We start from the raw sequence: 112997 nt of genomic DNA, 5'->3' as shown, positions 1-112997 counted from the left end.
TGGGTTGAAAGGGAGCTTAAAAATCATCTAGTTCCAACTCCCCTGCCATGAGCAGGGATGCCTTCAACTAGGGTATGTTGCTGAACCTTCCTAAGAAGGCAGAAAACAGAGAACAACACAATCCTGTAATACACATCCTGTAATAATCATCTTTCTCATATGAAGTTGTATAATTCTTTAAAATAATTCATGCAGGTATTAGCAGCATACCTGTATTTTCAAACGTTCATTTTGTCACAGATGATTGCTATATAAGGGTTTGTTTGATATTGTGACATATTCATGTTATTTTCTTAAACTATAAATAGATTATACTCATACATTGTATGAGTATAATGATTCTGCTCATTTAATCTGCATTATACTGCTTTGTAATATCTTTAATTTCAGTGGAGGATATTAGATTTAATTTAAAAAAAATTAAATGAGGGCAGAATCGTTGCTGGTTACTTTTTGTTTAATCAGAGGCAAAGAGAGCACAAATCAAACTTGCAGGATACAAAATGAAAGGACAGATTGGGAAATCTGAAGAATTGTGGTGACTATATTGTCATTTTTGTGGGGGTTTTTTTTGTGTGGGAGATGCAATTCTTTCTGATTATTAAATTTGTTTTATCATTATTTGTGAATGAATAATGCTATGCGAAATTCTGTCGTGAGCTATCCCAGCGTATCCAAAATAACTAGCTCCACTGGCTTACTGTTCTGGAATGTCACTACGCTCCTGAAATATGCCTGATTCTTTTTTGGGGGGCTGTTTGCAGATTGTCATAATATCAATTTATTATTAGAGTTGGTATTGAGACAGGGAGCTCTAGTGGAAAATGCTTTCTGAAGCACATGGGACTGAATGTGCTTGAGCATACTGCCAGGTTTGTGTGCCACTAGCCCAGTTAGTGTGCTTGCAGAAAGGGTGAGAAAGGATGGGAAGGGCTACATATTTACAGCTGCTCCTGACTACTCACCACGGGCAGTCACTTAAGGCAGCGTTTATTGCAAAATCTGAAAACAAGGAACAAAGGATAATCCCTGCCTTCGTTACAACCATAGCAGAGGAAGGAAATAGTGCTGGAAGGGATTTTGAGAGGCTGTCTAGGTCCTCATCCTATCTCAGCCTCTGATCAGCTGCCCCTGCTGCACTGCAGGAACATGGTTAGAGACTTGGAGTGATAGAGATTTCAGAGTGGCTACCATCCTTACTTAACTGGCTTGGCAGGCACGAAATCTCTTATTACCTAACTGGTACACAAGGAAAGTAAGTTCTCCCTTTTGCCTTCCCTTCCCTTCCCAAACCTAACCTTCCCTCCCAAACCATCCCTTCCCTTCCCAAACTTTCCCTTCCATTCCTAAACTTTCCCAAACCTTCCCTTCCCAAACCTTCCCTTCTCCTCTTCTCACCAGAGAACTCCTGTCCCTTCTACCTTCCCAGTCCAGTCTATCAAAAGATCTTTGACTTACCTATGTGTTTTGCAATCTATTTCTTCATTTTTCTAGCCTAAGCTCTTAGACTTTTGTTGGTGGTACTAGTAAGTGAAATCACATTTGCCTTCTAAAACTGAAAACTGAGGTTAAAAAAAGGCATTAAGGATACTGGCATCTCAGTATCACTAGTCCTTAAGTGATGATTAAATAGGTTTCCCCCTGTATGGAATAATAGACCAATTTTTTCCTTGGCCTTCTCATCTTATCAACATCCTTGCTATCTTTTAAATCCAATTTTCTAACATTTTGGGACTATCTTTCAACTTTTGTCCATACATAATCTATAAATTTTTTCATAATTTAGTAATTTGATGAACTTTCTATTTTCCTTCTGGTCAATGAAGATCAGATGATTCAACCAACTTAGTCTTTATTTCACTTCCTCCTCCTCTGTGTAGATCAAATTCTGCAGTGTTGCCTTTCTGCTGTGGATCTCTGATGAACTTTTAGTTGTCCTGAACCTGCAGAAATTTAGCTACTAGTTCTCTGAGTTTGTCTCCATTAAATTCCTCCTCCTTTTCCTAACAATGAAAATAGATAAAAAAGGGCTAGACTGATTTGTAATTTTGATTTCTTCTCTTTGTAACTAATGAGAATTTCAACTACAGGAATTTCTTCTTGCGGTGTTTTCTACTTCTTGTGGCTTAGGTATGATCCAGTTACTGGCGCACCTTACTGAGATGCAAATATTCAGGTTCGCCTAACACTCCAGGTACCATGAGTGTTCTCCTTTTCACATCTCCTGGAGCAAAACAACTGCCTTTTTCTAAGCATATGCATTGTGGATTACATTCAGAGGAACGTACAACTGGGGAAAAACTGCTGCTCTCACTAGGAGCAAAAAACCTCCTGCCAAACTGGGACATGCTGTGTTTGAAGGCATTCTCGAACTAGAAATAAGGATGTAAGTTGAGAGTATTGTCTTCATTTAGTTCTCTAAAAAGCTGGCTGGATGACAGTGTTGCACAAATTCCCACAGATGGAATTTTTAGCTTCAATAAAGGTTAAATAAGGGATTTGACTTAAAAAAGGAGGACACCTCTTACAGTGAAACGGAAGATAAAAGCTGAATGCTCACACCAGACCCTCAGATATCTTTATAATACCTTGCATGAGCGAAGATTGCCTAGATTTTGGCAGTAATACAGGAATAGTGTTCTTTTTCAAAACATGAGATGTGCAGATATCAGCTGTGTCAAATGCATTGTTCTCTTTCCCCTTCCCCCTTTGCCTCAGGATCCCCCTGGGTCTGTGGACTGAAGCCAGTTGTATGAGGCCCAATGAGGAGAAGTGCCAGGTCCTGATCTTTGGTCACAACAACCCCCTCCAGCACTACAGGCTTGGGGGAAGTGTGGCTGAAAAGTGGCCCTTCAGAAAAGGACCCGGCAGTGCTGGTCAACAGCAGCTGAACATGAGCCAGTAGTGTGTCCAGGTGGCCAAGAAGGCCAATGCATCCTGGCCTGTATCGGCAATAGTGTGGCCAGAAAGACTCAGACCACCAAGTCACCCTGTACTTGACACTGCTGTGTCAAGTACTGTGTCCAGTTTTGTGCCCTCACTCCAAGAAAGACATTGAGGTGCTGGAGTACGTCAAGAGAACAGAGTTGGTGAAGGGTCTAGAGGGTGTGTCCTGTGAGGAGTGGCTGAGAGAGTTGGGGTTGCTTAGCTTGGAGAAAAGGAGGCTCAGGGGTGACCTTATCCGTCTCTACAACTGCCTGAAAGGAGATTGTAGCAAAATGGGAGTCAGTCTTTTCTACCAGGCAACTAGCAACAGGAGAAGAAGACATGGTCTCCTGCCAGAAGAGGTTCAGGTTGGACATCAGGAAGAATTTCTTCATGGAAAGGATTGTTAAGCATTGGAATGGGCTGCCCAGGGAAGGTGGTGGTGTCACCAGCCCGGGAAGTGTTCAAGAAATGATGGGACAAGGCAATCTGTGCTGTGGTTTACTTGGCATGGTAGTGTTCAGTCAAAGGCTGACTTGAATGATCTTGGAGATCTTTTCCAGCCTTAATGATACTCTGATTCAGAGAAAGTTAGAGATTTAGGACCTGCTTCTGAAGTGATCGCTGCATCTTCTGTTATGTCCCATTGGACTTGTAAATATTTATGAAAATCAGGCCTATAAAGGCAAATCACATGTAGGAAGAAGGAATGCAAATTCGTAGGGTTTTTTTAAAGAAATACGAACTATTATAGCGTCACATGAAACTTACTGTATAAAGCTCAGTTTTATTTGATGTGTGCATACTACATTGTAGAGCATGTTCCCAGATACATAACTAAATTCAGTTTGTAGTTCTTTTTCAGATGTTAGCATTGGCAGTGGAATAAATATTTACTAGAGATTTTACAGCCTGCTGCATAAATGTGTTGTGAAATCAACATGAAAGTCAATTCAAAATGCATTTGAGAATAATTTCAGGAATTATTCTGAGTCCCTCTGCTACTGCTTATGGTTTTGAATTTGCTGTTGATTCATAAATAGTGTCTCTGAACACCACCTGAAAAGCACATGCAGAAAAACTAAGGTGTTGCATAACTGAGGCCCTGGCCCTAAGGTGGACCTGCTCACAGCGATTCCTCTCCGGGTCTGGTGGCTTCGTTAGCATTTTGCACCAGTAGGAGACTGGTAAGAGATCACACTCAGGGACTAAGGCATTGCTAGACATCAGAGAAATTTTTATCTCCAAAGCGTTAATTACACATAAGGTGCAGTTAAAACAAGAAATCTTCTGAGGCTCATATGTGCTGATGATTTGCATGGCGTGTATGTAATATTAGAATGTATTTCAAGAAGATAGAGCTGTAGTACAGTTAGGACACATAACAAAGTCACTCTAAGCGTAAGAGCAAGATATTTAAATACTAGTAAGCTTTATGATATCTCTGCTGGAAAACAGCTGCATGAAATTCAGATAACATCTAGAAGTTAAATTTTTTTTAAAATCACCTTGTTCCAGTAAAATGGCTAAGAGTGGGCTGGATTTCCACTGGTTGGAGAGAACACAAACACTTCTGTAGGAAGACAGACTTAAAAGCCATAGGACTTCTAGTACCATCTGAAGAATGAAAAAAATCTTTCAAGAAAAATCAGCAGTGACTATTTCTATGCAAAAGATGCTTTTCTTCCCAGGTAGCAGAAGTGCATGATGTCCGAGAGAAGCATACACTGTGAGATGGTATCGGTATCTACCCTGGAATTAATGCTACCCAAGATAGTGTTAAAGAACAATTCTTGTAAGACTAGTGCTTCAAGTCCTGGTGAATCCCAGTCTGATCTGATCTACTTTGCCTTACGCACTGCACCTGGTAACCTTGTCAAACCTGAACGAGTTAAACTTTTGCTTTTGTTTTCCATATTTCAGCAATAGTGCTGGAGTTCACTGATGACACAAAGCTGGGAGGAGTGGCCAATACCCCAGAGTGCTGTGCAGCCCTTCTGAAGGACCTTGGCAGGTGGGAGGGAGGGGCAGAGAGGAACTGTCTGAAGTTCAACTAAGGCGAATGGAAGGTCCTGCCCCTGGGGAAGAATAACTCCTTGCACCAGCACAGACTGTGGGCCAACTCGTTGGAAAGCAGCTGTGTGGAGAAGGACCTCTCTGAAGGGAGGGTGTCAAGAAGATGGGGCCAGGCTCTTTTCAGTGTTGCCAAGCAGTAGGGCAAAGAGGCAACGTGCTCTGGGATGACCGTGCTTGAACAGGGAGGTTGTACCAGACGACCCCTATGCTCCCTTCTAACTTTACCCATTCTGTGATTCTGTGCATTACTTTGCACTTCCGTAGCTTAATTCACTGAAGTTTTCGGTGAACTTTGTGAAAGAGAAACTACTTTTAAAAGAAGTGTATTTTCAAAGCTAAATTTTTGAAAATTGTTAAAGCTAACTATTCTGGTAGGTAGGATCTAACAGCAGCATGACTGAGTGTAGAGAATGAAGGTTTTTCATAGTGCTGGGAAAACCCAGTGTCCAACTGTATAGCTAAAGCATGGACCCACAGCAGGATGAGGTTCAAACCAACCCAGATCCACTTAAGGCAAGATAACTTGGGTTTTCTGTAATCTTCAATGCTGACTGGCTACCACAGTCTTTGTTTCATCATGGAGACCATGGATAAATTCCCAGTCTCTGCAGCAGAGCAGAACAAGAGCGTATCTGTCTCAGCCCTCCTTGTGCTGGCAGTGCTGTGGCACGAGCAGTGACAAAGGCACGCAGCAGTGTCTGGCCCTTCATCCAGGGCCTGAGGAAGGGCAAGTGGCAGGAGGGCTCTTTGTACTGCAGTTCTTCCCTGAGCTCTGACATCCCTGGCAATCTCAAAGATAGATACTGCAGAAGATGGAGTCTGGAGAGAGATGCTGGCTGTGGATGTTGTCAGTCGTTTTCCTAATCACTGCAAGGCACTTTTATGTTTCTACTCAACAGTACAGCCTTAAATGTAGCCAAGTTTACTGCAGTAAAATAAACAGTTTTGACACAGAAGTGAACAAAATAAACTTAAGCACAGTACAGTTGTAACCACCCAGGAGTTAGCTTTTATGGTTTAATTTCCCAGAGTTTCTGCAGTCTGGCAGTCTGGAGATCAAAATGCATTAAAAAAAGGATAACATTAAATATCTTGTGAAGATCATATAAGACTTCATCACACAAGCCACTTTGAAGAGAGAACGCGTAGTTGATTACACATTTTCCCATGGTCTGCAGACCTTTGAATACGCAATATATGCAATACTTGCATGTGCAGTAACAGTGACTTCTGTGCACCGCTCTGTATACATGAATTCACACGGACGTGCGTGATTCACAGGTGAAAACCAAAGGATGCATAGTGGGAGTGCGGGCTGCACGTCGGGCGAGCGGTCGGAGGGTGGAGTGAGAGGGACAGGCAGTGCGGCTCCGGCGCTCGGTGTCTCCCGCCGGGCGGGCGGGCGGGCGGGCAGCCCGGCACTTTCCTTTTCGGCGGGGAGGAGCGGCAGCTGCGCAGGCGTTGCTCGCACCCTGTTGATTAGTCAGTGCTGGGATGGCGCTTCCTGGGCCAGGCGCGGCGGCGGCGGCGGGCGGCCCCAGCCGCTCCCGGGGGGCGGCGGGAGCAGCAGCAGCAGCAGCAGCAGGAGCCGCGCAGGCAGCACCAGCCGCCGCCGCAGCGGCAGCGGGCGCCCGGCGGGCCTCCCTCTGTGCCTAGCCCCGCGTGTCCCGGGGCGGCTGGCGCTCAGCGAGCCGGGCTCTCTCCCTCCCTTCCCTGCGTTCCCGCTCCGCCGCCCTCCCGGCTGGCAGCCGCCCCGCCGGGTGGGAGCACCTCGCCGGCGCTGCCTGTCTGGCTGCTCCCTCCCCTCCCTTCCCGGGCCGGGAAGATGGACCCCGGCCCGCCCCTGGGCTGCAGCCTCAAGGACGTGAAGTGGAGCGCGGTGGCCGTGCCCCTGGACCGGCTCGTCAGCACCTACCGGCTGCCCCAGATCGCCCGGCTGGACAGCGGTGCGTGGGGCGGGGAGCGGGGCCGGGCGGGCGGCGGGGTCACTCCCGGGGCGGGCTGCCCGACCCCCTCCCGGGGGGCACCCCCTCTCCTCCCGCAGCTCCCGGGACTGCTCCCGTGCGGTCCTTGAACTTGGCGTCTGCCGTCACCGCGTCTCGGTGCGAGGCTTCGGCTTGCGTCGGAATCCGTGCGTTGCTTTGCATTAAAATACCTGGGTAATATACCCCCCGTCCCCCCTCTGTGTGTGTGTGTAGGGGAGCTCGCTGGAGCCTGTGTGCTGTCAGATGCCTGCCCTACTGAGAGAGGTCCTCGCAGTCCCAAATTAAGCGTAGAAGGGCATTTTCAGCACTGGAGACCCCGTGTTGCGATGAAGTGATGCTACAAGAAGGCCAAATAAAAAGGGATATTAAGTAGCCAAGTGGGCTAAATTCCAAGTGTTACACTGCACTGAGAAAGCCACGGACCTGTAAAAAGGGGAGTAACGTAAGAAGCCGTTACAGTCTCCAGATAACTTTTTTTGTTACAGTTCACTTGGGTCACACCTGTGGTTTCCAAGTCTGCGGCTTTTTGTTTATTCCAGGAAATAAGAAACAAGCCTGACAGAACAGCTATGACAGCAGCATTTTACTTTTCCTAGATCCGTGTCTTAGAAAGTAATGTGTTTGCACAGAGAATTAGGGAAAGACGGGAAAATTTTTATGAAGGCTCAGACAGCTGCTTTGTAATAATGTGTATGTGCATTGCATGGTAGCTCCATGAAAACTATCCAACTCTCTAAGGGAATGCAGAAGATAACTCATAAATTGGGAAAAATTTCCAGGCTTTTTAATTCATTAGCTTGTGAACTCACCATGTGCTAATACAATGTAATAGAGCGGTTCTTGATTTATCAAGTTTTGTATTGAATTGAAAAGTTAAAAATGAGCACAGACATCGTCCTCTGTTACTCCCCATATGCAGGTCAAGACTAGGACTGGTTTATTACTTAACTGCAGTATCCGTAATCCATTGATGATTTTTGACTTTGTCCTTTGATTATGCAGTACATTTTCCTTTCACTTGTAGTGCTTCCTCAGAGCTGGCACTCTGAGAGCAGGTTAAAGAAAAGCTTTTTGCTTTTTTAACTGCATCTGACTGTTCTTCATGCTGTCAAGGGTGTGTTGTCCTGTGAGAATGGCAAAGCTGGTATGTTAAGGAGTTCCTCGTAGTAATACCTTCTGTCACTAGACACTGCTAAGATGGCCTCCAGTTACTGCACTTAAGGCTGTCAATTTACTTGAGGTTCCTGGCAGTGATTCAGGCTTTAACAGGATGTATATATTGATGACTTATTAATTTCCCTCTCTGTGTCTCATACTTCCCAATCTCCCCACTCCTGTTGTCTTGCTTCATTGGAAGGGATCTGAAAGAGCTTCGTAGGTGGAGAAAGTTTATGGATTTTGAAGCAAGCAATTTTTTAATTTTTTTGGGGGGGGGAGGGGTCTTGGTTTGGACCTGGGGATGGGAATATTCCATATTGTTGGGGAGATGAAGATGGTGCGGATTTTGGGCAAAAGCTTTTTTATCCCATATGCCACACTTCAAGCATACGCACAGGCAAGTGGATGTAGACAGACCTGAGCTCTTTTGTCCATGCCCTGAGATGGCCAGACAGGAGGCAGATGTTGGTATAGGTGTCCTGCAAGTAGTGGTTCAACCCCACACTAAGCCTTACCAGGAGGCAGGCTCAAGTATAGCTCTGTGTGAAGGGCTTGAGCTTGGAGCTGGTTGAGGTCTAGCCAGTTCAGTGGCTCTTGAGTCTTGTTTTACCTACTCATGTGGATGTGCTTTTAACTTCTGGGACTGCAGACGGCAGACAAATCAATATTTTATAAAGAACGCAGACGCCAGGGTCTTGGTGATATGAACACTTTTCCTTTTTCCACAGGAGATTGTCTTTCAGTAAGAGAAAGCAACTACGAATCAGTGCATAGTCTTCTCAAGGAGGAAAGTTAGGAATGTTCAATGTTTGTGGAATTGACTGGAGCACGGGCTGTGGATGGATGGTTGCTCTGCATCCCTGTCCTTGTCTTGCAAAGCTAACAAGTGGAGCTCTGTCAGAGAATTTTTTGGTGCAACACTGAAAAAAATAAATGCAGAGTCGAATCCAAATGTGGGTCATCCAATGCTTAGGAAGTTTAAGGCTATCTCTGTTAACAAAGTAGCTCTTGTGTCAGTTTTACCAGGGTGCAACTCTTGTCTCTGGGTCAGGGTTCATTTACACAGGAATGGCCCATATCTCTTCTTTAGATGCTGACTTTTTCTCTCCAGATCAGTGGAAGCTGCCTGTGTTTTGTGCTGTTGGAAATCAAACCACCTGTAGATGTCTGTCTTCAGTCACCTTTTGATTCTGTGTTTGGTCTCTGTAGCAGTGAGTTGTTTCTAGGTTGTTTCAGTTATGATGAGGTTTTGTGAAAGCCAGAATTTGTTTCTTCTGTTGAATCAGGATGTAGGAGAGGATTGTAGAGCTGGAGTCATATTTTCTTCAGAAGACGTGAGTCTTACTGTGTTGTTTCTACATTTCTTAATGGACTTTAGCACTAGGTGGGTAATGTTCATAGATGATACTCACAGAAGATCCCGTTTTTCACTGTTGCTTCACCTTGAAGCCTTTCAGTTTGAAGGGGTAGAATGGGTTTGATGAATGCAGTTTTATTCTTTGAACTTGGATGTGAGGCTCCTGGAAAAATGCCCTTAAGTAATTCAGTTTGATTCCTTGACAGGATGAAGTTATGAAATATTTATGTGCACTAAATTTGGTCCTCTGCTAAGAAGGGAGGGTTTTTCTTGATAGTATGGGAGGAAGTAGTCTGTTGTTACATCAAGAAACAGTTGGAAATAGTTAGGCATTGGTGCCTACCTTATCCATCTAGAAATGATAAATATGTCAATGATAAATATGTTCTCTTTTTTTTTGGTATTAAAATTGAAGACTGGTGTTTCAGGTTATGCTTTTGGATAGTTTAATTCATAAATCAAATTTTGCTTGTTTTATTCTGTTCATGTGTTTTAACATTTTGCTGGTGAATATTATTCTATTTATTGAACAAATAGACTGAAAAAACCCAAATTTGTCTCTCTTGAGATGAAACAAATGGTTTTTATTTTTTTTTTCCAACTTCTATAACAAATATTTCTAGACGATAACTGAAATACAAAACCGCTAAACACCATAACAAAGAAAATGCATGGGCTTTATTTCACACTTGGAATTCACTGAGTGGGCTCTTTCAGATGAAAAGAAGGAAGACTTTAACAGCAAGAGAGGAGTGAACTTTGTGCTGTGTTTTTCTTGTCCTTTACCCCCCCCCCCCCCCCCCTGCCCCCAGTCCTGATTTGCATTGTCACAGCTGAATCCCACCCCAGTGAGAGACTTGTGGGTGGGTACTTGTGGGGGAAAAGATTTTGCTGTGGGAACCCTCAGCAGAAAGAGATCTTATCGGAGTGTGGTGATTGCAAGAGGGCAAAAGGTGAGCATCGCTGGTCTGTGAGAACCAGGGGTGCACGTGGGGCTTGACTTGGCTTGGTTCTCCTTAGACCATCAGTAGAAAAAACTGATGTCAAAGCTGTGACTGTGTCTTGTTGGTAATGTGGAAACGATGTTGTGCATGGTTATCTCAGGGCTTTAAATTTCTGGTAATTATTTTTCTAAGCATAATTTTGGAGGGTGAAAGAGAAATGCTATCAAGGTTAAGATCTGGAAAATGCTGCTTTGCATAGAGCTGAGCTTCAGGCCAAGCATTTTTTGTAAGCTCACTGCTCTCTTCAGACTCCCAAGAGTCTGTCATTTTTTTTCTTGGTGGAACTCCCTTTTTCCCAGATAGTCTTGCTGTGTTTCCAGAAGTAAAGAGCAGCCTTTGCTAGTAGGTAGCAGATATGAACTGGAAAAGTTTGCAGAAATTCACAGTTTGTGTACAAAGGCTAAAATTTCCGGGAGTAAGAGGGCACGTGGTCCTCTGTTTTTTTTATTTTTTTTTCACAAGGGATAAATGTATTTATGCATGCTCTTAAAAAAAAAAAAAGTTTATGTTAGGGAACCTGGTGTTCTTGGGATCAAACATAGTGGTACCACTTCTCAAGTCATAAAGAAATTATTGCCTACTTTGCATGGTGGGGAAATCATGCTGAACTTTCCTGGAAGTGAGATCATGGATCTTGATGAGCCGCTGAGACTGAAGGAAGTTCTTCCCTATGCATTGCAAATGTGCTGTATGATGAAATGACAGAATTAGTGGCTATAAAGAAAGGAAAAATCTGTAAAATGGGTAACAAGTTTAAAAGATGGTTTCTTCTTTCTTACCCCAGGACACCTCTTGTGTGTATCAGCAGTGGGTGAATACTGAGTTTGTGCTCCTGTTGCTCCTGGGGATGAAGGGATTTTCTTTATTTATTTTATTTCAATTTCTCTTTTTCATTTCAAAACTTTATTGTGGTGACCTCTGTCTACTCCAGTCATGTTCAGGGGCCTATTGTTCTGTGCAGCACATTACTGTAGAGCTGATTCCAGTTCCAAATATCTGGAAACCTCACATCTTATCAAAGAACATCGTACTCAAGAACAGCGTGGCCGTGTACATAATGAAAATTTTGCATTGCGTCACTCCACAAGTGCAGGTTATCTGTGAAGTTGAACAATTCTTCGAAACTACAGAGACTTACTCTTTAAAGCTCTGAATGCTGCTGTCTGTGCTTTAATTGTCTTGAATGACCTCCTTCTTTTGAGAAGCTAGTGCAGGGTGTCTCAGTAGTCTGTTACTGGATAAATCTTTAGAAGGCATCGTGTGGGGGTAGGGCAAAGCTTTTAGGTGGACCAAGAAAAAGGTTTCAGATATGCTCAGACCCTGGGCAATGGCCATGATCTAATTGCCCACTCTAGGAGTGGCCATCTTGTGTACTGTGGTGTGGTAGGTGACAGTTCTCATATATTGGACAGACAGACGACTGTCTCTGATTTGAAGGCAAAAATCCTCAAGAGATATTATATCCACATGGCTTGATTTCTTCCTTAAGTGCTGAGGAGCTTTGAAACACCAGCTGTTTATACTATGTGTTCTGCCATTTAAGTATAATCTCAGAAGCATCTCCTCCTTGGTTCCTCTTCTTTCTTCCTTTGCTGTGCGGTCTGCTGTTTCCATCCAGACAATTGAATGAAAAAACAATTGTCAGGTTGCCACTAACCGCTGATTCTGGTTTTTTGTTTTGGTTGGTTTTGGTTTTTTTCCCTTCTCCCTTGCTGGCAGAGATGTGTTCCAGAAACATTTTAGTGAAAAAGCTTTTAATTCATTTAAAACTTGCAGCCACCGAACGTTGTCTGTGAAGATTATAGTGCCCTTCTGGAGATGGAGGCCAGTAACTTGGCAACATCTATTCCCAGGAGTACCACAGACTTCCAGTGAGGTAGAGTTCAGCAGCGTATCCATTTTACCCCTAAAAATCCATGATTTCTTTGAGCTACTTTCATGGTTGGCAATGATTCAATCTGCAGTAGTGTGTATTCTGCGTTCTTTACCCAACTATTTGACCCTTGGTAGTGTGGTAGGGCTGTTAAGATGGAAAATAGTTGCCTTGCTCTTATTTCTTGCCTACTTAATAGATGTTCATACTCTTTTCTGTTATTAGTGGTGTGAAACTACTAGCTCTTTGTTTCAATTTCTGAAGTTTTGTTTCTGTTAGGTGAAACCTTTGTGTGTGTACCTGGACAAACACTTCCTGAATCATTCTGTAGTTTAGGTGTTGGAAGGTGAAACACCATTAGTCTTTTCTTTACTGGAATTCAAATGCTTTAACTTTAAATCCATGGGAGTTTTTCTTTTTTCCCTTCCCCTCCATTTCAAATAAGGCACAAGATATACATAAAATCAAAGGTATTAAGGTGCCTTGAACGGTTAGTAAAACCCTTAATCTTAAAACAAATGTGGTGTGATGAATCATATGCTGCTGTTGCAAGGAAAGGTATAAGTCTAGCATAGGAAAGAAGGGTTTCGTTGTTTTCTGCTTTGTCTGTAAGAGCTGTTCTGGAACTAGGTGTTCCTGGCTTTGGTGATTACGTGAATTGGCACTCCCTGTAATGCCCCTGCAAAGGCAACTCCAGGGAGTATGCCAAGACAAAGTGCTGGAGGATATTCGACAGCATGGTCTGGTGCTACAGGATTTGATGGAAGTTGTGGGAAGAACTGCAGCGTGTTCCAGTCATTCCAGTGGTGGTTTGTCAGCAGCAAAGGGCATGGGTGTTGCTGTATTTCCTTTTGGCATTAGGAATAACAAGTTGGTTGAATTAGGGAAGCTTAAGTCTCTCCCCTATAGGAAAATATTATCGTCTTAATGTGGATTGCATATGACTCAAAACCAACCTTCATAAAACTCTGTGGGGCAATATTTCAAGTCTGAAATTTTTTGCTTTTAATGGTGCTTCTCTTTGGAACGAGTTTTATGTAGCATTTGCGGTCTGCAATTTTCATACCATTGCAGTATGAAAAACTTGTGGAGCGAACTTCACTGTGCCTCCACCTGTAAGCCCTGTCTGCTCATCTAAAGGGCTTAGCACAGAAATGTAAAATTGAGGTGTATAAGCAGATTGAAGAGAGTGTCTTTGCTGAGGATCAGGGCCACATCTGCTCTGCAGTCTTGGAGGTGGTGTGCATGTCAGCATAAAACTAATAAATCACAGCTTCGCCAGGGCACCTGCACGCTTGGCTGGGGCTTTGTACCAGCAAGAATAACTGCTCTGTCTCCTGTACTGCTGCTGCGTGGAGTATTTACCTGCCAGGCTTGGTGCTGTGTGCTGGGGGGGCAGAATTGTCTTCCTGGTGGTGGGGAGGATTTGGAGTCCAGCCTCCTCATCCCTCAGATTGCCTGTTGTGCGGAGGGAGATGGTCCTGAGCCTGTAAAATGCACACCAAGTGGATCAAGCCATGATGAAGATACGAAGTGCCCAGCAATTGCTGCCGCAGCTGTGGGTTCTGGGGGTGTGAGGAGCCCTGTGCGGGACCGCAGCATCTGCATGATGGACAAGAGCTGATGTGATCTCAGCAGAGGACTGGATGTGATTTTACCAGGAAAAGCAACAAGTCTTCTTGTGTTGGGGAAGGTCACTTGGAGCTTCCTGGAAGTGCAAACCTTCAAGAAATGCAAAATTGCTTGAAAAGTGCTCTTTTTGTTCATTGGATTTTTCTTTTTTTGATGTTATAATCTTGTGGTAATCATGGAGAACTTGGATGCACGCCTAGTCCCCTGGTCTGTGAGAATGTTACTGGACTCCTAAAGAGAACCAAGGGTAAAGATTTAAATATGGTCTCAGAGGCTGGAATATACCTGAGAGCTCAACCTGATGAAGTTGATACTAGAATTGCTTCATGCCACGGCTGAACATTAGTGACTCAAATGTAAATGTTATGTAAAACAAAACATGCTGCAATTCTATTTGTGAAATGGGCAGAGAAAACATTGTAGTGGTGACAAGGAAATTGGGGCATTTCTTCTTACAGTGAGAGGTGGGGGAATGGGAAGAAAAGCTGAGTAAGGGACTAAAAACCTCCTTTGGCAGGCCAGCGTGTGTGCCATGTGCTGCTTTCCTTGCTGTCTTGGTGCCTTCATGGCAAAATGTCTACTTGGCATGGGTGAGGACATGGCTCTGTGGGTGACAGGTTTCCAGGGACAGGCCAAGGGGCTGCGACCACTGTCTGGGGGGAGCACCAACCACTGGCCAGGATGCAGTGTTGGGGTATGCATCCTCCAAAGGCAAAGTGCTGGACTTGAGCCTGCATGAGAACAGAGTTCTCCTCTGCAAGAAGGATATGGGCTAGTTGCATGGAGTACAGAGATCAGCTATCCTAAACAGACTGAATAAGTCTTCACTCTGTCCTGAATGTACAGGCTGTGTGCCCAAGACTGACCCAAGGGCATAAGTGAAGGAAGCTGTGTGTAACCTAAGCAGTTGTTCCAAAATTGTCCCCCTGACTCCACATTGTGCAGCCAGGGCTATTGGTGAGCACTGAATGAGCTGGGCTGCTGGACTGAAGCCTTGCAACTGGGTTTGTAAAAGTCATGCAGACTAAATACTCAAGTTACTAACTTCCGGGAACTATTTCAAAGTAACCCACAAATGCTTGGATACCCCCTCTCCTGTGTTTGTTTTGCTGTTCACAGCTTTTTGTTGTTGCTGTTCCAACTCGCAATTTTGTTTATTTGTCCCACGAAAAATGGTCACTGACTCTTCTTTTTGCTTCCTGGCACCTCACCATTTTGGACATGAAAGAGGGAGGATTGGGGTGGGAAGATGAAGGAAAGTTCTCTAAGGAGGGAGAGGAAAAAGGCACATGGACACAGATCTTCTCTTCTTGTCCAGCTTTCCTGTTGTGTCTTTCAGTACGTCTCTTCAGGGCAGGTTGGGTTCAAGTAACCTTTGGCCCCAATCTACCTCATTCATTCCATCCCCCAGGCTACTGTCCTGAACTTGTGGGCTTCCAGTAGGTGTTGCAAGGTCATCTGTAGTAGTTTCCAAGGTTGCTGTCAGGTAGAACATTCAGTACTGTCTAGCAGTGGCAGAACAGAGCAGTGCAAGGAGTTGCTTCTATTTTTCTGTTATTCTTTCCTGTCTTTAGATAGGATAGTCCTTCCTTTCACCTCTTCCATCTGTTGTACTGTGTGTCCTCCAGCTTCTTCCAGTTCCTGTGCAAACTCTGCTTCTCCATCCCTCCATACCCTTATCTTTTTGCTCTGTGCCCTCTTCTTTTCCCTTGACTTGGAGGTAAAAGGTGTTTCTTGGACAGAGGCAGATGTTCTGGGCTTCACTGCAGAGGGAATGGTTTTTATCAGCGCACATTAACATGGGATCTCCATTCCCTGTGGAGTCTTACACTTTGATGTTTACATGCTGTTTAGTTTAACCTCAGTGAATGGAGTTTTGCTAGCAGGAGTCAAATGTGAGTTGGTAGGCTTTGCATGTAATGCTCTCTTGTCTCAGCCAGTGCAGACTACTTGACTTGAGGATGAGAGTAGGGATGCTGTATATTTGTAATAATAATAATAATCCTTATCCATTTGTTATATGATGTGCTGAGCTGAAAGGAGGATCTTATGTGTATATCTGCTGAAAGACTGGTTTCCAAAACATTTAATTATCCCTTCTTCTTTCTTAAGTTTTGTTGAAGCTTCTATTTATTCAAAGGTCAAAATGCCCTGTTTCTTCTATGGAGGAGCCATAACCACATGCATAGAGTAATATCTGAGATCTTATCTGAGTTGCATTTGTGTAATTTCATTATGGTCAGACTTTTTTTTCTGTCTTAGTCTCTGAATGTGAAGCAGGAAACTCTTAGCAGGAAAATATAGAAAGCATCAGCACGTGTGACTCAGAGTGGTGATAGGGTTCTATACAAAAATACATGTTACTGCAGCCACTGGACTCAGGATGTGGCTTTAGACAAGCAGCAAAGCTGCAACAGCACTGCAGCTGAATGTAGGGCAAGCTGGAGGAGATTTTTCTGTTGTGTGTCTTATGGGTTGCAATGTCAAATACCATTTGGATTTCTGTCAATATATAACAAAATATCTTGAGACTAAATTGTCTGTGGGCAAAGATAAATGTGCCCTCAAGGGGGAAGTGAGGCATGATGGACTTTTTTAATTCACTCTATATTCTGCATGTTGCTTACCAGTAGAAACTTTCCTATTCACAGGAGGAGTTTTTGTTTTGGGGTTTTTTTGTACCTTCTTAAGATCATACAGATATTATCAAAGAGCTGTTAAGAGCTGTTATTCATTTGTCCCTTGTGTTTTATTAAAAACAAAGCCATTCTTTTTATACCTTACAAGTTAAGTGTAGATTTGTCTGAAACAATGGAAATAAATTGCGGTTAGAATTAAGACTGTTCTTGATCAGAAAAGATGTAGGGGCAGCTTTGATTTCATTCCTCTTGTTAGTATTCCCATATTACTCAGATAATCTTGCTGTTCCAGGATGTAACCAAACCAAACATGTGCCTAATTAAGAGCTGAGGATCCAAAACTTCTGTCCATATATGCAGTCAGCCCATGTTTGAAGAGGCTTTACCCGCCGATTAGCAATATTTGAATTTTTCCAGGTTGAGCAGAAGGGGTAGGATGGACACAGCTGAAATGCAGAGGCAGTGGCAGCTCCAACAAGTGGGTACTGTGTGTGCACAATCCTACTTGGTCTGTGAGGGCATGGGGAGGTGGGCCAGACCACTGGGCAAGCAGCCAGGTGGCAACCCCACTTCACAGAAGAGCTGAACTTTTGTTCACTTCCAGCTGATTTTATTCCATCCTTAACACAAGCTGCAAGAAAAATGAGAGACAAATTAAATTGTAATGCTGAGTTCTCTCAAAGCCAAGGAAAACTATGCTTGAGCAGCTCCTGTATTTGGGCTACTTTATTTTTAATTGGGAGCTTATCCAAAATGCCCCAAGTTCTAACAGGAATCACTGCTGTGCAACACAAAGTGGCATAGTGTCTCTTTAGGACTGGAGATATATAATGAGAGGACAGAGCATGTTTACTTGGATACTATTTTAAAATATCATCTAATTATAAATAACTGTCAATGGGAGCTCCCCAGATCTCATACTGTGCCCAGAAAAAGTCTGAATGAATAGGCTGTTTTTCTGTCTGCCAGGGCAATCTAGAATCAAACTCTAGCTCTTAAATCCATGAGGTTAGTAGGTTAAAAATTTTCTTCATTGGCATCCTGAATCTGGGGAGCTTTAGCCAGTCTTCCCTGACCACTACAAATGATGAGAGATGACTGCAGCAGCTAAGGTGTGCAGCTGCCTCCAGTTTGGTCAACTAAAGCAACCATTCTGTGTCTATGCTTGGAAATAAATAGGAAGTCAGTGATAGCATGCAGTGCAATGCTAAGTGCTGACCTCCCACCTCCTAAGTATTATGCTTCTCCAGTTAGGCACCTGATGCTAAACAGGCACTTGGAAGTGTATCCTCCAGTGGACCTCACAGTATTTATAGACACGTCTGAGCAGGAGCTCTCTAGCATGGGGAATACCTGCCTCTAATGAAAGAAAACCTCGACTCTCTTAATTAAGTATTTAAAGGAGCTGATTTTGGATGGCAGCAGGCTGCTCAGAGGTCTCATTACTGTGGTATTTTTCTTTTGGTCAGGTAGTGCTGTCGTTCTCTATATCTGTACCTATCAGACTGCTTATGAAAGTTACTCTTTGGATTCCTCATTTCCAGGCCTGGTGCCATGATTGCAAAGGGCAGATAAATTTTTTTTTTTTTTTACCCCCTCAACTTTGGTCATGAGAATTCAAAATGGAAAATAAACTAAACATGAGATCAACATAATTCCTTTCTCTCCCTCTCTACGGTAACAAGGCTGGAACTTCTGTTGAATGCAATGAAAAGTTATTTAGCTTTCTCTTCAATATTTCTTTTCTGTGACCATTTTAAGTGTACTTAAAGCTGGTCATGACTTGCTATTATTATTAACCCTTCAGATTTGTGGTTTTGGGTGACTTCAATCCCAGAAAGCTTTCTTCCATAAGAGTCTCAGTTTTTAATGAGTTGAGTGAATCTAAGATTTTTTTTTCCAATTTTTTTTCCTTCAAATATAAGATACCATGATTAGCATGTTGAATAGTTGGTGCTATTCAACATGTTGCAGGGTATCAGAATAGTTTAAAGAATTACTGAGATTTTCTAGGTGGTTTTTAAGTAACCATGGTGCTTGACTGTTTTGTTGAATCAATCTTAAAGCTAAATCTGTCATGAGGATACAGCAAATCTGCAGTTACATCTGATGATGCTCAATATTAATAAGAAGAGTAATTATGATAGCAGCAGAAAGTTACTGTGTTTTGGAATGTGAATGTTATGATGTTGTTGTACCGAGTGGTTTTTTCCCCCCTGTGTGGGAGTGGAGAGCAGTCTGTGTTGAAAGATGTGTTTTGGCTTGTTTCACTTGAATTCATAAAAAGTAAGGTTTCTCATTCTGGGATGTTTGTTATGAAGGCTTGAAATAAACACAAACAAAGCTCAATGAAATCTGTGTTGTTACTACTCTTTCTTTCTTTTTTTCTCACTAGTTTTCTTATGAACACAAAGAAAGAAAGATACCAGGGTTCAAACTGTGAGATTGCTATAGTCAGCAGGGTGTTTACCATTGGTGGCAGTGGCACCAAAGGGTTCAAACTGTGAGATTGCTAAAGTCAGCAGGGTGTTTACCATTGGTAGCAGTGGCACCAAAATTCCACTTACTGCTTACTTAAAATATTTGTTCTTCTCTTCCCTGCAGTAGGTCAAACAGGGTTTTTTTGAAGACTCGCTGAGATGCTGTCTCTGTATTTACGGCTAGAGAAAACCTTGTCTTGGAACAAACTGAATTTTTCAGTGGATTAATCTGTCCCATAGCTTGGTAATGAGATTATGGTTTATGCTGATTTGTTGCAACAGTACTAGTATATCCAGTCATTCCAATAGCAAAATGCTAATCCTAAAGAAATAAATCAGTCTTCTTGCTGGCAGGCATAAAAAGAATAGGGGGATGGGAGTCTCTGCTCTCTTGTTAGGTATTAGTGGATGATAAGTTCAGGATCAGTTGGATTGAAGCAATTTGATTGTATCAGGCTTTTGCAGAGGGATTGGAAATTGCAGAAATAAAGCCTTATTTCCTTTCTGCTGATTGTAAAATATTTAATGGTCACCCAGAGCAAAGTTTGATCACAGTAGTGTGAGACTGAAGGATTACATCAATACCTGAAGTACCCCAAGTAGTAATATTAGGCAGTCTGAGGGTGATGCTGTCCTTGTTCCTTCCTTGCTAAGCAGGTAGAGTTGGTGAAGCAAACTAGATGTCCCGTGCAGACAACTGAAAATTGTTGCAGTGTAGCCAACAAGAGTTGTTTCATCCAAGGGAAGAGGTGTACAGTGGGAAGAGACTTCATCTTGGACAAAGCATTTTTGGGTAAGTGCATCTTGCCCAGCTCTTCCTGAAGCTGCAAGAATATTCAGTGTCTCTCCCTCCACCATCCAAAGCTGAGACAAGTGTAATTGCTGGTGACAGATCTTGCTGCAGATAAGCAGCTTTTGGGCAGCTGCATGTCTCAGTCTGGGCTCGATGGGGTTGGATGAGTCTCATGGACATTTCCTGCCTTGTCTCTGCAGCAGAGAACAAAGACATTGTGTGAAACTCTTGGTGAGTTTGAGTCACAACCTGAGCTGGCTTCAATGCCTGGACTCTCCTGTGGCTCAAGTAAAAATATTTTTAAAACTTTAAAAAGCACTTTTTACCTGTTTTGTAGTGTAAAAAGCAATTCTAAAGACCACTGGGTTGATCTTAATTTGAGAGACAGCACCCAAGATTTTCAAGTAATTTTGTCTGATCTTCCCTCCTTTACTAGCAACTTTTTCCCTTTTCTTGCTTTTGGCAAAAGAAGGAAGCATATAACTCATCTTAAAATCAAAATAGCTATGAATCCTTTTGCTGTCAAGGGGAACTTGTCATCCACTGGAAGATGTGGAATCTATGCAGCTGATGGAAGGTTAAGTCAATATTTGGATTTTTTTTCTGAGAGAGCGCTGCTGGGTCACAGTTTGAATCATGACAGAACTACTGGTTTATCCAGACAATAGGAAGCAGCACAAATGAATGTGCTGCAGGAATGGAAGTGTTAAATGGGAGCACATATTGAAAGCTGCTTGGGAATTTGTTTGAGAAGGAAGACAGGAAACTGAAAAGTGAGGCTGATTATCAACCGTCCTAGATATAACTGGAATTTTTATTCCAGATACTTGTGTGGCAAGCTCCAAAGATTCTGTAGCTGGGCACTGGGCCCTCTGCTTTCATCTTTTCCCCTATGCTCAGACACAGTCAGATGAGACCGCTGTCAGACTTTCCTAATGAATCTGCCTACTTTAAATTAAAAATTTAGTACACTATGTTTTATAGCTCTGAGATGTTTAAATTTTAACGTGGGTTGGGTTTGTTTTGGCTGTTGTTTTATTTTTTATCTTACTCCTAGAAACTACAACATTTGCTCCTAGAAATTACAATATTTATACCCTTTTAACTCACTGGCAGTCTGTATTTAGACTTTGTATGATATACTCCCCTGCAAGTTGTTTTGCTTTTCTTTAAACAAGGAAGTTTGTCTGATCAGCTAGATTTTAATTTTTTAATTTTTTTGTATCTGTATGGAATAACAAAGTGAGACTGATAACATGGAGAGGCTTTCAGAGCAGATTTTTCTTCAGTAGCAGTGTTTTCTGCAATTGCATGCCCTTTTTACTTCTCTCCCATTAGGCATTTTATGCAAGAGTAACTTTTCAAAGCATCTGTTCAGTCATAGTGACAAAAAAAAAAAATAAAAAATATTCAATTCATGTAGGTCTAATGTTGCTACAAGTAGGCTTTATCATGTAACAAAGTATTTCCGGGGTTTTCTTTCCTTCCTTTGAGGGACATTACAGGGATGTGAATTTTTTCCATGCAAATTCCCGTTGCTACTTATGGCTGGAAAATTTGGATGTTGTTCTCTACCTAATGAACTTTTTCCGCTGACCTACATATAGACCAGTGCTTTTGCGGAAGAAATAGCACTGGCAGGCTGAACAGCTCATGGAGATTTGACTCAGTAACTAAGTACAGTGCCAAAGCTTAAGCAAGCAAACCACCCTAATTTAATATTTATTAGTCTTTGACATTCATTGAGGTATGTCTCCATTGGTAAATACCCAACAAATACTCTGGAGTATGATGCAGCATGCAGAAAACAAAAGGTTTGACTTCCTCCACCCTCCCTCAGAGTTCAGGTAGAAGTTGTCATGAGGAGAGGTTGCATGACCTGCTAAATAATAATGAAATAAAATGATTTGTCCTAATTTGAATATTCAGGCTTAGAAAGAACTTTTTGTTTCTTCTCCCAAAATGTAAATTCCAAACTTCTCCTTATAAAAGAAGAAAACTTTAAGTATTAGTGAGATGGTCTGTAGGAGAAGAGGCAGCTGTTGTGCCCGTAAGATGTGGTAGCAGTAACAGGACTGAGTGCTGGACATGGTGAAGGATCATGTGTTGACAGCCATGTGGAAGTCGGATGGAAACTGTCCTGCTCACTGTTGCAGTTTCAGTCTGCCTGAAACAGCAAAACCGTTCTGACTTCAGATGAAGTCCGTGTTTCTAATGGAAAAAAGAGCATTTGCTCACTTGTTTCTTTCATCTCCTTGATGACAACTGCCCTCAGATAGTCATGTATGATGGCAATGCAGGTGTTTGGTTAACAAATAGAATATGCTAGGTCTGTCTTCTACTGAGTTATCACATACTAATTTCTTTTGTTTCTCCTCCATTGCATGTATTAAAACCACAGAGGGTTATTTAGGCATATAGTCTTGTTCCTTTTAGTAAAAGAATTCATGCTGCTCTTTGAGTTCAGGCTCCAATGAAAATAGATGCTAAGACTCAAAGAGTTTGGAAAATTGACAACTTGGAGTTCTCTTCCATTGACCTGTTGCCCATGCTAGCAGTTTGGGTGGAGCTTGTGTGTGTTTTCCAGAGAACTTGTACTCTTACTACCATGAAAGCAACATACTCAGTGCAGTGCTGCTTGAGCACTAGTGGTGCTTCTGTGTGTCCCTGAATCTAATGAGTCCAAATTGAAATTAACAGTGAACTCTCCGTGATGCAGCCTGACATACATCTTGATCTTTTTTGGCTTACTTGTTTTCTGCGGAACAAGAATGTGCTGTCTGTTGTTTTTCTGTGGATCCTTATGCCTTGGTTTTCATTGTGTTGTATTTCAAGAGATCAGAAGCCCAAAGGAATAACTGGCTAAACAAGAACCAAAGTGCTGAGAGCTGTTTGAAGATGATGTAAAGGATGAGTCCACCAGTGAGACAAAACACAGACTCCCAGATGAGAATGGCTCTGAGTTATGATTGGGGGTTTTTTGTTGTTGGTTTTTGGTTGGGGGTTTTTTGTTTTGTTTTGTTTTGGGGTTTTTTGTTTGGTTTTGGTTTCCTTTGGTTTTGGTGGGTTGATTGGTTGGTTTGGTTTGGGTTTTTTTCTAAAAAAAGACAAAAGGATGTTGTGGTACCTAGCCTGGTATTAGCACCTGGCCACATTGCAAAGCATACCTTAGAAAGGCTTGCAGGTACCTGTGATGCTCACAGCCCCTCATTGCCAAGGAGGCTGAAGCTGGTGTGTGCAGTGCCTGGAGTTCATAGGTGCTCAATGTGCACTGCTGGGTGTTTCTGACCTGTGTATGGACTCTTCAGGTGTGCTGTCTCATCGGCACTGGGCCCTGAGCTTCCCATTTTTTAGATGAGGGACCCCTGAACTTTTTTGCTGAAAGGAGGCCTTGGCTTCAGTTTTTACCTGCTGTGGATCTTCCATAATGGTGAAAAGGAATTGAATTCATCTTAAGGTGTTACCATGTGTGTGAGCTATGTAAAACTAGCTGTCACTTGAGTAGGAACTCAAGTTTGCCTTTCCAAAAACAAGACAGCTTTTATAAGTTTATTAGTGCATGGTGTTGTAGGTTCCTTCTTTTGGCATGGAAAAGCAGCGCTGGCATTTATATTTGTGCTAGCAGTGTGACCTCCCTCTGACCCGAAACATCTCTTTGCACAGTCATGAAGTCTGTCATACTGTTTTTTTGTTTTTTTCTTTTTACCTTTTCTTTTTTAACAATAGATTGTAACTTCACTTCATACTGGCTGGGGCTCCCCTTTGTTTTTCATGATGCAGTAGGATAGTTTTAAGGTGTATGTTAATGTATGGCTTGTTTGGTCCTCAACCAGGGTAAGTCCAGTGAAGCTGCATGCCCAGTGGAGCAGATATCGTGTAAGTAGGGCTCCTCGGTGTGGGGACAACATGATAAATAACAAAGAACCTCACTTGTTTCTTTTTTCCGGTTTCTAATAATTTCATCTCTTAGCTTTCAGTTGTTGCAAAATAAACCTTCTTCCCTTGTAACACTGACCACATGCTGACAGTTCTGCATAGTTACTGTGCAGCAGACTGCTCACCTGACCAGCCAACCACTTCTTTTCGCAGTTGCACCAATTAACCCTTCATTCCTAATAAATGTTAGTGCAAACTTGAGTGGGGATAAAGTTGAAGTTATTCTCTTGTGTGGTTTTGTAGGTACCTGGCTGAGCACCCACTGAAATGATTTTAATATTGCTGAGATTTTTCTGTTTAATAATATATAATGTGATTGTGGAACATTAGATGGAATAATTAAACTCACCACCTACTTAGCTGACCAAGACAGTCTGGGTGATGCACTTAATTGTACAGCATCTGTTGCCTTGCATGCAGATGGTGTTTAGGCTTAATGAAAACACATGGCCCTAAGTCTTGCTGAGTTTTCCCTGGGGTTTTGCAGGCATCTTCCTCACCACTTATTTCACAAAAGCCATCTTAAGTTTCTTGTGAGTTCTTTTCTGTCAACCTTTTTGATCCAGGAAGAGAAAATTCAGCATGCTTGAACTGATGTGCAAGGGACAGCATTAAGCTCACTTTTCAGTCTTCTGTGATGAATGAGATGAGTGGAATGTCTCCATAACCATCTTCCTGGCAGGAGGAAATGGTATCTAGTTCATCTGGTGTGTGCAAATGGAATCTGTTACGTTACTGGAACCTTGCATGCGACTTCTCTTTCTCTGAATTACCTTGTTACCTACTATTTTAACGTCCCCAGACGCAAAGCTTATGCTTTAAAGCAGTGATGCAAACTCTTAGCCTTGATGACAAAGTGTGTGGCATTATAAAGCGTTTATATTCCTGTAGATCAGTGCTTATTTTTAGCAGTGTAGTTTCTGTGAGTGAATGAGTCATATTGGCCTGAACGTTTTGCAGTGACTTGAATGTTAGTTTTTCGATACTAGGAGGAGAACCTTAAAAGCTGGGGCTTGGTTGTTGTTTTTGGGGATTTTTTTCATTTGTTTGATGAATTTTCTTTAGTGGTTGGTGTTGAAAAGTCACTGTTGTCTTTGGCAAGCAGAATATGTGGGACCTGTGTGAATTTTCTTTTATGGACTGTAATGGGATATTAAGAAAAGTCTCTTCACTAAGAGGGTGGTCGGTCACTGGAACAGGCTTTCCACGGAAGTGGTCAAGGCACCAAACCTGTCAGTTCAAGGAGCATCTTGACAATACTCTTAGTCATATGGTTTAGTCTTAGGCAATCTTGCGAGAAGTAAAGAGTTGAGTTTATGATCCTTGTGGGTCCCTTCCAATTTGAGATATTCTACGACCCAGAAGGAAGCAAAGAGGAGGTGGGAGTGCTCAAACCCTTCAAAAATGGAGTGGTCTTCAGTTCTACCCCCGAGGCTTTACCCTAGACATTTGGGAATTGTGAAAGGCTAAAATAAATAAAAGTGTACGTCTTTAGAAAGTAAACAGTGGCAACTACTTACAGGGAGGTCAGTGCTTGCTTCCTTCTGTGCTGCAGCTTTGACATTTATAAATTCAGTCCCTGCATGTAGTTGACCTCTGTTTTCTCACTTGGTTCTTAAAAACTGCAAGTGAAAATAGAAATTCATCTCTGAATTTGTAGCTCAAGGTGTCCTGCTCCCAGTCTTACTACAGTTGTTAGCTGTTAATTTGAAGCTGGATTGTTTACAGTGACAGAACCAAGATTTGCCAAATGTGGATGATCCAGTTTTGGAACTGGAAAGAATTATTAAAGTATTGGTATTCAGTGTAGGTGGTATTTAATAAGCATGCAACTCTTGATTAAGAAATTACCTTTTTTTTATGGCTGTATCAACATGCGAACAATTTTCCTTTCCCAGTCAGCATTCCCCCTGCAACTACCCTTCAACAAGGGTGTTGTTTACAATGTTAGAGGTTTATAGGAATTTCATGGAAATGGGTCATGTAATTAAAAAATGATAGTGAATCTTGTTTGCAATGAAGACGTGAAGACCTGTTGCAGTGCTGCTTTGGTGGTGCAGGGTGAAGTAGCCCAAATAGTGGTTGTGGTCAGAGTGCTTGTGGGAGGACAGCTTATGACAGAACATACAGGCTAAGTTTTCAGTTCAGAAGTGTGAGGCTTTTAATCTCAGGCAAGGATGGGTGTTGACACTTTATTTAGGGTTTAGGCACTGTTAGCAAATCATGGGTTTCTTAGTCTCAGGCATGATTATGAATAAACTTGACTCATATTTGGAAAGAGGTAGACAACTTGGAGTAGGGTGGGGAGTTGCACGTTGTAGTTCTTTGCTTCTCTGACATTTATTTGGGGGGAAGAAAAACAACACAAATATTTACCTGTAGATTCTTTGTAGTGGTTTAATTATATTACAGGCATGTGGGGCGGCGAGGAGGAGAGGATGAAAAGATATAGCTAATCCGTACTGGATCATAAGAGACAGAACTGCTACTGAAGATGAGTGGCCTGTGTTCTCTGTTTTCTCATGGCATCTTGTTTTTATGTAAGCAGCGGCGTAGGAGTATGTTGGATAGGTGAGAACCGAGTTGCATAGTTGGTGAATGTGAGGATTGCTGAGTTCTCTCCCACATAGCTGAAATGTGATTAATGGAAGGCTTGCATAACTTGTGTTACTGAGGTGGGGGGGAAATCAGATTGAATGCGTGTGGCTGTTTTGCAAAGTACAGTTGACCAAGAAGTATAAAGGGCTGTCTGGGCTGGATTGGGCTGCGAGCCGAGTCGTGCAGCAAGTGTCAGAGGTGTCTCTTACCTGGAAGAAACCACTTTAAAAGCAGTGAGCAAGTCTTATGGGGGAGACAGACTAGAAGAAAAGGGAAGAAAGAAGAGAGTATGTATTGCCATATTCTGTTGTCCTCAGTCACGTTTTCCTCCTGTAGCATGGAGACCATCATTAGCCAGGTGTTTTTGTGAGTCCATTATTTCCTTGGTGGCAAGGAGCCTCTTCCTATAAAGCAACTCCAGGAATCCGTCTTGCCCATGGTTAGGAAAGATCAGGGCTTGGTAAGAACAGACCTTCCTATTGTGAGGGAGCCAGGGGGAATGTCACCTCCCTGTCACATCTGCTCCACCTTCTCTCCTTGGCTCAGTCTCCTGTGGCAAAGCACAAAATTCGTTTCCTGTGTAATTGGTTGCAGCAAATAATTGTTATAATAAGAATTGTGGTTTCCAAGGTTCGTTTAAAAAATACAGCTACTTCCAGCTGCAGACTCAATTACGTAGTTAGTCTTGGGCCTGCCTTACTAATCTCTTTTTACACTTACCTGTCCCACCCAGTTTTAGTGGAGTAACCACTTTAACAGATCATGGCATGTGAGCCATGACTGGAAGCACCTTTTCATAATGGGTATCTTTATTTTCCTGAGAATATGTTTCTCAGACTCTTCGAGAGTGACCCATACTGTAATTATTTCCCTGCAATCCTGGACGTAGAATCCAGCCTTCCTTTAGGTAATGATCTGAAATTATACCTACAGATTGTAAGGCAGAGAAAAGCGTACCAGAGATGCTTTTTATTTTATTCCAAATTTGTTTACCACTGGCAGTGAAACTAGTAAAACACTAATTCTTCCCTTAGCTGTCATTAGTTTGATTTTGTTGTGGGACAAAATAATTACTTGTTGCCATGGATTATAGGAAGCATAAGTGTAACAATCTGAACTGAAACATGAGTTTCAAGTAACACCATTTATTATTATTATTATTGTGCTTTCCCTCAAAATTTCAGCTGCTGAAGATAATTTTTATATGTATTAGGAGTTTCCCTGTGAGCAGAAAACAGGAGATGCTCAAGGTCTGACAATTTACTAAAATTTAACAGATGCATGACCCCTCCAGCAAATATATCTGAATTTCTTTCAAGATATGGTTGGGGCCGAAGAGTTCTCTGGTGCTGCATGGCAGTTTTGCCACTCTTCTCTAGACTTTCCAAGGTCCCTTATCCCAGTGTGGGTGGAGGGGTAGTGCTTCCCAGGGATCAGTAGCTGGTGTTAAGCAGCCTGCCTGTCTGGGCTGCCAAGGGATGTGGTTCAAGGAACACTTGGAAACTAGTTCATAAAACAACCTGTTTACCTGGAAGCTACCTTCTATGCTGTGAAAAAGAAGGAAACCTGGAAACTGTACCTTCATGGGAGCAAAAATGACTAGTATTAAGGAACTCTGTATAGCTTTTGATTTTTTTAAATTTTTTTTTGTTCCTCTTCTACAACCCTGTAATAGCAGTTTACACACTGTTGTAAGTTAAAGACCCAAATCTGCAAAACAGGAACTTTTTTAAGGTTTAACAGACCATGAACAGCAGACCCAGGGAAGTCCATCTATTGGAATGTGCAGGTTGGGCCAGGTCTCTCCTTTGTTTAGCCAAATCCAAGTTTCTGGAGAAAACAAGCAAAATCCTGTGGCCAAAGGGTGTTGGAGCAGATGGTCGTAATGGTCTCTTCTGATTTAAGATCTAACAATTCTCATACACACCAGTTGCTGTGTTTTGAATCGTGTAGGAGGATGTTTTCTGATAGAATGGGAGCATGAAATCAGGCAGGAATGGGGTGTGTAGTAGCTGTTGCCTACGGTGGAAAAGAGTGCCTGTTGTGGGCAAATAAAAATCTCAGTGGGAAGTAGCTCTCCTCTGCAGAGATTGAATAAGGGAAATGTCTTCTGCCCCAGGCTGAGGAAATTCTCATTCTTCCACTGACTTTTAGGAATATCAGAGGACAGTGAGGAGAAAGTGCAGTTTGTTGTAGTAGCTGAAGGGGATGGGTTTTGTCCAAACTTGATTTCAGGGCTAAACTACTTGCGTTATTTTTGGCTGTAGCTGCAGAGGGCTGGTGGGAGAGAAGGGAAATGAAATTTAAAACTCCATTATTCTTGGCCCGTGTTTGGAGTCTACTGAGTGTTCTTGAGAGTTCAAATGACTGCTTTAAAGACACCTTGAGAAAGGCTGGGTTTTTTGTGTTTAATGCAGAAGCATGGTGGGCAGGACTGCAGGTGCGTAAGAGCAGTCTGCTCTGTGAAATTTTTTTCGTATATCATGCTTGAGATGTATAGCTGGCTTTTGAGTGATCTGTCTAATCTGGCTCTTGCAGTTGCTGGAAAATCAGGCAATGCACTCTAGTCCTGATCTGGTGCTGCAAACTGTAGAGAAGGGGAGAATACTCTGCAGAAATGAAGAGGAGTTGGTAGGGACAGGGGAAGAAAGGGGAGCTGTATCTCTGTGTTTGGGATTGATTTGACAGACACCAGAGTATGAGAGAGGGCCTTACAAAGATGAGCTACACATTGTCTGGGGGGGCTTCTGGTAGAATTTCTCTCTGGGAGGGGACTTTTTTACTTATTTATTTCTCCTCATTAAGTGATAGGATTAGGTTTACAGACCTATGAATGGCTAATTAGGCAGTGACTTGCAAAGGCATAGAATGACAAAGATGATATCTCTGTACCTGCAAGTGTGATATCCAGTAATGAACAAGACTTGGCTTCAGGTGGCTGTAGGATGGTGTGATGCTGATCTTTTAACATATGAATATGTTGGTTTTTTCCCTTTATTTGAAAATTAAAAGACCTCTCAAGCATTTGTATGAAGTGTGATAGGCAGACAGAAATAGAAATATGAAGTCTGTTTATGCAGTAAGCTGAAAAAGGAGCCCCAGAGCCACCACTGAGTAATCTGAATTGCGTCTCTATATTATTGTATGCATGCTCTGAGTTGTTCTGCTTTATGTTTGTTTTCTGGACGGTAAAGTGCTTACGCTGCAAAATCGAATACTCTCTAGAATTAAAATCTATTTAATTGGATTTTTAAATATCAAAAGTCTGGAAAAAATAAGGACCAATGAGAATAACATGCTTGTTGTGAAGTTTTCCTAATTCTTCATGCAATAAGTCTGTTTTTTTTTAAAAAGAAAACCTACATCTGTTTTGCAGGAGAAACTGTAGAAGGTCTTCGGGAGAGCGATCATCTTCTGATTCATTCATGTCGGCAGTGGACAACAATTACAGCTCACAGTCTGGAGGAGGGTCACTACGTCATAGGGCCAAAGATAGAAATCCCTGTACATTATGCAGGTAAAGCTATTGTTGACCTGAAATGCAAATTCAAGAAGAATGAATTGCCTACCACTTACAATGATCACTTCATTTGACAGAGTGAAGCTCAGCCTCTGATACCAGTGTCTGTGACTTAACTTTTTAGTAATGTTGCAGAGCACAAGAAATACTGATTTGCTCCCAGGGCTACTAAATATATGTATTTCATTGAGCATAATATTAACAGAACATGTAGCTATGTAGAGGAATTGATTTCAATTTGAGCATAATGAGTTGCCAGCTCTTCTCATCTGTGAATGTGGAGACACAAGTGCGAAAGCTTGAAAATGCCTTGAAATGTTTGGACAAAGACGTAACGGGTTTTACACTTCGTTGCATACTCAAACTGGGGGGGATTTTTTTGATATTTCCATGTTAAAAGCCAGGGACTCTTTGTAATAATACCATAGTTTTTAAAATAACACTCCTCAGTAGTTCCTTGTCACTGTCAGCCTTTTTGGATGATGTAGTAAATACTGTTGTTCCAAGTAGCTATGATGCAACTAATCCATATTTATTTTACGATTTCAAATTACTTTTACTTTCCCAGGAAATTATTTTTAATACTGTTCCCTGCTGTTTATCGTCCTTATTCACAAGCTCAATAGAACAATACTACGTGAGTAGGAAATGCTTATCTTATCGTGGTAGATAGAAAACTTTAAAAGCTGGAAAGTGTGAACTGAAAGAGCCATGGCTACAAAGTAAAGACAGGACCTTAGTGTTTTACTTGGTCTTCTGTATAAACACTTGTCAATTGAGTAATGTACTCAGCTCTGTTACAGTCTCCTTTAAAACACTGGTGCAGTGAGAGTGTGCTGAGTTGTACTAGACCTGGCTGAAATGCTTTCCGTCAATCACACCACTGCTGTAACTGCTGTGGTGCACCCTATTTCAGACATGAAACTTGCACCACTTGCCTTCTTATGTACTGTTTGTCCTTGGAGTTTGCTTCTGGAAGGTTAATTTTTTTTTTTTTTTAAGATGCATGTAAAAACTAGATCTGATGGCATATAGATGTCATAATAGCTGTGGTTTTAAAACTTTATGAATTTAACTTCCTTAGTATAAACGTCTTCTAGTGCTTATGCTTAGTAACATTGACGTTTTTATTTTACGTGTCCTGGCTGTATAAGCTCCAGTGCTGTGGACAGATAAACATTTCTCTTCCTTCAAACTGAATGCCTCATTTTAAAATCCTCACAGATTCCTGGAAGAAAGAGAACAGAAAATAAAATGGTTATTGGCATGAAAGAAGATTGAATCTTTAAAGGTTTTCTGAAGTTGATCCTTCATTTTTCAAGTTAACAAAAATCTGCTAAGCAGGGTTTCCTGACTCTCCATATTTCCATTCATTAGTAGCTTAAATTTACACAGACACCAGGAAAATCAAAATCTGTCCCCTAAGATACTGCAAAAATGTTAATGAGCTTTCCTTCCTGGCTTGTGTTAATGCAGAAAAAGAGTGTGTGTTTAGTAGGCAGACTACATTTTGCTGTCAATTTCCAGAAAGTTCCCTGCCACAAAACCTTCGTTAATGAGATGAAAATACTTGAAAGTTCAGAAACTGCCACATACTGAGGGCACTTACTGAATATGTGACAGACTCTGATGCTGCCGAAGGAACTTCACGACAATGGTCAGTGCTAACTTGCAGAATCAGAGCATGTCTGATGGGCTTGCTTACATGAAAGGAGAGAGGAAACTAAGCATATGAAGGATTAGGTAGGAAAGCGCTGCAGTCTGGCGCTTGGATGCTAACATCTAAATGCATTTAGAGATGTCTTCCATACCCTAAAGTTAACTTGTGCTGGTGTGGAGTACTGTACAGGCTAACACTGAGTGTGCTTTCAGCGCTGTGCTGTGTAGTGCCTTGCGTTCACTGCTCTCGGGATCCAGAACCCTGCACTAAAGAGGCCAAGTTTAATTGCTGGGCTTGGTTCTGACCTGATACATTTATGCAGCTGGCTCTGGAGCGAGCTGGGGCTCTGCTCTGCACTGATCTCTGAGAAGGCTGGGAGGTGGCAGCTGCTCCAGAATCATTACCTTTCTGAGAAGGACTTGCAGCTACCAAAAAGTAGTGCCGTCAGATGATGATTGCTGTGTGAGCTGGCTGGCACAGCTCTCTGTTTGCATGTGAGAGCTTTCTGTCTTTGCAGAAAGCACAGCTAGAACAGTTGGCAGAATGTTGATATGGGGCTCAACCATTAGTTTTTGGTTTTAGAGGAGGGATTTTATGTCCTTGTAGGCAAATGTTTGTAAATTGTAATGCTATATAAATTTTGGATTATAGGACTGACTTTTTGCATGCTTAAATTTTAAACTTCTGTCAAGTAAGATGTACTGCTTACCAGAATGACCCTCAGAGAGGGAACGTAAGAGCTCAGTACTTTCTAGGTTTGTTTTTACTTTAGTGGAATACCTTTTTTTTAAGTCACAAATTGCAGCATGATTTTGGTTGCAACAGTTGAGCAGGAAGAGAAGTTGAAACTGTTGTTATTCTCCTGAGATTGTGGCTTTAAGTACCACAAAGTCATCATTCACATGTAAAAATATGAGCATGAAGTAAATCTTATTTTGCTACGTGCTTAATCAGGTTCTGATACACTTATTAAACAATGCAATACAACAAATACAATAAAGCCTTGTTAGAGAAGGAAAATGATGTGTTTCACATTTAAGTGAAATTTCATTAACAGAAACCAAGTTCTTCAGTCTTGCTGATGATCCTTTCCTTACTGGGAAACTGCTATCCTGGTCGTTTCTGTTGGGGATGGCAAATATGGTTAATTTTTGCATTTGCTGTTAAAGAACAGTCATATATGACAGCTTTTAGTCTAACCATTCCCTCTTGAATACTCTCTCCAGTCTGCTTCTCTTTAGAGTAAAAATTAATATAGTATTGAGTTCAATTTTTATGTAATTAAAACCAAATGACTAATGTGTTTCTGGCTCCTAAAGCAACAGAAGTTTTCATGTACATATAGAATTGAGAGCATATCAAAATTAATGTCCTGATTGTGCCCTGTCTTGGCATGAAAGAGTGGGCTTCACAATAGTCCCAGGTAAACCATCGGAGCGAATGGACATTGCTTTGGTGTCCTTTGCTTTCCTCAGGTACACAATTCATACTTGATACTTATAGGAAGGTCTTATCAGCTCTCTATCTGAATTAGTTTTGTTTTGTTCCTGGTACTGTGATATCCTTAATACTGAATTTCTGCTCTAAAAGCGAGCATGTATCACCAATACCCTCCAGTTGATGTTAAATGTTACCTGTTACTTTTTTCTTAGGCAGCACTGTAATCTTTAACTTGATAAATGAGATGAAAATACTTGAAAGTTCAGAAACTGCCACATACTGAGGGTTAACCTCTGGAAAATACTGGTTTATGATCTGAATTTGGAAGATGTTGGTATCTTGCAGAATTACACTTTGCTCTGCTGCTGCTCACAGGACAGCCTCTCATTCCTCGGCAGAGGTATCTGAGTAGGAAAATGTGTCCCAGGGTGCTGATGACCACGTCTCAAATGTATTTTGTGATAACTGAAAGACACTGTCTGAGAGTTTTTAATACTCTGCCCCTCAGGTGTTGTCTGACTCTTCTTTCATTACCTTCCAGGGCTCTACAGCTCAAAACTATCAAAAGCTTTTTTGAGGACTCATCAAGCCACAGAGGTGGTCTGCTCTGACTGTAAATGGCTTGGGTTCAGTCCATTTTAAACACCTGTACTACATGGCCACAATTCTTTGTGTGCAGATTATTGATATGAAAGTTGATGATCAAGTTGGATGTAGTTGCCTAAAACTTGCTGTACAGGAAAAGCAGCACAGAGGGCTGTGGAGTGTGTGCGTACCCCCACCTACACAGCACAGCTTTTTCTTCCACAGATCGTGCTAGTTTTGGTGAGGGCATGCAATGGAAGAAGAAGTACTTTGGGATGGGTTGGCAGCACCTAGGTTATTCTGCCCCAAATACTCCCATGTTTAATCAAATCATAACAGGACTTTTACTGTTGATTTTTTTAGGGCCTTATCTGTGTTGTTGCAACTGAGGGTTCATTTTCTCTACTGTCTGTTTGAGGTTTTTTTCCGTTCTGAGAGCAAAGCTGTTCCTTTGAGATGATGTTTTAAAAAAGACAAACATGAAAGTCCTTTTCTTCTTCTTTAAACTTCTACTCAGCTTTACCCAGGGTCTCGAGGAGACCTCTTCTGTCTCTGCTGCTGTCTGTGTGGTCACAGGAGGCAACTGATGACGAAAATACTTTCATAAAGGTTTTAGAAAGTAACATCCTATTCCAGGGTGTGCCACACTATGATGCATCTGGAGTGCTGGAAATATTCCTGTCAACTCACACCTCCCCACCACAGAGTGAAGGTGTGCGATTGCTAATACAGAGTAATCACTGATGCCCTGTCCAGTCGCGTACCTAAGTGTGCTGATAGCTTTCTTAATGTCACTTAAACGAGGAAATATAAAACTCTGTCATGTGAGCATTCCCCAGGTGGGGTGTCGGGTGGGAATGAGTCAGAAGTCTCTTCTCTGGTGTTGGAATTGGTGTACAACAAACGTCCTACTGAAACCTGTTTCTACAGGTTTGATTTGTTAATCATGGAGTGCTGCCTGATGAGCCTGTTCCTCATGGTGTCCTGCTAACACAGAGGAAGACGCTCTCTGCAGGTCTTCTCAGGAGTGAACTTGCCTTGGCAGTGGTGGAGCAGGGTAGAGCAAAATCCCTGAGATTTTGCAATGTGCAGCTGCAGAAGTTTCTCAGGTCCAAAGGCATGGCTGCCTCTAAGGCACAGTTTTGCTGTCCCTGCAGGCCTGCTGCTGCCCGCTCTGGGATAGTTGGCCATTGGGCACTGAGGGAGAAGAGCACTGGAGTGTGGTATGAGTTAGGCATCTCCTAATTGTCTTGATGACGGCAGCAGCTGCTATTTCTCAGTACCCACCCTGAACCTGATGCATCCAAGGTCTGGAAGACCTCTGATTTTTACTTTGGTGATGCTGAACACTCTTAGATGATTGTAGTATGTTGGATCTTCTGTAAGTGTGCTCTCTTCCCAGCCCTGGATAGAAGAGAAAACATTAGACTGGCACACATCCTTTGCTCGTTGGCATTATGGCATTTGCTGCCAACTTGTGCTGACTTCGGGGACAGAGGGGGAGCCTCCTTGTCTTACATTCAGTTTAGGCTCTCCACTGCCTCAGGTGCAATTTGATGATGTTTGCTGGTCAAGGAAGGTGAGGTCGGACAAAGAGCCCTTTGTCTGGGCTGTTGCCTCCCTGGGAAGAGCAGGTGGTGCCAGGGAGAGCTCTGCCTGTTCTTCTGTGGGAGTTGAGCAGTACAGCTCTGGGGTAATTTTAAGTTCAAAGAGGTGGGTGAGATCTAAGACAGGGAGGGACACTGTTCTGGAATAGAGAACTTAAGTGAGTCCTTTCTAGCCAACAGGTACACCACTCCCTGATACAAAATGTGTTTTGCATTTTAATTTGTGTTTTGCTTTGAACTTAACTTGGCACCCAGCTATCACATAGTTCTCCTGGGGCTTTTGTGCTCTACAACTGAATATCACTTTCTGGAGAACAGGGCCCAAATTCAGTGCTTCTGAGAGAGGCAGGCTGCCATGTGTCTGTGGGCTGGTAAATGATTAATGAATGGATGTCCTCAGAAGAAAAACAAGAAAACAATCTACTCATGTGTTTAACCCCCCTGGTACCCAAGTTTTGTTTTGTTTTGGGGGCTTTTTTCTTGAAAAGAGTTGTACAGTCTGAAAAGCAACTGGAAGCTTGAAAGCTTTTCTTCACAGGTACCTCCTAAAGGAAAGCATTGCCACCAGCATTTAGTCTTTGTGTTTTTAAAAGAGATGTGACTTCTGTAGCTCTGAATACTTGACTGTGTGAAGTTTCCTGAGAACTGCAACCCTTTTATCTCAGTAAACATATAGAAGTAAGTCTGTTTGGTATTCATCTAAAAGTCTGATTGTAGAGTAGTGCCTGGGTATTGCAAAAAGAGAGGACATTCATTTTCCTGAGCAGTGCTTGCATCTTCAGCTCTAAGTTGGAGATCAGTAGTGTCTGAAACACCTGCAACTCCTTTTATGGCATAATTCCATGCTTTTCTGTCAGGGACATGCTTATGCCTTAAAATATATTTATTGACTTGATTTTAGTTTAGTTGCTACCTCGTTTTTCCCCACCAAAGACTTAGTTTTTCTATTTTAGGAAATTACAACTTTGTACTCTAGAAGCTCTTCCTATTCATGGACTTTTCAAACCTGTCACCTTGAAATAATGAATGAACTGTTCTTATATACATGAGCAAATATCCATATTCTTTTTTTTTTCAAAGTTACCTTCAACAAGTTTAGTTGCTTTCAGACTTTCCTATGGTCCTGTCTGTCTGTTATTCCACTTTTCTGTGCCCATTTAAATTTTGGAAAACACTTCTCCATTGATCTACAGTGTAATATCAAATCACAGAATCAAAATGAAGTCAATAAAATTGCTGGCAAAAATTGCTTATTCCTTTTGCATTTGTGACTGCACTTGTTCTTCCTGTTTTTTCATGTCCCCCCATTAGCCAGTCTGGCCAAGTAGCAGCTTTTTACCTAATTTTAATGAAATATTCCCTTTTTATTGTACCATCTGTGGTAGAGAATCTCTTCTACTTCGCATTTTGTTTTATAACAGTTAAGGAATGTATACATATGGGGGCTTCCCTTTTATTTTTTTTGTTTGTTTGCTTGCAAAGTTACCATCTTCATAAATTAAAATCAGCAGACTGTGAGACTGTTTCTGTCTTTGTGCATATACATCCTTATGCCTATGAGATTCCTGACGTCCCCTACAGAACTTGTAGAATTTGCTTGATGCTCAGTTTGGTGGGTGGATATATCAAAGTTTGTATTCAGCTTTTTAGTGAAACCACATTCAACTCTCTTTTATTTCCAAATCTACCTTTCGGATATTTCAGATGGACCAGGCAGCAAAACTGGAACTGCTGTAGCATTCGCAGCTCTCAAAGGCTGCTACTCTTCGATGTAAAAAGAGCAGTAGGGTTAGTTTACAGGGTAGTAGTATTCCAAGTGATAAAGGAAAAGTCTGATTACGTCCCAGAAGTTCATGGAAAGAAAATACTTGCATTTTCTCTATTTCTAACCTGGATTTAAGAGTCTGTGGTTTGTAGACACCAGTTTGTACTATAAAATGTGTTTGGTTTCATGGGATTTTGCTTAGTGCCTTAAAGGGACCAAAAGCTTGTAACAAGTGATATTTTTCAGTACTATTACAGTTGAGGTACTAGGTGGAAAGAGGTGCACACTTTTAGATACAGCTGTCTTTCTCTCTTCTGACTTCAACACAAGTAAAATCTTACCCTTGCTTAAAAAAAACCCAAAAAATTAAGAGTTGCCTCAGTGTTGAACTTTTTGTTTTATTTGTGAGAAAAGGAGTAGGAGGAGAGAGTGAAAACTTGAAGCTTTTACAACTGATGATTCCAAGTATCACATGTTCCTCTCAGACTTCCACAGTTCTTGGCTGTTACTCCAAGTCTGCAAACTTGAAACTTGCTGAAATTCAGCTATGACCTTGCAAGCATTCACTGTAAGGTGGTGGGGTTTTTTTGTTTTCTTTTGTTTTCTTGTTTCCGATCTCTGTGGGCAGCAAAGAAGATGATTGGAGTTGCATCAATTGGGAAAAAGCTCTGGAGGCTTGTACTAAAGAAATTGACTGGGGAGGATGACTTTTTGAAAGATTGCAGTTGAGGGGAGGGTAGAATAGCAGCCAGGAAACTGGTTCCCAGAAGACTGGGAGATGGCCTGAATCACACAGGATTTGCTTGGCATTGCTTGAGTTACTTTGCCTTAGCTCTTGGCTGGTACAGTGGAGTGCTGGGCTCACTTACATGATGCTGGAAAGACTTAAGTGCTTGAGAGAAGGGTCTTAAAAGCTGCCTAACTTAACCACTCGGAAGCTGAAACTAAAAGGCTGATCCCTACTGGGAATCCAAGGCTGCACTCAAGGTTTCCATCTGATCCCACATTTCTGACCCCTTGAGGCTACCCTAAGAACTAGTCACAAGGAAATTGGAAATGTGGCTCCTGAGTTCCCAAGAGGCAGCTTTTCTCCTCTTTCATGAGGTGTAGCTTAAGAATTTAAAAGGAAGGAGGTGGATGAACACAAGCTACCCAGTTGGTGAGCTCCTGCCAGCAAGATTTGGAAGGGATGAAGCTCCCTGTTTCTAGGCACTGAAACGAGTAATGAATTAAGTGTGAAACTGCTTCACACCTTTCCTACCCTGAACTAGATGTTCAGACCCATAGAAAATCATACATAAAAAATTTTTAAGGGTAGTTAAGGAGCTCAAAGAGGGTCTGTTAGCCTATAGTCTGTAGTTACAATCTGGAACTTCAGTTTTCGTAAAGTAGGAATTTTACAGTTTTAGCACCACCCATCTGGGCTCAAAGTTATCCCTTAATGGAAGAAGAGAACAAAGAAAAGGTAGTTGTAAAGGCTATGCTCACTGTTTAATCAGTTAAAAAAAATATGCTTTTCCTTCTGTGCAAATTTGGAGGAAGAATTTTTATTAAATTCTAAAAAATTGTATGTTTTGAGCTGATCTTTCATATGAATAATGAGGCCTTTTGTTAACCTCTTACATAACCCCGCATGAATTTTTCATATAAACAGAGTACCAGGTGCAGAAGAAATCAAGCACATGTGAGTGCTAGGAATGATGCAGTCACCAGTGTAACTATTGCATGAGTCTTACCTGGATCATAGTGCATGCTAGTAGCAGATGAAGACTCTTGCAAAAAAGTACAGCCTTTAATGCATAAGGAATTTGGTTATGGTCTACTGCATACCTTTTTTTTTCTTTTTTTTTTCATTTCATCTGGTTGGCTCTTCTGCTTTTGGCTTCACTTTGTTTAAGTTCGTCCCCACTTTTTCCTTTGCTGATATTCTGACTTTTTACATGGACTAAATCTGCATGGGAATTTGCGAGGGAAGAAATTGCCATGAGCTTTCTATAATTAGTCTATGAAACCTCTTTCAGACAGACTGTCCCTTTTGCTTCTGGGGACTGGAGGGGGAACTGTTACAACTGAGCTAACATGGCAAACAAGCAAGGCAAAAATTATTGATGTCTTTCCCTTCTGTAAATACAGAACCCAACTGGCAGGAATGTAGAGCAGGAGTCTTGATAGGTCATGTGTGTTTGGGGAGGGAGCTTCAGAGAAATCTGTCATGCGGGATGACATCATCTGTGAATTTTTGGATGCCCAAACAGACTTTTTTTTTCCCTGGAGCCAGTATTTGCTGCTCAAAACAACTGATAGGAAGTGCAGTAGGAATTCTTTGGAGCATCCTCCCCATGGAAACCGGCACACTTCACGTCTGGGAACGAGAGCTGGTCACGTCAGTGCTGCCTATTAAAGCAACTGACATCACTGATGTCTTAAGCTTTGACTGAACTACTGTACCAATTGGTGCCAATAGGAAAATAAAACTCTGCTATTTAAGTCATGTATAACTGTTTATATGGAGAATGTAATTTGTGTGTTTAATTTAGCCTGTGATCCAAGATAGTAATTCTGCTGTGTCAGGGAAAGGCACTTCTGTGAGCTTTGAAACTTAAAGAAGTGGAAAAACTGGCTTTTTTTATTGTCATGGGCTGTTGTGCAGATATTTTCTGTTCTTGGTTGGCAGAGGTGAACTTGTTTCAGTGTATGGGGGGGGAAGCTGTTAACAATAATAGCAAAGGTGACCATACTCAATAGGAGAAACATGGATATTTAACTTCTCGCTCTGAAGGACTTACATGTTAGAGGGATACTGAAAGCATATGTTAACTTCTTCACAACTTTACATACAGACATGAAACTCCGTTTCTTGCACTCATTCCCTTTACTGCAGGTGAGACTCAACTCTTTTGTTGAACCAGAGTGTGCAGTTTGATCCCAAAGGCGGACAGAGCAGGGGGAAAGAAGGAAATACACCGTACACTGTATAAGGGCTTTCAGGAGTGTCCTCAAACTAGGAATGCCTGACTGCTGAGCCACCTATCACAAAATCTACGACACTAACAGATGCTGCTGTCATCTTGGATGGTTGATAGCCTATGTAAAGTAAGAAAATCTTTTAAATCAAAATGCCAATAAGGTTATGTTTTTCAGGGGAGGCACCTTCACAGCACACTCTTTAAATATTTGTCACTGGTTTAACCTTTCTGGTTCATCTCACATGAATTCTGTATTGCAGTAGACTGGGAATAGCCAGCCAAGGCTGGCTGGCTGCATTTGAGTGGCTGAAGTAATTCAAACTGGCTGCGTTTGTTCCTTGTTACTTTGTTTCATGGTACTCACCTGACCCGTCTTTTACTGCCTGTGGACCAGCTCACTGTGTGAAAGGTCCCATTTTCATTATGATGGCTGCACATGTGCACAAAAAGAAAGAGGGACTTGTGATTAGGATGCAAGATCACATCTGAAGGTTTCTGAAGGTCTTCATCAAAATCATGGGAAGTTCATCTGTTGTCTTCTACCAGAACTGGCTTTGTTTACTTATATTTTGTTAATTTTTTTTTCACCATTAATAACCTTTTGAACATAGGCAACTGTGAAGTGTGTGTCTATGGAGGAGAAAGAGCGTTCAGCAGGAAGTACTGATTGGGGAAAACTGTCTCTGATAAAATACCATATAAGCCTCTGTGTTTCCAAACTCAAAAAATAGTCTGTGTAGGCCAAGTGGGATCACTGTGAAGCTTGATGGGAAAAGTGAAACACTGGTGAGATGGGTGGGCAGGGTGACTTACATAACCCAGTTCTTTAGCTACTGTGTCCCTGCTAAATTAATTACTAGGGTTCAAAGAATGTGAGGGGAATTAAGACATTTGCTACACAAATGGCATCTCCAAAAATAGAAGAAAAACAAAGTAGTGCTGCAATACAGATTCATGTATCTGAGTTGAAGGATTCTTATGAATGTGACTTAGAAACCCAGAGCCAACTGCTGGGAAGGATGCATCCCTCAGAGTCAGTATAGGGGAAAGGCTACAGCATATCCTGAGGTATGGGATGAGAAATACTCTGAATAGGAATGGAGTTGCTGTATCATATTAAATCAGCTTTAGCTTTCACTAGACCTTGTGGGATGTTGGATGGGGGAAATGGTCAGTACTTCTAATTGTTCATGGTATCAGATTTTTCCTGTGCAGTGCTGTTGAACACTCCAAGAGGACAGTTGCTATAGTAACATAACACGTGAATTTAGACAAACTTTCTAAATAAAATTAAGCGAGAACCTGAATTTGAGTTCACAATGGTAGTGCCTTAAAGCAGTATGTAAACAGAGACTGATATTTATAAAAAGATCTAGTATGCATATGTTCCTATCTGAAAAACTGTTTTATCTGATTCTAAAAAAGAGGCTGAGATACACTTGAAGTCCTTTGAGGTTGAGTTTGGTTGGTTGTTTTCCTTTCTTGTCACTTTGATTCCCCTGACTGACTGCTAGTCCACTGCAGGAAGCCTGTGGGTGACTGTGGGTTACCTGTGCTTGTGTACTGGTGTGGTAGTACACACACTGTTAAAGATACACAAAGGTGTCAAAGAATCCTATGGATCCAATGGACACGAAGGTCTGCAAGAGATATTCTAGGTAGGTGGCTGGGAGCAGATGTGCTTGTGCTGCCTCCCTAAACTGGGAGCACAGTGCACAGAGTTCTCAATGGCAGACAGGTTTGGCTGATCTTGTCAGCTTGTACTCCTGTAGTCATCCTGCTGGATGTGGGAATGTTAGGGCAGTAGTAGGGAGGGAGAGGAATGAGGGGAAATTGGTGGTGGAGGGAGGAAGCAGGAGACAATAGCAGCAGCCTGGGTGGTGGTGGATGGCAGGAGCAGAAAGAGATGGAGGGACAAAGGCTCTCCACTGGGAGGTCGGGAAATGCTGGCCTTACAACGATGAGGTACTCTGCCAACCCTGCTTTGGGATCAGGGCTCCCATGTCAAACTGGGAACTTGCTCTGAGCACCAAGTGGTTCTCAATACTCTGCTTATGAAAATTTCTGGTGCCATTTTAGCAGAAAGTTGCTTTGCTAATCTCCATTTCTGGTTAAAATTCTAATGACTAGAATTAGTCTGTCTAGAAGAAAGAGACATATGGCAAGCAAATGGCCCTTTTTAATGAGCCTCCCACTCAGCAGTTGGCTGCTCATCCAGTTTGTGTGTGGCGCAGTCTTAGAGCAGCATCTTCTTGCCAGGAAAAAAAAGTAAAAATCTTGCAACCTTTTGGTGGGTTTTCTTTCAGGAAGGGGAGTGGAAAACCGATCATAATATAAGTATTGGAGAAAGACAAAACCTTACAGTAGCTTCTTCAACAATTTGTTACCAAAACTATAAGAAAATGTTCCAGAACCTAGTTTAGAAAGCTGGAAAGCACACAGTTCTTTCCTTCTCAATGGTGGCTGGGTGCCATATGTACTTTTTTACAGCATGTAGAGTTTTCTAATGGTAAATAAAATCGGTAACATAATGTCTGACTTCTGAAAGTCGCAGTAGTCTGAAAGGGCACAATAAGTGATTGTAGCTGGTCTATAAAATCCTATTAAAATTAATTTCATTAAATATTTGATGGAAAATACTGTATTTGGTAACCAGTAGTGTGTCTGGAGGATTGATAGGACCATTGTTCTTAAACTGTAGGTGCTACCAGTATGGGAGCATGAAATTTATGATGGCCAGTCTCTACTCTTAGTAGCAACTGTGTGACTGATCTAAGAGAAATCCATTACCAAGGTGTAGCTATGTAAGGATTCATCCAAGTAAAAACTTACTTATTTGTGCCCAACTTCCTCATTCAACCTTATGACTTTAGATGAACTTGTAACAGGGTCAGGCAGTCCTTCAACACTTAACCTTGCCTACTGAAGAATATTCTGTGCTGTGGCAATGACTTTTAATATTGGATCTGATGTTAGCGTTTTTTCTCATGTTGGAATTAGTTTGTGTATAGGAAATGGAGAATACCTTGCACTCCATCACCTTGCTATTAACCCCTTCTAAAGCTCTGCCTCACCTGAAGTGCAGTAGTGCTGCTTTTCCTTCTTGCTTATGTTTCTAACACTTCTGGCCACTCAGTGACTGTTTTGAAAGTGCAAAGTGCTTTACATTTGTGTGTGTTTGGGACTACCCAGTCCTCAGCTAAAAAGAGAAGGCTGCTGTGCATTCCTCTGCCTTGAGTACTGCCACAACATGATGGTTTAGTTGGATCTTCTCTCACTGTAAGAAAGAGGCTGAGTAAGTATTTCTACAAGAAAAAAGAGAGATGTGGTTCAAACCTGTTTCAGCAGGACTGCATGTGAAAGGAACGGGAGGTACTGGAGTTTCCTAGGGTGGTAGCAGCAGCAGTGTGCACCGAACTCTTCACCTGGTACTGTTTACTCTGCCTTTAGTTGCCATGATTAAAATGCTTGTTGCTCTTTCGGAGGAGGAGGAGAAACTATTTAGCAGCAACGATTGTGCTCATCTAGCTCTTTTGATAAGGTATGAACCAGTAATTGCAACTTAAAATAACTTCTCCCAGTCCATCCCTTAGCTGCACAGTTGTTATCTAAGCAGCCTGGAAACAAAGCTATGCTAGTAGCCTCAGGCACTGCCAGGTCTAGTGTCTGACAGGCTGGTTTGAAATCTGGGGACGAGATTTTCAAGTGACCAACATAGTCTGTGTGTTGGGGTTTTTTTTGTTGTTTTTTTTTTAGACTGTTAATCTGCAGTCTTGCAGGCTTTCTTCCAACTGTGTGTGTCTAGCAGGGACTCCTGCGAAGTTCTCCCTCCCCAGGCCTTGTCTGGATGCATGCCAGCTGAGTGCATATGTACAAACCTTTTCTATGTCAAATTGCTGGTGACCAATTATAGCAGCACAATATGGAGGGGAGGAGAGGGGAGGCATTTGACCCTCTGTATTTGCCAAGTCATATTATCATAGCAAGGTGTGAGTAATAGCTACTCTCTAACTCTCTCTCTCTCTCTCTCTCTCTCTCCTTCCCTCTCCCTCTCTCTCCCTTTCCCTCCCTCTTCCTCTCTCTTTCTCTCCCTCCCTCCCTCCCTCTCTCTTTCTCTCTCTCTCTCTCTCTCTATATATATATATATATATATACACACAGAAATATTAGAACTCGCTTCAGTTTGATTTCCAAGGTATCTTTCCACATTCCATTGTGGAAAAATGCCAAAAGCAGATTACTCCCAGATACTTTTTCTTTATGTGTGAGCAGTAAAAATCATTCAGTGTGAGGAACTTGAACTTTTTTTTGGGGGGGGAAGTAAATATATTTTAAAGAAGGTGTGATCTGGTGGGTAAGTAACTATAAAAGCAATGTAGCAAAATTGCCTACCTAATTTTACCAGTGTGACTGGGCTAAACTGTGTTCTTTGCTGTTGGGATGCACATAGGGAGAGTTGTTTTTTTTTTAATCTAGTTTTTCTATTGTAAAGCATATTTTTTAGCATGGTGAATTAAATAGGATCAATCAGGAGCTGGTAGGTCTTCTGACTGGGTATGCAGTACATGATACAAAGTTTTTGCGGTGACTTGTTTCCTATCTGGGAATAAACCAATAAAGTGTTTGGTTTATTTCCACTGTCTTAAATTCATCTGAAAAAGGGTAAGGCTTTTGTATTTTCCATCTCTGGTTGCTCAAAAAATAGTGACAAGAATACTTTCGTATGGAGTTTTCAACAAAATACAGTACATTAATGTATTTCAGTATTTCGTTTAGTTCCAAGTATCTAATGTCACAAATTTTAAGAACACAGAATGAAGTTAATTAATGTGTTTGAAGGAGATGGTGAAAGAAGCCTGGGATGCTGTGAAATTCCTGTATAACAAGTTGCCACAGCTTTTATACAACTGAGTGGATGCGCAAGGAAGTCAATGTTTCCATTAGAAAGTTTCTGCTGAAGGTTGCAGCCTATCCTTTCCATTTTGAAAAAGCTCTTAATGGAACTGGGAAGGGGAGTTGAGTCCTAGAGTTAGAAACCTAGTAAGTGTTTAAGGCCTATGAAAGTTAAATTTCTCTTCTGCAAGTTTTGAAAACCAAACCACTATATGAATGCTTCTGAGAGGATTGCTCTGCGCAAATCAATAGCACAAATTATCTGCTGCCTTGCTTAGTTCAAGGTTACTTTTTCAGAATAAGAACATTTTCGGCTTTAAATGCCTGTTGTTCTCATAAGCTGCTGTGATGGATAGGAGCTGTACTGCCTGTAAATAGAGACCCTCACTTTAAAGGGCCTGTATCGTAGGAACCATATGCGTGATTTATGTGCATATTTCTAGAGTTTGCATTGTGTGTGGTGATAGTGGGTATTGATTGCTTTTCATAGTTCATAGTTACTGGTCCAGTCCCAGTGATATTTAGATGCATTTATAAAATAAAGTAGAGGAGAAAATAAACATTATTGCCTGGGGCCTCGCCTTGAGCAATAGTAAGCCTTGTTCTTCCAAATCTGAATCAAAAGTTTCAACTGTTGCATTTTGAAAGGTGGCATTTGAGTAATACTTGATCTCTTGTTCATAGTTTACTTGGATCAGTTTAAAACATACTCTCTTTCTAAATGCTTAGTTGTTTATAAAGCTCAAAACCTTGTGTGGAAAACTAAATTTGGAAAACTAATATGTGGGACCTGGTTGATTAGCATATGCCCAAGGCTTCAATATCATTGACTTCAAAAGAAATCAACAATAGAAACAACTTGGGCTGGTTTGGGCGGATGAGGCTTTTTGTTTCTTGCTTTCCTTAGTTAGAGGAATGATCTTGGGAGTGGAGACAGAATACTTTGACTACCATTGTTATAAATATTAGTTTCTCCTGCAGGAATTCTCTGTACTAAACAAATAAACAAAACTGTTTTAAAAGTTTGTTCTTTCATGTGAGGAACCATTAAAATGACTACAAACACCAGTTTACCTATATTCTCAGACAGTTTCTCTGAAATGGATTTAAAAATAACTTTGTGTGTTGTCTTTTTACATTTAGGGTCTGCCTGTGGTATGCAGCCACAACTCCATGTTGTTGCATGCTAAAACATGTCATATCATGACTTCTTAGGCCAGATGAGTTTCACAAGTTAATTATGCTTAAAATTAACAAATGCTATAACTCAGAAATTTGTTTTGAGTGATTGGTTTTGTTGTTCTAAGGCTTAGTAGCCCTCATCAGGGAATTCTTCACCAAGTATAGTCTTCATTTGAAATGCTCATCAGTTGTTTCTCTAAGTAATTCCTCACTGGAGGAAAAAATCTTCTTTCTCTGCTGTAGGAAGAGAGTGGTTATGGCATGTGGGTGATGTCAGAACTTTTGGGTAATGTTTGGAATAAGTGAAAAGGCAAACAGCATCAGAGACCTCTCTGATAAAACTTAACTGGCCACTCAGGTCAGCGGAAAACTCTAAAAGTGATTTTGCAGAAGTACTTAACATCTCCTGAGTTGAGCCATCAATTTATTGTTTTATTTATTTTTTATTCAAGAGAGTGATAAAAGTCCCAGTAATTGCAATGGGAACAGAACTGGATTACTAATAAGGGCCCTTGAGAAGAGCCTACTTCTGAGTATTTGAAAATACTTGTATTCTGTCTGGTATTGTAATGATGCTACTGTGTTTCAAACAGTGAGAAATATAAGAAAGCAGTGGGGGTGGCTTCTAGTTATTTGTACACAGTGCCCTGGACCTAGGGGTTCACTTCAGTGAGAGGAGGTGGAGGCTACAGATGGCAGTTTTCAACTCTTACTCAGAGACGGCTAAGGTTCAAAAGCTTAATCTATTGGCTCTGAAAGTGCCCATCTATATTTGTACAGAAATAAGTGATAGTAAAACCAGTTTAATGCCCAAGGATGGATGGAGGTAATACAGATAGGAGGGTGCATATATTCGTTTACCTAATTTCATATTAAATGTAGTTCAGATGTAATGGCAACAACAACAAAAATGTGATTCCACTTTAAATTTAGTTTCATTGTAATATCAGCAACAACAAAACTGTGTCCTTACAAACTCAGAGCATGTAAGTACAATTACTAATTTTAAATGCGCTGAATTAGTCACTCCCAACCACCCACAGCAATGGTTTTATGGGTGTTGTGTTTTGGAGCACGTTCTAGGTTCCTTACTCTTGCCTACTGTGGCTCAGAAACACTGTAGGAGTGAAGAACAGTATAAATGTGGTTTTCACTGAAAAGAGCAGGTGCAAGATCATAGACAAAGGACTTGTATTATTTAACAAGAGCACCTCTTCTTGTAAGAGTTGGGCTGCAGAGTCTTTGAACCATATCCAATCAAATATTTGGAAACAGATGCCCTCAACTGTTGTTTCTCCTCTCTTCCCTTTCAGTGGATATAATTGCAAATATTAAAAGTAGCTGATAAAGATTAATTCTGTGTGATAACTTTTTAGTTTAAAAAAGCACAACAATGACAAAAAAACCCCCAGACCCAAACTGTAGTAGTCAAATCTACTTGTTTTTGTGGCCATGTACATTTATAGGATTTTTCCTCATGAATGGAACATATACCATGGAGAAGTCAGTAACACAGTAAATTTAAAATCCCCTAGTAATGTTTTCATGGATGTCTTTCAGTCTGCTGGTAGATATTTCCTTTCTCCCTTTTTTACATGGGAGTTATCACTTAGGATTTGTGGAGACCTAATAACTTCAGTGTTTGACTACTCCAGACAGTCTGACTAAGAGAGATGACAAAATTTTGTCTGTGAACAGTTACAGAAGAAAGAGTTCAGACCAACATGAAAATCAAACTTTGTGTGTCAACACCAGTAATTCTTCTAAATAGTGTAAACAACCAGACAGATTATTCTTAGCAATGATTTACAAACCCGCCAGAGATTTGATTGCATCCAGATTATAATGCAACATTTCCCTCTGAGCTGCAAAATCAGAATTATTTTGTCAGTAGAGGTTGTTGGATTGCCACTGTTTTTTCCTTGCTATCATTTTGAGCCTGTGTCTGGTATCACCTTAATATTTTTGACTACTCAACATTCTCCCAGTAATAAAATCAAAGTAAATATGTGAAGAACAGCTAGGAGATTGCTAAACTTGTGTAGAGATTTGGTAAATTGCCCCAAAAGAAAGCAAGCATTTCTTCTGTGCCTGGCAAATACTTTTATTGGAATTTTTTTTTCCTTCTGTTATCAGACTGATTTCTGTTAGTTTATTTATTTATTTACTTCTTTTTTTATTTTCCTGCAGATATACTGGCTTCAGGCATGGGCGAATAACCTGAGTTATATTTGTGGAGTTGATGTCCGTATTGTATTGATTGTGCTATTCCTAAATATAGCAAAGTCACTTTTAGACTGTTCTCTCCCTCTTGTTTTGCAGTCGTTCAGAGATGCATGTTCTTCTGTGAGCTGTTAAACACCACTATCCTGCAAGTTCAATACCTTAGCATTTAGGTTTTGAGTAAAAGCTTTGTGATCTTGAGATCTGTGAAAAGCAGTAGTGGAAAAAACATCTTTATGCTGTTAATTGACAAGCAGAAGTTTGTAATGATCTTTTTAAATAGTTGTTAACTGTGAGGGTAGATTTTAGGCCATTAAAAAAAAAAACCTAAACACTCCCCTCTTTCATTGTGCAGTTAGCAAGACCTACATATTATTTGGTAAAAGTCATTATACTTTTCCAAGAAGTTGCTGGTATAGGGTCTTAAAGGCTGCTTTGTGTTAGAATAAATCTTGCTCAGATCCAGAATGGTAGCAGTAGATTTTCTATGGTTTCTATGGTTCCAGTAAGAGGCTACTCGTTGTAGTCTTACAAGGACAAGCCAGTGGGGCAATCCCAGTGGTTATTTGTGAGATTAATTGCATTCTTGACTATAAACATGCTACTGAAGGTCTTGTTCTGGATGCATTTAGGCCCAACCAGGAGAAAAGAACTTCCCAGGTGAATCAGGGAGGTGGATGAGACTGAAGTTCCCTAGGCTGGACACAGAGCAAGAAAAAATCATAACCCATGTCTAGATAAGCTGCTCCTCTAAGATGAGAGACTCTGTATTTTTATTTACCAGATGGTACAGGCTGAGATGATGGAAAATGAAGGGGAATTCCTGGCTCTGGGCTGAAGTATTTGTGTGGGCTTGTGTAATAGAGACCCTGAATTAAGAATAGTAACTGAACTAGCCTGATCCCGACCAGAGACCAGCTTTAAAAGTACTTGGTATCTGGCTAGAGAGGAATATTTGTGAGAACAGTTGTAATTTGGCACGGAATTGCAGTGTATTCATGAACACAGATGCAAAACTAGAAGTTTCATGTAATTCCAATGGAAAATGTCTGTCCAACCACTGACATCTCAAAAGTAGCAGCAGCAGCTTTTGGTTACATAGTGCTGGAGTCTGAATCTGAGTTCCATTCATGTGCCCCAGCTGTGCCTCAACTCTAGTTGTCCTGTGGGCTGGAGCATTGGCTCTGCAGAGGGGCCACACCTCTGGCATGTGGCTGGTGGTGGCAGAGTGGGACACTGCTGCAGCAGAGCAAAGAGGGACACCTGCTACAAACTCCTTGCATGCTATTTATGTTTGCTAAAGAGAATGTAAAGCACTAGAGAATGTAGTAAAGACAATAATTTATAATCTCTTAAATTCATGATGTTATCAGGACGCTTACAAGAGCGGATTTTGTAACCATCTTTCCTGTTTTATTTGTATTACCTTGTATTGCAAAACTCTTCCTATTATCAGAACTGTTTGTAGGTATGTTTATTCCTAGGGCCTAGGACTTCTCTTTCATCCACAAACTGAACTGTTAATGTCTGGTGTATTTACGTTACACCCATTTGCCATTTCTGCATTCTTGAAAGATTCCTGTCTGTAGTTTAGTCAGTTCTCCACTGACTATATAGTATTAGAACTGTTTTGAATCTGATTTATATGACCTTTTTCTTTCAAAGGAACAACCAATCTGGACAGTCCATTTCCTCTAAAAATGCTTAATTTCAAACACTTTTACAGTTCTTTCTTCATCCTGCTGAAGCTAACTAGTAAAAATCCCTTCATTTGGTCCGTATGTTACCTGTTTGCACATAAATATGTATTTGACAAAGCAGTTAGTTGTATTCTGCTTTATGTCTAACATATTGAGAAAGGTTTTAAGCAGGACTGAAATCTGGCTAGCAAGGGCTTGAATCATACAGCTGAAGGATATGAATGCAAATTTATCAAGTGTTGGCCGCCATAATATCTAAATGGTCCACTAAAAAAAGCAGTTGCTGCTTTCTTGACAAGATTTTCTTCAGGAGTTTTTGTTTCTATTTCTTCAACAGAGGTGGAAAAGGTGCTTGGGCTGGATTTTCTTTTTTCCCTCATCTTGGAACCTAATACACCCAGAAGTACAAAAGTGTAATTCCAGCAACTTGTCTTCAAAAATGTAGCATTTAGAAAAAATTCTAACCTTGTGCTCAGAACATTGTATACACCCAAAAAAACATGCTAGTATAACTTCAGAAACCTTTTACTGGAATTGAGCTGTGACTGATCTTAAGCCATATTTCCTGGATACTTCCAAATTAAAATACTACTTGCACAAGATGGGCAGAACATGGAGCCATGAAACCATTTTTTATTTCATGCCTAGTTCTTGCATGCTGACACAATTGCAAGAAACATACTTCCATTTGTCTGTACATTTGTATATGCACATAGTAATATCCATGATCATCAGACTACAGCTCATTTTCTTAGATCCAACTCCTTTTTAAAGAAAAATGAGTATCTGCATGACATGTTCAATTTCAAACTCGGTTTAACTAGTTAGAGAGCTTGACAATCCTTTATCCTTGTAGAGCAACCATAAGATCTGAAGCACCATGCACATACATAGGCAAATAGTCCTTGTGGTGGGAAATTTTCCTCCTTTATTTAAAGGCAAGGAACAGAGGAGAGATGGAGAAGAGGTGGCAACAGAGTATATATAACATTTAGGGTATATGCAGGCAACTCTTTGAACTGCACAGATCTTCAAATGGTCGTATGATTTTTTTATTTTTTTTTTTTTAAATCTGGCAACCTCTTCCGCAACTGAGTGATGCTTCCTGCCTCTCCTTCTTGGTAGGCAGCCTGCGTGTTCTGCCAGAAAGCAGCTGTCACTTGACACAATCTGTTCTGTGCTCCCGCGTAGGCTGGCTGCTCAAAGGGGAGCTCTGTTGATTCTTACACATTAGGAGATTAGAGAGTGACTTCGACCTCCCTTGGTTATTAGGGCTTAAAGACCAGCTGCAGAATGAAATATTTGGAGCCTGTTTCATTAGCTTTCCTCAGTGAAGTGGGTCAGGGTTATGAGAGTGTTGGAGAGGTATGCTATTCCAGCATCTACAGATACTTTAAGTGTTGAAAAGGGGAAATAGGAGGGGAAAAAATTAAGAGTTTATGAGGTGGGATTTTTGGCTTTGTTTGTTTCTTTGCAGGGAATGATAGGTAAGATCCATGTTTTTCAAGTTTATATGTCTATATTTATTATATACGTTTATACTCATTTGCTCATGCATATACAAATACATATAGTCAGACACATCTATCTGTCTATCTATATGAAACCATGATTGCTGATTACTGCTACCTTTTTTTTGGTGGCTGTTAGCAATTCAGAGCTGTATGATGCTGTTTCTGAAGGCCAAGTTCTTGTTATGAAGAACAGAAGAATAACAGGGTAGTAATACCAAGCTTACTTAGCAGTAGTAAGTGAAGGAAAAAATACTTCCGCAGGACAATTAAGCCTGTTTGGAAGGTAATGAGCTCCAGAATCACATACCAAGGCCCAGTTGCAAGGAGTTTCTGAGTTACAAGAGACACAGTTGTGCGTGATCTCACTACGCTGTCATTAATAATTGGCAGTACATTGAATTTCACCATCTACTAAGTCATCTGAGAGTCCTGTCTAAAATTTTTCCTCAATACAACTTCGGAAGAGCCAGTATTACCCTATGTAATTATTTTACCTAATGCTCTGTTTCTGAGATTGCTCTCCAGCCTGGTATGAAAGTAACACCTTTTGGGGTATATTAACTAAATTTAACTGAAAGGCAGCATAGCTGAAGAATATAAGATCTGATTATCCGTTCACATTTTTCTTATTCCTAAATCTGAATGAAGAAAGATTAATTTTGTGTAAAATTAAGGCATCCTTACATTTGCAGCATATGCAGTCTTAAACTTAAGAGAATTTGCGACAGATGTATTTTTTTATGCTTAATATTTATGGTTCCATGCAGAGAGAGCACATTTTAAGTCTACTGGCTAAACTACAGTGATTTGAGAAAGTGATGTGAAAATCGAAACTTTAGTGTATATTTAGGATTCTGTGGTGATATTATAGGCAAGTAGATTGTATACAATTTGATCCATTTATTGTACTAGAAAAGCTATTATTGACAATGTGTGAATGACTCCCCATCTTGGAAAAAGGTGGAAAATTTATCAAAGAATGCAAATGACTCAATTAAAAACAAGTCTGTTTAAATACACCTTCATATTTAAATGACAAACTGTGACACTTTCTTGGTTTCTAAAAGAAGTGGTCGTTTTCTCCTTCAAGTTGTGAATTTGCAGTTTGTCAGAATAATTCAGAAAGTTCATAAGTTCCACAGACATTGCCTGTGAAGTTTTAGCTGTTCAACTTTGTTAGAGATCACAAGATCAAATCCTTCTCGCCTCTCTCTCACCCCTTCCCTCTCTTCTGCCTGTAAAGATTGTTTTGTTTGTATAGTTTCTTGGAACAAAATCCACTGACAGCAGTCTGTGCAGTAGATTTATTAAGCAAATACAGTAGCTCCTTCTGTAGCTTCCTTTCCTGTATCATGCCTGTGACCCCTGGAGCTTTTCCAAGATAATGTCAGTCTTATGCTTCATAGTTGGATACAATAATTATGCTTACGTGGAACTGAGCATCTTAGACTTCATTCATTCATTGCTACTCTTCATAAATCTTGCCAAGTTAACTGATTTCTAGAGGTGTTTGGTTCCAGCAGAAGGCCTTTAGCTTATGGTCTGTGGGACCATAAGTTGGTCTTTGGCGACCTAGCAGAGTGGTGGTGACACTTGGTGGTGCTGCTCCTTGTGTCCAACTTCTACCTAACAGTTGAAAGTTAAAAATCAGGACTACTCCAGAGGCTGCCTTAGTACAGCAAACTCATACAGACTTGTGGAGTTGGAGACAGTCATTGTAACTTCAATGAAGATGTTGGACCACTTGCCTGCTGTTGTGTTGTTCAGGGTTCTCCTTTTAATGTTATGCCTTTGACCCATTTGAATATTTTTTTCAGTAAAGATTTTGATACTTCTATGGCCAGTGTAAGCCTAATAACAACAAGAAAAAAAAAATCCTACTTTTCACAATTGCATTAAAAGTAGTCAAAGAACCATTAAAAACCATTACTGCAATGGTAACAAACTTGGAAATCTTCCTCTTCACTCAAAAGCCTCTTGTGTACTGAACTGTGTGTACTCTTAACAGAACTTCTCTAAGCCCCTGTTGGAAAATGTAAGACAAGTGGCAGAAAATTAAATACAAAGCAAAATTTAAGGGTCATGCCTCACTGATTAAACATACTTGAAAAAATTGCTTTCTCTTTTAAGTAATATGATCATCAACACATTGTCGAGCCAAGTAAAAGACAGAGGTGTGGTACTTTTCACCCTGTTCTGCTGTTACAGGTGAGCTACTTGATGCTGCATGGTCCTGGAAATCTTCCCCAAAGGTGTCCATTTGGTACATGTTCCCTGTACCAAAGTAAGTGATTTATCAAAGTAAGAAGTTAAAATAGAGCAGAAATAGTGATGGAAATGGAGCAAGCCTGGCAATACTAAATGCTAACATCTTTCATGTGATGATGAGGATAGGAAGTGCAGCAGAGTAGGAAGACAGAACCAGATTTTGGTTACCAAATATGTGGATTGCTGTCAATTCTCTGCTAGTCTGATTCTTCCCTAGTGGATGAGTTGGATGTATGGGGCTTGCTGCTCTTTAGGTTATTTTATAAATAAAAACCTCTAGTTCCTGTGCAGGCTGACATGTTCTTGCATCAATCAAAGGTCAAGCTGGTCTAACTTAGATGATGGAACTTCTGTTTATGAGGCTTCTTGTTTGTATATTGACTCAGTTATGTCTAGCTGACTGAGATGACACTGTACTGCATTAAAGTGCATTAATTTGCATATTACCTCTGGACTAATCAAGAGTAACTGTAACTACCAAGTACTTGATTTTGTCACAGGATTACTCTGAAGCATAAACTTTCTGTAATGTGTGCGTTACTTTTTTACTTAACAAGAATGGAGAAGGGTACATTTCCTAGCTCAGTTATTTTGGAAACTTGATTTGAATGGAATTTTTGCTTAAGATGGTATTTGGGGCTAAGGAATTTGCCCCGTTATTTTAAAAGTCGTAGATGACAAATCAGAGTCTGTGGTGGATGTTGATTACTACCAGTAAAAAGAATTTTTGGGGTCCTGCCAAAGCATTCAGTTATCTAGCTTTTTCCAGGTGTGTTTTTGTTTGTGAATTCTCCTACTTTACTGAATGCTTCCTAAGGGCTTTCCTGGATATTCAGATGTTGTCTGTAATCTTATAAAACAGTTTATAAACACATTTAATTAAAATCTATATGAGGACCTAAGGTTTATGGATAATTATGATTGTCCTGCAGCAAATGAGAAAGATGCCTGACAATTTTTTATAGGTGGTTAAATGTAAGTAGACTGGTTAAAGCATCCAATTGAAGCTTAAACTCTGCTTGTCCTCTGTCTGAATTGAAACTAGAGGCTGGAAATCCTGCACAGATGAGCCAAAACAGAGGAATACTCCCCATAGCTAGGAAAACTAGCTTTCGATGGGTGGCCACTATGTCCTGGGAACAGTAAAGCTGGTTTTGATCTTCTGTGATCACAACAGAGGCAATAGAGACAAATATGACATACTACACATGTGGTAGAAGATGTGTGTGTTAAGATGTCTTACATATAGAGTTGCTTAATACGTCTATATAGTGAGAAGTACAGCATTATATCTATGTAAGGAAGGGAATGGTTGACTTTTCTAGATTTCTTTCATTAGTCTTTATTGGGCTTAGTAGTGTTTAAGCAGACAGCATCCTGAAAAGTCAGATGAAACAAGAAGTTCTTAAAGCTGCTTGGTGATGGTTAGGGGGTGGAAGGAGGTAATCACTTAATTTTAAAAAATATTGGCTGGACATCTAGAAATATTTCTAGAACTTAAAACATTTTCATATGCTGTTTCTAGACAAGACTATTATTGATATATAGATAGTACTTATCTTGGTAAAAATAACATTGCTTTCATAAAAGACTTTGAAATCTTGACTACAGTTAAGTCCCTTTCATCCTACGGCTGAGAATGGGATCACACCAAGAAAACTGGAAAAATTATGTTTTAATAGAAAACTCTGTTTAGTAAAATGTTAAAAATAAAGTTGCAGAAAAGGCTAAACCGTGTTCGTTGACAGAAAATGTGATTCGTGTCTGTTGGTCCCATGTAAATCAATAGTATCTTTCATTATGAATGAGGATGTTTTAATACTATTTACTATGGTTTAAAAGTACATTTTTCTCCTGTCAGATTTGAATGTTGTTGTAAAATGTTGTATCTGGAGATACTGAATAAAATCTACCTTAAGTACTGATTCAGAAATCAGCCAGGCAGAACTGTTTCTTAAATGATGTTCCCTTCTATCCAGAGGACTAGTGCTGTGTAACTGTTAATACTTGAAAACAGCTTTCAAGGTTCAAGTCGGTTTAAGGATGACCTCTGCACTCAGTGTACAAAGTACAGGAGTTGGCTTGCTTAAACTCCTTCATGCTACTCTGGTTTACAGCAATTGAAAAAAAATCTGAGGAATTTTATTTCTTTCTGGAAGGAGGGATATTGCTAGGCCCACAGTGGCTTCTAGACTGTGTGTGGATATATGAGGCAAGGAAAATATTAATCATTACTTGGGAGGTACCATCAAGATGTCACATTTTGTAGCTCTTAATTTTATGGCTCATTTCTGCCTTTTATGGTATTACTTCAGTGGTTATTTCTGTAAATTCTTATGTATTCTTAATGCTTCTTGTGACTATTTTCCTTTGGAGGGAAAAATAAAAAAAACATGTTTGCCTCACACATTTTAAAAGGAGGATATTCAACAGAAGCTTCTTTTGGGTTTTTTGTTTGAGGAATTCACAGCCTATGTCAGTAGACCACCTTAGTAGGTTAGGAGTGAAGACATAAATTTAATTACTTCAAGCAACAGATTGTCATTCACTACCTGTCTGTCCAACAGCATTTTTAAAAAATAGGAATCTTTTTTATGAAAATTCAAGACTTCTACAGTTCCTTCATAGTGTTCATTCCTCTCTGTTCATTAGGAACTATTGAAACTCTAAGACATTCACATTTAGATCTGCATGATATATCTGCTACCGATTGCTTCACATATTAAAATGTTTCTTTTGACTCTTCCTCAGCTCACTGCCCATCTCACACTGCCCTCACTGTTCTTGTACATCAGCTTCCCTTTTGGAAAACTATTGTTTGATATAAACATCGTCTATTGGGTCATGTTCTAAAGCAGTACAGTTTGTAGTGCATACTATTTACATGTGTTTCTAAAACATGGGAAGTATATCTGAGGTTACAACAGTTGTTTTTATATGTAAGGAACACAACCTCCCTGAACTCAGGAATGTTTTAGAGGGTTGTAGCCAGTGTTCCCTTCCTGGGTTTTTATAGTCTAATTTGCTATTACTACAAGGATGGAAATCTGTGTATGCTACTGCACACTTTGCTTGTTTACCTTAGTGATCATTGCTGGTGCCTCTTTTTCCTAATTGTGATTCAGTTCTCCAAGATGTTCTACCTCACTGAAACTTTAAAGAACAGGGCAAATAAAGAACATGTTTCTTTTCCTGTTCCATGTGACACTTGAGTTTGGGATTTTTGAAGTACTGTATTTGCCATCAGTAGCTCTTTTTCCATGTTCTTTGTTGTTGTTTTGGGAGGGTTTTGTTGGTGATTTTTTTGTTTGTGTTTTTTTTTTTCTTGGTTTTTTTTAGTGACAGATTTTCTTTTTCCTGAAGGAACTAGCAGATATTGTCCATGCTGAGTTGGTACATTGGAGGGTGGTTGGGGGTAACCAAAATGAAAGCTTGCCCTTTAACCCACACAAACAATTGAGATTCAAGGAAGTAGTATTTATGGTCTACATCTACTGCTCTACTATGCTTTTTTATTATTTATTAAGAAAGTGGCCTTCTGATATGCCTGAAAATCAACCATCCAAGTTCCCAATTGTTCCAGTTTGAAAATTCTGGACAACTGAAAGGGAATCTGCTTTAGAAAGAGGGCATGAAAAAAGGTTAAAGGCAGGCATCGAGCACATTGCTGGCAACAGACATCAAAGATTTTGTTTTCAGCTGGATATTTAGAGATGAAAAGCACATTTAGTAATAGTTTACTTCTGTTTATAAATCTGAACATGAGTCAAACGTGTCATGATGTTGCCTCAAGGAAAGAGGAGGGGTGGAGTGTCTGAGGTGAAACTTAGTTTGTAGGATGATGTTGTTCTGCTCTCTCAGCTGTTGGTAAGGCATGAGCTGAGCAGCATGTTCTCTTTTGACACTGAACATCAAGAAAAATGCAGACGACTGCAAAATACAGATTGTAGCAACAAGAATAATCAAGAGCTAGAAAACACAACCTCTGAAGGGAACAGTCCTAGAAAGGGAGGTTTAAATGAGTTATCCCAAGTAACCCAAAAAACTTCTGAATGTAAGGATGCTACATATTGGCATAAAGTGCCTTGACAGTTTGAGACATCCTGTTCCAGAAGCTTTAAGAGCAGGTCACACATTTGTCAGAACTGGTTTGGAGATAACAAATTCTGCATTGGAAGTGAGAGAAGGGAGAGAAGAGGAAACCTTTGGATATCTACTTTTGTTTCCTATGGCTTAAGGACAGAGATATTATAAAGCTCCGTTCATACCCATTCTTTCTCAGATGTGAGAAATACTAATACTATGTTTTAGTGTTTTTATTAATGAATTAAAGGTCTGGGAAACAAAATGTCAGACAGAAGTAGTAAATGAAGCCAGGTTAGATATTCTACATTAAACCAGTATTTCATTACAAATATAAAAATAAAATACATAGGAACAAAGGCATATAAGTTACATTTACAGGATAATGAAACATTACATTAAGAAGCACCATTTTTGAAAAGACCTTGGTTATCCACTGTGAGATTTTTTTTTTGTCTGATTTCTATGGTAAATGGGCCTCATGTAACCAATGGGTACATAAAACAGAGGCATATACAAATCTTCTCTCTTTGGGATTGATGTGACTGCAGCTAGAATACAATTTATGTCTGGTTTTCACAGTTGAAGAGATACTGGGGGAAAACCAGGGTTCCTAGAAGAGGCATGTAAACATGATAGGCTGGAAAACAATATTGCTTGCAAACTCTGGGGGTTTGAAAGGGAAATTAGTTTTATTCAGCTGTAGTCTTGAAGAGCTTTCCCTTATCAAAGCAGTGAAATTAAGCCATGTAATGTTAAAGCTGAAAGAGTCTGCCAGGCTAAGTCACAGCAGAACTGGATTTGAAAGTAAACAAAATGGTAGCAGTCAGCATGAGGAAAGAGATATTAATTTGAGGGTAGAACTTCCTTCCCTGGAAATATTTCAATCAAGATTGACAAAGGAATTTTTTTCTTACTTTTTGGAAAAAGCAAAAACCTATAAGCCTTAACTAAAATAATTCATTGCAATCCTCTGGCTTGTGCTATCAAAGAGATAAAGACTTAGATGATTACATTGGCTCCTTCTGGCTTCATAATTTATTTTGCGAAATGAGGGGGGGAGAGAGGACAGGGAAAATGGGAGATTAGCAACTCTTGTGGGAGTGGAAGGAGGGTTTACCCGTGACTGGCATTTTGTAATCTCTCTCTAAAAGTGGCTTTTTCAGTCTTTGTGCCTGTTCTTTTTAGGTCATTAGTATTTCTACAAATTTTGATATCAGAGGAGTATCTTTTAGCTTTTATTCTTCTCATCCAGGGAGGGGAGCATTCACTTACCATCAAGGGAATTCCTCTCAGTTCTTGATTTTAGGTTGGTTTTTTTTTTTACTTCAGTTATTGTTTAATTTGGTTTTTTGTCTAGCACCACAATTTCTGGAGCAAATAATTACTGGTGCAAGTTTCTTTCATTCTTAGTAAAGAAAAACTGGAAACTACTATACAAATATATCCTGAAAACTGTAAAATCTGCGAAAAAAGTGGAACCAAGTAGTTGATGGTGTGGATATTTTTCATGTTAAATATATCATTAATTTATTTTGGGGTACAGGAGGCTTGGCTTAGATTTCCAGTATTTGTTAACCATTTGTGGATAAAATTCTGAAACTATATTTACTTCATGTTGAGGGAAATGACAACAACATACTATATAAAAGGAATGTCAAAGAAGGAAGATTGCTGACTTCAGAACAATCTTACTGACAAGCTTATTTATCTGTGAAGAGCTATCTCCAAATTGTAGTGTATCTGGAATTAGTAATCAACAGCAAAAAGTCACTGAGATGGTTGGGGACTGTAGCACGTGGTGTATGAGGAAAGCTGGAGGAAGTTAGGCTTGTTCAACCCGGAGAAGAGAAACGTGGGGGAGATGACAGTCTCCATGAGCCTAAAGGGGTTTCTAGAAGAGACAAGTGAGACTCTTCTCAGAGGTGCACAATGAAAGAGCAATGTATGCAAGATCCAATAGGGAAAATTACACTTGGATTCAAGGAGAAACTTTGTTACCACAATTGTGGTTAAACCTGGGGAAGGGATCACCTAGAGGTACCATAACATGTCCCTCTTGGACACTTTTAAACCTTGATTGGAACTGGGTGCTGGGATCCACCTTTCGAGTTAGTCTACCTTTGAGCAAGCAATTGGACTTGACGACCTCCAGAGATCCCTGCCAGATTAAATTGTATGGTTCCTGAAGGATATTACAGATTTTTCCTGTAAGGATAGACATACCTTCCCTTTATTTCCTGCTTATTACTAAATGCTGAATCTGTAGTACTGAAACCTTAGTTTAAAATGGACAGTTTTATTCTGATGTTTGTCTTGTTTTATGAGATGCTGTTAAGAGTTGGGTAGTAGCAAGTTGAGGAAAGGAACCTGTCTTTATCACCTGCAGTACACTGATGAAATTTCTTTCTGTTGGAAAGGAAGTTCTGTGGTATAGTGGTAAGGGCTATAGGCATTTAATTTCTCATGTTTCTCTGATTCCCTACTTTCCCAATTACTGCATGAAATCTGGAGCTGATGTTTTCTCCCTTTCTGCTAGGAACTGGGGATGTGTGTGGGAGGCGTTTTGTCCCCCTCCCTTTTCTTCCTTGTATCTCTCCAAAACACTTCTTTCTAAACTTTACAAATACTGCCAGGAGAAAATTTGGCATGTGCATACCATTTAACTGTTCACTTATTCCTAATTGACAAAAATACGCACTCAAAAGTACTGAGAATGTTTTCACTTTGGAGTTTGTTGTAAGGTTTATTTTGTATCTAATTTGTGACTAATTGGCTATAGCATATGGTAACACTATTTCAAAATAAGACACCTCCATTTTTTTTTTCCCAATTTAGTTGATTTAAATGAATTTTTCTGCTTAACTGTTGGTGTTTTCTGGACACTTCTGTTAATATTTGAACCTAGTGAGGGCAGGTCTTGAGTTCATAGCAGAGGTTCACTTAACAGATGGTCCTCCTTGGCTAACTTGCCGGTTCTCCTCCCCCTCTCTTCCCTTCTCTGGAGAGAGAATGTCTCTCTGCTCATGGCTGTGAACTTGTGAAAACTGGATCCTACTGGTTTAAGCCCAAGTTGAGAACACTCATGCTCATCTGAGCGGTTATGCTGATGCACACAGTTTTCTTCATTCTTCAACCTCTTTGTTTTCTTGCTCCCACAAAATCTTCCTCGCCCTTCCAGGTCACCTCTTTGGCTAATCAAATATCCACACACGCACAAGGTGACCAGCTAGAAGCAGAAACCAAGCTCTGCATTTTAGTTGTTTTGGGGTTTTTTTAAGAATAAACAACCTTTTGCCTGTTTTTCATATCACCTCCCCAAAACTATCTGTGCACTCAAACTTTCTTGCCATCAGATATAATGACCCCGATATACTTGAACCTCACTGTTTTCTTTTTCATATATGCGGTTCCAGAATTCCCTCTTAACTAGGGCCTGAGTTAGTTCCTTGGAATGTCATCTTTGTGATCTGGTTTGCTGGGGCTTCAGGCAGGGATGAAAGGTGAAGGCTTAGCAGTTCTCTGGGATAGATGCCATATAGCTTCCTCTCAATCCTCACTTCCCCTCTCTTTTGCCCTCATTTCTTGGGACAGAATAGATAACTGTGACACTCTCACAGAGTATTCTGAGTTGGAAGGGACCCACCAGGATCATCGAGTCCAGTCTTAAGTGAATGGCCTCTACAGGGATCGATGTACTACCACTCTACTAACTAGGATAGAGGTTCCTTTTGGTAGCTAAAAGACCATGCTTTCTTATGCTTCATAATTTTATAATTTTATGTTGCTTATAGAAGATAAAATTAAATCCCTCTCAATGCAGAATTTCCCACAAGAGGGAATCTTTAAGTCCTGCCCCATGTCTCATAGCTCAGTGTAGGTATCCTTAAAAGGTAGGTTGGTCGTATGTTCTCCTCGGGCAGGTGCGTGAAGTGCCATTACTCTGTTTGGGCATATTTGGGTTCAGAAACCTAAAGCTGAAAAGCACCACTTTAAGATGACAAATTAGTAAATGAAATCTTAGTGTTCTGGAGGAGTTCACAGGGTGTGCTTGCTTTAGCATGCTTGAACAACTCTTTGCTCCATCACACCTACTTCTCACACCAACATCCAGCTTTGCACCAAATGGCAAAATCTGACATCCTGAATGTTCTTGTTGAGCAATGAATTCCGTCCTGTTTAAAGTCCAAAGAGAGGTCTCCTGATCATGTTGGGGTTTTTTTGCTTGAACTAAGGGGCTTTTTTCTGTTTATTGTACAATACTTGAAAACAATATTATTTTAGTGAGCCAGCACTCTTAACTATTTTATCCTTTTCCAGCCTGAAGTGCTCTGAACAATTTAACATTGACCAAACCATTTTACAAAAAGCGTTATCACAAAACAAACTCAAATATAACTTTACCCAGGAAAGCCATGGAAACCCATTTATTTTTTTGTTCTTCATCTGGAAACAAATGTTCTGTTCTCATACCATGCAAAACTGGAATAGATTCAGTTCAGGCAATACATATTCATTCCTTGAGACTCCTTGACAGTTTTAACTACAGTCATTTCCCTCTCCAGCCCACGCCTTTCACTTCTAACTATGAGAATGGGAATTCCTTCATCTTTTGGGAATTCTGCTTGCATGTCTCTCTGCCTTTATGGATAAAAATCTGTTAAAACTTTATCTACGTGGAACCCTTTTAGCATGTGAATTGTGTTCTCAGGTGTTTTGATATAAAAACATCGGCATTCACCAAAAATGGCTTTTGGCCTTTTTTTTTCCTGGATTATTGTGGGCACTTTTATCCTTCTTTCTGTATTACTAAATTTGTTATGGGAAGTATTAATCTGGGTGAGTCATGGTAGATCAGCAAACTATCCTTGACTATGACCTAAAATGTCACTGATAAAGCCTAAACCCTTTTCCTTACACAAATGAAGTTATCCACTAGTCTGCAGTGGATGCCAATTACTCATGTGCAAGCATCCTTCTTCTGTGATCTTCACCAACTGTCTGATTGAAAATCTGTTCAGCACATCAGCAACTGTCTCACTCTGGAAAGCTGAGAAATACCCATAGGTAATGTTTCCATAAAGTACCAGGTGTGGAAAATATTACATAAAAGCTTTTACTAGCCCTTAAGTTGGGATGTGACATTACACCCAAAGGAGACTCAAATCAGTTATTTGCTTTATTCATTTCAAAATTGTCCTTCTTTCTCCTGCGCACGGTTTAAGGGTTCAAGTGACTGTATAAGAATTCAGAAGGCTGTATTGTACTCAACAAAATGAGGGCTGTTCTCCAAAACCCTGTTCCCTGCTACACAGGGTCCATCTATACTGCAGGAAAAAGAATAAGTAACAACAGATTAGTTGTGCGGGGAACCACAAAACGCATTGCCTGTGTGGAAGATTCAGACATCTTCTCAAAACTGAATTCATCTGCAGCTGAAAAGATCTCCCCTCCCCCACACCATTGCATGAACTAACACCTTTTTTTTTTTTTTGTCCTTTATAATGTCTGTTACAGCAGTTTAATGTGCTGGAGGTGGTTGCATATTTTTCTCATTAAATTGTACGTTTTGAGTAGTTCTCAGGTCACCAAACTGGCTAAATAAAAACAAGGAGGATTTAGCAGAGCCTGAGACAGCCATTTACAAATAAATCTCCTGGGGTCTCTAATCACTAGCAAATCTTGCCATCACTTTGATTCGAAGGAGATTAAGAATTACAAATATTTTATAAATCTATTTTTAGCTTTAGTGACGTTACATGAGAGTGAAGGATTCAGTGCTACTTATTCATCCTTTCTTACCTCCAGCAGCAAACTGGAATCATTTATTTGGATAGGCTGAAAAATGTTAAGTGTTTATACTCTGTCTATACCCAATGCATGAAACAGTGGTCAGTGATGTGGCCAGGAATGCATCACTGCAGAGGTAAGGAAATTTTGGTATCACAAAATGGGGTGGGAGGGCATGGAAGAGTAGGGATTGCATGGTAAACTTTTAGTTCATACACATCGCGGATGGATATTTTCAACTTTCATGGCTCTTTATCTTAAAACACGTCTGGATGCTTGTGCCCTCGTTCCCCCTGAGGAGAGAGTGGCCTCCATAGGGTACTCCAAGTTCTTGACACATCATTCCTGACTTGCACTTGTATCTGATAGGGAAACATCCCTTACTGTAGTTTGCCGTCATCCTCTTAGACACAGGGATTTCAAATGATGATGGAAATTGCCAGGTGAGTCTGTGTAGGAAGAATTAAGTGTTTGGATAGAAGGTGATGGACTTACCTTCTCCTCCTGTATGTGTGGTTTGCCTTTTCCAAACTTCTGGGTAAGTGTGAAGCTTACCCAGAATTCTGTGAAAGGAATTCTGTAGGAATTCTGTGAAATTGTGTCACAGAGAAGTCCTGTCCTCAGAGCTGCACAGTCAGCATTCTTTACATGACACCTTTTCTCCGTTCCCCTCTTTGTCATGTGCACCAGTTGTTTGAACCATTTTGCTCTGCTAGGTAAGTTCAATTCAGCCACAAAGCAAAGTCAGGAGCTGGTGAGGGAAGGCATGATGACTCCCATTTCTCTGAAATTTTCATAATTTGAGTTTTTTAAATATTAGAGATAAAATCCTGAAATGATATGCAAATGTTAATGAATCTTAGCTGAGCTAAAGGCGTTGACATTTGCCTACAAATGACATCTGGATATCTGTCAGCACAATGTTTGTTGCTTTTATTATTCTTTCAACCTGCTGTAAACAATTTCAATGGCTTCTGGATTTCCCCTTGATATACAAATGAATCTTCAGTACTGATCCTCCCTTTGACTCTCTGTATTAGTTCTGATGCCAAATGGAAACAAAACTGCCTTCTGTGTAATAGCTTAACTGCGTCTGTGGTCCCATGGGACTGGTCCTGACAGGGAAGGAAAGGCAGTCCCAACCCTCTCTCTACCACCAGCCTTCAGGAGAGTTTGACAAGTCAGAAGAGTGCAGGAAGTCAAGGTGGAGACCTGGTACTTGAAACCTATCTCCAAGGCATCAGCTCTGGCACCCCAGGCAAAGGGGAAAAACAGGTCAGAGGGTGAATTGCAGCTTGCCCCTTCTACTGCTTCGTATAAAGCCTTTGAACCCTTGCCCTAAGGGGAGCTAGGGTGCCCCTGCAAGGCAGGGGGCTTCTAACAATGTACTCCTTGTACTGACTGGCTTCTCTGAATGCTGCAGCATCTAGAATTATTTCTGTAAGTTGCTTGGTGAGAAGGAATCCCCCTCTGGTGTAAGAACAATTTTCTACTCTTGGTGATGGATGAAGCAGAAATAAAGCAGTTTAATTTTTAGAAAACTGTTGACCCTGAAAGTATTGGGCTAATATTTTAATTAATGTAATGAGCAAATGCTACTTGGAAATCATTAAAGGAACACAGTTCCAGATCCTGCTGTATGATGTGTATTGATGAAACTTTTCTTGAACCAGGGGAATGCAGGTTAATTTTTTTCTGCTAAATTGACAGCAGTGTGGGCAAGACATTTTGCTGTTGCTTTGTATTGCATTTCCGTCACCAGGAAATTTGTAGTCAAATACAGGCTATTAGTGTAAGTGTGGGTGAATCTTGCAAGTGAACATCCATAATGATCTCTTCATAGCGGTGTGAAATTAGAGTTGGCAGAATTAATTTTCAACTATACCATTTTTTCCTGGGAATGCTGAGATGTTCAGACTGTTATAGGACCATGTTGAGTTCAATCTGAAGATTAGTTTATGGGGTTTTTTTTACTGAAAAGCTTCTCAGGTCTACAATGTAAATAGAAGATTGTATCATACAATAACTGCTGATTTAAAACTTCTATATATAACATATAAGGTAGGTATGCTCATTTATTTCCTGCCCTGCTGAATTTGAAGCAGTGACTTGAAATTTGCTTCCCACATTCCAAGTTCGTTGACTCTAAGGGGGTATAATCAGCTGCTCTGCCTCAAGGACTGTATTTGGAGCAGTTATTTTTTCCTTTTCCTTTTTTTTTTTTCTTTTTTATGTATGTAAAGTTCTGACAGTGGCAGAAAGACTGAATTTGTAGCAGGAATGTGAGAAACTGGATTCAAGTTGATAGCTCAAATAAAACAGAAGAGGGTACAGTGAACTCAATTGGCTCACCCAGATGCAGGGTTGTCCAACCCTGGCTGATGGCACTGAATGAGCAATGCATGCAGGCATCCTTTCTGTGGGCATCAAAGCCCTGAGAAGGTGTCTCAGAATAATTCTGTTGCAGAAAAGAGAAGTAGCTCTAAAACTTCAGATCTGTTTGAGGGACAGAAAAGTCCAACCAAGTTTCTGAATACAGAACTCTTGTGTACACTCAGTGAAATAAGTTTTCAGAGAAAGTTCAAGATCCTTTGGAAAGAGGCTGTTGAAAAAAATGGGAAAGCAAGTTGCTAACGTAAGGTAAAATACAGATGGAATATGCAGGCTTGCATTCTTCCTTCAAAAAATCGCTTTTTATTGGTGTAACAACTTCATAAAATTACACCTACAGCAACCATTTTTGGAGATAAATCGCTATTTATGTGGTTCTCCTTAGTTCGGATGTTGTTCAGCTGATAGGAGCTGGAGCACTGAGTGTTGCTCAGATCCTCATGATGGGCAGGTTTCTGAAGGTCACCATGTTTCATGTTCCTCAGTGGCAGCAGGTGACAGGTGAGGAAGGTGGCAGATAAGCTGATCCAGCAGAAGCATTGTGTCATTTCTTTGTCTTTACACGTGCAGTCTTTCTGCAAGGTTTTCTCAAGGAGACAGCCAAAACTATTGAGATAGCACTACACCATGGGAGAAATTGTTTTAGGAGGGCTGAGACCTTAGTTAGTTGTAGTTCTAAAGGAAGAAAATGAAGACAATTTAGGATATACTTTTTAGGGAAAAAAAATTGATTATTCTTGCATTTCCGTCTTACCTTTACCTGTGAAGAAAGAGTTATTGTATTCTAAGATTTTTAGTATTTCAAGGTTGAACTCTCTATGAAAAGGCTAAATCAGATGACCCAACTCTTGTTCTTTTTCCCTCACATCTTTCTATCAACGCTGCTTGAGTTTGGCCATGGAGGTGGAATCGGATTTCATGAGGGAAATAAAAATCTCATTTTCAGACAGATGTTGGATATCAAAAACAGACATGTTAAAAGGCTTGATCTGATGAGCTATGCATATGGTTTAATTTTTCAGTAGAAAATGTAATTAAATTGTTTGGTGTTCCTGGATTAGCCTACAGTGCTTAATGCTATAATCTTGCACGAAGATCTCAAGTGTGTGGTTTTGATATTTCTGGTATATGTAAGCTTTTTTTTTTGTGAAGGTTTGGTATCTGGCTCAATATATTTATGAATTAACCTTCCTTTTTTAATAATTGTTAGAATGGTGTGCTATTTGGTCATAGATAAACTCATCCTCTGTTGTTACTCTGGGAAGAATGATTTTTAACTTTCATTTCTGTACTAATACTGTGAGGCTTTTTTTAATGGTAGAAGAAAAAAAACATTTTGTGTAGGATAGATATCTTTACTGTACATATCATACATTTACTGTGAAATTTGCGTCATACTGATTTCTGGATGTGCCCCTTCCTAGAGGAGAATCACAGAAGATAATTTTAAACATACTCTTTTGCTTGCTTTTCCTTTTCTTCTTAGGGAAATAATTGTGGGTGAGGGAGATGGGAAGCACAGAGGAATTGGCACTGATGCTGTGGAATGTTGGTGCTAAAAAAATCTCCAGAGCAGTTAATTAGGGGTGAGATAAGGAAAGGGTTTGTTGTTCCAATGCAATAGATATTATGACGCCCGCTGTGCCCGAGATGTTACATTCTATAATACCATCCATCCAATCGCAAATGTGTCCACCCTGTGGCCTTTACTCTGGACCGCCCCAGGTCCACCCCCTGGGAATTGGGGCTGGGGGCCTTTTGGGACCCTCTCTTCATCTGTCTTCATCTTCTTCAGAGCACAAAGGGAACATAGTCACCTAATTCTTGACTCCACTTTGTTATTCAGGCCCTGATATGCTGTTCTCTAAACAGTTTAGGCCTTGCCTTGACAAGAGACTAAACATTTCTACTGGATTCGGGGGTAGGAGTGATATAGGGTGCATAGAATGGGGTAAGAGGGTTAAGGAATGTGTAAACTAAGGATGCTACAGGGAAAGGGACAAGAGAGTGAGGGTTGCTGCTTTTAAAATCTACTTATAAAATTTATAAGGCTTACATATATTAGAAAAATAAAAAAGCCATTAGGGGCTTAAGGCATCAGCACACATGATGTTTGCTTGGGAAAAAGTGAGTAAAATATAAAGGGCCATACTAAGCTTCCGGCTCTGCATGAAGATGTGCACAGGCTTCAGGGATCAGCTGCCTTCAAGGCCCAAGACTTTCCCTAGAAAACCTGGAAGTGAGGCATGTAAGGTCTACCCACACGCCACCATGGATGTGTAAGATCACAGCATGCACTGCCTTACCTGTTTAACAATAGCAGGGACAGAGCAGCAGATCAGAATGTGATGGCAACCAAGTTCTGTGTGCTGGGAATCCCTGGAAGGCATCCTGTGCTGCTGAGGATGAAACCTGGTGCTGCCATGTCTGCCTTACTGCTGTCAGGCATGCTGGTTCAAGGAAGCAGAAGTGTGTGATGTGACGCTTATATGTGTTCATTCTGTTTGGATGTAGGACTCGTCTACTCTACTGTGGAAAATGAAAAATAGCCACCTTTTTACTACAGTGCAGATGTTTGTCGCTTCGTGGTATTTGGCTACTTTAGGGTTCGTTTAATGTGGATCAGATGGAAAGCGTGCAGAGTGTTTTTCTGACTCCTGTCCAGGACAAATCTTGGGTCAGCTGGCATACAGCTTTCTGAGAGCTGGCTCAGCTGAGTCTTCCTAGAGCTGGCAACTGAGCTTGCCTGGTCAGCCGTGAGGAGCCTGCAGCAGGCAGGAGTACAACTCTGGGGTATCGTATAGTGAAAGGTAACAAGTAGATAAGATGTAAAGTAACTGTTATAGCTATTTAGACTCCCAGCCACTTGGGCAATTCAGACTATAGAGTGGCTGGGGAGGCCAAAATACTACGTGCTCAAAGCATAGAGAGTGACAGCAGGAAAGAAAGGTGAATTGCCCACTTTGTTATCCCTCAACCAGAGAACCCCCCGCAGACAAAAAGTCATAGATTGTAAAATTAATTGTCTCTGGCTTTGCTGTGACTGTTGGCCACAGTCTTTCCAGTGGTTTAACTGAATGTGTTTTGTACTGATTTATCTGAGCAGGTATTGAAACTGCATGTTGATAAGCCTGGTAGCTGCGTTACCGTGTGTCTGGACAGAGTAAGCTGTGCCTGTGGCTGCTTTCTGTGAATGTAGCACCTGCTGTTGGCCAAGCTTACTGGTGGTCAAGACCTTCACTTTCAGTGGCAAAGCTTTGGCAGGATGGACACTTGGTCCCCTCGAGACAACTCGGCACGGTAGAAGGAGGTGGCAGACTGAAGGGCTAAAAGAAGTGTTGGGGTACCTGCTTCCCTGGGGCAGGTGACCCTCCTCCAAGTGATCTTCTGCAGCAGGGCGATGACTGTACCACTGTGTGTCTGTGGAGGTTTGCTGGGTGTGAGGCCATGTGTGCTGTTGGGTTTTGCTTCTGCTGGGTATGTAGTAATGCAGTTGAAAAAGGAAGAAAAGGACTTTTTTTTAGGAAAATTGTGCTTCAAAGGAGCATAATTCATGTCATTTCAAATGCAGGGTTTTAAACTATGTCTTTCCTCTCTGCTTCCCGTGTTCAGCAATCTCAACTGAAATAGTAGTTCTCCTGAAAGGAACATTAGGCTGTTGGGAAAACTTTTCCAATACTTTGTAATAACTCTAGCAAAGACTGATCTAATGATGGGTTTTGCTTTTGAGTTGCTTTTAGCTTGGGATTGCCCAGTTTTTCTGGTCTCTAAGCACCATCTGTCTCTCTTTCTAAATATCTACAGTAACCAATTCCAATTGTCTGAAACCCTAGTATCCTTTTTTCCCACCCATGAGCTCTTCATAACCTTAAGTGTGCTAAGACAAACTACCCAGTATTGATTTAGTTCATTTCAAGGAATAACTTTTTTTTTTTTAACCAAAGTATTAATTATATTTTTCCTAACTCCAGCAGTAGATTTAAGATCACCTTATTTTACGACTAAAGTTCTTCTACAGAGATTTAGAGCACAGAATTCCTCTGGAATATTTGCAACTGCTAATATTAGCTTGTGTACTTAGAAATCAGCGTGTAATAACATATCTCATGATAATCTAGCAGCTGGGGAAGTCCATGTGCATTCAAAGACAAATAGGCAGCCAGCTACTCTGATAATTACCACTTCACAGCCCTTTCTGTGAAAGGCTACTAAGTGAAATTGGTGCAAAAATGCCTTTCCCTGGGATATGCCCCAAACCAATATTAGTGAGAAGTTTTCACTAGAAACACGTATATGGTAAAATATTCAACAGTGCAACTCTTTAACTCATGAATTTTCATTTAGATGGAGAAAACAAAGTCTCGTAAGTGGTGATATAAAAACACTGTCGAAATTAAACCACCCCATGTGTAGTCTGTAGCATTTATTTTCTGTCGAGCTGTTTTAGGCTATGCTGGCTGCCTCTACAAACTGGTTTCATTTGGCTCTCAGCAAGCTGGCAGGCATCTTACAAGAGGGGAAAATTGGCTGGGCATTCTGTTTCCTTATACCTTTTGGATTCAGCCAAGATAAGTTGAACTGCCAGGGAGATCTTTAGATGGTACCCACCTTATTTAAGGTAGTGAAACAAAATATGTGTGATGGAATGTGTTCAAGAGAACTGAGGCAGATGCATATCTTGCTTAGATCTGCATTTTAGATTTATCATCTCTGTTGCCATCTTGAGTAGCAGTGAAAATTAAATGAAGTGGCAGTGCTGAAGCAATGTGCTCTTACTCATCATCTCTATTCACCCACCTTTTCAGCTCATCTCTTTCCTTTTTTTCCTTTTCTTTTTTTTTCCTGGTGACACTAGCACATGCTGTGAACATATGCCAAAAAGCTCATTCTTAAAAGCTGCCTTCATTCATCTTGAGCTGTTATCGAGAGCTCTGTCTGCTTCGTGGATAAATTGCACAACGCTGAATCAGTGTCCTCTTGTACTGGAAACCAGACAGATGATTCTGACAAACTCTGTTGCGTTCATGGAGAGTGAGTGAAGAGATGGCTTACCTCATGCAGAATGCGAGTATCAAAACACCTTCTGCTTCTCGACTGAGGCGGTGGTACAAACGTGACTGCTGATCCTAAACCAAAAAAATTAAAAATGTTTGCTTGCTGCAAGTTACTTTGTATGCTTGATAGATATTCCAGTTTTATGGATGACAGTTTTTGGAGCATAAGCTACTATGTGTATTTCATCAAGGTGATTTTCATATCACGTATTCTTTTGGCTCTATACATGTTTTAAGATCTCCTTAATGTAATTTTAGCTGTCGCATGAATGTCCTTAAAGTTGAATACACTCCTTGACAGGAAATCTCAGATGAATAAACCATATCTATTGTGTAATCTAGGAGTTTCTTTGGAAATTGGTTTCATTTCAGTTTTAAAAATGTTGTTTAATTTGTTCCAAAAGTAAAGTGAACTAGTTCTTCAGAACTTGCTCATGATTGCTGGTGATTAGAGCTATAATAAATTGAATTCCTTCCTAATAAATTGTGTTTCTTCCTAATTTAAACACTTTGTAAATCCATAAACTAAGCTACAGTCTACATTGACAGGCATTTACAATACAAAATGGTAATACCTTTCCAAAGAAAATTGTCTTTTTAATTGCATAGAATAACAGCAATTTTCCATTGCAGATACACAAATGTTGGGAACTATTTGAGCAACAAGCTCTCCAGTAATGTGAGTACAATACTTCAGTAGATTTGTTGAGGGAGAGAGAAAAAGGGGAAAAAATGCAGGCTCTGCTAGACACCACATATATATTCAGCAAGCAAATGAGATACGAGCTTTGAAACAATCAGCTGCTCTATAATGCACAGACAGTCTTTCAGGATACCAAGCGCAAGCTCCGAAGTCTCTACACATTGATAAAAATGTCTAACTGAATGAAATAAGTTTATTCTGTCTCATGTAAAGACTTCTTAAGCTACTGAGAACTGACTGAGCTGCTGACTCAGCCATTGTTCCTGGTTTTTACAACTCCTCCCATTCAGTTAATTAAAAAACCTGTTCCTGAGCAGGAAACAAAAGCACTTTTTATACTGAATTGATCTATGTGCATTTTAAAGATTTCTGCTCCCTGAATGCACTTTTTCTTTAGCTTTGTTTACTGCAGCCCAAGTGCCTGCCAGGGGCAGTACTGTGGATGTGACTGTCCTCCTTGGGTGGAGGACACACCGTCCTACACTTAGGCTGGGGCGTGTTGAGCATGGGACGGGGTCAGAACCTGAAAGGCACAAAAGACTGCTCAGTGAGGAAGAAGGCAGTGAATGGTGCTGAAGTCAGGCCGTAGAAATCAGGATACTTACGTGGGTGTAGCAGGAGGAAAAAGATCTGTTAGCAAAAGAGCAGAAAGCATAAAGGGTGGTGGGTTTATGAAGAAAGTGTCATTGCACTGTGGCAGAGACACTAAGAGCCTGAGTTTTGGTGAGTGTGGACTTTGAAGCTTTTGCAAAATGAAAGGTGTTACTCAGTAAGGCAAAGTTAATGATTAAGCTCAGAGGTTGCTGCTGTTATTTTAGCAAGAGTTTTGATTTGCTAAGAAATAGAAGAATGTGTATGAAGTCGTTTGGAAAAGCTACTTTCATTCTGCCAAATTTATTTCTTAAGAGATGGATACAACTTTTTGGGTTTGGTATCTGAGGTAAATCCACAACTCACTCATGATTAGAAACTCTTCAGTCCATGTTGTGGTCAAAAATGTACTTCTGCATATCTTAAATTTCTCCCTATAATTGCAATCTCTCCAGTCTTTTAATCAACAAAGTGAAATAATATGATTCAGAGCAGTCCTGGCACAGAGGTTGTAACATGCTAGTTTCTAAATTGCAGAAGTTGTCTTTCTTCAATACAATTAAATTTTGGTCCTCTAAAATGATTAGCCCTCTTTCCAAACTCACCTACTCCTCTAAGAATGAAGCCTCTTCTATCTGTCAGTGTAAGATTTTTCTGTTGCCACAGGTGAACAGGATTTCCTTTATGAATGCTGTCTGGTTTTTATCTTAACCTCAAATAAATATCATTTTACTTGCATCCACAGGTAATTAGGAGATTAAACTACTCTCTGTAAGTGCAGGTTGTGTTTAAAATACTTTTTATCAGTGCAAAAAATCCTCTTCATCTTTTTGAAAAAAATTTAGGCAATGGTATTAGAAGAATCTGTTCCACTAGAGCTGCACTGAACTCAGGTCCTTAAATATTGCTGTCCTTAGAAAATATTCCAGTTTCTTTCATTGACACTTCAGTTGCAGAAGCAGCTGAAGTTCACTGTTTAGCAACCAAGGTGGGGAGAGTGAAAGGGAAAAAAGGTTTCATTCTGTGTGGTTTTCCCATGAGGGGGCATCTGCTGAAGCAGGGAAAGGATAGCTTTGGGTTTGTGTACTCATTAGGTACTTGGAGTCATGCAGAATATGGACTACAACTACAACATTGCTGGTGGGGGCATCAGCCCACACAGAACAGATTTGTATTACTGTGTTTTCTTCAAACTATTAGTCACAAGTTTTATTTTGAAACAAAAGAATGGGATTTTGCTCTGTCAACACTGAAGAGGAAATCTTACACATTCATAATTTCTACTAAAATCAGTGTTAATGAGGTGAGCAACCCATGGTATAAAGGCAGAATATTTGGATGCAGCGGTGATATAAAATCCCAGCACGCTTTGCTAACCTTTAACAGGTATTCTGATGTGTTCTGTTTGAGCCTGCTTGGAACTAGTAATATTAATTTCAAATGTTAACCAGGAGTTACCCTGTTGCTCTCATCTTGACTTTCTTCTGTGCTTTAATTAAATGTTAATCTATGGTAGACAACAGTGTTCTTTTAACGTATGTATGTATTGGGATGAGTGTATACTGATGATTTGGGAGGAGATCACCTACTTAAGAATAGATCCAAAGGCAGATTAAGTCTGTGTTGCTTCTTATTTTTATAGCCATGTGATGTCTTTCACTGAAATAGGAAAGTCTACTTGGGCTGACACTCACCAGGAGAGCATGCCATCCTCCTGTGCATGTCTTTATATTCACACTCTTCAATGGGAAACTTACAACAGCTTTTGTTAATAGTAATTAGGAAAGCCAGATGGTGTGGTAGTCATCAGAGTCCTCTGCATGGTCAACTGCATGTGTGAACTAACATGCTGCCTATGGAACATATTCTTCATGTTTGTTGGAAGCACATGGGAAAGGAATAAAATTATGCTAATTACAAGTTAGATCGATGATAACCCAGTAAGTTAAATCTAGTTAACTTACAGTCCAGACACTCAAAACATGTGACCCTGTGAAATGGAACATTTCATTGCGGTAATCTTGTATTTGTGATGATAATAACTTATGAAACAAAGGTTAGAGGTTAGGCTTGTTTACCATGTCTGTCTTTTTACATCATCTGTAACCTGAAAGTCCCTCTCATGCAATATCTGTGAGTTAAATCTGCTTTAAGCTATTATCAGTCACCATTTGAACTGATTTTTCTTTGTTATGCTGCCAACAGAATCAATTTTTTTTTGTTATGCTACTTAAAAATCATAAAAGTAAGATAAGAGAAAAGAGAATGCTAGGCTGTACCATCCCCTTTGCTTTGCCAGCATAGGATTAGAGGTTTTGATTAGCAAGCATTGCATTGCTGTGTGGGAAACTTGGTTGGATTCCCTTCCTTGATCTCTGAGTTGATGTCTATGCATACGCACAGGTGATGTGTCAGTGGGCTGATGCTTCAACATGTCTCTCCAGGTTGTGATGCCTGACTCATTCTATCTTGGTTGAATGGGTGTTTGTGCCGCAAACAGAGTGAGGAATAAAGGCATTTAAGGCTTCAAAATCTTCATAATACTTCTGAGAAGTAAAACTATTCATTCTGAAGGGCTCCTTCCCCATGAAATGTTGCACAATCTCTACTGACTGAATGTGCCTTTGTGCCTTGCCCTCTGCTTTGCAGTGCCATAAATTTAGCTCCAGTACACTTGATTAATTCTGCTTGTATCATGTTTACTTAGATATGGCTCTAGTTCCTATTCTATCTGGTTTTTTAATACATTCCCAAAATTTCCAGAAATTTGGGTATGAATTGGGACACGGGTCCTCTTCTTCACCCCATTCTCAAGAAAAAAATATTGACAGGCAGGTCTTATAAAACAGTAGGAATATTTCAGTTTGTTTAACAGCTATTTCAAGGTGATTATGCTATAAGAATCAATTGTGGCATTTCTAGTTTGTGGCCCAGTTATCTGTTGGAAGCTCTGTACCAGAGATACACTTGTGTATTTTCCTGTTGTGTTCTCCACCCTTTTATAGTTTCCTGTATGTTTTCAGCAGGCTACAATATGAAAATAAACAAAGAAATTCTTAGGAATAACTGAAAAATTTCCCTCTCTGCCCCCAAACCGTTTTTTTGCATTACTCTCAGATGCTATCAGTGTGGCAGATAAGGATGAACCTGTGCCTCTGGGTTATCTTGCTCTTTTTTTGACTGATGGAATGAACTTAGCATAGCACTGCATCTGTGTTAGTTTAGTGCCAGGTCCCAACCTGAGGTAAAATCAGTATCTCCTTCAATGGAGAGCCCAGGGGTGACAGAGCGTGTGATTCTCTTTGCTGTCTTCTCTGTGGGCAGTGAAGCTTGGAGCCTGTCTGCACTAGTTCATTTGTGGACTACTGTCTGCTCCTGCTGTTTAAAACAACCTTTGTGTAATTCCATTTACACTTGCAGTTTCTCTCTGTGATGAGTCTTTTCCCTCTGCAGTGGGGACCCACCTGCTCTGCTGCTCCAGAGGACCTGAGTGTGCCAGTCGTCTTCTCTCCTCTGGAGAGCTGTGGACAAATGCTCAGTTTCGACAAGCTGGAAGATGGCAAAAGTGAAGCAAGGCGTTTATTTCCCAGTCATCATCACTTTTGCATGTCTGCCAAACCATTTCACATTTACTTAGTGATAGAACCCTGAAAGAACTTCAGTATTAATTTTACACCTTGGTTCCAGTTAGTCACGTAATAGCTGTATCAATGATGTGACGGGTTCTTCTTTTGTTCTTCCTTTTCTGAGGTCTAGACAACTACAGCCACTGCTGAGACAACACTTCTTGCTGCAAAATACCACACGTAGGTTCTATGCAAAGACATAATGGCAAATGTCAGTTTAAATAAAAAGTTGATTTTTAAAAAAAATTGCAGGTATGCTGGAGTGTTATGATTATGTCTTAATCTATTATTTTAAAGTCTTTGATTTGCCATGCTCATTCATGGCTGCCTTCTCTAAGGATTACGTAGGGTTGAAATAGTTGATGGGCTGGCAGGTGAACCCATAAACTGAGTTTCCACTGAGGCAAATTTATGTCTGCATTAGACATTGAGGACAGTTGTGTACACAATCAGATAAAGTGTATATGGGTCCTTGTGAGAACCACTACTTTGCAACTCATGCAGCTGCATCTCCCTGGTATCTTTCAAACCATTGCTCTGTGCCCTTCATTGTTGTCTTATTTATGCTTTTGGCTTGCACTCTTCAACTCTTCCCATTTATATCAAGTAATTTGCTCTCAGTTTTATGCACAGGAATGCTGAAAAATGTAGGCAAAAATTGTCTTTTTCCAGAATGATGTTATTCTGGCAGGTAGAGCCTTTCCTTTTTGAGTCAGCTCTGCTGTTCTTTGAAATACTAAAATGCAGTCAGCAGTCAATAAATATGAAACATAAACCTCTGCAGTACTTTTGGTACCCTGCTGTGCCGTCTGCACATTCTTGGGAAGTGCTGGGCTTTGCATACAGTCTCACATAGAGAGATGTGAGACTTAGTAAATAATCAAAGCTGCTGAAAGACAATAGAGCTCCTGCCTCCTCGGAGAAACGTTTAACAGCTAACGCAATTGAGCAGATGTTTCACTGACCTTCCATGTTTCCTACTGAAGACATGCTTTTTTTTTTTTTAATGCTTTTTCCAGATTTTCTTTTTGGTACATGAGCATAAACATGCTCTTATCCTTTTATATCAATGAAAACTTGACTGTTTGTTCAGCCTGTGAACCCTTGCCATAGATAAGAACTGCCTGGGCCTGGGCACAGTGCAGACACTGTACAGAATGAATGTTTCTGTTTTGGAAGCATTCTGGACTGTTGGAAGCTGCTGTGCTGTTTGATGGTAAGGAGTAAATCGTGGTGAGAACCAGAGCATCTTACATTACAGAAATAATCTGTATAAGATGGCTTGGAGTTATGAATGTGTGTAAGCCTACAAGAAACTGAGCAGTGGAAGCAGCAGAAGCTGGAATAGAAAGAGCTGGTTAATGCCCCTGCTCACAGACATTACAAGGCCAACCTCTGGCAAGAAGGAAGATGGGCTGATCTTCGTACTCCTATTGGATTTTAATAAACGCCTTCATAAACTGGAGAATAAACCCTGGTTTAGGTTCTTCCCTGCCTTTTTAGCTTTCCAGACTCATTTCCAGCTGTAGTGGATTTACTGTCTTTGCTGTAAGTACCTTCACAGAGAAATAAGAATTCATAATCTGCAGAGATAATATATACTAGGATGAAACTGTTCCAATACTGTGCCTGCCAGAGGCCAGACAGAAAGATAAAGAGATAGAAAGCTTGCAGGAGTTTTTAATTTCTCCCTTGCGTTTGGCTGCAAAGGAAAAGCCACACCTGCTCAGTGGACCATGCAGGTATTTGATCTTTCTGAACCTTCACTGATTTGCTACAGAAACATTTCATTATTCTTTCCATGCTAATGAGAGAGAGAGGGCTGAAATTCTATAAAAGTATAGTTTGGGCTTTATATTTTCTTTATTTTTTTGTTAAATTCCTCATTAACACACAATTAAATTGGCCTGTGGTTTGTTCAAGCTTGCTGTCAGTTCTGTAAAGTCTCCCAATGAAATCATGCCTCTTGTAAAGTGTCATAAAATTCCACTTCAACTTGCAGTCAAGCCAGACTTATGTCCATTAAACTTGTATTTCAGCTGGGCTGTCTTTTTCTTTTATGGTGACTTGAATAGAGACCAGGGAGAAACATAGTAAGAAATTGTCTCCTTACTCCCCATTAGTTAGTTACTTGACATCTGGCTCAAATGTGTATTGTAGTCTCCTCTTCAGCCCTTCTTTCTCTCCTTCTAATACTTCTACCATGAGGAAATAAATTTTAAAAAACTCTTTATAGGAAATCTCAAGCTATAAACCCGTCTTTTTCAAGGAAGGGGCATTTTAACTTCTAGCCCTGACAGCTTCCATGCACAGCATACTTCTTGATTTCGTAACAGGCAGAGATTAATGCTGCCCTTCTATTATATGCTTTGGGATCTGTGTGTACTCCTCTGTCATCAACCTCCTCGTGAACTGCTGCTTATTAACAGTGAAGGCACAGACGTCTTTGTGTTTGTGAGGCTCAGCTGAAGGACGGGAAGGATGGCACAGATAGCGACATACACAGTTCTGAGCATTGCTTTGTACCGAAGCAAAGCTCCAGCTGATGAGTTTTTTCTATTATCTTTTTTTACAGGAACATGTGTAAATGTACAATAGAGAGCAGACTCTGCTCCCAGTTGCACACAGCCTTAAGTATTTGTTCTGTGCTGAGGAATTTGGGACTTTTTTTGTAGAACTTCGGGTTGCAAGGAGTAACTGGCCTTTTCTTGCCACCAGATTGACTGTTATTAAATACATAACAGTCACAGAAAAATAGTATTATTATGCTTCTGAACAGAGTAACTAGACAACCTAGAATTAAAGACCACTGTCTCATTCAAAGGGCTGGATGGATATCATTCATATCATGTATTACTATTCACTGTGCTGTTTTCCTTCCTTGTTCATGTGAATTTATGCTTTGTTACTGGGTCCAACTCAGTTCCCACTCTGAAGTGAGAATTCTCAATTTCTTTCTGAACTATTATCACTACAGTATATCACAGTTTCAAAAAAATACGTAGCTTCCATACAGTGTCATATTCAACTCCATTCTGTACATGGGGGGGAGTGTTAAATCAGAAGAAATCTCAGTGGGTTTAGGTCTGCTGAGGTGATTTAAAATTGCTGTGGTTTTGGCTTTTTTTCTTTGAGGAACTTAAAGTATGACATGTCGTTATAAATTCTAATCACAGCTTGCTTCGAATAGTAACCACAGCTAGGGATCCTGCAAATCAGACCGCTGTATCCCAAACTGGGCAATCAGTTAGGGTTGCATCTCAGTGGCTGTGTTGGTAGTCAAAGAGGATAGCAATTGAGAAGCAGGCAGGAGAGAGCAACAGCCTCAGGTCAGCCCGTGGTGAACGAACACTCTGTGACAGCTTCTGTTAAATTTAAGAACATCTTGCTCTTAATGACTATCTGTGAAATACAGTTACTGGCTCTGCACTCTAGAGTAGTGGTTTTTCTGAGCTGTCAAATGCTCCCTGATGCAACTCATAGTGCCTGCTGCTGCATGATGTCCTGGCACGTCCTGACTCCACGTAGGAGGAGGTCTGACTTTACCCAGCTCCCCCCCCATTCTTGAGTTTCCTTTGCAGGAAAGCAAGGTGCCTGCACAGGAAAGGATCTGTACAGCTGGGGAATGCATCTTCCTCTTGGTTAGGCTGTGGCTGACAGGGAAATCCTGAAACGAGGACTTGCATGGTCTGTATGGCAGACTGGGGATTTAAAAGCACAGTTCTCTCTTCAGCTCTCCATCTCCATGCCTTGGCATCAATCACAACACACTTTCCAGCATCAGTTATCTGAGCACCTCCCTGCTAATTGTTCAGATTCCCCTCGCCCAGAGGTGTTGGCTGCCTGGCCCCTCCATTGCTTTGCACCAAAGAGACTCAGAGCTGGTAGGCTGAGAAATTCAGCTTTAGTATGCTGGCATGTTTCTTTTGAGTATGTGAAGCATTTTACCAAATGCTTGTCCGCTGTCAGGTTTCCTGTTGCTACCCATAGTGTCTGCCAGGTGTAGCTTTATCACTCCTAAAATTTGTACTCTTAATCCCAGAGGTACTGTAAATTCTGGAAGAAGAGTTTGCCAAAATTTGTCGAGGTGAGAGGATATGTCTACAAGTTACCTTCAGTAATTAAACTGGCAATTAAACAAATTTACAAGGAAGAAAACCTCTGGACCTCCTAAGCCTGAAGACACCCCTTCCCTGCTTTAGGCATCCTTGAGCCATGAGTTCCTCCTAGAGCTGTGGAGGAGACTCTGGGTGGTATCACTAATTGTGCTTAAAATCCATCCCCCTTACACAGCTGTCATTTACTCCTGTCTAAGGCAGAACGTTGCACGAGGCAAACCTTTGGTCTGGCCTGGAGGAGCCATTCCTGTAGTCAGCTGCATTGCTGTATTACACTATAGGAAGGGCTTCAGTGGGTCAGACCAAAGGTCCTGCTGCTTCTACTCCGGTGTTGGTCTTCAAAGTACATGAATTGTGTGTGAATTGTGAGTGACTGGGCATTGGAATGGGCTGCCCAGGGAGGTGGTGGAGCTACTGTCCCTGGAGGTGTTTAAGACAACACTGGATGTGGCACTTAGTGCCATGGTCTAGTTGACAAGGTGGTGTTAGGTCAAACGTTGGACTCGATCTCAGAGGTCTTTTCCAACATAGTTGATTCTGTAATTGTCTTGGTTGAACTTCAAATCAACCATGTGTGGTGAAGGTTATTAAAACATTTACAAAATACAGTCTTGCAGTGAGAAGTACTGGTATCTGTAATTACCCTGCTAATAATACTTCCAAGTTACTGTGGTCACTTGAGAAAGACAAAACATATGGAAGGGCATAAAACGAAGTCTTCTGCCTTACAAGTTGATATTTAGGCTTGCAACCACAGTGCTCGAGCATACTGATTAGAAGGGTGTGCCTCTGGCAGCAGAGTGCTGGGGTTGGGTGCAGGAGCTGAGCCTCTTGCTCTTGCACCTCTCCTGGCGTGTGTGGGTGGGTGCACGTGTGTGCGCACACCTGGCAGGGTGGCGGAACTCATCTTTCTCATGGGGCGTCAGGGCTCACTGAGTTTGCATTTGTTTCCTCCTCTGCTGTTAGGTGGCCTGAAATAGTTCAGTGTGGGTGAATTCTCTGAACGTGTCGTTGAAGTCTCAAGCCTGATGGGATGTAAAGGGGCAACAGGGTGCTGTGCACAAGAATGCTGAAGGAGTGGAAAAATATTTCTGTAGGTGGCTGACATCCTCATGTATTGGCTGTATTTTAATGAAACTGAGCACTGTTTGGGAACAATAATCCAGTGGTTGCATGCATTGCTAATTTTAAAATGTGATTTACAGGAGCCATGGTAAAATCACAGATTTTAGTCTGTCTTTTTCTCATTTTCTGCAGTTGTTTCCTATATCAAGTCTTGCTGAGACCAGCCTTTAACTTAGTAGTATTTAACATTTCTAAATTTGGAAAGATCACTCCACTGATTTTAAGTCACACAAACAGTAAACATATCTGTCTAAACTTTTGTTATCTCTGTATTTATAAAATAAAGCTTTTAAACTTTTAGTTCATAATGCTCGGAGGTGATTGATGCACCTGGCTGTCCCTGGCAGGTCTGCCCAAGGTGGCTCCCTCCACGTTACTTCTTGCCTTTTACAAGACTTAGAAAATAGCCAAGGTTGTCATGCTGGGGGGAGGTAAAGTCAGTAAGAAACACTTCTTTCTTATGCTCTTCTGAAGGCAACCATCTTCAAAAGGGTTTTAAATGTGTATGGCTTAATATCTTATGTTAGCTAAAGGTCTCAAAGGGCTTAGTTTATGATTAAGGAAAGTTACATGATATTCCACTCTTAGGGAAGCCTGGGGGGAAAAGGGTTTTAGCCTAGCATTTTAATAGCTGTTTGATGATGCTACAAACAACCCCCAAGCCCTTATGTTTGTTGTTTTGGAGGTTTGTACTAATAGGTGTGTTTTCTTTCTGTAAAACTTTTAATAATAAGGGCCAAAAAGTGCTGTCTGTGCAGATGCTATGACACTGAATTATGTACACAAACACAAATGCCGCCATAGTTATTTACTATTTCTAGAGAGCATGTGATAAAATGGTCTTTTTAAATTTAACTTTGACTGCCACATGTTCTTTTCATTCCAACCTGGTGAAATTGGGTGTCTTTCATGGCAGGTTCAGGAGAATCTCTGCAATCTTTCGTCTTCTTGTTTGGTTGCTAATAACCAAAAAAACTGACTGAGCGAAACACTGATGAAGTTGAGCCAGCAGTTGCCACAGTGACAGTTGTCCAGTATAAATATCTTACAATTCTTCTGTTTATCATCTGTTTTCAGGGCAGTTTAAGCTGCTGGAACAAGACCGAGATATTAAGGAGCCAGTGCAGTATTTTAACAGTGTGGAGGAGGTGGCTAAAGCATTTCCTGAACGAGTTTACGTCATGGAGGAAATAACATTCAACGTTAAGGTAGTCCCTGAATAAATATTTATCCCTGTCTAAATGATTAACTGTTACAACTTTTATATACATGGCAAGTGAGCAACAGTGCTGTGTGGGAAGTGTGATTTTTGAGACAAATGAGCCTTTAGTGTTCCACATTCGGTGATGGTGCTCTTTGGGATCATTTATGCAGTCTTAAACCAACATGTCCCCTAAGGGCTCTCCTGCCCCATGGCACTTTGAGGAGCAGTCCTGATGATCCATTCAATAATTCATTTAATTAGGATACTCCTGCCAGATTTTAAACAAATGTTGTTTGTTGCCCCCTTTCACCTCCCCCTCCAGCAGTCTGAATTTCATTCTCTGCTAAGCAGCAGCTGCTCAAATCCCTGTCCAGAAAGCCTCATTCTCAGAGAGCACACAGGATGAAATGATGGGGTTACTTGTCTCAAAATTACTTCAGCTAAATGACATTGTGAATAAAACAAAAAAACCAAAACCAAAACAACAATAAAAAAAAGACACACTTGTTCTCTGTGTGCATGTGTGTTTGTTTGCATGTGCACGCCTCTTGGGCTCATCAAAAGGTGATCCCACGAGATGGCTTGCTATCACCAAACACACTGCAGTGGCATGAAACAACGAAGACAGAAGTTGTTCTTCCTTGTCTTGCCTATATGTGTGACACCACACAGGGTAGGTCAGCTCTGCCATCAGAAGAGAGTGATCTTCAGGCTCGTCTGGTTTGCTTGAGTTGATACGTCTCCTCAGACTGGTAGAAGAGCATCCTAGAGCTGGGGTGCACTGGTGTAGATCCACATCGTGTACCCTACAGGGCACACTGGCTGACACTGCTGGTGCAAAACCAGTACACAGTTTCCTGGTCCCATGTGTAGCAAGAAGAGGTTTGTATAAAAACCTTTTAATGGCTTTTTCTCTTTCTTGCACTGTTACAGATGGGAGACACCAGCTAGTTCACAAATTTTGATAGGTGTTGAAGACTGCTGTAAGTGCAAGAGCTCATTGTTTAATTTATTTAGTGACGCAGACTCACATCTTTGAAGACAGCAGGTTGTTTTCATTTGTGCTGCCCATTAACCTGAACATGTAAAAGAGGCTTTCATCAATGAAGGCTACATGAGAAAGTCAGAACACTTTTGTATCTTCAGGATGTAGTTGGGCAATTGAGGTAACAAGAAAATTTCATTTCTGCCCAGAAAAATCAGTGTGACCTTGGGACTGCTAGTCTTCTCCACTGCTGTGCTGTTATTTCTTGTTTGATCAATGAGCAAATCAAGGGAGTGGCACAGTAAAATGTGCAGCTTTAATTTTCTAGGGAGAAAAGTATTTGTCTACAGGCTCGTTTAAATGTAAAATACCATATCTTGAGTTTAATATGGGTGTTTTTAAAACTCTTTGTCATATTTAGCAAACTGAGAAATAAGCATAGCTTACTGTTAGATACCAAATCCATTTTTAAAAGGTTTTATAGTGATACTCCTTAATGTAAATAACAGTAGTAATAATCCAGGTTTAACCTAGTTACACAGTTATCTTGGCAGTATTCCTCTTGGCAGTTTTTCCAGTTTCATAGAAGTCTATTCCAAGGTTATCATCTTCCAAAAAATAAATGAACTTAGCAGGATTTATTAAAGTGTTTAATAACCCTTTACATGCAAGAGAATTATGTACGCTAAAATTTTAATATAGGAGAGATTCTGTCAAGCTGATTAGAGCAAAGGGAGGAATACTAAGTATGGTTGATTTCTGTCCAATGCCATGTGCCCATTTAAATTCAGAAGAGAGTATCAGAAAGTAGCTAATCCGATATAAAAATTAAAAAAAATGCCTAAAATATCTGATGAAGCAAAGCACTTAAGATGAGAAGAAACTCTGAAGTCTGGGAAATCTTTCTTTTCCAAGCACTCGAGTCTTTCATGGATAATTTTTGAAGAAAGAGCCTCTAGATTTACATGGTGCCACCAGACAGTCACTGAATACTTTTCTCTGCTTGTTGGTCTTGCATGTGCCTGTACACCGTGGTTATGGATCCACTTGGTGCAAACCTTGCTTCTCTGTGTAAATCCTTTGCTGCTCTGGCCAGACTTTACAACAGTGCTGCCACTCAGCAAACTGCCTTCTCTCTGTGGTGGCCTGTGAGATCTTCTCCAGGGGAGTTACTTTATTTTTGCTTTGTGTATTCATTTTTAAAGAGAAAAATCGGCCACCCTATCCTGGAGAGTCAGGGGAGCTGGGTCTCCCTTCCTTCCTCGTGGCTTTGCAGCTGGGCCGGCTTACTGGGCAGTGTGCTGAGGCAGGGGCTTGGGGACCTGCTGAGTATTTGAAGGACGGCTGTGACACATGCCATCAAGCACAGCTGGGAGGGGAAGGTGGAGTCACTTTTCACAGAACAGCAAACAAAAATTTTAGATTAAATAAAACTCTTGTAATGGCTAAATCCTCTTACAGTAACTCCTTTGGGCATCTGTACACATCAGTACTGCGCTTGGACACCCATTGGTTGCCTCAGGTACCCAGTGGCCAGCAGCACCTACAGGCACAGCAATTTAGAGTGTTCTGGGGATAAGTGAGTTTCACTCAGTCAATAGGTATTTAATCTGCTCCTGATGAAAAATTGGAGGCATTGTGTCCTTTCTTCACTGACCAAATAGGTGGGAACCTTTCTTACATTAATATCCAGTGCATAATTGTAAAGAATTTTGTTTAGGTAACAGCATTATGCTACAAAGATGAGAAATTTTTGATTCTCTACTACTAGGAGTAAAAATATTAAGAATTACTGCAGGGCTCTAGCTTTTGCTGAAGCAACAGCAATAGATTTCTGCTGTCCGCTGCTCTGGTCCCATACAGGTGGCAGTCTGTACAAACACCCAAGAAGCTATTTGCACTAAGACTTAAAAACAAAACCAGGAACAAAACCCCCATGTCATACTGAGCACAATTCACATAAAGTTCTCTTAAAAAGCAACAATATTATCTGATAGATTGAACATTGGACAAGCAATGGATTCCTACACTCTAAAAACCAGCCCACTTAGTGTTGCAGGACCCTTCATGTTTTCCAGAAAAACATTTTTGTCTTGAAGACATCACTTGCTCTCCCTGGAGAGTCTGTGAAGCTGTTTGCAGACACCTTCCAGAACGGAGAGGTGGGCTAGTGAATTAGCCCTAAATTGATTCTTTTCTTACCTGTCAAAGACGTTGTATGACTGGTGTGAACTTTTGATACTGGAATTGTTTATTTTTTTAATACAATTCTCTTTTCATAGTGATTTAACTGTGCTGGCCCATACAGTGTGCATTTTGCCAGAAATAAATTTGTAGTGAAAACTTTGCTCTCTTTTTTCTTTTCTTTTTTTTTTTTTTTGACAAAAGTGAATGCAGTACAGTGAAGTAAAATTGATCTCCTCATTGTAATTCTAATGCCTCTCATAAACTCACCCTGAGTTTCCATAAAGCGCATATATAGAAGGTTGTAACCTACAGTGGCATTTTTAAGTGCTGCAGTTGTGACTTTGAAATTAGTTGGTGTGTAGGTTTTGGCTCCAAATTTTCTGATGATTCTTAATGCCTCCCCTCAAGAGTTAGTGCTTTCAGTCCCCTCTTTGCCTTGTGGCTTGATGCTAGCCTTATGAGACTGTAGGTCTTGGCTCCAAAGGGGTTTTTTTTCCTTCTTTTTCCCCTCTGTCCCCAGTACACACAGGCTCGATGCCTTGGTGTCTTTCATTGGCAGTGCACTGCTGTGGCTGCCTCTTTCCTCCAGGATCTGTGGTCGGCTTGAGTGAGAGAGAAGCAGAGAAAGTAGACCTGCTGCTGTGTGCCTATGTTGATGTACCTGTGAGGGTTTCTACTCTGAAAGGAGCCTGGATGGTGAGCACCATTGCCTCACAGTGGCTCTCTGAGGTGGCTTTCCTTACATCCCATATGAAAAGATGCTTCATGTTAGAGCTCTGCACTATTACCTGCCATATTTTGGGTCATTTTTAGAATGGTTTGATTTATGTGAGACATCTTTAAAGACCACTGAAGCCATCTTCCAGTGTAGCAATTAGGTCAAAGTCCCTCTTAGCCCAGGGGGAAATACATGTATGCTAACATGAAGAGTTGTACTTGCTGATTCTGTCTTGGGTGACAGACATTTAAAAAACAAAAATGGGATACTGTCTCACTGAATATAGTAAACTTCCTTGAAAAAGTTCGCTCATTTTTACTGCTAACAGCTCTTTTGAAGACTCTGTTTTACATTTTAAAAATCTTTTTCCATTTTGTGACTTGTAAAAAAAAATTTGTACTTAGTATATATTATGTATTAAATATACATGTAGTGCTATGATTGGTCAGTTGGCTATAATAGTAAAAACCTTATGCTGTAGCTATGAATCAGAGACCTCACAGTTACAAAGAGCTCTACCAAAAAAAAATCCTATTTGTGTTTTTAATGTGAATGCAACGCTCACATTACTCTAATAAAACCTAGCAGGTATAACAAGCAATAAAAAGTCACAAAAAATTTTTACAAGGTGTTCATATGTGTCCAAGTGATTAAAGACTTCTACTTCAAACTTTAACAAATTAGAACAATTGTAGTCCGAGACAGGATATTGACTCAGGTGTTATCAAGTCTATTATTCTGAGTTAACCTTTCCTTAAGCAAAAGAAACAGTATACTTCCTAAATAATCATTCTCACTTTCCTAATGCCTGTCTTCTGCAGGAGATATAGTTGGCTTCTAAAATTGCATGAGTCTAAAAATTTAAAACATTATAGTGACTTAACCCACTGCTGTTTTGCAGTGTGTTTGATAAGGTGTCTGTAAACCTGTAACCTTTCTGGTCAGCATCCTAGCATCAAAAGTGAATGGTTAGTATGGATCAACATCTGGTGGTAGGGAGGGGGAGGGCAAGTACAGCAGGGACTAAGTTCTGATTCTGGGCGGTCCTGTGCAGTAGGAATTGTCCAGTTTGAACATCTACTAGGGACTTCTAGATGGCTTTGGAGTATAGTGTGGCAAGCACTGCCTCTTTCACAAAGCTGGGAGGACTGATTATTCTCGACTATTACTAGACAGTGAAAACTGGGAGGGAAGGGCAAAAGAGGGGGGCAGGTGAAGTAAAACTTCAGGAGTCATTCTTGCAATATTGTTTCATATGCATAAAGCCCTCCTGGGTATGTGATGCAGTTGAATTAAGGCTTCTCAGGTACTTTCTGCCTTCTGTATGGTACCTGTTTCCCAGAATTATAATGAGATTTTAACAGTTTACCACAAAAATATGTGATTATTTCTGCATCAGTCTGTGATCTGGACCACCTTAACTCTGCCACTCTGCACTTCTGTCTTCTCTGTCATATACCAGTGATATGCTGTGTCACATGCAGGGGCTGGGAATTGCCTCTAGCAGGTCCAAGTGTATAAAATAGCGTAGGGCTCTGCTACACCCTGCCAGCAATTGCACAGCAGGAAGCAGAGGGTTTCCAGGGAATACTCTCTGTGGGGATGTGGAGGAGCATAGGGGGTGCTTGAAGATGCAAACCCTGCTGGGTCAGTGCTGGAAGCTTAGAGGGTAGAAACAGACAGGTTTGCTGTGGTGTTACCCGTTCTGCCTTCTAGGAATAATTTATGATATGCACTTTCATGTTGCCTTTAAGTATACTATTTGGCATAGAACCATAGAATCATTTAGGTCAGAAAAGACCTTTGAGATTATCAAGACTGATCATTAACCCAGCCCTGCCAAGTTCCACCAGTAAACTATTGTCCCTAAGCTCCACATCTACATATCTTATAAATTCTTCCAGGAATAGTGACTCAACCACTTCCCTGGACAACCTGTTCCAATGAATGACAACCCTTTCCGTAAAGAAATTTTTCCCGGTATCCAATCTAAACCTTGTCTGGTATAACTTGAGACCATTTCCTCTTGTCCCATCGGTTCTGAGGAACTGCTATGCCTGACTCGTTCCTGGGCTTATGGAGGCCCTGTAAAGTTCATCAAAGGCAGTGTAAAGCCCAGCTACAGTCCACGGCTCTTTGTTGATGTTTTTGTAAGTTTTGTGGCTGTTGATAAAGTGAAATGTTTGAGTGAACAAGATAGAGCAAATTTGATTTTCGTATGTCATTGCTACAAGGACAAAGCTTGTCAAAGATCATTTAGCTATGTAATCTGAGAAACAAAAGCTTAGAGATATCTGTGCATTGCTGTGTGCATTAAGATATATATATATGTTATATGTATGGTATATCTCTGTTGCTAATATTCTGGAACATGTATTTACCTACCGTGTATGCTTTATAATGTTTATTAGTATGTGGTAATGAATGAATTAACCTAACACAAAAGGAGAAGTGTTAATTTTCTTGACTTTCAGAACCTAAATTTTAAAGTATACTTAACCTGATAAGATGTATCAGCATTTCTAACATCACCACAACCAGAGTTTAGTGGATAAAGTTGTGTGGTCTTAGACTTTTCATTTCACTTTTTCGGGTTTCTAGTACAAGTTTGAATAGCAACTGATACCTTATATTTTTGCTTAGAAGGAAGAGTGCAGAACAGTATTTTTCTCAGAATGTCAAACTAGAACCATCTTTATTTTGTTCCAGCACAGTAAAATTCAGCCTTATTCAACCATTTTTATCCTGTGACTGTATTTTTTAAAAATAAAGAAATTTTTAAAAATAAAGAAAACTTCTTAAAAATAAAGAAGTCTGAAAAACAGAGTTCTTTAATTCAGAATAATTTTATCTTTAAACATGCCTGTTGACTCTAAAAGTCCATTTGCTATTTGGCTGCTTGAAATGGATGCCAGTAATAAGTAGCTGCTTTGCGTTACCTTCGTTGTGAAGCTTGGCCATTCAGTTACCTCTGTGGTTTCACATTTCCTTCTGCAGTGGCTTGTTTGTTTGTGAATCCCCAGGGAATTGCAAGTTGACCAAGCAGGAGCTCCCATGGTTGTAGATTGTGACACCTTCCTCGCTCCAGATGGTGTCCCACAAGAAGTGAGAAAAAGCTGTAATCATACTGTATTGAGTGAAAACGTCTGACAGTGTAGCTGGCATTGTCAAAGCAGACATTTGTGTGAACTTGTCGATGCTACAAACCAATATTCTTAGAGAACGTGCCCTCTCAGAAAGAGAACAGGGGATCTCACAGTGCATACACAGAGCCCTGTGTGTCCTCAGCCCTTATCAGCCCTGCCTGTGGCAGGGCTACACAGCTGCAGCTCAAATACAGCTCTCTGTGGAGGTTTTGAGGAGAAACCAGCAATGAGCATCACACTGGCGTTATCAGCAAAAAGAAACTCAAGTGCTTTTCTTTCATGTCGTGGTGTTTCAAAATGCTGTCAGGCCAGTGGTGCAAACTGTGAATGAGTATTACGTACTATAAATCCTAGTAGTTTCCTGGATTAGACCAATTACTATTTGTTTAGATAATTCAGGGCTTGAATGACTTCCGTTCCGGAAATCCCAAGCCTGAAGTGCTAAGGCGGCGCACCTCTCCTGAGCTGCCTGCAATTGCTCTGAGAGGCTTGTGGAAGATAATCACAGTTCTACAAATACTCTCACAGGAGGAAACATTATTCACATTGCTTGTCACTTATTAACGTACTGGAATTACAGCTTTGATTTCATGCAATGGCTATTGAGTGATGATACCAGAGTTTGAAGCCTGAACTTTGAACTTCACACAGGTCCGTGCAGTCTTTAGGAGTTGCAGAGGCGAGGAAAGGATATATAATTTTAGAATATGTTTTCATTTGAATTTTTTTTAGTATGTTCAGTATTCTCAAATATAATGGTCTATAACAGACAAGTAGTTTTTATCTGATGCACCTTCCTTTATGAGTAGGTTGCTGCTGCTGCTACAGAAGAATTGGGTGGGTTCTGTTAGGTCCTTGAAAAGGACATTTCGTGTTAAACCAATCAAATATGAAGCAGAGCAATCTTGTCTATAAAGAGTTATTTCAGTCTTAAGGAAATAACTTCAGGAACAAATGAGCCTTGGACATCTGTTTTGTCTTTTTTTTTTTCCCCTGGTGCAATTTCCATACTAGACCAGCTCACACATGGCTGTGCATATGTTGTTTAATCTCTTAAATTGCAATTATGATCAAAAAATGAGGAAGGAAGTCTATGACTAGGAGAGCAAAGCGAAGGGGGAGTTAGGCATATGGGATAGACCAATATTCTTGACTTCTCCTTCAGGGAATAGATGTCATCTGTCATTCCCTCTAGCCTGGAAAAGATTATAACAAAAGGATATGCTTCATCTGTAATGATGAGATCACCTTTTCTTCTCCTCAGGGAGCTGAAGATGGTAAAAGAAGTTTGTTTCCTTCAAGAGCCTGGCAAATAAGTTCTAACAAACAGCAAAAACAAGGGTGCAGGGAAAAGATACCCAAGAGAATCCAGACATGGTCTGTCATAACTGTATGACACAAGTGACTATTTGAATTGCTGGGATATGTGGATTTGTCCTTTCTTTAAAAAGTGGTTGTGTTTGTTCTCATGCCTTCTTTGGCAGTTTCAAGTGGCTATTTCCTCTCAAGTAAGATGCAGGAACGTGTAGAACAATAAAAAAAGGTTATCTAGCTGAGCTTCGGGTTAAACACCGTGCACTTGACCAGTCAGCTGTTCAAACAGAGTTACTTTCATTTCTCCCCAGTGCATAGTCTTGTAAGATCAGTCTCAGTAGATTTGATATGATTTGAAGTATTGTCTTCAGTGGGGGAAAACCAAATTTTTTGTTATTATTTTACAGGTGGCTTCAGGTGAATGCAATGAAGACACTGAAGTTTACAACATTACCCTTAGTACTGGGGATGAGCTCACTTTAATGGGGCAAGCAGAAATCCTTTATGCAAAGTCTTCTAAGGAGAAGTCACGACTTAACACCATCTTCAAAAAAATCGGAAAACTTAATTCAATTAGTAAACTAGGCAGAGGCAAAATGCCCTGCCTCATCTGCATGAACCACAGGACCAATGAGAGCATCAGTCTCCCTTTCCAGTGTAAGGGCAAGTTTAGCACCCGCAGCCCACTGGAGGTGCAGATGCAAGAAGGTGAGCACACGATTCGCAATATAGTGGAAAAGACCAGGCTGCCCGTTAATGTGACTGTGCCTAGTCCTACACCAAGGAACCCTTATGACCTACATTTTATCCGCGAAGGGCACAGGTACAAGTTTGTCAACATTCAAACCAAGACTGTAGTGGTTTGTTGTGTGCTTCGTGGAAACAAAATTATTCCCATGCATTTTCCCTTGCACTTGACACTTCCGAAGTTTATTCTACCTGACAGTCTGGTGAAGGGGGAGCTGTGGCACGAGTCCCTCATCCAGCACTGGTTTAATATATGCCAGGAACAGTTTGACATAGATGAGTATTCCCGTGCTGTGCGAGATGTGAAAACTGACTGGAACGAAGACTGCAAGAGCCCGAAGAAGAGCCGATGCACAGGGCACAGCCACGTGCCAAACTCCCTCAGCTACGCGCGGGATGAGCTCACACAGTCCTTCCACCGGCTTTCAGTGTGTGTCTATGGAAACAACTTGCATGGGAATAGTGAGGTGAATCTCCATGGCTGCAGGGACTTGTGTAATGAGTGGGCCCTGTTCTCTCATGATGCTCTTCAGTACCAGGAGTCTGGTGACAGTGGCAGCGATTACCTTTTCCCTGAAGTTAGCGAAGAATCAATGTTTCTGCCTACAAAACCAGAACTTCCTTACGAAGAGCTCTGGTTGGACCAAGGGTCTGGAAAAGGTGGTGACCAGCCTCTCTCTTGCTCACTAAGTGAGAAGAACAAATGTGACAACTACAGAGGGTCTTTCCGATCAAAGTGTGGTACTGCATCTCATCCTGTGCCTGCAACTGTCGGAGCAACCACAAAGTCTTCAGATGTTTCCCTACCTCCACCTCCAGTGCCTCCCAAATCAGAAGCAGTAAGTCAGGATTATTTATGTTAGTTTGTTTCTTTTTTTAGATGGTGAAGAGTTTGCTTGGAGATATTTTTAGGAAAGACTTGGTAAGGGGGGGAAGGGCACATACAGGGCAAGAATATAGTGAGACCTTGCAACATGTGCAACTTCAGTGAGCTTCCTACATGTGTAAGTTATGTCTTAAAAATTACCAGAGTATATTTAATATTACTGATCTAGTAGCTTAGCCTGATACTTTCAGGTGATATTTATTGAGCTTTTTTGCTCACACAAACAAGGTCTAAGAATTGCTGAGTCACTTCCTTCTCTTGCTTTCCACATCATCTCTCCATGTGGCCTCCATGTTTTCTCATGTTTTCTGTGGCCAAAGTGTGTGTCATGACTCCACTCAGAACTGCCTCAGATGACCTTAGTGCGTGCATCTTCAATTAACAGGCCCTGATAATGAGGACAGGCTAGAATTTTTATGGATTTGAAGTGTTTTTTAATGAGAGATTGTCTTCTCTGAGTCTATGTCAGATTTTGAAGACTGTTAAGCGTCATTCTTCTCAAGGGAACTTTATCAAACCAGACCTGAACAAATTGCTCTATACTGCTTATTGAAAGAAAATGTGTTTAAATAGGAACTCTGCAGAATTGATAAATGAGCCTTCTAGAGGACTCAGTCTTAAACAGAGCATGTTTCCTGGCCTAGGGTTTCTAATGAAAACTCATGGGAGAAATCACTTCTCCAAACCTGAAATGTCATGGAGTCTTAAGAGGTGGAAGTACGAATATGTTTTAACAGGAGCTTATGTGGACTGGCTGCAGAATCCACCCATCACGTGGTATCTTGACTTAGTCCTAAAAATTAGGGTTTTTTTAAAAAAAGCAAGGAAAAAAATAGTCCTCCAGGAAAGGGTGTCTAGGAGTCTTTAGCAAAATGTAAATATACTTATATAACATGAATCCTGCCGGATATCATTATTTCACAAATTTGTTATGCAGATTTTTTTCTGGAATTAAAAAAAAATATAATCCTACTTGCAAGCCCTATGGTAATTTAAAGAGCATGGCTGTACAGTAAACTAAGACTAATTTGAGACCAAACTGCAGCAAACCGTGGTGATCCCATACCTTTCTGGCCTTTCCATCGTGAGTCAAGTGACAATCTGGTTGAAAACTAAGTTGTGTTTGTTCATGCTGGGTTAGTCTGCAGCAAATTGCCATCAGGATTCCTCTTGGCCAGGCTCTGCGTCTGCTGGAGAGGTGCAGCAAGGAGAGGGGGGGAGGTCACCATGCAGGCATGAAATACCCAACTGCAACCCTTGCAGTGTGCCACCAAAACTTCCCTGAAAAGCAGATGTAGCAGCTTCAGCAGCCAGGAAAGTCAAGACATTGTGTCTTCTTAGCAAAGTGTTTACGTGCAGTGTCTAAGTGCAGGGAACCCAAGAGCACTTCCTTGCTTCTGAGGTCAGGTATGCACTGACACTTTGTCCAGACTCTTGGACAAGTTCCCAGCAGCACCATATTGGGATGAGACTCCCTGGCAGCCAACACTGATGTTAACTGGTGTGGGGCTGGTCCCACCCTCCTCCTCCTCCTCTTTTCCCAGCCACATGGTCCTGGCTTCTCTTTTGTGCTGGCTCTGGCACTCCTGTGTTTGGGCAGGCAGCCAGGTCTGGATCTGGAAAATGATTAGTTTCCTGCTAATTTCTGTGAGCTGAACTGCTTCAGCACAGGGTCAAAGGAGTACTGGAACCAGCACTGGGGAGTAGGTGGTGGGGGAGGAAGGCAGCCCTTCTGGCATGGGGGTGACTGCCTGGATCACCTTGAGGAATGAGTGAGTGTCTTGTGTCATGCCTGAGGCGTGGGCAGTGGGGTGCTGGGAGAGCTGTGAAGCACCTGCACAGCATTCATGTGGACCCTCATATCTGGGAAATCCTCATGGCATAGTGACTCCGTTTTGGAGGCAGCAGGGTGACATTTGGGATAGATGTGTATGTTGCCTTTTAAAGTTATTTTGGAAAGTATGCAATTTTGCCATGTGGATCTTACATTACTGAGGTAACGTGTGAACGCTGTCAGCAATTTCAGTATTGCTTTCTAGCCATAGTGGAGAAATAATTTCTGCTAAAGGTATTAAGTTGCATTTAGAGGTGGACAGGGGGTGTAACCCCATTAAAAATAAAACAAAATTAAACCCCTACATTTCTATAGATCATAATAATTTAGGCTCGCTTTTATGGCTTCCCAGAACACCTTTAGAATGACTATCAGCGACCTACTGAATTAACCCGTGGGCTAGGGCCAAGGAGATGTTTGCATGGTTTCCATGTAGGTATTTATAGAGTAAGTAGATCTTAGGAGCTGCTGATGAACATGTGGTTTAGTCATCACTGCCTCTAGAATGATATTCCATAGTGTTTCTGTGTAAAGGTTGGCTGGCAATTGCATTTTTGCATGCACTAAATTTAAAATGTGTGTCCAGGAGCTGTTTGCAGGAGAGAAAAGGACATCTGGGTATTTCAGAAGCTGTTGTGATTTTCTTCTCTCCAGCAGGATGAAGCATTCTGATATTTCATGTGTATTTTCTAAATACCTTCCAGAAAATCCAAGTAAGGTGAAAGCAGAAGGTAGGAGAGGGGGAAATGACCTCTGAATTAAGGCCTGTAAAATAGTAATTGCTTCAGTCCCCAAACACTAATTTGCATAAAATCAGAGGCTGTTTTCCTGCTTGACATAAAGCACGTCCCCAGTGGAGTGTGCCGGAAGTTCAGGTTCCTGTGGGCAAGGAGCACTGGACTGCTCTGTATTGCGCTTGTGCATGCCAGTGACAGGATGGGTTTTATCCTGCCAGCCTCTGAAGTGGTCACTGAGACAAGCACCTGTGATGCCCAGATTCAGGAGTGACACCCCAGGGCCCAGGGAGTGCAGGCAGGGCTTGGGCTAACAGCAAAGAAAAGGAGCAGAGTTCTTAAAATCAACGTAGAACCTCATGCCATCAGAAAGGGATCACCATTCCCAGGTCACAGGAAGGAGGGCTGAAGCATGGGAAAGCTCAGACTCAGTGTTGAATAGAAGTCTCAGGTTGTGCAGTGCAAATGTGTTTTATCTGTATCTGACAGCTGTACGGCATCTAGTGCTTCCAGGACAAGAAGTATTTCCTACTAAGAGCAGCAGCCATTGAGGTGATGGTCATGTTGCACTGTGGCTGTTACACTCATCTCCCACATTTATTTCTTTGCTGTTCTCTCGGACCTAGAGAGGATAACTCTCCTCCTAAGCTTCCCCTTGCTCTTATCAGTTTCACCTGCAAAATCTCTCCTTTTTATTCCCCTGCTGGGTTTCCTGGGGTTTTTCACAGGCAGCTGCAATTGTGGTCTTGTGACAGGGACCAACTGGGGCTGCAAACCAGTATTATTTATGGCCTTGTTCTCATCTGCAATCTAGGTCAGCAAGGGAGTTTGGCATAGTTTGTTATGCCAGCACCTTTGAATGCCAGCAGTCTTCCCAGGAAAGAATCCCTTTAACCCTTTGACCATCTGCTGTGCTCAAAGAGCTCCCATGAATGGTCTCTCAAATCCCATGGATATATATTCAATAGCACGCAGTATTAACTTTGCCTAGTTTGACTTGGGGGGAAAAGAAAATCCTCAGGCATCCTGGGGGCACAGCACTAAAATGGTTGAAGAGTTTTATGTTTGAATTCAATAACAAACATGAATAAAATTGATTCTTCTTTTTTTCTCTTTTCCTTGAAAGAACAAATAAGAACCCTTAGAAAAAGATTTATTTCAGTGTTTTGTGCTGTTGGGCATTTCCTGTAATTTTGACTTGTTTTGAATTAGGGAAAAAATGTACTACAGCGTCCCAAATTTTCCATTTCACAAAAGTACTAAAAGAGTTGTCACATTTTGAAAGCACTCAAATTGATTGCAAAAGGTTCCACATTTATTTTGTTGTTAAATAAATTAAATCACTTTAATTGCTAATTATGTGTTGCAGAACTGCTAAGATAACTTTTAGTTCTGCAGCATTGTAAAATGTAAAAATAAACTGTAACTTTCAACCACAGAAATAATTTCCCTTTTCTGATGCATCTAAGACTTTTTCAGACAAGGAGAACATAGAGGTCTCTTCATGCCCAGAGGCAGATGAGTCATCAAAAATCCTACCTGGCAGCCTAATTCCCAGTAGCCCTGCTCACCTCTAGCCCTACTAAATAAAGTTGCTCTCTGAAATATGTCCTGATGAGATTAAGTTCTTAATTCCATAATTTTTTCTGTGGGGATGGATCTTGGCATTTTGCTCCTACCTAGGCAGACCAAACTAAATGTCAGGTAAGCAGTGCTACACTTGTGTGTTTTAAGCTGTAAGGTTGTCTGGCTGCACAAAGCAAACGTGTTGGTTGGGGGCATTATTTCAACAGGCTCTTCTGCCCACACTTTTCCACTTCTACATTTTGTACAATCTTATCCTGGACTGCTTTGACAGCCACAGAAGGACTGAAGCTTCAAGTTTGAATCCCAGCAGCTGCTACATGTAATATACATGTACTATTCCTGAAGGAGGGAGGCTGGGAATTGTCCTAGAGCTGGGTAGCTGAATATCACTGGTGAAGTCAGGAAACATTGAAATCTGCTGAGGTCTTTTCATTACATAAGCTTGGTTTATTACATTTTAGTAAATAATACTAATGAAGTTTTGGCCTAATGAATTGCTCCTTACAAAATGTCTAATATCAGGAAGTGTCTGTCTGATTTGCTGTATTACTGGAATGTTCTTTTACATTGTTTCATAGTTGGTACTTTTTAAATGAGAGGATATCAAACTACTGAAATGCACCCTAAAAAAGGTTAGTAGTAGCTCTGCTAGTGGCAAAGTGTTCTTTTGGACTTCTTTGACAGGTACATACTGTTGCAATTATAGATACTTTTTCATTTTTCTCTTCTCCCTTTTTTAATTATTTCCTTTCAAAGAACAAGGCAGAACCAGATGTGTTTCGTCTGATTGAGACTGCTGCCTGTTGACTGCTGACTGTTACCCAGATTGTCTTGCTGTTTACTTACAGGTTCTTCTTTTGCACAGGTAAAAGAGGAATGCAGACTCCTGAATGCTCCCCCGGTCCCACCACGGAGTTCAAAACCATCCTCCACCAGTCCTTCCATCCCTCCTCGTACAGTCAAACCTGCACGACAGCAGACCCGCTCTCCCAGCCCTACTCTGTCCTACTACTCTTCAGGACTGCACAACATGTATGTGTTAGATCTGTGAGAGCACTGTACTAGCACTTTTTGAGGAAGTTAAATTTAGCAGTATTCTTTTTGAAGGCACTCATTGCTAAGGCACGGTACCGTGTTAGACTCGCTGACTTGTAAAATGGGCTAACCTGTCAAGTTATTTTTAAAAATTCAAAGGGAAACAGAGCTCCAGCAGAAACTATGTTTTACTAGGTAGGACATAGCAATTTATATTAAATACCTGCACATATTGGTGTAGATAATATCACTCTTAAGTGACACAGGCTGTCTAAATGGAAAATCCTGCATTGTTCTGTATGGTTCTTGAAAGGCTTGAATCTTGAAATCAGACCATCTCGAAACTAGTGTTTTGGGTGTGCTTTCAGTGCTACATGCATGCAGTGCAGCCAGCTCTGATAAGCAGGGACACAAAAAGAGTGTGGTAATCCAGAAATGTGTTGTGCCAACTATATGTGAACCTACAGGGTGGGTGTGATGTAGGACAGAGAGGCCAGCAGACACCAGACACCACTGAGTGCAAAGTGAGGTGTACCAGAAGGGGACCAGATGACTTCCAGATCAAACACACTTCAGCACAAACCTAACCCACAAACTGGAAAATCTGCTCAGACTAGTTGAAAGTTGACAGTAAATTCCGAATTATGTCGCTGCATAGCTTTTCCAACAATGCGGTGTTCGTCCTTTGGCTTTAGAAAATGTATGCAGCTTCTGAAGCCTCACCTCCTTTTTGCCTTGGATGTCTTGTTGCTGTTATTTTTGGTACCACTTCAGTGACAAAGTGCTGGATATTACAAATTCATCTGAAAGACCACTGAAATCATTTCAGCCTGGATGCAGTTGGTATATCTTGTGCTGGAATTAGCTTTCTAAACCATAGTGCACATTTACAGCTTAGTGTTGTGTATCTGGCAATGATCACTCTAGATCAAGGCTGCCTGCTTATTTTTATGAAAGCCTATTGGGTAGTTCTGTCAATGTCTAGTCCACAGGAGGCTCAGCATAAGACCTCCCAGCTTTTGGGGCCCACCAAATGCTGCTTACTCACTTTGTAGCTAAGAATACATCTGCCTTCCAAGAAACCAGGAAAACAGAAGTGAAGTTTCTCAGGAAGACGGGAGGTTGTAGCAAGGTGGGAGTCAGTCTTCTCCCACATAACAAGCAGGAGGACAAGAGGAAACAGCCTCAAGTTGCACCAGGGGAGGTTTATATTCCATATTAGGAAAAATTTCTTCACAGGAAGGTCTGTCAAGCATTAGAATAGGCTGCCTAAGAAAGTGTTGGAATCACCATCCCTGGAGGTATTTAAAAGACATCCAGATGTGGCACCTCGGGACATGGTTTAGTGGTGGAGTTGGCAGTATTGGGTTAGTGGTTGGACTCAATGATCTTAGAGGTCCTTTCTAACCTAAACAATTCTGTGATTCAGTGATTTGCCTTGAACTTCATAGTATTTGCATGGAATCCATCTCCAGACTGGGTTCAGACCAGATGTCTTCATTTTGGTAAAATGGACCTGGTGCTGCAGAGGAAGCTACTAGAAAGTTAGCAATGTGTGGAGTAACCAGATTACTGGTGAAGCTGCTTTGCCATTTATATCAATGATCTTATTTTCTGGATTGTGAAGGGTTGCAGCCAATATTTTAAACACAAATAAAGAACAGTATGATTTGTCCTTATCTGTCTATAAAAATGCCTCATATCTGGCTTCAGCTGTATTTGGGGTTTCTCTTAAATCCTTTGGCAGTGAATCCCAGAGAGTTAATTTTGGTGAAGGACTAATAAGGAAACACTTTGAAAATGTTATTTTGTCAGTTTTCAGTAATTCTGTTAATCTTTTAAGTCATTAAATATTGCCAGTTCTAATATTGAATTAGAGAACAGAAACAGCATCAGTTGATTTAATTTGTCTATACAGTTAGTTGTTGACACCACCTCACTGACTGATTCCTCTGAATGGGGCAGCCTCATGGCTTGGCTTGTGAAAAATGATTTCCACTGTGTATGTTACACCATTTGATCTTTAAGCAGCCAGAAATGATCAGTTGATGGTGTATCCTTGTTGAGGGGAGAAAAAAAACGCATCTCTGCTATTGTAAACGTGCAGCTGCTTTACCTGGCAGACTTGTATTAGTGACATAACAGGAAAAAAGCTTGGAAGGCATGGAGTGGAGACGGAGGGATGATTAGATAGAGGGAAACTGCATCTGTTGGGGCTGATATTTTCCAGTGATATAGATTAGAGCTGCTTTTACACATCTGCACTTTGTGTTTGACCTGGGCAATTCCAGGTTGCCTTCCTCTCTTGACTCAATGTAAGCACACAGGGAAGTAATTTTTTGTCAATTCATTCAAAACTATGCTGGTTTTTTGAAAGCTGCTACAGTTCTCAAGCAGTTTTCACTGAGCTGTCATGGCATGCATATTGAATTTCTTTCTTGAGTAGCTGGTTTTCAGGAGACAGAGGTGAGTAATTAAAACATTTTTTTTCAACTGTTGGTTTCCATCTGTTGTGTTGAGCAAGGAAAGTCTACTGATTGTTCTTCCAGTGTTCTCGCTTAGTTGGCCAAAATTCCAAAGATCACACAATCTTTCAGACTTTCTTTTAGAAGGTGGCATAAAAGCAGCAAACATTTGCTTTCGAGAACAGGTTGTGTGCTTTTGTTGGCATCTCTGTCTCATGGGAACACCTGGATATAAACCATCAGTTCCTTCAGACAAGCTGAGCTTAGTTCACTACCTGGAAGTAGGTCAGGGTGACTTTCTTTAGGTGCCTTTGAAGAGCATATATTTCTTGTCAAAGCTTTTTAAAGATATGGACACACAAAGAAGTTACTGTGGGGTAAGCTTAAAGCCTGATATTTCAACACATACAGCTAAGTCTACCTACCCTTCCATGTAAAACTCTTCCTTTGGCAGTAAGCATTAACTTACTCTGTGTCTGTGCACTGGTGCACATGGTCTAGTACAATGGTGACCTGCTCTGATATGAGCTTTTGCATACCATGACACATCTGTGGTATAAAAATAAAAAATACTGGATTAGAATGTCTTCTAGTATAGGTGAAGCTGTTTCTTATCCATGGTGGTATCCCTCAGGAATTCAACAGTGAAAAACTGAGTATTTGTGAGATGACACAGAGCTGAATTGAGACATCTACTTTTTAACAAGCTTGAAAAACCAAGACATGAGGCTTTTGGGTATATCAGAATCTTGTCAGGCTTGTAGAGGGGGTAAAAGAACTATCGATGCATTAATTCAAATGTGTTAATTCAAATATGAAAAGCTCTGCCAAAGGAAAGAAGATTCTTTCCTTGTGACAGCCACCCTCTGACTCTGTCAGATGATTTATGAGTTTATTCAAATGCCACATTTTTTCATACTAACAACATCCTTTCTGCTTTGTTCCTTAAGTAATGTCACAGAGAGCGACCACACCAACCCAACTGAGAGCACACCTGTTTCCTGCTACCCTTGTAACATGATGAAAACTGAATCCAAAGAGCCTGAGAGCATGATGCCTTTGGGAAGCCCCTCAGCTGAAGCTCTGCCTTCGAGGTTATCTTGGCCAAACCATTTTTCAGGAACTGCTGAAGCTCTGAATAGAAGTGATTTCCTGCTCGATCCAAGCAGGAGCTACAGTTACCCCAGACAGAAGACTCCAGGTACGCCAAAGAGAAACTGTCCAGCACCTTTGACTTTTGACTTCGATGGGTGTGAGCTCCCAGCAGGGTACTCCCCACTGACTCCAACAGAGTTCACAAACACCATCTCTAGCTGTCCAAAGTCAGCGAGTTACTCTCTAGACTGCACTGATGAGAAGACTCTGGGAGTCAGCAACACAAAACAGAGCCACTCGTGCCCTGCCTTACCTCCTCGGGCACCGAAATCAAGTGAAGATAAAGCAGTTACAGACATGTGTCCCTTACCACTGAAAATAGATGGTGCCGAGGAGGAGTCAAAAACTGGCTCTCCAGACCTCTTGGAAGATCAGTATCTGGTTAAAAAGGGCATGCAAGATACGTTCTCTGTGTCTTATCCCTTCTCATCTCCACTCCACCTCCAGTTGGCACCAAGATCTTGTGGGGATGGCTCTCCCTGGCAGCCACCCACGGACCTTTCTGGACTCTCAATAGAGGAAGTGTCTAAATCGTTGAGGTTTATTGGTCTGTCTGAAGATGTCATATCATTTTTTGTTACAGAGAAGATTGATGGCAATTTACTGGTTCAGCTTACAGAAGAAATCCTATCAGAAGACTTCAAGCTAAGCAAATTGCAGGTTAAGAAAATCCTACAGTTCATTAATGGCTGGCGGCCCAAGATGTGATGCTGACTAGTTATTAGTGAAACTGTACGAGGTGTACTCAATACACTTCAGCTAATACATCACTTCCTGTTTTTTGCACTAAAAATTCTTCCTGTAAATAGTAGTAGACAAATTCTTACTATGCAGATAAACATTTTTGAGTGGTGAATGGATTTTTTTTTCCTATGTCAATAATAAAGGTAGAGAATCTGCAGAGAGATGCCTTGTGCATCCCTCAACATTCAACAGCTGCTAAAAACTGGACACTAAGGGAACTTTTACTCCATAGTCTGTTAAGACTTAGTCGTATTTATTACTGAACAATTTGATGCTGAAAGACACACACCAATCCAGTTTACAGTTTTGTGTTAACTGCAAAAAAAATGTATTTCTTACAGGATTATTTCTGTTTAAATAATATTTGGCAACATGCTGTGACTTTTCTTCCGTTTCTGTTAACAAAAAGCATGTTCAGATAAACAAAAACATTGATTTTGACACTACATCTGAAAATGTTAAGAACTGCTGTGAAGTGCCACTAATACACTATTCTTGCAGCATTATTTTTATTAACAATATCTTCCTGACTATCTGTAACATGGATGCATTTTCCATGTTACTTTGAGCAAAAAGAGTTAAATGTTTTTAAAACAAGAGTCAGCTCATTGCCCAGAGGGGAGGGAGAAGGGGGATTTTCTACTGAGCCACTCTGCCCTGGCCAATTAAAAGTTTATGACCTGTAGATTTCAAAAGTTGCTTTTGTAGTCGGATGACTGGAGTAAATAGCATGACTTCTGGTCGTGCAGCTTTCTCATGGGAAAGGCAGTTCAGTGCACAGATCTTTTCTCAGCAGATCCTGCCTGCAGCAGTAGCCTGCTAGCAGAGCCCTCACTGTGGTGAAAGGTAGCAACCCCCTATGTTTCCTCTGCTGCTGTTATAATCATGTGAAATCTCAGTCTGCTGTCCTATTGCTGAGGTCGGATCTGTGTGGGAAGGTGATAGTACTCCTGTAGCATGCCTTTGAACTAAAGCATTAGTGAGGTGGGAGGAGGGATCAGAAACACAGCATGGCTGGAGAATGGGCTAAGTGAGGTTTTGGGCCATGCCACGGGAAATGCTTGTCATATTGTCAGTTCAACTGTCTGGTTTGCAGTGGGTGTCAAATGGGAGGGATTGTAGTATCAAAGGAAGGGGTAATTCAGTTGCCCAGCTGCAAAAACTCACTGCAGTAGATGTCACATGGAAGTAGCAGTCTAAAGGGAGCACAGAGATGGTAAGGGGCATTAGTCTGCCCCTGGAAATCTCTCAAATTTAACTGCTCAGAAGGCTAGAAGTAGGATTAGGTTTTGATAGTCCTTTACAGATTTCTTGTAGTTGGCAGAGCTCTCTGAAATATGTCTAAACAACCCCGGGATCCCCTGCCTTTGTAGACTGGATTCAAGGATTTGTGGAGGTCCTCAGGAAACAATCTGTGGTGTCCCATCTCAACAAGTGTGCGTGTCCAGGATCCTCAGGTGGTCAGAGCCAGGGATGCTAGAGCAACTTCACCTTTACTTGCTGCTGAGCAGAGCCCTGGCCAGGGGGATACCATCACCTGCCTTTCTTTTTGATGTACAAGAAAAAGAAAAAAGATCTTTCCATAGTAGGGCACGTAGTGCGAGCATCAAGAGAAAATACAGAGCAGGAACAAAAATAGGAGACTAATTTTCCCTGTTTTCTCAACCATGGTGACTCATTAAAAAGAATTTATTTGCAAATAGTGTTTTCTGTAGTTGAGGCAAATTTCATGTCATATCTCCATGCCAAAGCCAAGATGCATTATTTGTCTTGCAATAATGCAAGCCACCAGTTCCCAACCAGAGAGCAAAGCCTGATTGTTGTGGGTACTAGAAAGCCAACAAATATCCCAATAGAAAAACCTCAGGACTTCATAATCCTACTCTTTTTTGTAATGTATTGACTTTTAGCAACAGATCGATAGCTTTCTCTGGATGCTTTTGAATTAGCATCCTAAAATATTCTAGCTGCAAGTAATACTAAATCCAATTAAATACTGTTCAGATATATATGCTTGTTGGTAGACACATGAAAGTTGAAATCAATTGCCTTTTTATCCTCACTGTGTCAAATGAGTGTTCAAATTTAAAAGGGCCAAATCTTAAATGTCAGGTACTTTTCATTGTTTTACTTGGCTTGTTAACTCCAGGTAAAAAACCCTAAAATATCTCAAAGAGACTAAAAAAAAAGAGATTGTAGTCTTGGTAATAGTAACATTAAATACTGCAAACACCCCCCAGGATAGTAACATCACTGAGAAAATAGTGTTGTTTGACTATGGATGGACACCTATTCTGTTATCTTTGCTTACCTGCTTGGAGTGGTTATTCTTGCAAACAGCCTGGTGGAATTTGCATTCATGACTGTGCTGCATTAACATTGTATATGCATAGACCAAAATGCAACTGGCCACTGAAAGGACCAGAAATGTGCATTTGTTGCAGAAGCAGAGGCTGTGTGCAGAAGTACAGCTAGAACCTCTAACTGCAAACTTGCTACTGATGTCCTTCCATTTGTCTTGCTCTGGCTTGGCACTGCTTACTTATTTTTATGCATCATGTGTTAGCATTTAAACTTTTCTTTTGTCCTTAGCCACTCATCACCTTAATTTTTCAAGCCCTTTTGGGGGATTTAACTGTTCCTAACCTTTATGTTCTGTGAATTGTATGACTGCAGTGTCAGTGTATCTGCTGTGATGCCCAGGCTGGACTGAAGTATCTGCTCTAGTGAAATCAGTAGAGTGATGAGCAAACTGGGCAGCTGGAGTGTGGTGGCTTGGCCTTTTGATCATGCATTATGGAAAGGGGTACCTTTAGATAGGATGTCAGGCTATGGCAACTCCCAAGCACAGCTCAGAGGTCAGCTAATGTGGAAAAGCAGTCTGGTTTTGGAGGATAATGGAGTTCAACCATGTTGATGGGAGTTGTGTTGATTGTCCTGGGGCCTGACAGAAAGTCTGGCCCGTTTTGTCTACTAACAGAGATGTAACCATTGAGTTCAGACAACACACGTGTGCCAGAGTGGGCCTAAAATCTCATAGTTTTTTGAGGCAATCTACTAAAATAGGCCAGTCCTAACCTTGGATTTCTCTCCTCAGATTAAATAAATGTAAGGTCTTTGGTGCTTATTTGGTTATCAGTGTCTGAGATGCATGTTATCCTTGGGGTTTTTGTATGTCTGGGGTTTTGGTAGCAAAAAATCTGGCATGTCATTCTGTATGGAGCTGTCTCTTCCCTGCACCAGGGAACACATCCTTTCTATGCAACAATCATGTGGAGGCACAAGAACTGATGCTGCCTTCAGCGGTGAAAGCTCGATTCTAGCATGGAGGCTTTTCTGGAGGTGGACAAAGAATTGGGCAGGGGAGGGATGAAGAGGAAAACTTGAGGGGAAATACTGGTTTCCTTTAAATACTCATTGTGCCTAGGATTAAGAATCTTTGTATTGCTGCCTGCCTGGCTAACCAAAGCTGTATTGAAAGCAACTCAAAGTGCATATTTGCGTTCTTATTCTTGCCGTATTGTAAAAATCGCCTACAGCTAGAAACTTGGACAGAAAACATTTGGTCCATCCAAATTTAGAAGGGCAATGTATTTTGAAGTGTTCTTTGCAGCTAGAAGCAAGGGTTTGAAGTAGCTGTGTATTACACAAGGGTTTTTCTAATACAACAGTTTTACTTGCCACTTTAATGGACTTCACAACAACAGCTTCAAGGGAAACAGCATAAATAGTGAAGCTGTCTCAAAAGGCACTGTGTTTCAAACCTGTCTATAAATAATTGAAGTGTTTTCTCCTATGTTTTCATCTTGAATCAACTCCCTGATTGTCCTCCTGGTAAATAAATTGTGCTGGCACCAGCTACTTGTGTGCTGCCCAGCATGGTGCCTCCCTGCAACACAGGTCAGCAAAGTCCTGCCTGCCAACCAGGCAAGGAGTACACCATGCTACTTAAAAGCCAAACACCAGCCCTGTATGAGAGAACTATGGCTTAGCCCAGCTCTCCTGGCTCCTCTTTCTCTCTCTCTGTAGTTGCAAGGTTCCCTTATACAAGCCAGAAGGTACAGATGAAATCTTAATCAGCATGAGGGGATCATCCTTTTTATTCGCTGTATTAGGGACGGCAGAGCAATGGGGAAATGCAGGCCCTTTGTTGAGACCTAGCAATAAATGACTCTTCGTTTTGTTGTATTTTAAACTCCTAATAGTCCAGGAGTTGTTCAGACTTTACCATTTTTGTGCATAACAACCAAATTTTCAGTGTGAAAATCTGCAGAGTGATTCTCTTGGCTTGGACAATCTTCTGAATTATATTAAAAATATGTTAGTTCTTAGCTCTTTAGATTCACTTTGGATATGTCAAAAAAGTAACACTTTGGGAAAAAAAAAGAGAAAGCCCCAAAACTTTGGCTTAGTACATTTCCGTTATAAAACGAAGCATGGTTTTTGTGGAATTCTGTGCTGTTTTGGGCTTTTGTGTAAAAGGCTGAAGGCAAATCATTATTTAAACCAGGTGCAAATAAATATCCCTGTAATGTATATGAACAAATTTAAACCGCGTATTGTAAGTATATAAACTGTATATTAAAGACACTATTTTCATGATATTTTGAATGTGTACGGAATTTGTTGTACTAAGTTGGTTGGGTTGCATGAATTATATAAAAGAGTTGGTTTTCATTTAGTAATTTCACTGACTTATCCTCTTGCTTATCTCAATATAATTTGGAAATAAGCGCTTCTTAGACAGTGAATTCACAAAGTAAGATTGGGATAATTGAGAGGAGCAGTCAGGCTTTTCCATTTAACCTCTCCAGACACATTACTTTTCCCTGTCTTATAATTTCACTTGCTCCCCTTCAGCAAGAGTATTGAGCTGTGTTTCCCTGAAGAATTTGTTGCCAGACAGCTTGCCTGTCTCTAGCAGACGTTCACGTAAAACATTATTTTCTCAAGCCCTATTATCTCTGTTTTGGAGAAAAGTATTCAATTATAATCTGGATGTGCTTTTAAGTGCAGGACCATGCACAAATATTCCTGCTTTGCAGAAAGTCTCTGAGGCATTTTATTGGGTAGGGAGAAAATTGGAGGTAGAAACAACACTGTGCTGTAGGTTACAGGTTGCCTGTTCCCACTTCCTTCGATACTGGAAAAAGAGGGAAATGTCAGCTCTACAACCATGCACATGTTATGCAGATAAGTTGCTGTTGTGCCAAATTCTCTTGGGCTGAAGCTTCGTTTTCTGATACTAGGCCAAAGGAAAGTTTACTACAGCACAACAGTAGTTGTGAAGGGTTTTATGGAAGGACTCATTAATATATGTTTATGAGACATAAAGCAGGGCAGAATCTGACACAGTGGTTGCTGTTAGATTTGAGACAGATGGGGTTTACTTGCCTCCAACCCTCACATCCAGGACAGGGAAGAAGCATGTCTGGAAGCAGGATGTGCATTATTGGGGGCTGGGGGTGAGGAGGGGCATAGAGAAACAGAATTGTTTGCACCAATTAAGAAAAATCTCATTCACCATGAGCGGGTCCATCTAGGGCACATCTCTACTCCGTACTCCTAAGAGGGGAAAGAAAAATATTTAATTTTTGAATGCTCCAGTAAGTTGGCTCCAGCCTGAGAAAAAAGGTCTACAGGATATACAGGATACCATTCACTGTGTGAAGGGGAAGTGAAGGATTATGTAAAACTATGTCCATCTCCCCATTGGGAGAGTGGTGTTCTAAAGCTCTAAAGCAAGTATACATATTATATATATTATATATATACATATATATATACACACCCACACACATACATATTATATGTATATTCTAGTAGTGACCAAGCCTGACATAAATCTCCTGTCTGACTAGTCACCATGGCTACCTAAAATTATGAATAAAGAATAGAGGCAGGGGAGGGACCTGAAAACACAGCTCTCCTCTTTGGAAAGTGCAAGCTTAATGCTCTTGGACATGCTGCTCCTCTTGATGTGACACATTCACTAATTAGAGCTCTCCTGTATTTCTTAGGTGTGTGTGTATATCCTGTTCTCCCTCTCACTGGGGCTCCTGTCCTTGAGGCGAGTTGCTATGGGATGCAAGGTACTGACAAATCCTGATGTCCTGTCTCGTGTTGCTGATGACTAATTGCTGAAGTCCTTAGTTGCAGCAGACTGTGCCAGCTCAGGTCGTCACTAGCTCAGGGCACTCCACACCACGCTCTGTTGCCCAGGTATAAACACTCGATGCACATGTCACATGTAACCACTTTCTCCTGTGCACAAGAGTGACTTAAAGCTGCAAACCTGGGTGAAGCTCTCATGTTCTCCCTTTTTTCTGTGCTGTGAGCAGATGATGGGATTTACCATTGCAGAATGAACAGGAAATCTGACCTGCTTGGGCAGTTGCCCTTGGTGATTTTTTTTCCAGGTCCTCAGTGCTGCTGGAACATCTCCCTTCCATGGCAGTATGATTTTTAGGGATTCTCTTGGCACCCCTTGCTAACCACTACCTCTGGCTGTATGGTGCCTGTTGGAATGGCAGCTCCACAAAAACTCACTATTAGTTGTATTCTGTATATAGAATTTTTTTCCCTTTTCTTGCCTGTGATTGCCATGCTGAGTGAAGATCAATTTTTGTTAAAAGCTGACAGTATTTGTATTTTTATTTGGTTGCCTGGACCCAGCATTTCTCTTTTCCCAGGATGAATCATTTATATTCATTTTCACTTGGCATAATGAAGAGCTGCTATGAAGAGTGGCTTTGAGGAGGAGATGTCTTCTCACCATTTTTTCCATCAGATTCCAAAGGTGGAAAGCTAAAGGCGGGTAACCAGACTGCCACAATGGAGGCAGAGGAATACAACTCAAATCTTTATTTGTTGCTCAACAAAACCTCAAAATGCCCTTGGCTCCTGGGTGGGACAAAAGGAATTTCTTGCCAAACACGCTTGGATTAAATGAAAACCATTCCTCTCAGGAAGTCTGGGGTAGGAGGAAGAAGAATAAAAGAGAAGAAAGGGATAAGGAGAAAACATCTCTAAGGTGCCAAGTCTGAGGAGCTGGCAGTGAAGCAGAGGGACGTGTCCTCTGGCTGTGTGTGGCAGTGGCTGCTGTAGTTCTTGTACGTGCCACACAGTGTCAGACTGGCACACAGCAGCAAAGATGAAATCAGCTGTAGGGGCTGCAGAGGGTGATAGATGGGCTCAGGGATCTCATTAGGACTCCCTGCCAACCCCGTAAAAGCTCTGTCATGACAAGGATCTGTTTTAAGTGTGCTGGTGCTATTCCATTATACAGTACCAACAATTATACTTAATGAATATGGGGGTCAATGAGGCAGGTCTCCAGGGCTGGGTTTCCAGTGGATTAGTGCAAACAGAAAGCAGGAGGAAATGCTAATAGGTTGACAATGTAAGACCTGGCAGAAAGTCTGGTAGAGCCCTGAAAAACTGCATATATCTTGGCTAATCTTACTTATTTAACTGCAGCTCTGTAAATGGGAGAAACATATGACAGCTAGAAACTATCCTAAATGTTAGTCCTAGGTTGTAGCCCCTGCTCCTGATGAATGAAGCATACGCCATCCTGGTAACCCAGCCCTCCAGTCTCCTCCTGAAGAATATAGATGTTTTTATCCCTCAAAGAGATTGAAAAGTGGTTCTGGATTGGTATTGCATAGAACAATAGAATCATTTGGGTTGAAATGGACCTTTAAAGGTCATCTCATCCAAACCCCTGCCTTCTACTAGACCAGGTTGCTTAAAGGCCCATCCAGTCTGGCCTTGAACACTTAAAGAGATGAGGTATCCACAACTTCTCTGGATAACCTGTTCCGGTGTTCCACCACCCCCATCATAAAAAATTTCTTCCTTACCTTCAAGCTGAATCTACCCTCTTTAAGTTTAAAACCACTGCCCATTGTCCTCTCACTGCAGACTGTTGTAAAAAGCCTCTCTCTGTCTTTCCTGTAAGCCCACTTTTTTGTATTAAAAGGCTGCACTAAAGTTGCCCCAGAACTTGCTCTTTTCCAGGCTAAGCAACCACAACTCTCAGCTTGTCTTAGTAGAGAGGTGTTTCATTTTCATGGCTATGAAATTTCTCCTTTTACTAACAAATCAGTGAAACTGCAGTACACATGGCCATGGCACTTTGTCTGCATCCGTCCCACATAGTCTGCAGTTACTCTCACCTTATTATTGATTTCTGAAACATTTTTCTTTTCTGCTTCCTTTAATAAAAGGCAATGATATTCAAATTTTTCTCTTACCTATACAGTAAGGTTTCCAATAACCCTTCCTTCCTGATTTAAGGACACATATTGGTTTCTTTGTCTGATTTTTCTCTGCTACAGCTGGTTTACTGAAAAATGCTGCAAATCCAGGTTTCCCAGGCTGACCTACAAACCCAACCCAACATATCCTTTCATTTTGTCACCCTCTTTTGCTACCTTTTGGTCTCCAGAGACTGGCTGGGTGCCCCTTCCCATGGGTGATGGTGCAGTTGCAGATGTGGGTGGCTGCCTCTGGTCCTAATAGAGTCCTGCTGCTATGTCCAGGCAAACCAACCTATCCTCTTCCTGTCCTGCTCCTGCTGTCTGCACCCCTTTTGCTCTGAGATCTTTAACCTCTGAGCTTCCATTGCAAATAAACATGATTTTGGCTTCTGCTGTGCCTGTAAATCCTGAAGGAATCAGGTAGGGTGACATCCACATATAAAAGTGGGTAACTAGCGTTTATAAAACACCCCACTGGTTTTGTTCAGTGAGTTCAGAGAATTGTTTTGAGGACCACAAAACTCATGGTGGATAGAGTTTCTTTCATTCTTCTTCCCTGATTCTTCACATGTGAAATGAACCCATCCCCAAGCCCAGCGCATGGCCTGATATTTCTGCTACTACTGCTCTGAAAGTGGCTGGTTATTTCCCCACTCTAGAGGTTACTGAGGCACCTTCAGCTACTCTCTAGCTGTATGGAGTTCAGTTTTCTAAACATTTATAATGTCACTTAGATTTGCTAGCAGGCAGCTGGAGTCTGATTTTTTGAGCTTATCCAAATGACTTATGCTCATATTTCCTTCGCCTAGTGTTTTTGCAAGAAAATTGAAAAATCTACTTAGAGTGAAACTAGATAGACGATCCATGAAAATTGGTATCATCTTATTCCTATTAATGGGTTTAAAAAGAAAAAACAGAGAAGGGCAAAACACAAGGACTTATATTTAGGCTGCATGTTCTTAATCTTAAGCTTGAAATCTCAAGGCTGATCATGAATCTTCCCAGAGCCATGAATTTCCATATACAAGATGCAGCTTTGAAACCTTCTTCAAAGTCTTATGTTTGAACTGTGGAAAACCAGAGATGAGAAGGCAGTTTCTGAAGTAGAAAGGAGAGGCCTCTCTGTCGCGCTGCACCTTTCATCTCCAAATACAAAGGACCAATATACAGAAAAAGAGCAAACATAAGCTGAGCTACAGTGGCTCAGCCCAAGGTTGCAGCCTGGTATTGCCTCCCTCACAGCAGCCCCGAGCAAAGGGCATGGCAAGGGAAAGGGAACAGGAAGCACCAGGATATTTCTTGTGACTGCTTTCCCCATCTCCAATGATTTACATCTCAGCGGCTTTCAGGGACAGTAGTGGTATTTTGTATTTAAGTCACTGTCTTCGCTAATGAGTTTTGAAGTTTCATGCTAAAATGCAAATTTTTACCTGTGGCTCATGTTGGATTTTATTCAGGAGTGCTAAGCAAAAATCTAGGTTATAGGAACAGATGCATTCAAAGACCCCAGTGCTACCACTAAAACAGTATCAGTATGTTGTGTTTGTAAACCATATGTGATTCTGTCTCTGGTATTTCTGTTCTTGCAAGCTTTTCTGAGGTGTTACAACTTTCTGTTGGTATTCACAGAGTTCGAAACTTGTGCAATAATGCACGAAGTACTTTGAATTAGAGGATACTTGTTTCTGGCTGGGTTAAAAAAACCCTCCCAATTGTCAAGGGGTGCAGTGTGCACTGACTCATTCATGGGGATCTAAAGGATAAGTGCCCAAATAACAAAGAACAAAAAGAATGGACCCCAAACCTCAGTATTTCTCAAGTTCTGTGTGAAACCTTATTGCATGGGTTCCTGCATTTATTTCTCAAACAAAATTTGCCTTGAAATTAAGAAGGACTTTTAGAAGCCCTAGGGGATTCCAGCCAAGAAACTAAGGTAACGTTCATCAGCAAAAATTTGACCCAAGGCATTATTAAGCCTCTTAGGCCTGTGTTCTATATCAGAAAAATTCTTCCCGGAGAGCTGTTCTCCATAACAGCATCTGCTTATTGCTCTCGATTTTACCATAAGCCAAGATCACAAATGCATTTTTAACTGATGTAATGTAAGACTTCGAAATTTTTTGGGGAAAAAAAGAATTACAATTCCTTCAATCATGCTGAAATATTTGTGAGATAATTTTAAATAGGTGTTTTCTAGAAAGCTTTTCTATTTCTACATTTTTAATACTTACCATAAACTTATTTCAGATAGGAGCTCTTTAAAAGTTAGGGTGTCAATAAAAAGTTGTTAAATGCAAGCTAGCTTCCAGTTAGCTAGAATTTTTGCTGAAGCTGTGCTATAAAACTGAATGCAGATGTGAGTATGCACCTGTGTGTCTGTGTATATATTCATGTAACTAACAAAAAGTACATGAATAAAAAAGTCATCTGCTACTTGTCTGCTTCTTACTATACAGCTTAAGTGCTTCTGCAATACTGAAAACACAAGTTTTTCTAGCATGTGAGAACAAGCAAGTGAACTTGCCTGACTGACAGGAAGTAAAATCTGCTCGTGAAGACAGACTCATTGTTCAAGTAAAGGGAAATGGGAAAAGGGGTAATCCAGGCTCCCTTTTAAGTTTGTTTAATAATGTTTTCTTCTGAGAGAATCAAAGATTACATTCACACAGGTAAAGGGCTTTTTAATTTGATTGTTTTAACCGAGTTTCTGTATGCAATTTTCCATTTGATTT

The 112997-nt window shown here is 40.8% G+C and overlaps 1 protein-coding gene across 2 annotated transcripts; it reads left to right on the top strand.

Annotated features, from left to right (window-relative positions):
* The first annotated feature begins 6658 nt into the window (after nucleotides 1-6658).
* Nucleotides 6659-106605, top strand: GAREM1 (GRB2 associated regulator of MAPK1 subtype 1). 2 transcript variants are annotated; one of them, XM_027638623.1, is made up of 6 exons: nucleotides 6659-6947; nucleotides 29833-29973; nucleotides 82338-82468; nucleotides 91222-92400; nucleotides 97468-97634; nucleotides 101053-106605. In XM_027638623.1, exons 1-6 carry the CDS (start codon nucleotides 6827-6829, stop codon nucleotides 101963-101965), a joined length of 2652 nt encoding a protein of 883 aa, XP_027494424.1. In that variant the 5' UTR covers nucleotides 6659-6826; the 3' UTR covers nucleotides 101966-106605. The 2 variants fall into 2 exon arrangements, with proteins under 2 accessions (XP_027494424.1, XP_027494425.1); XM_027638624.1 differs by lacking the exons at nucleotides 6659-6947; nucleotides 82338-82468 and having other exon boundaries at nucleotides 29868-29973.
* Nucleotides 106606-112997: the final 6392 nt, after the last annotated feature.

This window comes from Corapipo altera, unplaced genomic scaffold, assembly GCF_003945725.1.
Source record: "Corapipo altera isolate COAL_440 unplaced genomic scaffold, ASM394572v1 49, whole genome shotgun sequence".
NCBI lineage: Eukaryota > Metazoa > Chordata > Aves > Passeriformes > Pipridae > Corapipo > Corapipo altera.
The sequence above is the reverse complement of the archived record's forward strand: the minus strand, read 5'-3'. Positions and strand labels throughout refer to the sequence as shown.

Bases quoted from the DNA above. Each gene is read 5' to 3' on its own strand.
- GAREM1 (XM_027638623.1), top strand. From the start codon at position 6,827: ATGGACCCCGGCCCGCCCCTGGGCTGCAGCCTCAAGGACGTGAAGTGG. The intron at 29,974-82,337 runs GTAAAGCTATTG...ATCTGTTTTCAG, and splicing joins AATCCCTGTACATTATGCAG to GGCAGTTTAAGCTGCTGGAA. The intron at 97,635-101,052 runs GTATGTGTTAGA...TTGTTCCTTAAG, and splicing joins TCTTCAGGACTGCACAACAT to TAATGTCACAGAGAGCGACC.